This window comes from Poecilia reticulata, chromosome 20 (genome assembly GCF_904066995.2).
Source record: "Poecilia reticulata chromosome 20, P_reticulata-male-v2, whole genome shotgun sequence".
In the NCBI taxonomy this organism is placed as follows: domain Eukaryota; kingdom Metazoa; phylum Chordata; class Actinopteri; order Cyprinodontiformes; family Poeciliidae; genus Poecilia; species Poecilia reticulata.
In genome coordinates, this window is record NC_088849.1 from 12,432,502 (window position 1) to 12,543,994 (window position 111,493).

Genomic DNA, 111,493 nt, shown 5'->3' on the forward strand with positions numbered 1-111,493 from the left:
GCTCGCCTCTTGCTAATGGTTTATTACACCGACTGGAGCCTCTCCCCAGCTTGTTGCTGCAACTCCAGTGGAGATGGGGGCTGGGGGCCATTAAACAGGTTAACAGAATCAAGAAATATGTCCCAACCTGTGCAGGAATTACAGGTGGCACTTGAGGAACAGGATGGGGAAAATTACAGAAACATATTTGGTCCTGCCGTTTCTTTTTTCTCCGTATCTCTGTATCCACATTTTATAGTTACACGTCTAGTGTAATATTTCTAATTTCTGCTTCTTGCAATCAAGTTGAGAAGTAAACCCTATGCGCGCTGTGACTGTTTGTTAGTAGACTAACAAGTAAAAATATTTTAAGAGTTGTCGCTCATAAACGAAACCTTACAACTCCCTTTTCCTCCCCTTCCCAATTTGCCCCCCTAACCCCAGGCTGGTCAGTGTCAAGGTTTAACTGAGGTTTTAAAGTTCATCCAGTTTGAAGTCTTGCTAATGAGCTGCCACAGAAAGCAGCAGAATGACTGAAGCATTTAGCGTAGCGCCCCTCCCCCACCTGTTACTGCTTAATTCTAAATTCAAAAGGAGGTATTCTAATTGTATTGATCTGTATTTTTCTGTCCAAGTAATCGGTTTTTGAATTCTACATACCACGGTGTGTTGGCTTTAATTTCTTTAAGTTCAAGCTGTAATCAGGAGAATCCCTACTCTACAAGATCATTTAAAGACCATTTTAAAACCATGGCATTTATTTAGGTTTTTCTGATTTCACCCGTTTTTGTGCTCGTACATTTTGCCAACATATGAATACTTCTCTGTCTGAAAGCCATATCTAGTACAAGTCGAAATGCAGGACAAACTACATATCCTGTCAACTTCTAAGCTAGTGAGGAGGCAGTTTAACCTGCTCAGCTGTAAAAATCCAATGTGTTTGCTGCACAGAGGGGATTCCTCTGTGCCTGTGACATCACACACACGCACGCACACAACAACCAGCCCTACATTTGTTTAATCACCTCCCGACAACAACCGGAGCTTCGTTAGGGTTTGACTTTCTGATCAGGCACCTGGTGGGGCAGCGCACAGGGGTCCACCATCAGCTGTTAAACCCTCCCACCCCTGCAGAGGGGTCTCAGAAGACGTGGGAGTGGAGAGGGGTGGGGGTGATCGATGATGGCCACAGCGGCTCTGCTCTGTGTGTGTTTGTGAGGCAGGTCTGATGGAGAGAGGCAGGCGGGCGGGCGGGGAGGGAAAGAAGGGGGGTGATGCTGTTTAAACAGCCCCGCTTTGATTGACAGGGCCGGGGGAAAATGGGGGGTGAGAGGAGGGGGCTGAGCAAGTGCTTGGGTAAAGAGAAGAGAAAGGTATCAGAGGAAGAAGGGTGGAGGGTGGCTGGAAACTAAAAACTGCTGCTGAAGGGAGGGCGAGGGAGGAAAGTGGGCTTTTAATTACCAGGACAGAGGCAGATGCAGCAGAATGGTGCCCCCACCTCAACAGCACACAAGCAGATGTTTTTCTGTTTTTATTCCTTTCCCCCCCCCCCCCCCCCCCCTTACACCCCCCCCAAACAGCTGGAATTCATCAGTTTCAGTATGTGTGCACTTATTAGGGCTGAAAGCACACCTTTTATTGTTAAAGACACTCGTTTTTTTTTTTTTTTTTTTACGAGTCCCATCCTGATGGTTTCCGCTTTTCTCCCACTACAAAATAAAACCATGTTGCAGCTCCGTTCTCCGCCTAATATATAGGATATTATATAAAAACTATTATATGATTATGTAGAGCAATAAATAAAACACATTTAAAAATTTGCTAACAAACTGAGCCAAACATAGCTGATCACAAATAGTCAAATGTGAAAATTTAAATTCAAAACAAAAAAAGTTAAGGACGTGTCTAGCTTCAGCAACAATTAGCAGCAAGTAAGCAATTAGAAATTCTTTTTTTTTTTATTTGACAAAAAAACCCCTAAGAGTACAGAAACAAAGCAAAAACAGAAGAAAAAAAATCAAATATTACCCATCATTAAATAATTAAATATTTACCACCTGTGGTGCACACACACACACACACACACACACAGCAGAGAACTGATTTTTTTTTAACCCAGAGGTTTTTCTGCAGTTTGGTTTTCAGCAGTTGTAGACAAAATCAGGTCCCACTCCTCACTCAACGACCCCCTTCAGTATCCAGCAGCAGGAATCCAGCATTAGGAACACGCACCTTTGTGCGTGTTCCTAATAAACACGCACAAAGGTGCACGCACAAAGGTGCGTGTTTATTAGGAACAGAAACACACCTTTTAAAGGTAAAGATTCATTATGATTTTTTTAATGAACATATAACCCTTTATAACCATTTCTGTGCAAGGCTGTAACTCAAAGAGGCGAGCCATGTTTCTATATGGAGAATTAAATAAAGCCTTACAGATTAGGTCACAAATTTGATTTATTAAACATTATAAATTTTATTTATTTATTTGCAATTTTATTTAAATATCACCTCTTATGATCAGACGAAAAAAACAAAATAGTTTAATAACTTGATATGAAATGGCTACATTTTTTTAAATGTCTACTGTTTTCTATTTGAAAACACAAAACCCTATCAATGTATACTGTAAAAAATAATTCAGAAAATTGAAAAAAATGTACAATTTCAAAAATTGCCTGAACATTTTTAGCATCAATTCTATCACACACAAGACTAAAAACAAAAAGATTTTCTTAATCCAGTTTATTTTTTTTTTGCATTTTGAAATACAATATGAGACCTCACTCTTCAACTCACCTTAATTATTTATCCGACTTTTACAAAACTGATTGAAACACATTTGTGTGGACAAATGAAATCATAGTGCCCAAGTAAAAAATAAAATAAAATAAAATAAAAATTGAGAAAACGGTGCAAACCTTAAAAACAAAAGAACCACAATGTCCCTGCACATATAAAAATAAATTAATACTTTTGTGTGTCCAGTCACTGTTAATCTTAATTTTTCTGGTCCTAAAAGACTCTCACACACACAAACTTGAGGCTTCATTGGCGTCACGGCCAATCACAATCACTTATGTACACCAAACGGCCAATGAGAAAGGTTTATTTACACTTAACGAGGTAAAGACTGTGCCACCGAACACACTTCCTCCGCCCCCTATGAGCAGCTATGTACACCCTCCCCCCTGCTCCCCCCAAATAAACCAACTATTAAATAGCTTCTAGCTTTTCAAACATGTGACACAGAGCAGACGTCATCAGAGGGAGTTTACAGCAAAATCAGACTGTGTTGGAGGTCAAAAACAAAAAAAACAACAAAAACAACCTGTACACAGTAGTACAAAATGATGTTAAATCACAAAAAACAAAAAAACTGAAATTTTTTCTTTTGAAATATATAAATTTACACACAGTACACAAATACTCCAGATAAATAAAAAAAATCCACAACATGAAAGTTGTATTTTTTTTTTCTTTTGAATATTAAAGAATGCAGCTGAATAAATTTTCCTCGTTTTGTTAAGAATTCGAAAGTGTTTCTGTTAAATTAGGTGCAGCATAATCACCAGGAGCGCTGTAAAAAAAAAAAATTAGCAATGTAAAAAGAAACACAAAAATCTCACCCCCTGTGGCCTCAGGCACTTGTGTTTGGAGCCTGATCGGCCAGTCCTGACTGTTGTGTTGTTTTTTTGTTGTTTTTTTTTAAGCGACCGCCGCGGTCGGCCTTTTAGGTCCTGCTCGAAGAGGTAGGTGCAAGCGGGGGGCTCAATCAGAAAGACGGGGGCAGGAAAGAGGCTTTGTTTGCTGACAAGTGCGTGACCTCTTTGTTTTGGACTCCAAGCTACGTGGATTACAGCATCTCGAAACAAGCTGCCTTAGTTTTCTTTTTAACCCCCGTCTTGTGAGCGTCTCACATTCATGACTGAGCCCCCCCGTATCTGGCCCGGGGAAGAGACAGTCGACGGCAAGGCTACTGCGGTGACAGTGCGACGCTTGGCTCACTGACATTAACGGATCTGCAGCGCGCAGAGTGAAAGAGACGTTGGGAGAGAAGCAGCAGCCAGAAACATGTGGGGCAAATTTTTTTTTTTTTCTTTCACAACGCTGACCCGATATTCCCCTCAGGACTGCTGCGAGACAGATGTCAAACATACATCTGCTACTGTTCAGTGCTATTCCAGGGAAATGTACTTTTATACTCATTCATGTATTGCTGCTTGTTTCCGTTTTTTTTCTTTTTTCTTTTTTGTGATTTTTAGGTTTGTAGGTTTTCTGTGCGCCAGCTCGGCTGTCGAGCTAACAGCTCTGGTTAGCGGAGGCCCCTGAGAGTGAAACATCGTGACAGAAACGAAGCGAAGAAGCCGAGAGGAGAGGAAACAAGAGTCAGAATAATGACGGAAACAATTAGCTTTAAACTTTCTTGGAAACTGACCTTTTAGATGATTCAAGCCAAACAAAATATGAGGAAAAAAAACATGGATTTTACTCTGATGCTACATGGTCAAACTAACTTATAGAGAAGTGACTAGGAATATTAAATTAAAACCCAACTAAAGAACAAAGAAGCAGTTAAAAAGAACACAACTATAAGTTAGACGGAAATAAATAGTGCACACACACACGCGCGCGCACACACACACACACACACACACACACACACACACACACACACACACACACACACACACACACACACACACACACACACGCATACACACACACACACACACACACACACACACACACAAACAGAATTCAGGGTCAAGTTTTAAACCAGAAAAAGCTGCAGAACCGAAGTGAGCCGGCCCAGTTTGAATGACGGAAGGAACTCCATGAAACGAATGGCAACACTTTAACATTTGCTCTTCTGTCCAGCTGACGGACTCTGACCAAAAAGTAGATCTTACAACTGTGCATATTTAATAAAGAGAGTAATAATAAAAAAATAAAATTAAATTAAATCAAAAACAAACAAAAAAAAAGTGTCATGTCTTCTCTTGGCCAGTGATGCCCACGGCTTTTTCTGCGACCCGGGGCTTTCCCGGCCCCGAGCCGTGTGTGTCGGTGTGTGTGTGCTGCAGCGCGAGAAAGGGGTTGGCGGCGATGGCGCCCTGGCTCTGCAGGTTGGAGATGGGCAACTGAGTGCCGGACAGCGGCATGGAGGGCATCTGGGCCGAGGAGGAGAGGGACTGCAGCTGCTGCAGGTCCTGATGCTGCTGCTGGATCAGCTGCAGGAGCAGCGCCTGCTGCTGCTGGTCCTGAGTCGAAGAGAGGAAGGTTAAAGTTAAAGACGTTTACGCCACAAACCCGGATGGGAGAAATGGGAACCCGGTTTCCGAGGGAGTGACGTACCGCTGACGACTGGGAGGACAACAGCTGCTGGAGCTGATGCTGGAGCAGACGCTGCTGTTCGGACAGCAGGCCGAGCCGGGCGGCGCTGCGGGGCCAAAGGCAACAACGTCAGGAGAGAAACGTAAAGCTGCTGACGCAACACACACACACACACACACACACACACACACACACACACACACACACACACACACACACACACACACACACACACACACACACACACACACACACACACACACACACACACACACACACACACACTAAACAGATTCTTTTGCTACAAACCAACAACACGGGGAGCAACAAAAATGACGACTGCTCCTGCACAGGTGCATCTCAAATGAGAACATCATCACAAGTTTATTTATTTCACTTACTCAATTTAAAAAGGTAAAATAAACAACTCATTTTTAGATTGCTTTCAAATATTCCTTTTCTATCAGATGTGTGAAAATCGAGGCAAGGGGGCTAAATTCAGCCGTTGCAGATTTTCATAAATAGAACCATCAAGATAACAGATCTGTGTTTTACTAATCAAATTAAAGCAGTTCTATCTTATAGTGCCAAACTACCTCAGTGTGAGAGGACGTTCAGTATGATAATGATGATGATGTTTATGGGTAGTTTTCAGCCACAACTGGCCCTCTGAGGACATGTGTGATGTTTGACACACGTTTCAGATAATTAGGATGATTCTGACTTGTAACTAGTGAAAACAAGAATCTGGTTGTTGCTCACAGCGTGGCATATCTAAGCCTTTTAATGGAAAATTAAGTGGAAGGAAAACGTGTGGTGGATCAGGCGCACAATAATACAGAAATAACTGCATTTACTGACACGATGCAAAGTAAATGTTGGAAATGAGCCCTGATCAAGTGCACATATTGTACATTTCACGGACATTTCAGTTGACAAGATTTCTTTATTTGTTTTTATTGTGTTGATATTGTTTGTTAAACATATGGAGTTCTATTATCTGAAATCCACATTCTGTGTGTAATGAATCTATATAGCAGGAGCTCATGTTTTCAGGTTAATAAGTGAAATGAATGAGCTGCTTGACAACATTCTACCACATCGAGATGCAGCTGTGCAGGTTCCTGTCTCACCTGCTCTTACTACCTGTTGAGCTGCTTCAATCCAGCATGAAGGCAAAAGGGAAGAAAAGAGGAAGCTGTGAACTTCTCACCCAATAATTTACCCCGAAGACACAAAGAGCTTCCTCGCTTGTTGAACGTTTTCAGAGAAACAAACATTTGTTTTTGTATGATTTCATGTCTTCACAGGTGAGGTCGTCGTAGAACAGGAAGTCGGATACCTGCTGTTGACGGGGAGCGTGACGCCTGCCGCTGTTCCTGTAGTGTGAGGGCTGCTGGGGCCCGCCGCCGGCGCCTGGATTACACCGTTCAGTGCTCCGACGATCCCGCCGATGCCCAGCGCGTTTCCCGCGCCCAGAGCGCCCATCAACCCGGCGACGCCGCCCAGCGAGGCCGTGGCGGCCATGCCGTTCAGCGCCGGCTGAGGCGGGCTCTGTGAGACGGAGGGCGAGGCGGAGAGCGAGGAGGTGGAGCCGCTGCTGCTGTGACCGCCACACGACGCGGTGTCCTTTGAGCCAGACATACACACACAAACGCGCCATCATCGGGTGTCTTATGGCGCGGCGGTGCCGTGCTGTGTCCGCGTTCCTCTCCTTACCTGAGCTGTCATTGGTAAAGAAGAGTCTGCGGCTCCGAGGTGGGACCCCTTCACGTCACCTACACAAACAATCACAGTGTTATCTTGGTTAGCCGCCGCACTAAAGTACAGATTCCTACTTTTACAACATTAAAGCAGCAAACTTTGATGTACTTTATTGAGATTTAGACGAAAACAAAGCAGAGAGCAATTATGGATTGAAAACATCTACAGATGAGTCTAGACTGAAAGGAGAACATCTGGCAAAGATTTTTTTAAAGTCACAGATTCTCATTTGGATTTAGGCCTTTACTTTAACTAGGTTATTCTAACAGAACAGAATCAACCAAAAATCCAACCCAAGTCAAACTCAACAATATTTTAATTTAAATTTTACTGCTTTCGCTTTTAGACCATAATCTGAGTAAGCAGCGTAACTTTATTCTGTCTTCAGCTTTTGTTTTAACATCTCCCGGCTCCATTTTGCCGCTTGTTGTAAACGCGGGGTGAGTCAAGTGCAAGTTGTCTGGGATCTGTGGTTCAAAGAAGTGGAGCTGGTGGAGCCAATCTAAACTCTAATCAGAAAATCTTCTTCATCTTTTGCTGTGTCTCCTACATTGTTTGTGACAAAATTGAAAGATGCATTTTTTTCCAACAATGGCACTCTTCCACAGCATGAAAAGCTGGTTTATGGAGTGTATGATCAATAATAGATGTGCTGTGCTGATGTGCTTTATGTCAGATGTAAATAGTGATTTAAAAAAAAGCCCAGAATTTTTCTTCCGCTTCACATTTATCAGCTTAATACATTCTTCATGTTAAATTTCCCTTTTATTGTCCTGATGAACTGAAAAATAGGATAGGGGGTAAAATCAAGTTTCATTCTTTTCCACACAGTTCAGGAACTCTGTACATGAAAGTATTAAATATGAAGAGTTACGAATGTATAAAAACTTTTGTAAGGCAGTGTAAGTCTAAACAGGTGTAGAAAGCAAATCTCTTCGTTAAAAACTCTCCAAGACTCTCTCTTTACATTTCTTTCATCTCTTGTAAAGACATATCTCCCAAAAGCCATTCACCCTGAACTCTAACAAAACCGTGTGTGTGTGTGTGTATGTGTGTGTGTGTGTGTGTGTGTTTACCCGCGGAAACGGTGCTCGGGGTGAAAGGCACTGATAACTGTGCGCTGAGAAGCTGGAGTCTCTCTTTCTTCATGGTCAGGGTTTTAATCTGCTCCTCCAGTCTCCTGTTCTCCTCCTGCAGCTGGTGGAGAGACTTCAACATGGCCACCACTGATAGGAGGAAGAGGAGGGAAGACATTTGTGTTATGGCATCTATGGTGCTAAAGTGAAACATAAAAATTAAATACAGGTGGGTTAATAGTAGAGATTGTAAATCAGGGTATCTGCAGCTTTCAGCGAGTCAAATTTAAGACTTTTAAGATCTGTCTAATGCCACCTTGATTGAAATTTAAGACCAAAAAAAAATTAAAAATTTATAAATATCAGGGATAATATCAGGGTATTAAGAAATTTAAATGTCAAAAATACTTTATTGATCCCAAAGGGAAATTAAAATAACTCATACTAATTCATAGAGTGATTGTAGGTCGTGATGGCTGCTGGCAGGAAAGATCTCCTGTAATGGTCTGTATTACAGTGAATTTGAAGACGCCTCTGATTGAAGACACTCTGATTTCCCAAGACAGTGTCATGAAGATGATGGTCAGAGTTATCCATAATTTTCTTTTTTAAGAAGAATCAAAAATAGCATGTATTGTGAAATTCTTGAAGTCTGTTTAGCAGTAGCTTTTGTTGCTCTCTACAGCTTTAACCGCCACAGGGCCAAGCTTAAAAGTTTTTTTTGGACAGAACGCATCTGGTCAAATATGGGATGGCAACAGTAGTGAGCCAGTGGCAAACACAAACACCATCCGGCAAACTGGCAATAAATTTGCTCGCAAAAAAAAATTGCAAGGATGTCACATGGCTAGCTAGGAAATATATATTAGCAGCTAGCTACCAGTAGCATCATGACTCAGACTTTGCCCTACAGAAAAAAAACTACATAGAATGCATAATAAATAGCCATGATTAAAGTACTAAAGGCCATTGTAAATTTGTTTAAAGAATTTAAGACATTTTAAGGCTTTAAATTTGGATACATAAATTTAGGACTTTCAAAGTCTTAAATTTTGCATCTGATTTATTTTATTTTTGATGCATAAATTTAAGACTTAAGGATGCACAGTCACGCTATGAATACAGTACGTGTGGCTGAACTGAGAAGAAAAATCTGAAAGACCAGCAGTTGGTCATGCTTAAATATCCAGTGATTCTACAAGAAGGTGAAAGGTCAAAACGAGTCAAAGTTACCCTGACGCACATTTAGACTCAAGGACGACGAGACGGGGCGAGGAGAAGGTCGTTTTAAATTGATGGCCTCTGCTGAAGGACAGATTTTCTAACAAGCAGGTTTTGTTGTCTCTTCACTTTTCCATTTTCACCTCAGCTGTAGGAGAAGCGAAGGAGGAAGACGTTTTGCCTCCACTCACCGTCTCCTTGCGCTCCCTGCTGAAGCAGGAAGCTCTGCCCTTCGTTCCACTGCCTCTCCAGGAGCTGCTCGATGCTGGTGGCCACCGGGGGCAGCGTCTCCCCGCCGCCGACGCCACCGGCCCCTAGCAACCCCAGCCCTGGCCCCGGCAACGACCCCGAGGAGTCATAGCGGATCTGCAGGCCGCCAATGGGAGAGCTGAAAGGAGTGGGGTGGAAGGGTAGGGTGGAGAAAAAAAAAAAAGAGGGAGCGCAGAAAGGAAAAAGGAGAGATGGAGAGGTCAATAGGGAGATTAACGACCCAACATAAATGTCAGACAAACATAGACACTGCTGGCTATAAAACTACATCAATTTGTTGTTACAGTGGCCTCTAATGAAAAGGGGCCAGGCTCTCCGTCTGCGCGCGAGAGCTGGGGGGGGAAAGAGAGGGAGGACGCAGCGCGACGTCTCCGTGCGATAAATCTTGGTTGTTGAGACAATCTGTTGAGTGTGAAAGAAGGGAAACGAGGGACAGCAGGAGAGGAGAGGAGATGTAACAAGAGTTTTGCACTTTGTTTTTAAAAGGTTAAACTCAGCGCTAAGGGGGAGAGGAGAAGAAGAAAAGAAAATGCATTTCTCAAGTCAAAAACACTGCGCAAATTAATCCAAGTTGCGGTACCGCCACAGCATTTTACAACACCGCTGACTTTAAGTGCAGCGTTACTCATCCAAGTGTTACCAACCTCATCAGATGCATCAGCCATCCCACAAAGTGGAAGAAACAAGCAGAAATGCATCTCTGGGATCAATATCCCCATCCCGAAAGATCCACGAAAGTATTCCCAAAAGGAGAAGATACAGTAAATCCTCCGACTGTCCGTCCATGGCTGATTTAAAACCGAGGGGAAAAAAACAAAGTATCTAAGTGAACCTGAAGGACGGCTGCCTCCTTTAGAACAAGTTATCGTTGGCTAAGAGAGCGAGAACCGCCTGCAGGGCTAAAAGCGAAAGAGGGAATGCGTGGAAGAGCGGACCGAGAGGAAGAGAGAGAAGAGGAGACGAGGGGCCGGCGAAGGGAAAAGCAAGAAGAAAAAGAGTGAGGAGGGGTGTGTGTGTGGGGGCGAGGGGGTGAAGTATGGGGGGCAGTGAGGAATGTAAATGGAGAGGGAGGGAAGGAGGGTGTATGTGTGCGTGCGTGTGTGTGTGTGCACTCACCGCGGGGTGGTCTTAGGAGAAGCTCTTATGGAGAAGCCCTGAGATCCGCTGCTGCCGTCTCCCACCTCCTGATCTGCGTGCGCGCACACACGCACACACACACACACAGACACACACACACACACACACAGAAAAATCAATCGGACTTCTAAGAACACACAGATGTTAAGTTGGAGGCAGTTTGTTCACCAAAAAAATGTTTACAAAGGACGATGAAACGGTTGTCTTCTGCCCTCCTGCTTTCCGCGTTTTAAACAAACTTACAGCTCTTGTTTCCGAGAGGAAAAAAAATAAATCATTTTACACCTTGTTTGATTGTAATATTATAATAATTAGATTTATTATTAAAGCACAGAAATAAACATTGAGCTGCAGGATATTTAAACATACATTAACCATATTTTATTGGTTAGGAGACGTTAGGAATGGTGATGGTTCAAAAACTGCTAAAAATTTTTCCAACAAGCCGTTTCCACAGCTTTAAATAATTTAAATGAGATTCTATGGGGAGTTTGCAATACAGTGCTGCCCCTCCCCCACTTGTTGCTGAGCATAGCGGGAAAGAAAGAAGCTTTGCTTTATCAAAATCGAAATGATATAATATTCTGGAAATTCCTTTAATTTCACCGGGTGTTTATTACGATAACTTTGCTTCAGTTTATGTACCAAAATCTATAATGCAAAAAAAAAAATTTAGCACAAATTTACAACCAATAACAATCAAAATACAGGACTATTTTGGGGGAGTTTCTATAGCTGCAACTTTTTATGCTTTATATAGAATCTGATTGGTATTTTTGATGTACTTTGTGTGTTGATTTTTGTGTAAATATCCTCGAACTGCAGGATCAAAATAATCGCATTGATCATTTTCAAGCTTCTGACGAAGAAAACATCAATGGAAAAGACAAATAAAAGTTGATTATACAAGCGTTTCTACTAAGTTCAAGACAATGTATTCTTACTGCTTTTATAGTAATACTTACATTTATAACATGGATATTTTGGACTATCAATTTTTGACCCCAAGTTGACTTTAGAAAAGACAACACAGATTGTGTTTACCTCTAAAAACTAAAATAAAAAAATAAAAAAAGCACAAAACATGCATTATTGTGATCCAGAGTGCATGCTGGGTCTTTAATTTTTATGAGCAGAAATGATCTGGATCCTGATCATTTCCACCACAAGGTGCTTCAATTAAACCACAAAGATCATCACTGAATGACTCCTAAAGTTCTACTCCTTTAACTTCTGTTTACACTAAAACTGAAATCATTTGCTTTATGTTTTATTTTTAGATAATTGAAAAAACAACAACAACAACTATATTTTCTGATCTGACCCTTTGCTCTTCTGTCAAGATTACAAGTATCTCCGTAACTTTCCATCTCTCCAAGACATGAGCTTTCATTCACTCTCTCTCTTTCTCACTCTACCTCTCCTCCCTCTGGGCCCCTGGCCAGACGCTTCTTTTCATTTTCCTCAGTCAGAGTAATGAATCACACATGCGCACACACTTTTGCATTTATACACTCGCGCAAACTCCCCTCTACTTAAGACAGTCAAACCCCAGTTTTTTTTTCTCTCTCTCCTTCCTCCTCCCCCCACCAGGTCACCATTTTTTTTCTTCCTCCCGAGTGCCATTTCCGCCGTAACCCTTTCTGTCCTGGCAGCTCATGCCAGACGGGTGCCAAAGTAAACAGACTACATACACGCATGCAAGCAAAAACACACACACACACACACACACACGCACGCACGCACGCACGCACGCACACACACACACACACACACACACACACACACACACACACCTTGCATGACCTCTTAGATGACTCCTGCACATTGATAAAATTTGAAATGCAGAAAAAAAGAAGAAAACATTCTTCCAATGTCTGCAAAGGAAAGAAGAGAGTCGGTTTAATGGAGTGAAAAGGTTCATGGATCAATCAAACAATAAGAATAAATGTCCCATTAATGTTTTAGTTTTTAAGCAAATAAGACGACAAGGATGTTTAAAAAGTAAAAGCTCGTCCGCTTTTGCATTTATGTCTCCATAGTTATAAAGTTGGAAATTATTCATGTTTTTCCTTGACGTCTTATAGTTTCATAGCATTTTTAGATCTATTTAAATTACATCTTAACTTTGAGTGAAGAAGTGAAATAAGGTTGAATCCTTGAAACCTGCACAGTCTCTTAGTAAGACACACACACAGAGAGACAGAGAGAGAAAGAAAGGCCTGTATCCCCTGACATTCAGCCTGATTAGTGAGCTGACCTGCGGGTCAGAGTGGATCTGGCTCTGATGACTGGCAGCAGGAACCACTTCCTCCTCTTCACTCTTCATTCCCTCTTCCTCTCTCCTCTCCTGCGTCTCTACTCTCTGGCCAACCAGATGTCTCGCGTCAGGAAGCGGCTACTCCTGCCTGCTAAAACCACTTCTTACTCCCTCTTCGCTAAACTTTTTTATCATGTAGCGGGGGGGAGTCGTTATGTCACAGAGACCCTCTACTCCCTCTTACGCATAAAAAAAAAAAAAAAATCCCGCAAGAAATCTGTGGAAGCACCACCCACTGCGCACGGGAGGTGGGAAGGAGGAGCTTGAGACTATCAGTGACCCTTGACCTCACAGCGGGATCAAGAGGGCGTGACCTATGCATTATCTTCTTGTCTTTCCTTCACACACTCCCACGTTAGGTATGAGGGTACCTGCTGGTGAGGCCTCGGACTGAGCGATGAGAGCCGCCATGCTGGAGTTGGGGTTCAGCCTGTTGCCGAACATGTGGGGGGGGGCCAGGTTGAAGACGGAGCCCGGCAGAGCCTAAGACGGGACACACAGCACAGAACAGACATTAAACCATTTTTTAAAATAGTTTTTTTATATTTACTTAAAAATAGAACTTAGATTTTTATTTGCATGTGTGTACTTGTATACGCTGCATATAGAGGACCATTTTCACAACATTTACCAACAAAGGGAGGTCACTTGTGGAAATGAGGACATTTTCCAGTTTTTTCAGCTCTTCCACACTCTACAGGTTTGATTTAGAGGTAAGGTGTGAATTAAGCTTTGGTTAAGGTTAGGAATAGACTGGTCATGGTTAGGGAAAGGGAAAATGTCTGGGTTAGGCATAAATTCAGTCACTAAAATAAATGGAAGTCAAAATAAGGTCTTCAAGTTTGTATAGAAGTGCAAGGATGTGTGTGTGTGTGTGTGTGTGTGTGTGTGTGTGTGTGTGTGTGTGTGTGTGTGTGTGTGTGTGTGTGCGTGCGTGCGTGCGTGTGTGTGTGTGTGAGTCCAACAAGCAGCTTACAATAAAAGCTGTGGAAACACTTTTGTGTAATTCATAAAAAAAATCTTATCAAAAAAATATCTGGCAAAAATATTTTTTGCATCAAAATTAACCTAAATAATATTACATTAACTTATTTAAAAATAGGCACAATAGACATTTAATATATTTCATAAAGAAAAAGCAACAACTGATTTTCATAAGGAAACACACACACACACACACACACACAAACAAACGTGTGTGTGTTTGTAATATAATCAATCCCAAAGAGAAATTAATTGTAGAAATAATTGTTGAAACAATATATTGAAATTAGCTTTTTATTTTTTAATTATAATTACTAGATAAGGCAAAAATAATCAAAATTTTTAGGTGAAAATCAAAAGTGTATCATTGTGTATTTATGCAGGGCTCCGAGCGCCCCGGCACCCGACAGTCCTCTGACATGCTGACAAAGTGTTTCTGATGCATAGAGTTTAATCCAATTAAGGCATTTCCCAACTAAGGGGCTGTGGTGTGATGGGTGGGGTGGGGGCGAGAAGGTGGAGCATCAGGAGGGGAATCCACTCCACCCAACAGAACAAAATGGCTGACTGTTAAATGCCGTGGAAAACCCTGTGACCGAAGCAAAACATGTGACGCTGCAGAAAACCGATTGAAGAATGTAGCGTTGTCGGACTCAATGTGAGGATCTGCGAACGAGTTAAATACTGAAGATAAATATTATTTGTTTTTGAGAGATGTGTTTACGTCATATTATTGTGTCCAAACAACAAAAACCATTGAACGTGGCATATAGCACAAAATTATTAGCAGTATTTAAGAAGATGTACAAAACTAAATCTGTAGGTAGTTGCTGAATATGTCTTTAAATTTCAATGAGCCGTGAAATTAACAGATTCTTATGTCCAAGTTTAAAAAATAAAAATAAAATCTCTGAATGAAGAAAAGCTGTTCCCGCTGTCCACTTCTCTCTAACCCCTCCTCCTGCATCCCTTGTTCCCATAATCCTGCCCCCTTTCACATCAACATTAATTTTTCATTTGCATTCATTTTTCATTTAAGTCTCTCTCACACTCCCCCTCCCGCCTCCCCCTTATCTTAGGCAAATAGCCAATAGCAGAAGGCCAAGAGTCTGTTAGTGGACCGAAAACAGCAAATCGTCTCAGCCTCTCGCTCACACACACACAAAAACAGACACACACACACACAGAGACGGAGAAGCCTGTTGTTGGCTTCAGTCTGCAGTCGTGTCAGTTCTGCAAGCTCGGTTCAAAGTCTGCATGTTTCCCAGATGCACAGGCCACTGAGTTAAAAAAACACACACAAAAAAAAACAGAGGAAAAGTGAGAAATACACTGTCTGAATCACACAAACACTTTTTCCTCTCTCGTCCTCTGGAACACGTTAAACTGAGGGATACCGCCTCCAACCTTCCACCTTTACCATACAACCACCCCTCCCTCACTCCATCCATCTCTCCATTCATACTGTGGAGCTTGTCAGATGTCATTACATCACAGGACAACAGAGGAGGAAAAGGAGGAGGAAGAGGAACGGACGGGTGAGGATGAGAAGAAAAAAAAAACAAGTGTTGAGAGGACACAGGAGGAAATAAAAGAGATTTGTGTGGACAAAGATGGGGAAATTTGAACACTACATACTATGAGTCAGAAGTTTTCTTTTTTTTTTAATCCTGATTGTCATGCCATAAATTAATGTCCTCGATATTATCAAGGTTCGTTCAAATAGGTTTAGATATGCAAAACATGTTGATCCACGCAGAAGTAATTGCACTTTATTAATAGGTTTTTGTGCAGCATAAATATCCCATAATTTAGCGTCGACAATAATTAATTCAGTCACATATTAAACCTCTCATCAACAGGATCTTGTTTTTATCTTTAGAAAGGGTCTTACAATTATCTGAATATTCATAGGTCAAGTTTGAAAATAAATGTATAAAATATTGAAATAATTTCTAGATTTGCAGTAATTTCAACGGAATAAATACAGATTTACCAACAAATGACATTTCTCTAAAAGGGAAAGGTTTTTACTGTTGGAATTACAAGGAGTGTAAAAACTGATGCAAAGCAACCGACAATGTATCAGTTATGCACATCATATTAGGATTGTTTTTTATTTTTATTTTTTTTACTAAGTTAACATATTTTTAGTCTGCTTGTTATGAAGTGACCCCTTGGATACAAAAAGCCTTCAGACCTTTGCGTTTTTACAAATCTTATGTTTGAGCCTTGGACCAGAGTGCATAACATTTTCCTTAAAGACTCTTACTGTGAAGGTTTGAAGGAAGTAGAAGTTGGGATTATTTGTACAGTCAACACTTTTGGCAAAAGAGAAGCTAATCAAATTGCTTCAAGCACAGGATCTAGCCATTTAAAGAATTACATTTTAAATATTTTTAATTTTTAATTTTAGGCTTTTACTATGAAGGTTTAAAAGGACGTTGCGTCTCAGACCTTCTGCTCTATTAACAATAATAATAAAAGAACACCTATTATAAACCAATGCCAATAGTCCAATGAATCTAACAAGGTCTTACTAAGTTAACTACAGAAGCCAAAACATTATGAAGATCGCAAGCAACTGAATAAAAGTTAGCTTACTAAGCACTAGCCGCTAGAGGCAGATTATCACTTATTTGATCTATCTTCAAGATGTCTTCATTTCTTAAATATGAAGTCTAAAAATACAGTGCACTTTAACAGATGGTGCATTTTGGTGCTTCAGTGTGATAAGAAATCTAAAACTTGGATTGTTCATCAACACTGTAGCAGAATACAAATTTGTTTTTGGTCATTTCTATTTAAAACTGCAACACTATAATAACTTCAACCAGGATAAATGTTCCAACTTATAAATGTTTCATCTCTACTTCATTCAAGGATAGAGGATAGGCTGGCTCTTATTTTATTTCCTACTGACTTTGATATTTGGAAACTAGACGTTAGCTTAAATAAAAGCTAGAAGCACACACCACAACTCGTTAAACACTCTGAAAAGAAGCTTTTGTTAATTTGGTGATTAACTAAAGCTTTTATATTTAAGATTTCTACTTTCATCATTTCTTTTCTTTTTTTTTTTTTTTTTTTTAAAAAGAACTCCAAACATTTCATCACTCTTTAGAAGCGTAGCCTTGATTTCAGACCCACTTTAAGGTATGACGCTTACGGAATGAACTTGGCCCAGGCGTGTTTTTTGAACCGCTCTCCACGTTAAGGGAAATGATATAAAAACATAATAGGGCATGCATTCAGCCTTGGCAGTTTCCCTCCAGTGATTCTTTATGCTGGAACCCAAGTGTATTCAAACTGATGATTTTGAGTATTTCTTTCTGCTTACACTGCCAACCCCCCCTATCCCCCCCCAAAAAAAATTTATAAATAAATTACTGTGCGTTTTAATTAGCAGGAATCCATCACAACCTTGTTCACTGGGGTTAATAGAACTGAATTAGTCAGGAGAATACACACGTTTAATGACGCGTTTGGAGAACTAGAATAAAGGTCTACTTTTGTGCTTTCAATGCATGAGGACGACCCTCCACAGGTGCACCCAGACATCGGCAGTAGATTATCTCGCAATAAAAAAAAATGACTCCCCACAAGGTCGGAACTCACACGTTTTATTATTATTATTTCTTTCTTTTTTTTTTCTTTTACAGATAATTAACGTGCAGAAGTTTAATAATGGCGCCGAGAGATTTGCCACAGACGACGTTTAATTGCACGCTGTTTGTGCCCGTGCGGTTTATCTACACTTGAGCTCAAAGATGTGAGAGGTGTTGGTGAATTGAGCGATGCGGGGGTTTGTTGAATAAAAGCAGAGCGCGCGCGAAAGAAATGGGAGAAATGGAGTGCGTCGCCGTGGGTTTGATGCTTTTTCATGCGTGCCAGAGTGAGGTGGGGGGGAGAGGGGTGGTGGGGGGGAGAGTTTTCAGCAAACGTTGCGTGTTGGGACTCACGTGTGTGGAGGTTGTGCTGTTGAGTGGAGCCACGGCGGTGAATGGGGAGGGAGGCGCCAGGGAAGGTGTGGGCTGCTGTTGCTGTGACAACTCGGCGCTCGCCCCGCCCATGGCGACGGCTGCTGTCCCTGACGATGACCCGTCGGCGGTGGAGAAGACACCTGTGGAGAGATAAAACATTAACAGCGTCGACCTAATCCTCAATCACACTAAAACCGATAAGATGGGCGGCGATACATTTTAGAAGATGATGTGTAATTATGGTTGATTATTATTTAATGTGTGTATATTTAATGTTAAAGATATATTGCAGATAGAATACCTTTAAAGAAAAAATATTTTAAAATGGCGACTGGGAAGATTTGTGTTGTTTTAAGTCAAACTGTCTTAAAAGAAAAAAAAAAGCTGCAGATTTTAATGCAAATTCAAAATAAAATGCTAAGATTTTAATTTATTTTTGCCTAAACCACAGTTTCCGACACCCAAAAATAAAATCTCTGAGGAATGGAAAATATCAAACGTAAACAAAAACAAAATAGTAGAAATTCTTAAGCACAAAAAAAAAGTTAAAATAAAATAACAATAAAAACATTGGAATGTTAGAAAATGTTATACAACTTCAATTAATCACAGCCAAAATCCATTTTTCTTTTTCAGACATCAGAAAACCAAAACTTTAAAAATGTATATATTTCACCTATAATAAAAAATATAGATACTGAATTTCCCAAAACTCAGGTGATAATTATAATTCAACCCCCGACACATGCCCCATTTCAGTATCTCTACTTCCTCCCCTCACACACGGATAAGCCCTGCCCCTGCCTTCCTTTGACCCCAGCAGAGGAGGGGAGCAGGCGGGGGGCAGGGGCAGGGGGGGACGAGGGGCCCCTCAGCCCCACAAAAGCCTGAATGGCTCAGGGCAGCACGCATTCACTGGGGGAACAAGAGATCTTTGTGCCAGGAGGGGAGGGGTCGGAGGGATGGAGGGAGCGATAGATACGAACACTACATGGGCCGACATACTATTTATAACGCTTTGCAATATGCAGCAGAAAAATTGATCCCCAAAGCAGGGTGGGCGAGGCTCGGGGGCAGGGGGAGAGGGGGAGTTTCTATGAGGTTTTCAGCAGCTGGATTAGAGGGCAAACCAACAATTTATCAGAGTTTGGCTACTGCAGTGGATAAAATAATGTTCTACAAACATTTTTAAAAAAAGATGGTGAGAAAAACTGTGAAATATAACAAAATAATAATAATAAAAAAATCAAATTGTGGTCAAATTTCAGATTTAGCTCATTTTTATTTCTTTAAAAAATTACCAATTTATACATTTTTGAAATTCTTTAAACATCACTGATTTATTCGAAAACATTTCAACTTCTTGCTGTGAATAAAAGAGGGAAAAAAACATAAGAAATCAGATTGAAAGTTGTAATCCTTTAAATAAAAACAAAACCGGTTCAGCTACTACCCATGCTTATTTCAAATATATTACACAATTAGAAAACTAACAGGAATAAAAATATAATTACCATGCGGAGAAATCTAAAAGCAAAAGATCTTAAATGAAAGAAACCCACTGGTCTGAATTACCCAGCATTCCTCTAATTTTTCCTTCTTGCTCCGTCTTCCGACAAGCTTAGAAAATATCTACCTTCTTTAATCCGAGCCTCATTTATCTCAAGAGAAGAGCTATTTTGCCAGGCCACTGCTTAGTGAAGTCTCTCCTAAGGAGAACATCCAAGAGATCACTTTGTAATCAGACATCAGCAAGACAAATCTGTATTTTTACAACTTGGCGTAAATACTGAGGGTAATCCGCAGGCGGCCAGATGAAGCTGAAAAGCGGAGCCTTTCTAGCTTGTTTTAGCAGGACAGAGCTGATGTAATCACAAGGCACGCTAAGTGTAACCACAACAACATGGAGACATTTGTTTTCCTGAGAGTTTTCCACCAACAAAGACAAACGAAAACTAATTTAGAGCCGGAACGAGGGCGGCTGATGATGGTGTGTGTGTGTGTGTGTGTGTGTGTGTGTGTGTGTGTGTGTGCGTGTGTGTGTGTGTTTGATCAGAGAATGGAACAAAAATGCATGGGAGGTTTGCTTCAGTCTAATAAAAACAAGCCAGTCACAAAAACACCAAGAGAAATATAGGAGCTGCAGCAATCATGGGCGAGAAAGAAATGAGAAAGAAGCAGAAAAACAACTATTTTAAACCGAGAATAAAAAAACTAACAAAAAAAAAATCTGGTTCCTGAAGATTTTTTTTCAATGATGCTTTGTTTTTTTTGTGATTTTAATTATGAGTGAAAGATTTTTTTTTTTTTTAATTGTAAGAGATTTATTGACTTTAATTGGTCAAAGTATTTCAGTCTAGGGATTATTGTGTTTTTCAGCCACAATAAATAACGTTTCTAATTTTCAGACGATCCAACACATTGTTGTGAAAATGTAAAAAGGGAAAAAAAAAAAAACACACACACAACTATTTCTATTTAAAATAAAATATGTATAAAAAAATAACCTCAACAGATGTCTCAGTTCATGGAGCTTTTAAAATTAGAAATCGGCTGCAGAATATTTTTGCTGCTTTTCACAACTTCCCCCGACGTGTTTGCGGTGAGACAAAGCTGCTGATTAATATCAGGAATTCCCAGGGATCGACTCCTACAATTAAACAAGTGATCTTTGAAATGAGTTAATAAATACCCAGCAATAAGGAGCTTCATTTGCTCTGCCTGGTTTCTCCTCACGTTATGCATTTACACTCCAGCTGGCCTGAATAAATCCAGGATCTTTCCTGCCACACACACACACACCCACACACACCCGCACACACACACACACCCCGACCTGACTATGCTTGGCCGTCCCATCGGTGACCCCGCAGCCATCAAACATTAACCTAGCCAAAATCTAACCCCTGCTTTTCCCCATCCACCAACACGTATCTATCAGACTAACTATCTATCCATCAGCGCGGTGGAGTCGGCAGCAGACAGGAGAGTGGGGGCAGATAAATGCCAGGATCCTTCCCATTACCGCCCTGCATTAACCCTGAGCTAAATATTTACAGTAAGCAGGACACACAATTCTCCCTCTCTCGCTCGCGCACGAATATACACTGAGCGCAGACGTCGGAAAGCTCCGCTGTTCGCCTGACCTGCAACCCGCTGTGGCGAGAAACGGAGGCACCGCTTTAGGGGAAAAGCGCAGAACTCGAGACGGACACCAAATTCTGACCCGAAAACTGACTCATTGTGTCAGGATCCGACCTTCTGCTGGGTATTTACGTTATGCAGCATGTTGAATTTGGAGAAGTATGTCCAGCAAAAATATCTGCCAGGCTTTGGAAAAAAAATTTTAAATAGTAAATAAAAACATTGCCAGTGAACACACTCAGCATTGGCAAAAAGAAAAAAAAAAGCCACACAAAGACAAAACACGCCTGTTTAAAATCCAGATACAAATAGAAATATGCAACAAAAAAGCGCCAACCTGTTGAGTCGCTACAAGCAAATATAAAGCAAAAATTTCCAACGGACGGAAAACATTAGATAAAATCTGTACTTCAAGGGCATCGCAACAACCCTTATATTTATTTATTTATTTTACCAATAAGTTCTACATCGAACACACAGTTTTAACACTAATAAAACTCAGTACTTACAACTCTGTTCATTTTTAGCGCTCATATTTTTAATTACAAATTAATTAGTTAAATTGTTCCTTTCTTAAAAATGTTCAGTATTTGTAATTATCACAACTTGGGCTTCAAAACGTAGCTTTATTTGCTAACTACTTTAGCAAATAAAATAAAATCAAAGTAAAATTGAGTGTGGGTAAATGAGATGTTAAATTTTTGAACGCAGAGTTTTATTGCTACTAAGCAGCATCTACAATGTTTCCTATTTATTACACTTGGAGAAAATATCATTATTATGATGCCTAGCGTGTATTTACCGTTTTCATTAAAAGAGAAAAGCAGCTGTATCAGTTGGGGAAACCCCCCCCCCATAAAAATAGAAAAAAAAAAATAATAATAATACATTAATTACTTCATTTATTCTAAGGCCAACAAAACAGCTTCTGTAATAGAAACAAAAATAAGAAACTTTTTAACTTGTTCTAATCTTTAACATTTCACTTTTATTCCAAGCTAAAACATTTATATATTTATTTATTTTGCAGCTTTGATTCTGTAGCTCTTCCACTTAAATTCAAGGTAAACCCTAGATTAGGCAAATGAAGCCCGGTGGAGTGTGTCTGTGTGTGTCCTCCTCCTCCACAGCTCTGTGTCAGAGTGTGGGAGCCGCTGCAGCTCAGACAGCAGTCTATAAAACAGCCGGACCAGGACGAAGCTTTGGCTGCATTAACACACAATCACTTAATGCTTCATGTTGCTGCAGGTTGTGGGACATTTTATTGTGCCCTTCAAAGTAAATGCCGGGAAAAGGGCCAGCAAACGTTGCTGCGCTGCGACGAATACTTAATAAATGCAGCGCACTTTTAAGTTAGGAGGCTTCTTTTAAGTTACTGTGAATGCCGAATGCGAGTTGAACTAAAAGGAAAAGTGGATTTAAAATACTCGGAATTCGAATGTTTCTCTTGTGGGGAATTAAAACTGCGAAAGGTGGAGAAAAAAAAAGAAAAAAGATCCACAAGAAGAAGCTTTGTTGCCGATTTAAACAAACTACATCTCCAGTCTCCAATCAGACTAAGGGATTCACCTTTCCTTCCACCTGAGCTGCTTAAGCGGCAACGGTTTGAGTAATGAGTGGACCGCAGGTACGAGACGGCGGCTGAAAGCCTGACGTAGGAACAAAACGGTGATGGTTCTGGAAGAAAGGGGAGGTGTGGGAAGTGTGGAGCAGACTGAGCCACTTCCATCAGCCCAGGGAAACTCCAAAGCATAAAGGCAGTTGCCAAGCAACTGAACATGATGGGGGGGGGAGGAAGAAATATACAGAGCCTTTTTCATGTGTGTGAGCAAGACGGATAATATACCACACACACAGACGCACACGCAAATATTGAGGCAATTACAAAAGTGAATCAAATCCTTGCCATTAGTGATTGGTAATTTAATACTGTGCTGCGCAGAGGCCGTCCACAAACACTTTCTGAATGATTTATTTGTGTTTAGAGACTGAGGGTGTGTGGAACAGACACCGACAAAAACGTGCCACATTAAAAGTTACTTTTATTGTGGTTTTACTGTGTTCAAGCGCTGATGAGCTCAAGGAGAGTAAATAATCAGAGACGCACTGATCAATCGGCCAGAGGTTAGAAACTACCAAAAAAATCTCATCTTTTTTTATTTCTCCGCAATTAGTTCAGAAACGCTAAGGCCTTTGATGCACTTTTAGGTTTAATAAATAAAAAAATAAAAAAGTGGGGAGCAAAGACAATTGTTTTATGTTGCTTAAAAAACTATAATGTTAGAATATGTTTTTTCCTTTTATGCTCCATAATTTTTACAAGGGTTGGTCACAATTAAAGAGCCAAGATCTAAAGGAAACCTGGAAATGATGGGTCAGCTGGGTTCATCTCTGCAAACAAGCCAGCAACTCCTGAATTAAGAATAAAATATAGTGTTCTATCAAAATATGATGCACATTTTTTTTCTTTGCTATTATTTTTTTTTATATACATTGCCTGTTTTGTGTTTCAAGACGTATCAATATGGATTGTTGGTTGATGCTTAAACTCTATATCTATATAAAATGTTTTTGTTTATTTTAAATTCTAAATGAATAAAATAAGTGATAACCAGCTAAGTTGTTGTTAAGTTGACACAAACCATCTATGAGCTTAAAGTTGCCAAACATGGGATTCGGTTCTGAACTCTGAAGCGTTGTGTGTTTGTAAGCGTTGCTCACCTGAGCCAGCGGTTGTGGAGCCGCTGTTGCTTTGCAGACCCCCGTTCCTGAGGAGCGACGGGGATTTCTGAATGCCGCCGCCCATGACCCCGAGCCCCCTTTCTCCTCCTATTCCTACTCCTAATCCGCTGCTGGAAACCAAGCCCGGTCGGCCCGAGAGCGTCGAGGATACTGAAGAGGCAGTGGAGGCAGTGGAGGACGAGGAGGAGGTGGCGCTGACGGCAGAGGAAGAGGTGGGGAGCGTCAGAGACGGCGCTGCCTCGGCGGGTTTCGCGTCCGTCGTGAAGCAGGGTCCGAATCGGTTTCGCCAGTTGCCCTTCTTCTTCTTCTTGACGCCCTCTTCGCCACCGACTGCGACGCCGGCGCCCATCCCCAGGCCGCTGCCGGTGGGCTGAGAGCGTTTGTAGCCCGTCGATCCGGCGAGGCTCGTCGTTTCGCTCGCTGCGTGACTGTGGGAGTTCTCATACAGTTTTCCGCCGACTGCTGGAGGAAGACAGAAAGATGTGGAACTTGTGTTTCGTTGGGATTTTATGTGATTGATAAACAGAGTAGACAAGAGGAAGAAAAATCATGATTTTAAGGATTACTACTAATAAATCTAAAAAGTGTGGCATGCACGTGTGTTTGCTTATTTTGATGTCCTTCACTAAAATCTAATGCTAACAATTGCCTTCAGAAGAAACCCACTCAGTAAATAACAAATTAACAAAATTAAAGAATTGACTACAGACAATATAAGAAATTGTTAATATAACAAGTTGGACCAGAAATTATTGTGATAAACTACATCGTTATTGTTTTGAGATCATTTTCAACTACTGTAATTATAATGTCATTACAATGCAAGTTCGTCCAATCAAAGACTAATAACCTTTTAATTTGACTTTAATTTAAATTAACACTAGAACTGGAAGACATTATAAATATTCAAAGTAAAAAACAACCAAAAACAACAACAAATAAAAAAGGAAATAAAAACCACACAAAACTGAAAAATAAATAAAATTAATTAAGTCTCAGCCAACAAAATTGCCCTTTTAAGACTTAGAAATTACAAAACTCTTTTTAATCTGTCATACCATTAACTGATTCATTGCTTATTTTTGATATCAAAAATCCAAATGTAAAATGCTAAAATCTGTTGTGACAAAGTTCAAAGGTGACAAACACTTCTGCAAGGCATTGTATGAGGAAAATAGCTGCTGTACCTGCAGAAGTCGTAGTCGCGGACATGAGAGAACCAAAGAGAGGGGTGGTTCCCTCTGACGCGCCGCCCTCAGAGCTCGACTTGACCAGGCAGCTGCTGAAAGACGGCGGCGAGGAAAACGACGTCCCACTGCCGGGACGCAGCGACGGGTCGGTGAAACTTAGGAAGTCTGAGGAGGAAGGGGCAGCGGGAGTCTTGCTGGAACTGGTCAACAGCAGCCCTGGGAGACAGGTGGGACAATTGAGACAATTATAAACAGAGGAAACGAGAAAGGAGGAAGAGATGATGGAGAGGAAAGGAGGGACAGAGAAAAGAACTGGAGAGGAGAGAAAAATTCAACTAAGAAAAAACGAGCACTACAGCTGTGGAGATGTCCACTTTACTCTTTTGGGAGGAAAGAGATAACTTCAATCATAAATTATAATCTCTTCCTAATCATATAGTCCTCCCATTTATCAGAGGAAGGAAGTGTCTCTGAAGGACAGATTCAAAAAAACAAAAACAACAAAAAAAAACTGAGCTACACCACAAAACGCGCATTGAGCTGACGAGAGCTTCAAGGTTTAAAAAGAGCAAAACAAAAGAGTCCAGTATGAACGCCGCCGCCGCCTCTCACGCCGTCTGTGTTTGTATGTTTTCCAGACAGGGCCCCAGATTACAGGAGCCAGTCGAGACCAAGCAGTGATTACAGAGCCACACACGCACACGCGCGCGCGCACACACACACACACACACACACACACACACACACACACACACACACACACACACACACACACACACACACACACACACACACACACACACACACACGCAAACACACACACGGGTCTGGTGCTGGAGCGAGATCCACTCAATGACACAGCTCTTCCACAAAACACACCAATCACCTGCTTATTTGGGTCTTACTAGCATCGCCGGGCTCTGCAGCTGCAGGTCTTTGCGTTCCAGTTTTTTGTTGGACAGAGTGCTACCGGCAGATGATTTGTCGCCCCGCTTCCACTTTTCTAACCGCACGGAGAATTCCCAGTTGCGTGAAAATTAACATACGGAAACATTTGCTGCTATTAATTCACCTTGATGGAAAGGCCCTGTGGAAGCGGAGGCAGATGTGGAAGAGGTAGCCATGGTGACCACCGCTGAGGGCAACGGTTTCCCTGACGAGGTGAGAGACTTGCGGCCGCCTCTCTGTCCGACCGTGTGAGCGGCGCCGCTGTTTTTCTTGTTCTTGCCCTCGGCCGCCGCCTTGGCTGTGTCTGCGGCCAGGCCATCTTTGGAGGCTCCCGCAGAGAGAGCGGACGACACTTCCTGGAAGTTGGCGTTGGTGAAGCGGCTTGTGTTGTCGTCCAATCGCTTCTGAGAGGACGCGGGCAGCGAGGTTACTCCTCCCCCAGAGGCAGTGCTGTTATAGGTCTGGGGGTTGGAGGGAAGAAGGGAAAGACAAGGGGGGAAAACGGTGAAGACAACAAAAATTTTGCGAAAAACCATGACACGCACCAAAAACAACAACAAAAAAACAAAACAGAACCTAGAGTATCTGCGGTATCTGCAGGATTTAAGCCAAACTTGGGGCTTTTAAATACCTTTTAATGCCACCTTGAGTGAAATTAAAGACTGAGAAAATTATAAACATTAGGAATGGTTGGAGGATTCTACTTTGTTACAATCAAGCATCCACACCACATAATTAGTAATAAAAGTATGTATGATTTGTGCTAATGTTGTATCGGGTCAATGTCCGTATCAGGCACAGAAAAACTGCAAACTTTCTGGGGACTCTTTGTGTTTCTCACATTGCATAAATCTCTCTACAGTCTTCATAACCAAAGGGTCGAGCTTAAAAGTTGTTGGGGTTTCTTTCTGCACAGAATACACCTGACCTCATGTCAGTTGGCAACAGAAATGAACCAGTGGTAAAAAGTAACATCGTCTGGCCGACTGGTGATTAATTTGCACTTATTATAGAAGAAAAAAGGTAGCTAGCTAGTGAGCAGGGGTATATAAGCAATTAGCTTGCAGTAGCTTCAACCCCTTGGAGTTACAGAAAGGAATGAAGATGTCTGAACGCAACTTACTGGAAATGTTTGCCTGATAGAAAAGTCCAGTGAAAAGAAAACTATGTATACATGATTAAAGAATCCTGCCACAACAACATTTTATACATGTGATTAACCCATTCAAGGTTAACTTAAATTTTTTTAACAAATTCAAGGCATTTTATGGCTTTCATTTTAGATACATGAATTTAAGACATTTTTAAGGACACCTTGAAGAACCAAGAAGAAAACAGCAGTCCAACTAGCGCTGCACAACATAGGTAAAACATAGTGATACTTATTGTTCTTGACCACTGTTCTCGGTTTATCACTTTATGCTGTCGCATCGGGTCAATGTCGGTTTTGTATCGAAAGTGAAAAAGTTGTACTGGGACACTAAAAACTAAAAAACTTACTAAAGTTTGTTAGAAATATAGAGCAGATATTCTTCACCAACCTTTTTGTTTTTTTAAATCACAAACTAGCCTGAATGGTGGATAAATGATAAGATGGACCGTTGATAAACTGATAGCTGGATAGACAAATGGATGATGGGAGGATGAATGGATGGATGAAAAATGCTCTCACCTTTTCGGCGACCATGATGTTTGGAAGAACGAGAGAGGGCGACATGTCCATGGAGCCTTTCTTGTGTTTTGGTTTGTGTCTGTCTCGCTCCTTGTGTTTCTGACCATGTGGAGTAAGGAAACAAAAGCAAAAGAAAAACAAACAAACAAAAAAAAACAGATGAGTGAAGGGAATGTTCATAAATATTGAACACTAGCGCAAAATCTTATCAATGAAACATTCAGGAAGCATGTCTGTAAGAAATATTTGGAGGATGACCAGAAAATTTGGCCAGGTATAAAAGTTATCAGAACAGAAAGAAAAGCGCGGCTGCATTTTAATGGCTCAATCTGGAGATTAAAGCCCAGACAGCCACAAAAACAAAGAGAGTGATGGAGGACAGATAAAAAGGGGTGTTTAACATGCTGCTGTATAGAGAAGAGAGTACTAAGTGGCTTGTGCTGAACCGCTCAGGGTCTTCCCGTTTCAGCCAATCATATCGTTCCTCTCAGACCATCAAAGCTCAATTTACACCTCCGCCGGCACATGCAGACACCGTCACCCTCCTCTCGCACCAAAGGTGGCGACTGGGTGCCAGCACATTTACACCTCGCCGCGTGCACGACCCACACCGCCACACGTTTTTCTGCGTACACACACAGACAAGGTGCACGAGCTCCACAAATGCACACTTGTGCGCGGGTGCAGTCGCGCTTGGTCCGGAGAATATGGTAAAAATATGCGAAAGATCCCGAGAAGCGGCGAGGGACTCAGCATGTTTGGGACGTTCTGACACATATGAAACAGCAGAAACGGGCCCTTCCCCCCCCACCCCGAACGCGGCTCTCTCTCTCTCTCTCTCTCCCCCCCCTCAGGGTTTTATTAAAGGCTGACTGCATGGAGGCTTGTGACAGTTTAGCCAGACTTCCTTCATGAGTGGCGGTTAACAGACATTCACAGCCGAGTCAGGAGATAGCAGTTTCGTTGAGTTCCCTCTGCATGCTGGCTTCCGATAATGTTGAAGGGCGAGAGTTAAGAGGCACATCTGGGTGTTCTGATGAGGCGTTGTAAAGAATATTGCCCGTCTAAAATAGTTGGGGGTGGGGGGAGTGATAACTTTCTGACATTTAGGGAGATTTATCTTAGAATTTGGACAGGATTATATGTTGTAAAACCGAGCTATGGGATGAAGTTAACATTTTTTTTTTTTTTTTTTTACATCAACCCCGCTCGTTTCTTTTTGCAAAAACATGTTTTGGGAGGCAAGCCAGTAAATAATAAAGCGTTAGTTTTTTTTTTATTTTACTTTTAGCCACGACTAAATAGCCACAACCATCAACTTTTGGAATGAATTTGCATGGGCATTTTTTGTATTATTTTTTTGCTTATTTTAAAAACATGCCACAAATTCAAATTTTAGCTCATATTTAAAAAATATATTATTGTAATATATATATATATATATATATATATATATATATAACCTTATAAAAAATATATATATTTACAAGATTTTAACATTTTCACATCTTCAAAGAAAGGTAATATTTTAACAGTTTGGAAAAGTTTTTAGCCGTTGTGATTTTTTTTTTTCCTTTATCGCCAATCTGATTTTATTTATTTAAGGCACTTTAAAAATCACAGTGGACAAAAGTGCTGTCCAGAAAAATCAAACCATAATAAAAGAATAAATAGAAAAATAATTGAAGAGATAAAAAAAAAAAAACACAATAAAAATAAGAGAAACAAACAGTCATTAGATTCAAGATTTGCTAAATAAAAATGTGAGCAAAAAGACGATCAGTTTACATTTGTATTGGGTCTCTTGTTTAATTCCCTCAATGTTTATTTTAAAGAAAAAAAAAGCCTAATCTATCAAATAGTTCTCGCAGAGCTATGCCTACTCTAATAACTCTGCAACAGGATCTGGCAAACAAACAGAAACACAGTGGAGTTTTTACAAAGACAGCGGATGAATCCAAATTCTCCGCTGCAACAAAAAAAGATCTTAGGACAACAAAGAGGGAAGCTGAAGTCTTCAGGATTCCCTTGTTGTTTTTCATTAACATTCCTGAGCTAGGTGTTGATGGACAGAGGCTGAGTGGAGAGGCTCGGGTAACACACCCACTCAAAGAACCAACCGCGCTGGCCGTGGGAAACACAACACACACACACACATTGTGATTCCGACACAGCCTTATCAATCAGGACAATTGATTAAACAGACAGCGAAGACGGCTTTCAGCAGCGAATGCGCTCCTCTGGTCATCACCGGCCAGACCGTTTCACTCTCTGAATCTGTGTGGGGTGAATTCAAAGGGCAACTGCATCCGGTTACTCTTAAAACGAGTCATTTGAATAAAGCGTTTAAAAGCATCCGTGTCTCCTAAATGGTCATGCTGGTTTCAGAAACAGGAAGCTCACTTGTGACATAGAAAAAGGGTTTTGTGAAATGATTTGCAGTCCTTTTACAAAAAATAAGCAGAAAGCCCAGAGATCACTAGAAATACACCGATTTTTTTACGGACTATGAAGCATAAGTTGGGAAAAACGTACAGCATGTTTTTGATAAAAGTTTTGACTTCAACAGACAATAAAAGGACAACGAGCATATTATTAGTGGTAATATTTTTATCTCAATAAGTGGATTAAAATATATGTTGACGCGTTAATGGACTGAAAATGGTGGGAGCTTATAGCTTTGAAACATTTAATGAGGAGCTCAGATTTTTTTTTTTACATTGATATTTGTGTTATAATCTGCACACAAACCTGATTGTAAAATATCTGCAGTTTCACTTGTACCGCTGTTTGACGATGTCGTAATGAACAACGCTCCAAAACCACAAGCTTCATGATTATAATGCACATCACGGAAAACATGTAAAGCTAAGCAAACAATGACTTCATATAACTTTTATATTTGACTTCAGTGCATTTAATTAGAATATAAATTCACCAACGTGACCTTTTATCTTTCTACTATATGTTTGGATTTTCTACATTTTAAAGAGGTAAAAGGATAAGAAATCCAGTAAGGAGAAAACTTTAAATCCAGCATGTTTAAACTGAGGCTGATTTTTTTTTATGTAACATATATATATATATATATATATATATATACACAACTCTAATATGCTGTTACGCATAAAAACATTGTTCTTTTTAGGCTAGAAAGGTGAAGTTTTATCTGATTCAGATTGAAGCCGTATTTGAGATATATCCCGGTTCAAATCAATGGCCTCAAGAGGACAAGAGGGCACACGAGGTGGAGGTCAGACGGAGAAGGAGAAGCAAGGGAAGACGGGTAGAAAGAGAGGAACAGGAAGTGAAGGAGAAAATAATCCGCCTTGGTCTGGCAGGAATTCCCCAGTGCCGCTTCCTGCAGGATCTCTGACCAGTCATTGTGTATGTATGTATGGATGTGTGCGTTTCCTGCGGGTCTTTCGGAGCAGCCGGTGTGGGGGATCTCAAAGCCCCTGCTGTAGGTTGACTGCAGGCTCTAACATGAGGTGGGCACACATCTGAGGCTCCAAAGTGCATTACAGATGCATGTGCAGACAGACAGACATACAAACACGCACACACAAACCTCACCCGACTGATCCCTGACCCGAGAAATGGGATAGGGTGTGTATGTGCTTATGAGTCTGAACAGAAGGAGAGAGGGGGTATACTCTTAATGCTTCCAAAATGCTCAGGGAGAATTACAACACCTAAAAGCAATAGCAGCGAGATGGACTGAAACAACTTGATTCACACACACTCATCCTGTAGCTGGTCTGGCGAAAACCACTGAGAATAACAACCTATCTGGCCCGTTTCCAGTTTATAATCGAGTATTATTCCGTATTTTTGTGTCAAACCAAATGCAAAAAGCAAAAATGAGCTCAAGGAAATTACACCTTCTATTTGCTACTACTCCCAACAGGTTAAAATATCACAAGATGTAAAAAAATAAAATAAAATCTGAAATCTTTCCTAGAAAATTAAAGAAAAGGTTTGATTTTCAGTTTGAAATGTGTGCAATGTTAATTTGGTGCAGGACTTATTATCAATGTAATGAAACTGCTCAACTTCAAGCTCCTTCATTCATAACTTCTACGGGACAAAGTTCCCTAAATCTGCGTCAGTGAAAAGGGCAATGAGAGGGTTGTAAAAATGATTTTGGCAGCTACAACGTCTGTAGTAGTAACGGGAGTAAAAAAATACATTCTCTAACCTAAATGGACTGTTGTTTCACCGAAAAAAACGATATCTGTGGCCTTGGCTAAAATACACTCTCACGCTGGCACACGTCTAAACAATAAGCTCCTTCTTTGAGTGTCTGAGCCTGTGAAGTGTTTGTCCTTGGGTGTTTTTGTGTGAGCACAGTCCTTTGATCGTTTTAGAAAATCCTCACGTTGACGAATCGAATTCGAAAGGAAGCAGTGGAAAGTTCTTATAATTTACAACCCGTGTCTTTAACACTCGTCCCTGCAGTTGCTATCAAGCGAAAGGGGACGGATTCTTCAAATTAAATTTATTGGAAAGTTTGGTGATAAAAACCAGAGGCAGAACAAACAACTCCACTGTTGCATTAAAGAGGCCAGTTGTGATGCGAGTGTGTGCTTTTTTTTTTTTTTTTTAATAAGTTAAACACCAACAACTTTACTTATACTTTTGAGTCAGAGTTCAAATCTCAGAGATGTTGTTTCCATGAACGGGGAAAGATGAGCCTGGGTTCTCTCCAATCTGTTAGGCCAAATTCACACTGAACCTGCTGAGTCGTAGTAAGTTTAGTATTATTATGATGCATTACACTGTGTCTCATATTGAGCAAAGTTTTTACCTAGGACTCTGTGCACTCATGCACAAAAATGTATAGAATTATGGGTGTGTGACAGCAAGAAAACATGGAAATGTGACACTGTTCATGAATATTAATGAAATTTATTTTACGATTCCAAACCTTAATCCCAATGTCACTGCAACACATTATGAGTTTTAGCATGTCGGCCACTAAAACCATACATCAAGTTTGAGACTAGATAACAGTAGAAATGCATCCAACAGGTCAAAAACCCATTTAATTTATTTGACTATTATTATTATTATTATTATTATTATTATTAAGACCATTTATTTTAAGAACATCACTAACACATGATATAGATTCATTACAAAACGGTGGCTACTTGAAAGCGTTTCTGCAAATTAAGACCATTTTCCACTTACGACTAATGAAAGTGGGAAATTTCATTAGCTGTAATGAAATTTTCAGAATTAGAATACGTAATTTTAAATATTCTAATTTAAAATTAGAATATTGCATCACACCAATAAAGAAACTATTTTTCAAAGTAGAAATGTGGGCTTACGGAATAGCATGTTTAATACCTTCTTAAAGGTAGTTAATTTCAAAAGGTACTTTTAATCTGACAAATGAGTGTCATTTATTGGATATGACTGTGTATTCATGTAGAAGTCACATGTATGTCAGCTGTAATATCTTACAGTATCAAAAACAAATATTGCATCAAATTAGACATTTGCCTAATTGTATTGCTGCACACATTGCTGTTCTGATGACACCGGCAATTCATTATATTTTGCAGCTCTATAAAAAAGTTATGTTTTGAGTTGATTAATCTGACCTGAGCTTTGAAGGCCTAGCTTCTTTTCTTCTAGCAAACAGACTGCAGCTTTTTCAACATTTTTTTTTATATAAACTTCCCCTAAGCTGCATCTCAAGCTTCTGCCCTGTAACTGCAAAACACGATGCTTAAATCCTCACGTCACCATTGTGACAAATACACTTTACATTTAAACTGCAGTTAGTAAAAATATAACTAACCCCAGGTCTCACAGCCAACAGAATACATGCACAATCTGGAGTTGTGCGCGCTTCTCCCACATTGGGAGAAGTGAGCTACTCTGCAAAGAGTGCAGCACATCCAGATCTTGATGTGCAGCTGAATTTGCTACTTTGTGTTGTAGGGAGAAAGCTGTTTGCTGCTTGGCGAAACCTTCTCTGTTACAGTCAAATGAAGGCCAGCATCAAAAGTAAAGTTTAATTGTCGAAACCATACTCATTCATGTTGTAAACTTAATGCGCAAATGCACATGAACATCTTGTGCATTTTTTTTTTTTCAATGATCTTACTTATTTGCACATTACTTTAGATCGGAGCATACTATTTTTAAAAACTGTACAGTATTTTCTGTTGTACTTTTTTCCTTACACTGCCGTATATTAATTCTGCTTTCTGTCTATAATTTATATTTATGCCTTTGTGTGACTATACATACTTCAATTGTGTGCCACTTTGCTGCTGTTGCTCCACAATTTACCCACTGTGGGATGATAAAGGGTATTTTCTTTCTTTTCTATTCTATTCTAATAGAAGTAGCGCTACCTTTTATAAAGTAACAACAAATTCCATGCATTACCAAAATAGAAAGAGACTCAAGTTCCATCATTTATATTGGGTAAGTGCACTGAGCTGTTAATGTACCACTAAAGACAGTGCAAAGCACATCTGCATACTGGTGGATTTTTATTGATGTGGTGTAAAAAAAAGGCCTTAACAAGACACAGATTACACAAAAAAAAGCCTTCAAACAAGAGAAACGGATTATATCTCACTCCCAAAGAATGTGCCTTCTCCTGTCCTTCCACAATATGAGCCCCGTGTATGTTTCTGAAAGACTCACAGTCGTGGGTGGGAGGCATAGGGGTGGTAAGGTCACAGGGCCGTCTTACCTTCTTGTCCTGCTCTGTGGGTCTATCCATAGACTGTGAGGAAGAGTCACTTAAGCTTTGAGACCTACTACCAAGGCCCCTGCTCTTTCGCTAAAAAGTAAAGAGGACTCCAAGTTACTGAATGGAACGCCACAGAGGAAAAAAAAAAGCCTAAATGTTGATTTTAAAAAAATTGAGATCAAAAGGAAAATGATACGAATAAACTAAAAGAATTTGACTTAAATTATGGACAAAAATGACAAAAATCAGGCAAAGAAAACAATTTTTTTTTTTATTTAAAAGTTGCCATGTGTCAGGTTCCCTGTTGGGGAAAAAAAGTACTGTGGCAGTAGGTGTTCATATAACAAAAAGGTTTACATTTCAGGTAAAAAAATCACTAAAAGCAAAAAAGTTTTTTTTTTTTTTCATTGATTGAGGTAAAAGATGTGCTAAGTTTCAGGAAATCGTTATGTTCAGTTTCATTGTTTTGGGGGGAGGGGGTGTTTCTTGCTCAAAATAGTCACAGGATAAACCAATTAATGCAAGAAATGACGTCAAGACAAGAGTATCTAGGTTTATAGCACAACTGAGAGAACTGACTTGAACCATTCTTGGATCTTGTTCAAAGACTAGTTTCAAAAGTTTTGCGACAAAGCTTGCTGCTCCCGGCCTTAAACATGCCCAAAAACACATGCTTCCCAGATCTCCCCAGTCCAGGAGAATATGAAAGGTGGTGCATCTATATGTGCTTTTTCAATACCAAGAAACAGGAGTAAAATAACTCATACAGGATGAAAATTGAATTCACTGTACCTGAGAGCAAAGCAGATTAATCACAATTTAAAATTAGGTTTACAGACCACATCCAGTCAAACACTATATGTTACTAACATGGCGTAAATATCCATCAAGAGCCATCTTATGAAACCTATTCTGTTGACAGCGTTGTTTTTCCCCCGTCATTAATTCCCCCACGTACATTCCTGTCATCCAGGCAGTCCAACCGTAATGACATTATACCCCAGCATCAAAAGCAATTCATATACGATCAATGTAATCAATGTGCCAGCGTGAGTCTTTCCATCAGCATTCGTTAACACTGGAAAATGCCGCCTGTATGGACGTGTTTGTGCACAGTAGCCTCAACTCTATTCAGCCATCGCTCCGCAAATCAGCATGGTACAGGCTCTTCGTTGTCAGAGACACTCGACTCCCTGCCCCCAACCGATGCTTAGCAGACATGTGTGACCAGGGCGGTGAGAGTGAGACAAACACAACAGTTGATCTTTTCAGTCCATGTGCGAACGGCAAACAAGTGTTGAATTTTGTTGTCTATTTTCTGTTGGTATATTTGCCTATTCTTATTGCTTTGGGACCTGCATTCAGTCTGACAACGAATAGATGCTCTAAAACAGAGATTATGTATGGCTGTGGTCGTGCAAAAGGAGCCGATAATTTGCAGATTGTGAAGGCTGGTGAAATGTAAGCTAATAACAAATCGCTTTAAAATTTTAAAATGTGCTAAGTTTCAGCAAAAAGGACTATTCGAGTCTGAAACCTAAAACCAAGGTTAGCATTTTTCAACATATATAAATTAAGGGGAGTAGTGTAATAATAGATAGAAAATAGAGGGAAAATGGGAGGAACAATGGCAGGTGGAGAGGGACAGAAGAATTGAAACCATATTAGGAAGAAAGAAACAAAAGGAGTGTCATGATGGTTTCTGTGAAGCACAGTAAAAGTATTGGAGAGACCAAAGATAGGAAGCAAAAGAATGTCTGGAGGAGATAACAAAAAACATGGTTTTTAGCAGAACAGAGCAGTGTTAAAGGAAGGACAGAAGAGAAATGAAAGCAAAAAAAGTAATAAGAAAAGCAGAAGCAAAACAAAAATCAACATGTGTGCTGCTTTCGATACATCAGCACACATGGGGACTGAGAGCACAAGTGGAAGTGTTGATGATCACTATTTGAAATGAATTTATGGCAACTAATTTTAAAAAATGCTTTATCAGCTTAGCATAGAAGAAATAAGAGTATAATTCACAAGAACTGAGAAAATTCAAAGTCAAAGATTTGTTTTCTTTTTTACGCAGCGGTGAAATCCTGCTTAATTTAGTAGAACTATTTTTTAAATATGCATGCTAAGACATAATCACTTCCTGTTATTTGGCCTTCTAAGAGAATCACTGCAAGGTGATTTTAGCAGGTTAATTAGCCAGAGTATCGTCACATGTAGTTGATCTGCAGTCTGCTGTAGCATTTCAAGAAAACACTACCATAATTACACAAGATGGGCAGCACTCCTTCAGATTTCACACCGTGACCTTTCACTCATTCAGTCGACTGCCTTCCTCGTAACCAAAAGAAATATGTACGAGAAAAGCACATTTGTAAGAAAAAATATGAAATTAATGAGGTTGGTTTCTGTAACAAAGGAAAACTCTTTGCCTCAGAATTTGTCTTCGGTTTAATTATCCTGAGCTTTAGGTGGGAAAAAAAAAAAAAGATGTGTGTGCTCATCAAAACAGTCTCTCGGAAGGTAATCTACTACACTGCTCTCCACAGAAGTCTAGTTTGAATTAAAGAAAGAAAAATAGTACTTTACACTCGTTATTAGTGGCTGAATGTATACAAAAGCAGATGACTGCTGACCTAGACCAACCGTTTAAATCGAGGAGAATTTTAAATCCAGTGTGGTGTGAAATTATGTGTTGGTATATAATAAAAGGCATGCGATCATTATATTAGGGCACTTACCAGTTTGCTGTGGTGGTATTTGCAGTATCCACAATACTTGACGTTATCTGCATCAGAGCCTTGTTCTTCACATAACAGTCCTGCAAACTGGGCACTGTGAACGCAGAAGATGAAAAAAAAAAAGAATAGGGTTTGGTGTTAGAAAATGCACTATGTCCACAAAACTTTACATATATTTTAGGCAATATTAGAAAATGTATGCAAAACTTATGTCGAATAAACTGACAAGAGAAAAACTTAATGGTTTTTTGCAAAAAATAAAAAATTCCATGTGCTTTTAAGCAGTTGAGCTACTGGAATTGTATTAAACAAAAAAACAAAATTCCCATGACATTTCCTTAGCTAAGCATGTCATAAAGGTTATCACACAGCTGAGGAGAAACATGGAGCCCAGAGTAAAAGTGTGGAGCAGGAAAATGCTGGTGGCCGATGAGTTGGCTCCCACGCGCGCCGCCTCACCATGTGACATGGAAGGCCTGTCTGCAGCCGTGCTTGTTGCAGGTCATGCAGGCTCCGGTGGCGGCTTTACTCTCTCTGCCCTGCTCTTCGCAGATGTAACATGTCTGCACACAGAGTGACCAAAGTTCATTGTAGAAAACGAAAAACGTACATTTTTACATTTTAAACTTTGCAAGTTTCCTGCGGTATCTCTACCTTGTTGTAGCGTTCGTGGGGGACAGACTGTAGAACTATTGGCTCCATGGTGGAAACGTTGGCGAACTCCACTTCAGGGATGTACAGGGCACAAACCACGTGGGCCCAGCCTGAAAACATCCACAAAGAATAAACATATGCCTGTTTTGAAAATATTAACCACGTTTAACAAATTCTGCAACAAAAAAAAATGTATATATAACACATTTGATGTTTGGATTTATTTCATCCATTCCTTGTAACTTGTGAATTTAGCGCAGGAGGAAATAAATACACAAGAAATGTAGTGACTACTATGAGCTCAACATAGACTTAACTTTTCAGAGGGAAAAACCAAGCCAACAAGTGGACAGTAAAGAAATATGCATTTAAACAGCTTAAAATTTCCAGTTTAAGATTCCTATAATTTGAAGTCTCAAAGAAAGTGTTGTACTGACCAGTTTCTAATTCTAATCCCTGCTTAAAATAAAGATTTTGCTGGCTCTTCTGAAAACCATAGCATAGAAACCATAGAAGCTTATTTTTTTTATTTTTTTTACAAGCTTTATAGACTCTCAGTTAAATTCATTGTAGACCAGAGAAACAAGAGATGAACTGATCAAGCTTTTTCTGGCTGAAAACAAATTTTAGGTTTTATTAGAGCCCTTGATTCACATTGTTTTATTTTATTATTATTTTAAGAACAAGAATACATGTAAGAGGAAAACTGACTGCTGCAGATTTTCTGGTAGAAGTCATTTGTGACAGATTATCCCCACTTATAAACATAGAAGACAGTATATCCTTAACATTTGTCCTGTTTTTTCATTCTTTTTTTATTAAAAATGTGCATCAAAGAACATCATGCACTCAGTTGAAGCACTGAATAAGAAGAAAATTTAATCATTGATATTTAAAACATATTTAGCTTAAATAATTTATTTTTAAACTGGGACTGTTCTGTTGTATCTTTTAATTCTTTGTGTGTCTACTTATCGATATCCAATTAACAATAAAAACTGTTTTAGATGTGCCCTTAAATAATTATTATTTTAGTAGCAGTTAGAACCGTTTTTTGTTTAACTGCAATAGTAGCACATTTTTTCTTAAGGTTATTAAATGTAGAGTCCCATAAAAGCCCCTATTTAGTGAAAATGTAACAGAAATCAGCACAAAAAAATTAAGTATTTTAACATTGTAAGATATTGTGCGACATTATAAGATATTGTATCTTCTACGTACTCCTTTTCGAACAGAAAATATAAAATTTGCATGTCACTTGGGCAAAATTATTTGTTTTACCTTTTATTTCTTAAGTTTGCTTCATTCTCTTTTATTTTGGGTTTTTTTTCTTTCTTGATTGTCTTTTCTGTCCAAAATAAAATGAAAAAACAAAAAAATCTTCTTACAAAACACTTTCTATTATTATCTGTCATTAAAAAGGTAAAAATAAAAACGCTGAAATAATCAACCGCTTTAATTTATTTGCCTGTGTTCTTAAGCATCTGTTCGTTGACTTCTAAAACACACACACACACACAGCTGCCCCGTCAACAAAGACAAACTGCAGGGCTGCAGAGTGACAGCAGGGCACGGTCGCAGGGGCAACAAAATTGACGATAAGTTGAGGAGGAGTTGGCCGAGGTTACCAGCAGGTCAAATGGAGGTGGGAGTCTCTGCGGCCACACTGGAGGTGTCTGTTCCCCCTCCCATCTATAGCTGAAACAAATACAGGCTTAAACTTACAGTTGAACCCATGACCTGCCTTTGACCTGCTGAGTGGAACTGGGGGAGAAGGCCAGGGGGGGAGGGCGGGACGGCAGGGTGGAGAGGGTGTGAAATGTGGGCATGTTGTTGTTTGGAAGACCCTCCAAGAATCTGGAAGAGCCCTATAAAACAGGCCTATAAAAGCAACACAATGTTCCTCAGTTTAGGCATTGACCTTTCTTGCTTTTTAGTTCAAGACGCCAAGAAAACGAGCTTTAATTTGGTTTCCTGACTGAACTAGAGTTGCTTAATCAGAAGCTAAACTTTCAATCTGCTGCCTCATGTTTGAAGTTTTTTTTTTCATTGTGTTCTACAGACGTGTCTGATGCAACCAACTCCGTGACATTTCAGTGTTGCTCTGCTCTAATCAACGTGCAAATGAATGCGACCCAAGTCGATAGCTGCGATTCCATTGGTCACGTAATTGCGCAAATTGAAATTACAAAAATAAATTAACTAAATTTGAGAAAACTCACTTTTTTTTTTTATAAAAGGTTTTCGCGTTCGGGTGAGGTGGTTTTTCAACTATATCGAAATTATTGTATTTCGTAAAATTTATTTTTTTTCGCATCACACGAATCGTGCGATCAACATCTGGGTGTTACTGCTGGTGGAAAAGGCCAATAAGACGAGATAAAGTGGTAGAATGATAACTTTGAATTAGTTACTCAAGTGCGATTTAACTTAACCGAAATTGTGTTGTTTTTTTTTGGCATCAGCAGAATATCGATAAAGTTTTGCGTACGGTTGTAATGGAAATGCAACTAACAACGCCAAATTCCTCTCCTCTGCCTTATTACTGTCCCACCTGAAAGAACAAATAAACACACTAACAAGTGAGGAGGGGCCGACGAGAGCCGGAAGAAACGAGGGAAAGGGTTTGGTGAGGAAGGAGAGAAGAGACAGAGAGGGGTCACGAGAAGGGTAAAATAAAAGAGAAAAGTAGTAAAACGGTGTGTGTTAGTGTTGTCCCCATGCCTCCCTGCAGGCCTGGACACAATCCCACAGCTGTGCCTCTCTCTGACTGCCTCACACACACACACTTACATGCACAGAGAATATTTACAGTCTCCACCAAGATGACCTCTCCATGAACCCCAAAGGGGAGACTCCTCACAGGCCGTGCACTATACTCATGCCGGCCCGCCCCCTCATAAACATACACACACATTCAAACACTCCTATAAAACAGACCGGTGAAAACAGTGTGCGCACGCACGCGCGCGCGCACACACACACACACACACACACACACACACACACACACACCCACACACAACAAACAGCAACATAACTCTCTCCGTCAGCTAACGGTCCATCAACATGCCGGCAACATGTAAATAATGACAACATGGGAGCATGTGGGATCAGATCTACCTCCGTTGTCCGTCCTCTTGAGGGCTCCATCTTTGTGGGGACAGAGCTCACATCTCTGTCGGGGAAAGAGGGTGCAAAAGAAAAATGGGTCAGGAACAACAAGTCAACACAAGAGTACGGAAGTGTTTTAGGACATGAGCTGGAGAGGTACCGACTATGGAGTGTACGGCCAGCAACGTTTAAGGAAAACACCCTGATTTCATCTGCCAGCTGAGGGCCGTTATCCCTCAGAGGGACTATCAGCACAGGGGAGTTTCCAGACAATCAGCTTTCTGCTTTGCTTCTGATGAGTCAGGTCATTCTCAGCTACACTTTGTCCCAAATCCCAAACCCAAAGTGACTTTAACTACATTTAGGGTCCCTTCATAAATCCCTTTAAAACATACTAATGCTTCAGCTTAATCTTCCCTCAACAAATCTTCCATCAAAATGCTTGCTTTTGAAACGGTAGCAGAGGTGGCAATTAGAAATCTTGTGGTTTACTGAAAAATGTTATGGTTTATTTAGCAATACCATATGTACTTTACAAATATTTACATTTAGGAAGCATCCAGCCAACTGCTCTGGGTCAATTTGCCACATTTTGTCCTTACTATAAAACTAACAAGTTGATACACATATAGTGATGATTATTACAGCAATGCTTACTACCTTCCTATTGACTGCACATGCATGAAAACAATAGCAAACTTGGTCAATGCGCAAGTGACTGATATGTTGCATATTTTTCGATCTAGAATTTGTGTGTGCTCCCCATTTTAATGCCACCCTGGGCACCGACAATATGGTCCAAATCAAGAACTACAATAGTAAACAGGTACAACAGTTGCATGATTTTAGAAATTCTTGCGATGGAGGTAATACTGGTAAATATTGCAATAATTATAATATCAGGTATGGGCCTATTTTCTCCCCTCTCTCATCTGTGGTTCTTGCATTTTTTTCTTTTTCACACACATGGATGCCGCTACAGAACTGGCTGACAACAAATTCACAAGTTACCGCCACTCTTGACAAGGCCGCACGAAGGAAACTGACCAGGTGTGGCGCATTGCTACACCCGGCAGTCTCAGCTAATGTTAACTCTAATAGGAACAAGCTTGTTGTTTAAACAAGACCAGATATTCCTGTTTTATAATGGCGAAAGAAGTTTTGCCAACTTTTCTTCAAAGCTTTGCTCCAGTTTATTAAGTTAGCTGTAGTTTGTGTAGGCACAGGCCTGAGACTGCAAATCTCAATTAGTTTTACCAATCATTGTGCTGTGCATTTACCTCAGGAATGCTTTGGTATATAAAAGAACAAAGGACGTTGCTGCATCCAAGTGCAGTGTTGCATGTTAAATTAGCCATAGCCTTTCCAAATTGCAGTTACTTTTTCTGCTTTCTGGTGCTCTAGAACATACGACTGGAAGATTAATGCATAGGAACATTTTTGCCACTTTATTGGGCAAAAGATTGCAAATAAGAACAAATTTTTAAAAAATTTATTGAGAGAAATTAGCGTCACACTCACTGATAAGAGTGGTAGAATAGAGTGAAATGTCTCACCCTAACCCCCCCAACACCATCTTCAGAGAAAAGCTGCTACTATTGGTTCCAATCATCAGAAGATGATGAAGGCGCATCGCAGAAAATTTTTTAATAACTTTGGAAAACTGTGTCAAAACTGTGTATAATGTTATGTTTCGTTTATGATTAGGCAACCAAAATAGGTCCTAAAAAGACAAACGGAAAGAAGAAGTAAGAAGTACTCACCACACGGGCCGCTCTCTCCTGGGATTCACACTTTCTGCAGAACCACGGACCAGTCGGCACCTGAACAATTCCGTAGCAGGCTGAAGAGAGGCAGGAATAATCAGACGTCATTACAAGAAAAACGTTTATAATTATTATTACTACAAACAGTAAAACCAGTCTGTCAGTGTATTTACCCTGTGTGCTTTATTTGAACCTCCTTCTCAAAGTTTCCATACATATAGTTACTGAATAATTAATGAAAAGCTCATGTAGCAGCTTTCAGGGTAAATGTTTAATTTTTAAACAAATATTGAAGGTCAGGGGGGAAAAGATAAATGTCCAGCTCTCATTAAATCAGCAGTTTGGCTACAATTATCATTTGCTCTGGTTGAACACTTCAAATGCTGCTACAAAACACCCGTCCCAGCTCAGCAAATCTCACTCCAGCCCCTCCTGTTTCATCAGCATCCACAAAAAATGGTAACACCTTATATGAAGGGGGGTGCATAAGACTGTCATGACACTTTCATAAACATGACATAACACATGTCATGAACATGAATAAGTCTTTATGAATATTTATGACTGCTGTCATAAAGCGTCATTCGGTAAATTATGACACTTTAATACAAAGTTGACATTGTTCAAAATGTCTTTGTTATGACAACTTGACATTAACCAAGAAATCATTACTGTTTAAACTTTACCTTTAATAACATAAAGTTACCTAATTTTTAAAGTGCAGGGTTTCCCCCAGTGCATTATAAGCCTGGCGGCCCACCGTGCTTTACTAGCCTCGCCGCCAGGCTAAGCGTTGCTTGTTCACGTTTCAACGAGAAAGAAAAAAAAAACAAAAAAAAAACACTTTTTTTTTTTTTAAAAGCCGGGCTGCAAGCGTCTCTGTTGATCTGAGCATTTCACTAGCAGAGCAGATTTATCCTAAAGGATAAGTTTATAAAAGATAGGTTTATAGTTTATGCATTTAAACCCGACAGCGGTTGTTTCCACATATCATCTCCAATGTCCGCTGGACTTCGGGTTGCGCCGTGTCAGCTGTTTGGGATTCCCCTCCGTAGGAGAATCCGCGCTTTCTGATTGGCTACCTGTCATATTCAACAGGCTGCGTTAAGCTCCACGGGGAAAACCCCTGATTTAGATCGGAGCGGCCACGACGATCTACCGTAACACACCATACACTGCAGGATGATCGGTTAGATCGGCCAACGATCTAAGATTGTCATAAGGGGAAAATAGGGGCAAAAAATGGTGTAGTGTGAACTACTGCATTTGGTAGTCGGATGTGCCCATCTTCTCTATTTAAATCTAGTGATTACTGAAGGGCAATATAGTATACAGACTTCATAATCTGCACTCTTTCGGTTGAATGCAGTTTTTATTTCCACTTTGGCTTTATGTTGTTTAGGTTTTATTCAGGTACGTTTTTTGTTAATGGAGACTGAGAATACATTTTATTTTTGTTTTTTGTTGTTTTGTTTGTTTAGTTCATCAGTTCCAGTGTTATGTGTTCTTTTGAAAATAAAGTGCATCTTTCTATTGCAGGAAATTGCATGCATTATTAGTAATTTCCATTAAATCAGTGTCAAAAGGTCTTGAAACAATATTATCGTTTATCGCAATAATTTTTTAGACAATTAATTGTCCAGCAAATGTTGCTATCGTGACAGGCCTATTTGCAGGTTTAAATAGCATTTCACTGGAGATGTTTTCCTGAAACATATGATTACACAGTAATACTTTGTTTTCTGTCAACTTAACATCTTTTAATACAAAAACACGGTAGACCGCCGGTGGACCGCCTTGATGCCCCCACCACCGGGCTTAGCAAGTTTTCTGGGGGAAACCCTGAAGTGCAATCAGTAATACTTTTATAGCAAATTTATATCAGTAAGGATTTCTTGGTTAATGTCAAGTTGTCATAACAAAGACATTTTGGATAATGTCAACTTTGTATTAAAAGTGTCATAATTTACCGAATGACGCATTATGACAACAGTCATAAATATTCATGAAGGCTTATTCATGTTCATGACATGTGTTATGTCATGTTTTTGACAGTGTCATGTCAGTGTTATTCACCCCCCTTCAAATAAAGTGTTACCCAAAAAATAATAAATATATATATGATTTCCAAAATCAAACCACATTTTTTGGCATGTGAGCATTTACACAACAATGCAGATAATCATACAGATCCAACTGCCCTAAATACTGCAGTAGCATCTTAAATAGCCTACCCCTACACATTTCCAGATTATCTCTGATGTGACCAGGGCCCGTAATCCACTGGAATGAAAAGCTATAATCCAAAATCCTGAGAACACAAACAGCTGATCCAATCACTTAAAAGCTTGGCAGATTTTTTTCTATGTTGCTAGGCAAACTAAATCAGAGTCTTTTTTTTGGAGCAGTTTAGAATATATTTACATCTTTGAGAAAACTGGGTTTATTTATTTGAATGTATAAATATGACTGTAGAGACAGCGAAATGCAGTCTACTTTGTAAATATAACTGCCTTTCTCTTTTTTTAAACTAAAAGTTAATTACTTTTTAAATATTGACAAATGCAATGAAAGACAAACAACAGTTATATGGGGAATATTAAATATTTTCAGTAAAGTACATGTCACATAGATAAGCCTTGCTCCAATGGGAAATACCAACTAAGAATGGGACTCTGACAAATGTGAAAGTTTAAAAGCATAAGAACTTATTTTAATGACATACCAGAAAATAGCAGCATGACCAGAGTCTTCTCTGACTCAGAGTGGATTTTCTCACCTTTTGGAAACTGCTGGTCAGCTGGTTTAAAGAAGGCTAATGCAGCCATTTTAAACATAATCAAAACAAACAAAACCACAGAGTCCGAGTATGGAAACCGAGCTAAATAAATACTGCATGTGTTTAACAGGAAAAAAAAAGAAAAAAAATTGGCTTTCAAATCCTTACTTCTTTAGGGGAAACGACACAACATAGAGTCCCAATTTTAGTTGACAACACACTGTTTGAGCAGTGAGCTGTGAAGCGTAACAAGTGTCTTGTAGCCTTCCAGTTTTTGTGTTGTGATTTAACATTTCATCTGCGTTTTTTGTTTTCTTCTGCTGTGTGCCAAGATTTTTGCTCATGCCCTCGACTGAAGTTTTTATTTGCACTCCAATATTTTGTCAAATTTTGACCAGAGTAAGCTAAAAGGTTAGTCTTTTCTAACTTTACCTAAGACTACTTAATAGAAATGGTTGGGAATTTTCATAGTGTGATTACGAAAAACACAGGTTTATGGTATCAAGTTAAAAGAAAAATGTAGATCATCATCCAAAACAAAAAGCAATAGCTACTTATACCGCTGCTAAAATAATACGACATATTGCCTACTGTGTTTTTATTTATAATTATTTTGGGTTTAATATAAAAACATCAGCAATAAGACATTATAAAGGCTCCTTGCTTTTACTCTTATAAGCAGGGGAAACATGTAGCAGCCTTCTTTAAGCCTGCTCACCAGCAGCGTGCAGCAAGGTGTGGGGAAAAATGACAGAAACCTTTAACCGCATGTTTACTGTTTAAAACGTTGGTAACCCGCCCAGGTTTTGAACTGAGACATGGGCCAACCTGTTTAGATGTTAAATGAGTTCAAGTGGTTGTCATGGTAGTGAGAATCCTAACCAATAGTACAAATAAAACACACCCAGAGTATCATTCTGTGTTTTTTTTCCTTTTTCACTCCTGCTACAGACATAAATGGGTCACAGTTTTGAAGAATGGTGCAATGAGATTGTGTTTATTTTACCTAAAGCTGAGGGGGTTTTAAACAGCTTAGTGGTTTGCTTATGTTTTCAACTATTTTTATACAAAAAAACAACTGATTTGACAAGTAAAAATGTGACTCCTATGCCAAGTAAAGTCAGTCAAAAATGGAAATAATCTGAAGTCTATTTTTTTAATTCAAGGCAGTATGTTCTTTGCAGCTGCTTTTAGCATGGAGGGGAAAAAAATCACAGTAATAAATGTGACCCTTTGGCAAAACAAAGGGACCTTTCAAACCAATTTTCTGACATTTATCCTTATAGTTTTACAGTTAGAAAACTATAACATTCAGTAAATAAAAAAATAAAAAAAACTTTCTGGCCGTTTCTTGGGAGTATCTATTTATGATAGTAGGTCACAAGTTTTCACATGTTTCAATGTAAGTTCAGATACATAAAACACCCCAGAATTTTCAGCTTTTAGAAATGCCTCATGAATCTCATACGAACTCTTGTTTGGGCCTTGCTTTGCAATCTTCTTAGGGCTTTATTTATTTAAACCCTGTTGTCCATGCAACCGTTTTCTCTGCCGTACTTTTTCCTTCCACTCAACGTTCTATACCAAATGTACAATACATCACTCTTTTGGACAGTGACAGTCTTCTTGGTAGCTGTCAAATTACGAGTCTTCCTCATGTTTAAGCAAGTCTAACATAGCCATACCATAAAACAATTACATAAAAATCTTTTTTTTTTTATTGCTTTAAAGTAACAGTCTAATTCTTCGCTTGGTGTAAGGCATAACAATCAAAACTAACAGGAAAAAAAAGCACTCCCTCTGTGTAATGAATCTACAAATATGAGTTCCACTTTTTGAATTGAATTACTAACAAAGTAGTTGCCAACAAAAGTTCAGTAGCAGCTTAAAAAAAACACGCTGATCAGCTGTTTGGATCTATTTACAGTTGTTCAGCAGCTTCTGTCTTTGGCTGTGTTTACTAAGTGGACACATGGCTAGCTGTTGCTAATGTAAACATTAGACATCACCATCTGAGTCATCTCAGCTGCTGTAGTGGGACCCTCCACGCAGAGTGTTTTGGTGTTTGGACTGTACATGGACGTAGCCGTGTTTGCTTTCTAGGTTTGACCGATTTTAGACCAGTATTCTTGCCTCAATTTGAAGTGCAACCCCAACTGGAGTGTGTCCCTTCCTCTTTCCCCTCTTTCATAACAGCTTCTGACAAGGAAACAATGGCAACAGCTCGCAGCCAGAAACGTGTTCATGCTGCCGCTGTCAGCTCCCATCAGCGTGCAGGCTGGGTTAGCTGGCGAGCCGAAGCAGCGAGGAGCCCGGCAGCATGTGTAGAGCCTGACCTCGGCTCGGCCTTGGTGGGAAGAGGCAGAGGAACGGGAGGAGGAGGAGGAAGAGGCTACATAACCTTTCAACAAGACAACGCTAACTAGCATGAGGGCTAACGGCTAAAGCTTGGCTAGCAGCTCACCTTGGTGCACAGCGACGTTGCAGCCGTGGCCGTCGCAGTAAACCAGCGGGTTTTCCGCCCAGCCGCGTTCGTCCGAACACACACAGCAACCGCCGATCATCTCCTTCATGTTACTCGTCAACAGCTTGTCGTCCGCCGTAAGACAACGCTCGCCGCAGACCATCTACTAGGAAAGCGGACATGCGGAGGAACACACAAGGACTGACCGAAAAAAAAAAAAAAAAAAAAAAAACTTCTTCGAAGACGACCGTCGTTTTATCCGCAGCGACGCTCTAGGTGCCACTCCAACGACATGTCATGTTTTAGACGTGTTTACGTTCCTTTTCGAGGCACTATTTTGTTTTCACCAAAACATCGCCGTCAGGGCTCGATGGTGGAGCAGAGGGGGAACTTCGTAGCGAACAGGAAATGCGTAACGACGCACCGTGAGTGATTAGAGCGACGTCAGTAACGGTTGCTTTTTTTTTTTTTTTTGATCCCACATGGACGTGTGAAGAAAGGAGACTCCACTCTGCAAAACTCAGTCAACAACAGAGTAACAAGCTGCACAAACATGTTAAATACTGAGGAAAATATTATGCTATGGATTAGAAATTAAGTTTGGTTTAAAAAAAAAAAAAGCTAAACAAAATAAATTAATGATTGATTTAATTTAACAATATTGCATATTGGTCAAGGAGAAGGTAGTTTGAGGGAATCCCATTTCCCGTGTTTCCCCACCGCATCCCCCATATCCATTAGCTCTGCTTTTAGGTTGTGGTTAAAAAAAAATTCCTCTGAGAAATGTTACACTCCGTAAAGAATCTGATCCAACTTCAGTTCTTGCTGCTTTCTTGTAGTGAAACATCACGTCCCTGTGATTTCTGTCGTGCTAACCAGATGCCATTGCGGCAGCTCAAAACAAAACAAAAACTGTGTTTAAAAAATTAAATGCAATTTTTGGTGCGTTTGCACTCGTGACGATATGCCTTAAACAGAAAAAATGCTATGCTAAATTCTTCGTGATCAGACGAATTGAAATTGTGCAAAATACATTCCAAGATAAACTAGCTACACATGCTAGCTGTTATATTATAGATTACTTTTTGCTAAAATTACAAGTTGTTATATTGACAAACTTCAAACTAAGCGGTTATTTTTGCCATTAAAATGTTTGCTCTCATTTGCATGTAAGAGAGATATGCAAGGTCAGCTCCTACTTTTTATGCGAATCCTGGAAAAATCTCTTTTTAAACGCTAGAAAGCACGTCTCTTTGCTTGGTCGCCCTACACCAAGGAAACATTGGATTAAATACAATGAATGAATAAGCTTCAACCCACCAAATGCAAAACAGTTTTAATTGATCATCTAACCAATATTTTGTCTAATACAGGTTATTCAAGTTGAAACGTAGTGACGATTTGTTGCTTAAATTAATGTAGCAAAACTCTGATAAGAAAGATCTAACTCCACATCTCACCAACTCTAATTGTTTTATTGATTAGTTAAGCAAACAAGTTTTTAAAAAAGTGCATAATTTATTACTAGCAAAGTTGTCCTCTCTTATGTCAATTAAGGTGTTTATTGAATATGCTAAAAGTTGCCCATTTAAATCATTTAGTGTTCCCCTTTACTATCCGTTTTCACCCTCCCCCACTGCCAGTTGCACCCAGATAATAAACTCTGGTCCTCTTCCTGCCTCGTTTGTCCCGGTTACTGTGACAGTTTTAAGTTTTAGCTCCGACTGCAAATATTGAAATGTTTACGTGAGTAGCTCTGTTTTTTGCAGCCGATTTGTAGACTTACGAGGACCAGCACAAACCTGCCTTTCACCAACAGCTTGTTTTCTTCTCCTTCTTAATTTGGAGAGCGGCTAAGAAAAATTAGCCTCTGTGTTACACACCGGGGAAACGTTTAGTGGCGACCGGCTAGAATGCTCCACCCGAGCTGATAAACAGGTTATAAATGTAAACAGTTTTATTTACATTTATAAGTGCAATTATTAAGTTATTTATTTTTTATTTTTTTCTGTTTCGGAAGTTTTTCCTGACACTGCTGGGCAACCACACCCACCACATTGCCTTGGCTGCCAGGGAGAAAAAAATATAAAGTTATTCCTTTACCCTTTTCCCCTTTCAGTAAATGTGTAACGTTTGTATTCTGCCGTAAATTAGCAGTTTCAAATGTCTGGCGTGATTTAAGCGCTTCACCTTAAATCATCGAACATCAGTTTTAATTATTATGAAGGGAAATTAAAGCACAAAGGGGACTTCTTAAGTCTCGGACTCGACAAAAAAAAATAAAAAATCTCCCTAAAATGTAAACCCTGTGAAGGTATACATCGTATGTAGCTGCATATCAACATGTCAGTAGTCCGCTTTGTTTTGACAGTTCTCCATGCCGTTGCCAAGGATGCTCACACACACTCGCACACGCTATTCCAAGCACTCAGCTGCTGCTTGCATCACTGACTTCTGCGAGCGTGCTCCTGCGCTCGGTTTCCAGAGAAACGTAATGACTTGCCAGTAATGTGCAGGAGCACACGAGCGTCCTCCGTGTAATATGGTGAGCGAGAGGTCCCTGGGAGTGCCTGCCCATTGTTTGCTTTAATTTCAAATTGCTCAAATGCTCTAGTCGACACTGGACCTTGCACTAAAATGGGGATGGTGTGTGTGTGTGTGTGTGTGTGTGTGTGTGTGTGTGTGTGTGTGTGTGTGTGTGTGTGTGTGTGTGTGTGTGTGTGTGTGTGTGTGTGTGGTGGGGGTGGTTCGGGGGAGGAGAAGGGGGGGGGGGGTAAAAGAGAAGAAGAAGAAAAAAAAGTGAATGGTGTGTGGCAGGGGAAAACCTATTAGAGCTGGAGAGAACAAAGGGAGGCGAAAGGAGGGGGGCAGCGATGGTGGAAGGGCCCGTATAGCTGCTGAGAATGCTGAAAATGGTAAATAATTTTTATAACTTGCTTTTGATTAAGTCAGAGTCTGCACAAATAACACGTAATGCTGCTCGGGATGTCAAAGAAAAGACGTCTCTGCGAACAGAAAACAACACTGAGGCTGTCTTCTTCCCGCTAAAGTCGCCAAATTGCGGATAATGCTTTCTGCAATTTCTTCTTCTATATTTAAACTAAAAACTAAACCAACATAATTAGTTGATTTTTTATTTTTTTTTGAAAGAGTATGTATTTTATTTCAGCCGTGGATGGACACACATTCAGAAGGGGGGGAAAAAAGCAAAAGCTCAATCTACGCTGTTTTGTAGCTCAGTTGACTTTAATCCCGGATACTGACAGAAATCTTGCACAGTTGAACCAGTTGATAACTAAATTTTGAGAATTTAAGCAACATCCTGAGCATGCAAATGCTTAAAAGAGTTAAGGACAAACTTTAAATAATTCCACGTTTAAAATTACACTCCACTTAGTTTGTCCCTTTCTTCCCCCCCCCCACATACACACACACACACACACAACAACACTTTTCATGTGGTTGTGGCTATGTTTTTACAAGACGGGTGAAATTTTTGAGTTTCGTAAGTGTATAATGGGAAACATGGAGCATCCGAGGAGAAAGAATTATAGAAAAAGAAGCAACTTGCAAAAGCAATGCATCCTGCAAATCAGATGTCAAGGCTGTACTCTTTGCAACCGGCATATGGAAAGAAAGAAAGGAAGATTGCATTTTAAAATGGTTTTGTGTGTGTGTGTGTGTGTGTGTGTGTGTGTGTGTGTGTGTGTGTGTGTGTGTGTGTGTGTGTGTGTGTGTGTGTGTGTGTGTGTGTGTGTGTGTTGGGAAATGGGACTCACAAAGGGATTGCAGAATAAATCCTGAGGAGTGTGAGAGGAATGTTTTCACAGACTGACCTTAAACACATCAACAAATTATTACTTCTGCATTCAAACAATCACGCTTACAAGTTCAAGTCACACTTCCATTGGAATTAAGCTTTTTTTAATGTGTGGGAGGTAAATAAATAAAAAAAAACACTAAAATGATAATTAACAAAAATACTGAAGAATGAAGATCGACAGCCAAAGTTTTTCAAACAACTATCAAAAAGTAAAAAAAAAAAAAAAAAAATGTTGCAAGAGAACTGTCCATTCATCCATTCGCCCGTCTCTTTTTCTTGCAGAGTTGTGAAAGGTTGGTGCGTCATTCATGTCAGGCACCTGAGACATGTGCCATAGTGATTTTCCTTTAAATTAAAGAATTGAGGGTGGGAAGGGGGGTTCGCATACAGGTGGAAAAGATTCCATCTCAGTCTATCGCCCTGTTGCATAAATGCAAACTCCACTCCGTCCTATATCGTGACCAAGCAAACGCAAAAGTGAAACCAAATGAACCTGACATCAATTTAGGCTGCGAGTTATTTTTCCTGGTATCTCCTCTTCCGGTAGTAGGAATTCTTCCTCAGACCTGATATTTCAGTAAACAGGGACGTGTTGTGTATGTCTGTTGTATGCATGCAAAGATACATACAGGAAGGTGAAGCCGAGCCCCTCCAATCATGCTTTTTTTTTTTTTTCCTGCTTACCGCATTCATCAGTATTTAGCCAACTGACGGAGCACAGGGGACCGAGGAGGGGTTATGGGGGTGGGGGGGTGGGGGGGGAGAGAGAAAAATACAAACAGTCCCAACACGGCGGGGTGAAAGGTGAAGAGAGCCCTCCCCCCACACTGTCCGCGCATACTTCAGGCTCGGATTGCAAGTAAAAATCACATTCTCTCGTGGCAGTGGGGGGTGGAGAGGAATTCATTGTTTTTGGCATGGGGCAGTGGGTTTGTGTCATAAAATGTCCATGCTCTTACAAGTGCCAGCGCCTCCTTGACCAAGTGTCTCTATAAAACTGAATGCGAAACAAATGAGAGCTGCGGCGGCGGAGCGCGGGAGGAGCGACGCGTTCGGCTGGACGAGTGTTTGGGATGAGGTGGGGTTGGGTGGAGGGCGGTGGGTGGTGGTGCGGGGGGTGCTCAGGAGATTTGCTCTGCAGCTTTATGGGCGAGGAGGCAAAGCACAAGCCGAAATGAAATGTTGAGTGTGGAAAGTTTTATCCTGAAAAATCTGCAAAAACTCTCAATTTCAGAATATTAATGTCAATAGTCAATGTCAGATTTTTTTTTGGTTTATGTAAATTGAGAGCTTCAGACAATTCATGTCCGAGCGTGCACTCCTCTTTTATATATAAGATAGATAGATAGATAGATAGATAGATAGATAGATAGATAGATAGATAGATAGATAGATAGATAGATAGATAGATAGATAGATAGATAGATAGATAGATAGATAGATAGATAGATAGATAGATAGATAGATAGATAGATAGATAGATAGATAGATAGATAGATAGATAGATAGATAGATAATTGTTGCAGTTGTTTTTCATTCAAAGACATCTTGATTATTTTATTTATTTACAGTTTTCCACCTTTCGTTTTTAGTTTTAATTTACCACAATTGAGGGCTGAAATCTAATTCCATTGAGCGAAACTATTAAATTACGTTCCTGTTGATTCCCCTTAAGCCCCCAATCTGTTGCTACAGCCATGAACAACTCGGTGTACCAAGTTGGAACCTTATGCCAGGGCTTTGGGACGGTTTGGACGTCTAAAACTTCTTCTCGCTGCGTCATCAGCCCCTCAGCGGAAGCTTGTTAAATATCACCACCGTGCTTGAGGTGTCTTGCTTCGGCCACTCTTGGTCTCACTTCCTCCCCAGTAGACCAGGCAGATTCCAGGCGCATGGAGAGGAGGGGGGGGGGGCGGTGGTGAGATATGTGGCTGTGTGGCATCTGGAAGCAAACCCATGGTCTTAAAGTTAAATAAATGTATTTATTTTCCCACTCAAATTGCCGAACTGTGGGGGCTTCACCTCGTCACCGAAATGTGCTCAGACCTTGTGCGTTGTGCGCGTATTTTTGTGCACAGGCATATGTGTCGGTTTGTTGAATCTGATGAGACACAGGCAATATTAATAAATAGTGAAAAGGAGCTGCGAAAATAACAGCTCGTGACAGGTAAGCTAAAATTTTATGGAATCAAGAAACTCGAAGAGGTGGAAACTATAACAGATTTAATTTTTATTTTATTTATTTATTTTATTTTTTTTACATCAAACGAGAAACAGAAACAAGTGTGAGAGAAGCTGAAATGGTTTAACTCGAAACGACTCTCACCAAATGAAAGTATAAAACATCGCTGGGAGAAACGAGATCAGAGGCAGTAAAACAAAGGGAGTTTATTGTCTCCACCAGAAGGAATCCAGTTTATCCGAAGAGCAAGACGTTAAGATGAAACAAGCCCTGCTTGTCCTTTTCCAAACCTCCCCCATGCAGGACGGACACTGCGCACACAGTGGTTGTGCGTGGGGATCCGTGGGCTGCTCCCCCCCCCCCCCCCCCTACCCCCGCCATCGCCGATTCGGACTTTACCCCCACAGCAGCTCCCGTGAAACTCCGCGTGCATTTCTGCTGTCATGCACAAACAAAACTTGAAAGCCACTTTTCAGTTTTGTCTCTCGTTTTTGCCGTAAACAAAGTCAGAAGATGTCCATTTGCGGGGTGTATGTAGAAGCGTTGAGAATGTGGGTCAAATGATCCTGAGCTGCAGTGGGAGTTAACTGAGCTAAAGAGACTTGGCCTCACATAATCGCAGATAGTAGTTCAAAGGTGTGTGCGCGCGCACACGCACACACACACACACACACACACACACACACACACACACACACACACACACACACACACACACACACACACACACACACACACACTCCGATCTTCTGCATTCCAAAAATTCAATTTGCGTGTAAAAAGAAAAACTTGCATCTTAAAAACTTTTTTTTTTTTTTTGTCGCTGTGCGTGGTTTTCTGGTGACTCGGCGCTCCACGTTGGAGAAGGTGTTCAGTGATTCACCAACCTGTGCAAATGTGGCTCGTATTTCGAGGTAACGCCAAGGTGAGGTCGGTATTATTCAATACGCTGGCAAGCCTGTAAATAAACATAAGCAGGCTTAATGCTGCGGAGATGAGCATGCCCAGTCTTGAGGCTGACCCCGTGAGGGACGGGGCCACAGGGGACTCACGTGTTTTAGCCAGAAAACAATGCCGAAGCAAGGAAGAGTTGGAGAAAATGTGACGCTGGGACAATAGGCGATCGAATGAGAATAATGTGGGACTATTGCTTTTTTTTTCCTTCTTTTTCTTCTTTTCCTCCGAATAATTAACCGATAATGGTACCAATAGGTTATTCGGAGAGCCCACAGGGTGGAGGCTTTAACTGCACTCCCCCCCACCCCCCTCTTTTCTTTTTGAGAAGCCTGTCGGGTGTGTGTGGATGGATGAAGTGTGTGCGTGCGCTCGTTTCAGGTTACGAGTCAGGACTTGTGTGTGTGTGTGCGTGTGTGTGTATGTATGTATGCGTCTGAGTCGGTGCGTGCAAAAAATAAATAAATAAAAAAAATCGTATGTACACGAGCCTGCATTTTATACCGCAAAGTTGCTATGCGCAAAGACAAAGTGTGTGCAAAACGGTTTCCTCGACGGTGCGTGTGTAACATTCAGTGCTCTTTTTTTTTTTTTGTTCTCTTTAAAAATCTGCTCTGCAGAAATATATTAGTATCCATGGGTCAATTTATGAACTAATCATAATTTATTATATGATATTTTCTATAATTGTCCCAAAGTCTATTTATAATGGTCTCGTCAGAATTTAGGAAAGTCGTCAATTAAATACATAATAATAAAAAAAAACACGTGGAAAGGGAAAAGCAACCCTGACTGCCACTTCTGTTCTGCACTGTTATCTGCTTGTGTCAAAGGAGGGAATAACAAAGCAAAATGTTGAATATGTTCTCCTTTAATTACCTTAATAATTATACTTTAAACGTATTACAAGAGGCACTTGTTATTTACTTTTCGCTCAATAAGCCGTGCGTAATTACGCATAAGAAATGGTGCAGCAAAATCCACATCCTTTGAACTAAATAGTCAAAGAATTAAAACCCCCGCCTGTAATCTTAGAGCATATGTGGGTCATTCTGCGCTAGCGTGGAAAAGATAGCATAATTGAAGCGTATAAATATAAAATATATCTTTTAAAATAAAAATGTTGTTTAAAATGCGCTGCGTCACGTCGACACATATACACCAACATAAGATGGAACTATTTTATAAGCATGCGCATATTACACATATCACACCTTATTGTTAAACCCAAAGGGAACAACATCATACATTCCGGTTTGGATTCCAGAGTTGTTGCTGATTATTTTTGTAATAAAGAATAGTAGGGGTTTTGTGTGTGTGTGTGTGTGTGTGTGTGTGTGTGTGTGTGTGTGTGTGTGTGTGTGTGTGTGTGTGTGTGTGTGTGTGTGTGTGTGTGTGTGTGTATAGCTACAGAAACATCCGCTGCTTCTACAACAGCACTATTTGCTCAAACGGCAGACTGTGGGCACAATTGTAAACTACTGTAATGGCAGGGTGTGGGAGGGGGGTGGGGATGGAATATCCATTTTTATTGCATCACCTGTCAGCGCCGTCCAATGGGCGTCCACTCCGCCAGCATTAATTGATGAAGGTGTCTCCAGACTGGTCCACCTCCCTTTGCATGTCGGTCTTTTTTTTTTTTATTTGTGTCTTAGCCAGCAGTCAGAAAAGCAGCTGCTTTTTTAGCTCTTATTCTGCTTCTCCCCTGTCTCCGATTCACTCTTTCCTCCCTCCCTCCTCCCCACCCTCGCAATACCTCCCTCTCTCCCTCTCCTCCTCTCGCTATTTTATCCCTCTGGCTGAGGCAGTGGTGCACACCTACCCCTCGTCCTGCTGCCGACCAGAGGGGGAGTGGAGCCGGGCGGAGGCAGGTAACAACGGCGGCCCCCGGCTTGGTGGACGCATCCCTGCGCATTCCTTCACCATGCCGGACCGGGGTGGATGCTGTTGGCAAGCTAGTAGACAGGGACAGCCCCATTTAAAACTCCGCATGTCAAAGTTTGCATTTTCATGACGCAGCAGCAGCAGAGTGGATGGATTAAAGGTATGCAGGATGCCTTGAGCCCGAGACCCTGTGCCATTTGCTGGTGAATCCACAGAGCCCAAGCAGAGACTGCATGGATTGATGCGCCAAACATGGGAGACCTGGTTTGTGGGTTTGAGGAAATGCAAGGAGTGAGACTGGGATACCTGCTCATCAAAGGCAAGCAAATGTTTGCTTTGTCTCAGGTCTTCACCGACCTGCTGAAGAACATCCCTCGGACTACGGTGCACAAGCGCATGGACTACCTGAAGGTGAAGAAGCACCAGTGCGACCTGGAGGAGCTCCGGAAGCTCAAGGCAATAAACTCCATCGCTTTCCATGCCGCTAAGTGCACACTTATATCGCGGGAGGACGTGGAGGCTCTGTACGTCTCCTGCAAGACGGAGCGGGTGTTGAAATCCGCGAAGAAGAGGAGAGCGACAGCGGCGTGCCCTCGCGCGGACGACGACGACGACAACGAGGAGGAGCACGCGCCCTCGGGTGTCCTGCGCGCGGACGCGGAGCTGATGTGGAAGGAAAAAGTTTGGTTCAGTTTGCACGGCGTCCCAGAGAATCTCGCGCTGCACGGAGGAACGGGGAGGAGGAGGGAACTGAGTCCTTCTTCTTGTCTTACCGACGCCAAACTACCTCAATTTTACCACAAAGCCCACGGACGGGATTGCCGTTGGACGACTAAATCCAGCCGCAAACACGTCAAAAACTATGAAACTGAGAAATTTACAGGGAATAGATTCGCTGTGAGCCAAAGGCACGCGTTTTTCCGGCAGCCGGTCTTGTTTCAGTCCGCCGCCGCAGCAGCTCAGTCCAGGCTCTCGCGCTCAGCCGGCGACTCGCTCCACAAAAGGAAGAGGAGGCGCGAGGGGGGCGGCAGGAGCAAACACGTGCATCTGCACGCGCCGCCGGTGCTGCTAGTCCAGCCCAAATCCTCTGGAGCTTCTTTCGGTGCTTTCCACCTCACTCCGGATTTCTATCTGGACCCGCGACCTCACCACCATCACCACCACCACCACCACCATCACCACCACCATCACCACAACAACAACAACAGCAGCAACAACAACGAGCCCGGCTTCGCGGAGAGCTACAGCAGCGACACCGAATCCTGCAGCACATACTCGGACCCACAGTGCCAGGACTCGGACTTCGGCTCCGGGTTCTCCAGCAGCAGCAGCAGCTCCGAGGAGGAAGAGGAGGAGGACGACACCCAGTCGGAAAGCTCAGAGGTCAGCTCCGACGAAGATGAGGAGAGTTCCACTCAGTCCGACTCGAGCTCCGTTTCAAGCCGCGTTTCGGTCCAAAGCATCCGGTTCAGACGTGCACGGGTGGGTCTGCACACCGGGAAAGCACCTTTGGTCCTGCAGCCCACCTTTCACTACAACAACCAGCAGCACAGGACACCGAGTCATGGCGACACCAGGCAGGACAAACATCAAAAACGTTACTTTGGCGAACCACGAAAGGACTCTTTACAGTTAAACCCGGTGGCTAACGGGAGCATTTTCACCGAGCCCGCAAAAGAAATAGCGTTTGAATGTGACCCAAACAGGACTGAGGAGGAGCCGGTCCCTTACTCCCCGGGGCTCGACCCGAACAAGGCCTCTCTCCCGGCCTCATTCAGGTCCCGGGGGTTCAGCGCACACGCTGATCCTAGCAAGCTCCAAAAATGCGTCGACAAGCGGGAGAAGCTGAAACCGAGCACCCCGCCGAAAAAAATAAAGACCGAGTCCGAGGAGCCCCACGCAACCGCGTCCCCCTACCCCGACAGCGGCAGGACAGCCTTCAATCTCAGCAATGTGAAAATTAAAGTGGAGGAAAGCTGCGATGAATATGAATACCTGCAGAGCCAGGCCGCTGTGGTCAAATGTAAAGGAGATAAGGCAGATCTCAGCGGAGCCATCAAACATGGAGGCTTTTCCAGCAGCGGGATTAAAGCCGCGGAGAAAAGCCCCGACGTGCCCCCCAGATCCCCCTGCGGTCCTCAGGAATGCAGGAGTAGCCAGGACGCCCCCAGCGTAGAGGAGGGGGAGCAGAGAAACAAAACCTGCAGGGCTCCGGGGCGGGAGGCAAAGAAACCCCGAATTTCCCGGACGCACACAAAACAAAACGTGCCTAGAGTCAACGAGGCTCCCTCTTCCTCTTCCTGCTCCTCATCTTCTTCGTCCTCCTCCACCACGGAGGATTTACGGAGCAGACGCAAACGCAGCACCGCCAGCAGCTTAGCAGCAGCAGCAGCCGCAGTAGCAGCGGCTTCTCCACCAAAAACGCCTTTCAGCCTGATGGCAAATTTCCCATCGCCGCCGTCGCTCGTCGTTGACAGCAACGGGGATTTGTGCCCTGCTTACTCACTGAGCTCACTGAGGGGAGCCGGGCCTCCTCCTCCGACCCACCCCGTGTGGAGGTGGCAGCCAGGCGGCCAGATTCTCCCTCCCCCACTGCACACTCAGAGAACGAGGAAATACTGAGCTGAGACAAAAAATAAAAGTCCCAACTATGTTCATTTCCACGTACCCTGTGTCTTAAGGTGATCGCTCACCCCTTTTGCCTTTGTTAGTTTTATTTTTCAAACTTTTTTTTTTCCTTATCTGGGATTTACATTCCGTTTTATTCTCCCCCACACCCCCCAACATCCCCACCCTCACTTCCCTGAAGAAAAGCCACAAGATCCCACTTGAAGCCTCCACAGGACTATGAGACACATCTCGTGGATTAATGCCTGAAGACCTCCTTTCAAAATAAGCTATTCAATCTAAGCAATATGTTTTGCTCCCCAATCTTTTTTTTGTTCGCGTAGCCTTCTTTGTCGGTTTTCCTGGTTTGCTCGACCTGTTGGATTGTCTGGTAGCAGGGTTTCAGTAGGGTTGTTCTTTGTCTAAAAAAAAAAATTAAAAAAAAGGGAAAAAAAGTGATTTTAAAAACAATAATAATCCAAGAATCTTTTGGATGAGGCAACTGCAGGGACTGTTTCACTTTGTAAATAAAGAAGAGACAAAATATCAGGGTTTCCAATTATGTGCCACCTGGTATGTTTTCTAATAAATCAGCGCTGTGTTTTTCTTTCTTTTTCTTTATGATGGCCAAAATAGTCCACGTGAACTGTGAAAAAAAAACTTGACTATTATTTTAATTTTAATTTTATTTTATTTTCATTTTTGTTGTTCAAAGCAAATGTATTCTGGTGGACTTTATCTTGGGGTGCTTGAGATTTTCAGTTATTTGTCAGAAGTTTTCAAACGTGTGACACTATAAACAAAGGTCCCGAGATGCAGAACAAGCCTTACGTAATCAGACAATCAAAAATAAGAACATTCGTGGACTCCCACCTCCCGCCCTCCAAGAATAGGTCCCAGGATAATAACATATTCAAGTCTCTCCCGTCTAGTGTATTTCGTGTAGTACATAATGGGAGGGGAACGCAAGGTTGTCCAAAGTGGGTTAACAGTGGTACACCTTGTAATCATTCCGGCTAGAAACAATGCAACGAAGCACAAGGGAAAGGTTTGAAAGTGAGGCACTTCTACGCCGTCTTGCGTCGTGTTTCAGCTGTATATTTAGGACTAACGCTTAAAGGAGAAAATAATAATTATTAAAAAAAAATAATCTAAATCATTCCTGTGTATAGGGAAATTATTTGATTGTGTGTGCTTCTGGAGACAAAATTAGCAAAATTACGAATGGATTTTGTTGCTGGGTGTTCGCTCACCAAAATTTGATTCAGTTTTTATATATGTATTATCCTGCCTTTATTTTACTAATAATGTCCTGTTTTTAATATTTTTTAAAAGAAAATATGCAGCCGAGGAATTGATAACCCTATCCATCCACTCAAAAAAAAAAAAAAAACAAACAAACAACAACACAGTTCTAGGTTTTGTGAAATGTTGCTTTCTTTATTTGTAAAATGCATCCTGAATGTTGCCTTTCTGAACATGGCCGCTCTGACATGCTCCATGTAGCCCCGTTCAGTGTGTGTACATACCTTTAAATGAAGAGGGGCTGAAGTTTGCACCGACATGTAGGCATTGTTTTTGTAAGTGAATGTGTCCACGGTGTTCGTGGCAGTTGCAGGACGCGCTCTGCTAATTGGCATGCTTTTCTGTCCCGCCACAAAAGAGAGGCCCCAGCAGCTTATATGGTGAGGCAGATCACAACAAACCCCAAAGCCCGTGAATGATGTCAGCCCTCCTCACAAGCACACACCAGAAAGAAGGGAAGGGGAGGATGTGGGGTGTGAGGGGGGCATTCACTTGTAGAATGATTGTAAAAAAAAAAAAATAAAATAAAAAGAGAAAAGACAAGGAAGGAGGAAAGAGAAAGGAGAAAGAAAGAGAAGTGTAAAAAAAAGTGCGTTTAAAATAACTTGTGGATACATATTGTAGATGTCAGTGACACACACACACACACCTTCCCCCGCACCACACACACGCACACATACACACAAACACCCACAACTCACCATAGGCCTTATGTCCGAGGCTGGAGCTACTACAACTAAAACTTGAACTTTTTGATGTTCTCAGTCTGTCTTTGACTCTGTGTATCACAGGCTTGTCCTATACTATACGTTATTCTACACGGGCATGACTGTAGCAGTAAAACGGAGGGAGGTGTAGCTGTGTTACAAGCACATATAGGCTGCACGGCGCAGGAAGGAGCGGAATCCATTCGCAACGCAAAGCGGCAGCCTATTTCCACGCACAAACCACGGCTGACGGGCATAAGTGGTGGTTTTCTGGGGAGGGGAGTTACCTGACAGAGACCCTATCAACGTAAACAAGCGTGTGTGTGTGTGTGTGTGTGTGTGTGTGTGTGTGTGTGTGTGTGTGTGTGTGTGTGTGTGTGTGTGTGTGTGTGTGTGTGTGTGTGTGTGTGTGTGCAGCTACATCCATGCCCTCCTCACCCATTCAGCTGGTTTGACATAATACAATACTTGAGGTCAGGTATTGACGCGGATTTTTTTCGAAGTCACTGGCTGTTTATATATTATATGAAACTGAATATTTATTTTTGTGAATTTTTTATGGGAGGGGGGGATTTTCTTGTACATTGATTCTTTGTTGTGAATACAGAACAACTGCACTCGAAATGGAAACTTGAACTGTGGTTTTCTGAAGCACTTTCCCTTTCTATTCTTTTTATTTGTTTGTTGGTTGGTTTGTCTGTTAATTATGGAACCTTCATTAAACGGGACTGAGTGTGATCATCAGCGTGCCTCTTCCTTCTGAGCGTTTGTGTTTAGTAGTTCCTTTATTTTATGGGCGATTACAGCTGTGAGCTTTTTCTCTTGAATTACCTTGTCATAAAACGCGCACAACCTTCCAAATGACGCTAATATGAGCAATTTTTAGGGAACCCTCAATTAAATAACACTTATGTCCCGGGGGGGGGGGGGGGGGGGGGGGGTGGGCGCAGAACAACACGACTTACTCGGTTTTAAAATACAATTCTGGTCAAATGTTTTAGAAATGCTTAACGCTGTGTCCTTGGAAGTTGAGAGGATTCTCTGCCTCGATGTGTGAAGACTAACATGTAACAAAGCATGCAGGCTTCAACGTGACCAAGCACTCTGCAAATAAGGTGCATGCAAGTCTGCTCCATTTACAGAAAACAGAGGGAAACCCCAGTAAAAACTGAACTAAACAACTTCCTGCACACACACACACACACACACACACACACACACACACACACACACACACACACACACACACACACACACAGAGAGAGAGAGAGAGAGAGAGAAGCATGAACACGTATATTGTGTGCTTCCTTTAAGCAGAGATTATTAACCTAAAATAACCCACACGTTTACGCAGCAACGTAACAGTGTCGAATGAAGGGACTACACACACACACACACTACTGTTTCCGTGCCATTCAATCAGAGCTAAAAAATAAAAAATAAAATAAAATAAAAAATCTTTGAAAGCGCCGTAACGTGTCTCAAATTAATGAGACACATTGCAGCGTGGAAAACTCCGAGCCTGGTAAGGATGGCCGGGGTTAGTGCAGGGGTTTCTGGTCCCGGATAGACGGCTGCTTGCTGCGGGGAGTGTGCAGGGGCCACGCTGGGAGCGAAGACAAGCCATTATGCTGCTGCTGCTGCTGCTGCTGCTGCTGCTTCTGGCGTTTCAGGGTTAAATTCCTGCGCGGATTGGGGAGCAGCAGACTGTAACTCCTATACAATAACAATAGGAAGAATATAGAGAAGAGGAACAAAACAAGCGTCAACACACTCCTGGGCTTCACAAATAAAAAAAGAAGAAGAAGAAGAAGAAGGGAAATCAGTGTGTTCCTAAATGGGTGTTTCGTTTCAATGCTTGTATTTCTTTTTTTTTTTTTTTTTTTGGTGGTGGTGGGGTGGAGAAGTAAGGTTTAATGCTGACAGACACGTCCCGCGTTGGGGGTCAGCACTTTGCATTGATCTCCGAGACAATTAAATACATGAGGGCCGATAAAAGCTGTCAGGACGTTTTTATGTGGGATCTCTCGACTGTAAAGCATTCGCCCGTCAGTCCTCTATTTGTACAAGCGCGATCAGATGCACATGGGAGAAATCGCCCCTGAATTATAGGTCTACTGAACTAGACAGCAACTTATCAGAAATAAATAATTACAAAAAAAAATAAATAAATCAAATCAAATCATGGGTGACTTTGCTGTTCAGTGCACTGCTTTCAGTGGATTTCTTATGTGGTTGTGCAAAAAATAAAAAATAAAATAAAAAAAATGAAGAAACAGCACGCCGGGCTCTTTTAAAACTGCACAGCGCAAACTGCAAACTTTAGCGAACAGTGCAGATATAGCGCATGTACGACACTGCGACACAACGTGTGCAGCTTTCTGTAATATAGGGTTGAAATATGGATGAAGTCTGAATTTTAAGGTCAGTCTTTGCTTTAATTAAGCACGTGGAGGATCTGCTCAGACTCATGTCCAGTCCAAAATTTGCCCAAGACAAAGCACAAAAAGACTGACTCGGTTTGCAAATGCGCTTAACGTTTCAATCTCCTTTTCATATTGCTCGCGTGTATTTATGGCCTTTTAATGAATTGTATGAAATCCGGTCCATTCAACGAAAAGCATACTCTAAAGCGGCAATCCATGACATTTCCATGGTTCCCACGTAGCATTCTAGGAACTTTAGAGTACGGACAATGTCCAGACGACGTATGTAGCAAATGATAGTGGTCATGTGATTGTGACAATGTATAGCAGTAAATAAACGAACGTCTTTTCAACAATCTCAACAACTTAACTCTAATTATGTGTAATATATATAAATGTGGTGAAATTATTTGAAGTTTAGTGATGCGAGGAGAGAGAGAGAGAGAGAGAGAGAGAGAGAGAGAGAGAGAGAGAGAGAGAGAGAGAGAGAGAGAGAGAGAGAGAGAGAGAGAGAGAGAGAGAGAGAGAGAGAGAGAAGGTCCAGGCGGAGAGGCAGCGGTGACTCTGCCATTTTTACCCGGCGTCCCCCTGAACAGACCCGGGTCGGGTCAGAGGGTTGTCCTCCCTGGTGTGTGCACAACAACAGATGGGATCCAGCTCTCTATTTCTTAAAAAGAGTTTTAAAAAAAACAACAACAACAACAAACAACTTGCAAATCGCTGTACAATCAAAGTGATTTTAAGTGGGGGTGTTGACTGCTTTTAATTTAATTTAATTTAATTTAATTTAATTTAATTTAATTTAATTTAATTTAATTTAATTTAATTTAATTTAATTTTTAGAAAATAAGTCGAAAACGCCAGTTGAGCTACTGGAAGTTTATGTTTATAGCAAAGTTTTATCTTTCCATTATTATTTGAAAGATTTATTAGAATTGTTTATTTCAAATTATTCTCCAATCACAGCAGCGTATACTTTAAATAAATAAATAAATAAATACATAGTTTTCCCATGATCAAAATGCCAAAACTTTGCTCTGACGTATTTTGAAGCTTGCCAGTGTACATGCACTAATGTGGGTGGGACTAAAATAAAAAAAAATAAAATAAAATAAAACAAAGCAACAGCATACAAATAATCAAAACCTGGGAGCCCGGAGAGCTGCAGTTCTCCGGTGTTTCCTCGGCCACATGGACTGAGGTATAGGTTGAAGTTTGGGGGGGAAACTCAGCGCCAGAGGGCTTCTGCCCGGTCATGGAGCTCAACTCCATTTGTAAAGGCTTTCCTATGGACAAGAGCGAGCCAAATGAATAACCTAACGCTGAGCGGGGGCGTGAGGACTCCCTCCATACAATTCAATCGGTCACCAACACGACCTGTTTTAGTGACGGACAGACGTGAAGTGATCAGGAAAAATCAGCAAGTGTAATCAATCAAACCCAAACTACGTGTATATCTTTTACACGCAGTTTTAATAACCTGCTAAAACTTACTTAGGTTTGAAATAATGAGCATGTAAACAAAAGCAAGAAAAAGAAAAAAAAAAAAAAACCCACCTCCCACACACTCCGTGTAAATAAACTGAAAGTGTAAGGTTATTTTTGCAGTATTTTTTTTAAATACAGCAGTACAGTCACAATTTGTTAGATTGCAGCAAAACGGGCAGTGATCTGAGATTCACAGTTAAAAAGCAAAAATTTTTCTAGAAAAAAAAAAATATAAGAAATGTACCAAATGCAAGGTAAAAGTTTTAAGAAGGAGAGAACAATAAATAAATAAATAAATAAATAAATAAATAAATAAATAAATAAATAAATAAATAAATAAAATCTTCCTTATTGCTTAAAAGTCAGAAACTCACTTATACTTTACCCACATGCTTACACCTTATTGTCACATTTTCTGTTTGCTCAGGTATTTTTTTTTTTACTGTGCTCAATGCATTTTTGAAACGTCCTTTTTGTTGTAGTAACCCATAAATTTCGCTTTATACATCTAGATTAAAATGTCCCCACTTTCTGAGAATGCAGCTGGTATTTAGGCACTCCCCCCCCCCCCCCCCCCACCACCACCACCACCTTTTCCAAAGCTCTGTTGAAAATACTGCGCACTATGGAGGGATTTGAACATGGCCACAAGCAGGAGTGACCTTTGACCCTCCACCCCTCATACCGGGGAATTATAGGACGAAGAGCCGAGGCTGACGGGGCCGAATCAAACGCTGCTGACACACAAACACACGAACGCAGGCCGAGTGCTCAGAGATTAAATCTGGAAACAGACACTTGTTTGATGTCGCCTCTGTCCTTCACGTAATTTCACCATAAAAATCCAGAAGAAACTTATGTGGGTTTTCAACTTTGTGCTGCACGAGCTCAGGGAACAGCTTGTTTTGCATCAATTAGCGTGGCTGCCTTGCGCCTGAGCTGACAGATAGTCTCACCTATAAGGAGCCTATTTGTCAGGACAGAGACGGATGGAAACCACAGCCTCTCTGCTTGCCGCAGGGCGACGGGAGGCGGGAGACACAATGTGTCAGAAACACATCTGAGTGGATGCGCTTCCTTTTCTCTCTCTGTGCTTTTAAAGCGAGTGTCTCAAACTAAACCACGGGGAAATACAATAGGACTCTTCTTCTGGTCGTCTGGGCCTCTGGGAGATGAGATTTCAGCCAGCGAATCTCGATCCTTTGGGGTTTTCAGCAATTGTTGGCCAGGTGGTAAATGTAGATTATAAACCTTGTAGAAAAACTTTTGCACATCTGGATTATTGTGAAAAAAACAACAACAAAAAAACCCCACCAGCTATTATCAAACCATGCATGTTTCTTTTTTGTTGTTGTTCTGTTTTTTTATCTCGTCAAGTTGTGATCTCTTAAGGCCAAACATAAATGTAATCGTGTTGCTAGAGTAATATACATATATTCAAATAAACAAATAAAAAAGTCTTTAAATGTTAATGCCTTATCAAAAAAAAAAAAATAAAAAATGTCACTGGACAGAAAGCAGCTTGGTGTTACTTAGAGATGAAACTTTGTGGCAATGTTGGAGCTCAAGCACAAAAAGCTTCAATTAATTTGTTTTCCAATCTTGTTTGAGTCTCCAAAAAACAAAAAAAAAAAAACAAAAAAAGAAACGTCACAATTTATTTAATTAAAAAAGAAAAAGTAAAACAATGTGGTGTTTTGGCTTGTTAGATCTTTGATTATCATTTATTATATTGACGTAGAACAAAGAATGCAGTTAAATTGCCTTTAAATATATTGTAATGTCGGCAAAGATGAGGACCTGGATAAAGCATCGGACTTTAATAGACCATTAGAGTTCAAAGCTATACTTTCTTGTATGAGTGTCTGATTTACTAATATCTTCTATAAAATTAGGTAAAATTGTTCTACAGACAGTAGCTGCATTAATATCCATAACCATTTTCTACCTACAGGTCAAGGCTTCTCGGTTTCTATTCATCAAGCGTTTCCTCTCTCTTTGAGATAGTTACAGTTCAGGCTCACCAGACATTTTATTTTAAAAAAATGATGAAAAAAAAGTCCTTACACCTTGATGTTTCTTTAGTTCGTCTGAAGATAAACGGGATGCAAATGAAACAGTGAAAGCCCAAAACTGAAGACATAAAGAGCTGATTGTGGCTCTAAAACGGGCCACAGATTCTCATCTGTCTCTTTCAGAAACTAAAAACGGCTTCAGTCAGAATCACCTGAGGGACAAAAAGTAGCTGATGAGTCAACATTTGAATCAATGCATGTCTGTCCTCGTAAACCAACGCAAAACATAACAGATTAACACTCGTATTCACTAAACCACAGGATTTATGTTCTCTGTAATACTGAACGTAAGGATATTCACCTTGGAGATTTTGACAATATTATGCTTTTCTAGATTGTTTAAACCTGAGAACTAACAGAACAACTATGGAAAAATGATGACTTTAAAAAGAAAGTAAGTTCTTTTATACTTTTAATTCTCTTTGTGATTTTTTTTTCATTCCCTTTTGGTGACATGCTTCATCTGATTTCCTGAGATGTTTCCAGTTTTTCACAAAGACAAGACTTTTTCTTCTTCTTGTTCGTCTTCTTTTTGCTTTCTTTAAGTTAAGAAAATGTTATTTGAATGACCTAGTAAAATAAAATGATCTCAGGATATCACAGAAGGTGGATTCAGTTTAAGCTGCTCCTGTCCAGCATGCAAGCCCAAAGGTTTTACTCCTATCAGGTTCTTTCAGAGGAGTTTAAATGAACTGGGAGGGTTTCAAAATGAATTCCACTAACATCGAAATACCTTTTATTTCATATTGGGAGGTTGTATTTTTTTAAATTTCACTCCTTTCAGACACAGAACTCTTATTTTTTTGTTGCTCACATGTCAACATTTGCACTAGTAAGTCATGTTGTTCTGGGTTTCTTCGTTATCACAGCATGTTTTGAGAACGGATCCTCTGCAATATGTTCAATAAAACTCAGTTGAGGATGATTAGTGATGATTATTCCTCCTGATTTTTTTCCTCATTATTGGAATCTTATTGGAAGAGATTAAATATTCCTGGTTAGGGGGGAAAAAGCACATTGTTGTGTGTATTTATTTGAGAGAAGAGCGTTTTTTTTTTTTTGGTAACATTTAAATCAGATTTAACCTGGTAAAACTTATGTGTCGTCACCAAGGAGACCATCACATCTTGTGATTTCAGTTTGCTGTCACTAAAAAAAAAAAACATATGAAGAAACTTTTATTTAGCCACCTTGGATTTTTGTCACATATGATTTTCTGCCATGAACCCAACCAGTTATGTAAATGAAGAGGTGAGCACCCCGAATCTTCAACCGCGGTATAAAACTATCACTATTAAGTTCTTTCGACCTCTCAGCGCTTCGCAGCCTCCCGGTCCCAGCCGACCTATTTTCCGCACCGTGTCACCGGCGGAGGCTCAGTCTGAGGGGGCGCTTACATAACCGCCTCGCGCACGATCTCGGCGCCCCTCCGTTACACGCGGCTTCTCCTCCGCGCCTAGCTGGCAGCTGCTTTCTGGAGATTTCGTTGATTTGATTGTGCGCTAATTACATCACCGCGTGCGCACGCCGAAAGCAGCGCACGCGCTTAACGAATGAAGAGAGTTGCTCGAGTCTCGCGGGCCCGAAAAGAGGGCTGTTTTTTGGGGGGGTGGGAGGGCACGTTTGGGAGTACGCAGCGTTCATTGACGTTGACGGGTGGGTTGGAAAATTCTTCTCAACGTGGAATCCGGGAAACACCGGGGGACCTCGGACTGACTCCAGGGGGGTTCCGCAGCATTTTCGTTTTGGTTTCAAAATAAACCAACTGATGTTTGAATGCCTTCCTGTTGGTTCGATTGAGTTGAAACATAATATTTTTCCTATTTGTTGGCTTAATAAATCATATGAATGACCACACGTGAAAATATCGGTTTAAAAAAAAAAAAAAAAAAAAAGGTCGCCACTCCGTTTTAGGAGCTCAAACCAGGTTCATTTGGGATTACACCAAGAACTATTCGGTGTTTTTACAGCATGAGAACCTACAATAGCTCACGAAAGACGAAACGGAACGAAATAAATAAAAAAGAAACATGCTCCAGTATAGAAACGAACAGGGAGAAAACGTGTTTGATTCCCTCGTTGTGCCTCTTTCGACCTCAGGAGAGCTTCTGCTTCAGAGATATCGCGGTCTGCCAGCGCCCCCTGCTGTTCGTGCGGTTCAGAGAAAAATTCTCTTAAAGGGGATGTCGAGAAGCCGGAAAAACTTTTTAAGGTGGACCGGTGGAGTTATTCCTGCTGTTTCTGTTTCTTTTTTTTTTTTTCTGTTTTAGCAAAGGGCGCACAGGGCAAGTTGGACTCAGACGCTTCCAAACGCATTTTTCACGCTCTTTCAATCCAGTAACACTTTTACTTGAAGCGCACAAAGAAGAAAAATAATACAACACTTAAGCTTTCTTATAAATTAGGTAAAATTGAACTAATAGTGGCATTTTTTTTCTTCTTCTTCTTCTTTTTTTTTTTTACAGTTCTGGTTAAATCAGGAGCATTTTTAAATGAAGCAAATGGGAAAAGAGGGAGACCGAAAGAGGAGCACTACACAGGCAGAAGGCAGGCACATTTAAATCCGTCGAAATTGAGGAAAAAAAAAACTGGAAGAGTTGAGAATAATAATAATAATAATAAAAAAAATAGTAGCAAAGAAAATTAAATGTTTAGCATATTTTTCGCTGTTTTCTCCAGAACTCGTGCTCTTTAAATCGTAATGTGACTCAAAGTTCTCTTTAAAAGCAACTCGGAAAGCCTTGGCTTTTTTTTTTTCTTCTTCCAATCTTTGTAACTGTGAGGAAATGAACTCCTGTCATATTTGAGATTTATCTGCCTTGGTTGTATCATGTACTGATTGGTAATGGTGACAAAGTTGTTAGAATCAGACAAAAGCTCCAGAACTGCCCAGTAGAACTGAGCGTGTATCTGAATTAGTTCTTAGTTCACGCACATTTTATTTCATTTTATTTCAGCTTGTCAACAATTCAACAAAAAAAAATTGTCTGCCTAAATTGTGCACAGAATCCTCACAGCCAGAGGCAAACACTGACGGCAGGTCAGTCTGTAGCATAGAGTTCATGTTCTGGTTTGATTCTGCTTCAAAACTTCTAAAAAACTTGGATTATACCACGACTACGAGATTTTGCACTAGTATAAATCAGATCTCGGATTTAAAGGATTAGTGTATCCACATGTGTAAATGCCACCTCTTTACGATCGGGGAAAGATCAGTTCATGCAGACAGCAGTAGGTTAAAAATGATTATAATCTGGTGGCACAACAGCCCTATCAGAAATGTCCTTTTCTATTTCTGAAATAAACTACGATTTCCAATCACGCATTGTGTCTCAGCGGACCTAAGCACATCACTCTTTATATGTTTTTTTTTTTTTTTTACTGATTGACCCCTGTGATGTTAGACGATCCTCCTCTCCTATACCGTCATCTCTATTCCTCCTCATCGTCACACCTTCATTATTTGCATACAGTGGCCTCCGCTTTGTTCCTTTCTCGCCTCCTGCTCACCTCCTGCTTCTCCTCTGCAGCGCCTCGTCATTTGATCCCAGACTCTCCGGCGGTTCGGTCTCCATGCGGCCCTCTGTCCGGAGCGGAGCAGACATGGCCGCCGCTCTTCTCCGCGCACTGATCCTCGCTCTGCGCTTCGCTCTCGCCTCATCCTCCTCGCCTCCGGGTCAGGAGGTTCCGCTGTGCTTCGTCCCGTGCGCCAACACCGGCTCCGTCCAGGCTTTTACACCCACGGGTGTCGGTGACCTTGACCCGGGCAGCTGCTCTGCGCACTGCCTGCGCGACGGGTGAGTTCCAGTCAGGGCTCAGACTGGTAGCACACGTGAAGGTTGTTGTTGTTGTTGTTGTTGATTTTTTTGGTTGTTGTTGTTGTTAGAAACCAAATGTTATTGCAAAAATAGCCTAAGTTTCTAAAATAAATAAATAAATAAGTAAATAAACTATAATTTGCGTGATGCAGCATGACACACTGGAAAACTGTTAACTGTTAAAATGCAATCAATACATTTGGGTAATATTTATTTATTTATTTATTTATTTATTTATTTATTTATTTATTTATTTATTTATTTATTTATTTATGTGAGTATATTTTAAACTACTATATGTGGGTACAAATGTGCCTCACAACTTAATTGTTATTTGAATAAATTATTTAAAAGTGTTTCACATTTACTCATGCAGCTAAAATAGTTGTGCCAAAAGGAGACAGAACTAAAACTACAAAAAATAAATAAATTAAAATAAATCATTTTCGATCAGGGTGCAAACTCTATTCTCATAAACGTTCACAATTAAGCTAAGCCTGCTGAACAAAAACATTTGAAATGCAACCTAAAAAAAATGTGATGCCACTTTTCTGTTACAACAACAACAACAACCGCTTAACTGTGTTAACAGCTGCTTAGCATTAAGAAGCTTATTGTGGTAGCGAATTTGCCTTTTGCGTTTGGCTCTTCCACTGAACCAGTTAGGTTGGACAGAAACTTGAATTCTTTTTTGAGTACAGCAGCCTGTCTCAGCCACGAGCCTCCTGAGAGCTTTTAACTCTCACTACTTTTGCTCTTTCAGTAGAAGCCAATTAAAGCAGCCTTACTGTTCTCTGCTTGTAACTGTGAAAATGGCCGAAAGTTGACTGAGGAAACATATGTTGTTAGAATTACTAATAAAACCCATACTTACAAACAAACTTGTAAATCTGCACAACTTCATCTGAAGGATTGTGATGTTCGTTGTTTTATCAGGTAATATTTGATGCCCTCTGAAATCCTATTTTATAGTGCACCTTTGCTTTTGGAAAGCCTAGTCAAAACATTTGATCACAAGCAGGTTTATAAATAATTCTCTAAAACACTTTTGACTTATATTACACCTCTGTTGCTTTTCTGTATTCTCAGTTCATCAAATATTTTGAATGTTAATTGTTAGTTTATAAAAAAGGCAAACATTTTTTTGTTGTAAGGAAAATAAATAATGATTAAAAAAAAGCTAAATAGTTAATCTGTGTTCTAGAAATATGTTTTTAAGTCCCAATTTTTATTTTATTTTATTTATTTTTTTGCATAAAAGAAGGGCTTCCGAAGACTTAAAAATGAGCAAGTATGTGATCTTTGGACCAGTTTGAAGTTAGATGGAAAAAGAAAAATAGCTCTTCAAATGCTACTCTGCTTCTGTTGAAAACACGTTGTTGGAAAGAGTACTGTAAAACTGAAACGTTGAGGTTATTAAATATTAACCAATAAACTAAGTCGAAATTTAGCTAAGCATAATAATTTATAAAATGAAATATAATGTTCAACTTGAATTATTTTATTTTGGTAATAAATAGTTTCAAAAGATTTTGATTAGAAATTAGCTCGATGTTGGCTCAGTCAACTATTAGCCTTTCTTGTTCTGGTAATTTTTGGTGTCCTGTAGAGAACTGTAATTTGGACATATTTGTATTACTTAACTGATGTTGTGAATCAATATATTATTAGAATAAGATAAGAATAGTCAAAGACCTCGTGGTTGAGAACATTTTTGTTTTATAGCAAGAATTTAAGTTCTTATCTAGCATTAGCTACCTTAGCAACAGCGCTAATGCTAAAATCAAACTTGCTAGCAAGTTAGGCTTCCAAACCCAGAGGTTGCAATCAAGAAAAAAAAATGTTTAGTCTCAATTTAGTCACATTTTATGGCTTAATCATAAGAAAATTTTACTTTTTTTTTTCTTTAAGAATGAGCAGATAACATTTTAATTATCAAATAGAATTCAACTAATTTAGTATATTAAAAAATGGTAGGCACCATTTAGATGTTTAACATATATTTCCACACATAAAGTAAAATCTACATAAACAAAATGCACAAGCTACAAGCTGTACCCCAATTTCATTGGATCAATACTTATTTTGTCAACGTGTCTTTAAAAAACAATGAGATATTTGTTTCAATCTGTCGATCATTGCTTGTGTTTTTGTTTTGTTCCAGGTGCCAGTTTGCAGCATTGTCTTCAGAGACCTGTTGCTGTGGAAACCAGCTGCACACTCTGCTGGTCAGCGTTTGTTTTATCTCCTCTCTTAGAGAGGGAACAATAGACGTGATAGAAGGAAGCGAAAAACAAAGGTGGGAAAAAGGCACTGTCTCTTTTTTTAGGTATTCACCTTTCTCCTTGATCCTCCAAAACTAAAGAGACTCCAAAAAAAAAAAAAAAAAAAAAAAAAATTCTGCAACTTTTCAAGTCAACCTTCTGTTTCCATTTCAGTCCCATCTATTATGTGCCTCTTGGAAATGTTGGAAGTGGACACGAAGGATCTGAGTCACAAAGTGAAGGACCATTATTTCTCTATATGAGTTTGTCAGCATGTCCTGAGGGAGAGCAGGCAGGGAGGACGCTTGGAGTGAAAGTTTCTGGAAAGCTGGCTGGATGCTGGAAGCAGACCGCAGGTCAGCTGCTAGTGCAATTTACTGAGCTGAAGCTGTTCAGTTTCTATTACACACAAAACTCTCCTGTGTTAAAAATACACTATGACTCAAGTAGGGTTGTTTGGTGGGGGGGGGGGTGGCTTACTCTATGGGTATGTAAAAATACAGTCATTTTAAATACGTAAGAAAAGTTTATTTATCTCAATGACTCGATTCACTGAATGAAACACACTGCATACACACACAGATGGATGTTTTCAGTCCTTTATTTCTGTTAATTATGATGGTTGTCTGCTTACGGCTAAAGAAACTCAGCATTGCAGATACAAATTTTACTTCCCACCAGTAAAAACTTGCTAATACAGAATTGTGCACATAAAAGGTATGTTTAGGATATGGTTGCTGTTTTCAAAAAGTACTTTTAATCTGAGTGAACTTTATTTATTCCAACTTTTGATGTCAAATGTCTTGTATAAATTATGTGTCTTATAGATTTGAAGCCAAACACTCCTATCCAATTGAGAAAATAGCTATATATATATATATATATATATATATATATATATATATATATATATATATATATATATATATATATATATATATATATATATATGTGTGTGTGTGTGTGTAACAAAAGTTTGAGACACATAATAAATCCTATCAAACCTCACTTCCTGAAAATTAAATTAAATTATATTTTTTATAACATAAATAAATTTATGTTATAAATTTAAACTATGTAACATAATTTAACCAAGCAGACAGGATTTATAAAAAAACAAAAAACAAAAACAAAGTAGTTTACAAAGGTCAAACTCAAAGTAACAACATGAGTTGAACTGTGTTAAAATAATGATTATTAGACATATAGAGGCGCTAAAATGTGAGAAACTGAATTGCGAACGTACAATAAGCATAACCTAAATAAATCATCTGGTTTAAAGTCAACTATTAAATAATATGCACCTCTAAGCTTCCTAAATGATTTAATCCATAACTGTAAGTTGTCTCATTAATGTTTCAGTAGTTAGGAGAACCCTCTGTTGTTGTGACGTCCTGACTGGCAATTTTATGCTCCTAAGTCCCGGTATTTCTTTTGGAAGTATTTCCCAAAGATCAAAGTTCACATCATGTGTTGTATGATTATAGCCCTTTTTTGTGTCCTTGGATTGGATGTCAAAAACTGCAGGGAACTATAACATCCTTGCAGTAATATTTCTTTAAATGTTTATTGACATCTGCTCGTTTATGACTCTCCTGTTAGACGTCCACAGCACCGTTTCCACCCTCCACTACTCCGTCTCACAGCTCTCTCCTGGCAGCTATTTACGTCAAGGCCTCCTTGGTAACCTCTCCTGCTGTTCCCTCTGCACATTTAGGCTCCAGCCGAAAACCCGTTGAGGTCGAGACTGTCACCCAGCAGGCAGATATGAGTGAAGGCAGGGAAGTTCTTCTCTGCTGGGGTTTAACACATAAACAGAGAGAGAAAATACTGGAGGATGTGGAGAAAGCTAATTCTTCAAGCGCAGACTGTCTGAAAAACACTTTGGTGAGTCAGGATGTATGAACACTTTTGTCTTGGTCATTTTTTTTAAACTTTTTTTTTTTTTTTTTTTACACGAGAAAAGCATCTCTTCATAATATGACAGAATCAAGATAGAATTTTCTGAAACATTTATTGATGCTGCCAAACACAACTCTGCAAGTTTTTCAAAAGTGAATCAGTAAAAAAAAAAAGAGAGAGCAAGAGAATCAGGTATGTGTGAACTGTGACTGGATTGTCCATCTATTGTCAAGACATATATATATATATATATATATATATATATATATATATATATATATATATATATATTAAACCTGTAACGATCAAAGTTATCAAATCAAACTGGACATTTTTGGATATTTTATTTTCTGAAGATGAGTTGTCAAATCGGTCAAGATTTTTATATTGAAGTCATAATATTAACCATGCAAAAACCTCTTTAATTGCACTTTACAGTATTTTTTAAAATGTATAATAAGTGCAGTATAGTAAATAGATTTTGCTGCAATTCTCATTTCACTTTGCTGATGTGCACTATGTTCAAACAGGAGTTTTACAAGAAAACCCTGAAAATTAAAACAAATAAAAAAAATAAAAAATCTAGTATCAATGTATTATCCAGTCTCTAAGACTGATAGATATATGTATCTAAGTTAACAAGTATTGTTTAGTTTTTGCATTATGTGAAAAATCCCCAAAAATAATTTTACCACTAATACTTTTCTAATGCTTTGTAAAAAATAATCTGTGGGCAATCACCCAATTAAAAAAAAGAAAGAAAATCAAACACTTTCCTTTTATTTTTCTATCTTACTGCCACAAACAAATGTTTTTGTCTATAGTAATGTAAAAAAAAAAGAAGCAAAAACAAGGGTCACAAATTTATGTGTGTATATATATATATATATATATATGCCAAATTATATATAATTTGGTCATATATATATATATGACCAAATTATGACCAAATTTTCATAATAATATTAGGTGTGTAACAAAGGCCAAATGTTGCTGTTTTGCAAGTAAAGTCATAACAAAATATAATGCATACAAAACAAATGCATGTTTTCAAATGGAATATTAAGTCAAATATGGATCATTATAAACTAATCTATACATTCACAATTTCTCCAAAAATCTCAACATCATGTCTTCCATTTGAAATAACTAAGGTTGTAGTTACACATACAAAATAAAGACTTTAGTTCTGTATAAAACTAAGGTTCATTTTTACATTTCAGGCATCAACGAACCCTCCTTTAATCACACATTGTTGAGCTTCGGATGATCTTTATGTGCCTTTTGTCCTGCAGGTAGTTGTGTGTCTTTTCATCTCCGACCGCAGCCAGGATGTGTCTGACAATAAGATGGCAGCAGGTGATATTTCTGACGACAATGAACTCTTGAAGCTGACAGTGGAAGCAGAATCCAACCACAGTTCTGATAATCCCAGAGACGGTATCTGCACAGAGAAGCACTGTTACCGCGAGCTGCTGTTTGACCTCGCCAAGGGGGTCGCGTCAAACCTAACGTGTCTGGTTTCATGTAGCATTTCAGGAAAGTCAGACGCGACCGTCTCTCTGCTGGTTAATGCAAAGGTAAAGCACAGAGGCAGCAGCTGCACCGCAGGGGCCGAGGCAGCAGCGGTTTTGCTTTTCACCCGCAGCGGGCCCGTTGCGAATCAGCTGCGAGCTGAGAATCGAGTCTATTTTCAGAGCAAAAGTGTGATAATGTGTGTCAAGGGGAAAAGGAAGTCAGAAGCTAAAGATATTACAACAGAGCAACCACCAGCTCAGAGTGAGAAGAAGGGTAAGAAGTGAAACTCTTAAAGAGGTGTAACTCTCTTGTTGCGAGAGTGATTACAATTTGTGTACAATTTTTAAGAATTATTGCATGAATTGATTTCTTTTAGGCTTTTAGATTTCTGCACTGAACAAAATTATTGATTGATCTCCCCCCCTCAGATGTCAGGATTTATGCAGAACGGCAAGTGTATCCCACAAATAAAGACATAATCTTCCTGGTTGTCACTGACATACCGGATCCTGTAGAATTCCTCTGGGACTTTGGAGATTCCAGAGGAGCCAGAACCGGATTAAGGACCATCACAAAAAGATACCATAACCCTGGACGGTACGAATCACCTGTAAAATATGCAAATTAAAAAATACTTTCCGCTTATAAGCTTGTTTATGTTTCCGTAGATTTGATTTTTTTTTTTTTTTTAAATCAGTTATATGTCCAAAATACAGTAAATATTGTATCGTATTGTATCGCATTGTATCGTATTGTGTCGCATCGGATCCAGGAGTCAAACCCAGGACAAGGACAAGCTGCTGCAGAAAATGGATGAATGGATTATTTAATAAATGACTGCATAGCATCACATTATATTATATAATCTCATAATATGTTGCATTGTCATCATAGCATACCTCTTGGAACAACACATTATACATTGCATTTTATTCTATTGCATTATATTGAATTGCATCACATTTTGTATCATGCTGCATTTTATTGTTCCATATTATATTGTATGCTGAATCTCATTGAACTAGATTGGATCAAGTTGCAAGTTGCTAAAATGCCCGCATTGGTACAGTTATTTTTTGTATAATGTTTCTTGCTTCTTAGACATAATTTTTGTCCTCCTCTCTTCACATAGTTACAATGTGGTAGCGGCTGCATCTTGGGGTCAAATGTCGGTCACATCAGGCGTGTTTCCCGTTGAGATCCAGAGAGTTGTGAAGCTCAGCAGGCTGGTCCACCAGGCCTCGGTCTTAAGGAATCGGACTCTCACAGTAACATGCAGAGTCAATGCCGGGACCAACCTCACCTTCGTCTGGAGCTTCGGAGATGGAACAACCAGGCCCGGGCTGAGCACAACACGTCACGTCTTCCACAGGCAAGCCGGGGAGTTTCACTGAATTTAGAACTCGTTTCTTTCAAAGCGTCACTTTTCCACAACGCAGCGAGTGTTTGTGTTGTGTGTCAGCAGGTTGGGAGAGTTTACGGTCAAAGTGATCGCGTCCAATCTCATCAGTTCTGCGTCTTTGAGCAGCTACGTCTTCGTCGTGGACCGGCCGTGTCGGCCTCCACCTGTCAAAAACATGGGTCCGCTCAAACGTCAGGTACAAGCTGTGACTCTACTTCAACCTCATCATACAAGAGGATTTTTTAGTGTCAAAGAAGTTAAGCCTCATTCTTGTGCCAAGTTTCAGAGACATGAAGTCATCCATCTGGGTGTGACGTTTGAGTCAGATGTGGAGTGCGACATATCAGAGGGCCTTCGCTACTCCTGGACTTTACTTGGTTCTGGAGGCCAGATTATTAATTTGCCTCATACAGACACACAAAGACAAAGCCTGATTCTACAGAGCCATCTCCTGCAGTATGACACCTTCATGGCCATAGCAAGAGTAAGTTATTTAATGGGAAAGAGAGTGCAACTCATTTAAAGAGTCCAACTCAAATTAATCATCGTGTTTTTTTTTGGTAATTTCTTTGTTTAGTTAGTTGTGGCTTTAACCCACATTTATGTCCCAATCCCATATTTACATCTTTGATTTTTACTCAAGTGATGCTTCTGTCCTCTCCAGGTTCAAGTTATTGGCAGTGTGGTGTACAGCAACTACACTGTGGCTTTCCAAGTGAAGCCAAGCCCTCCGGTGGCGTTCATCCAGGGTGGCACCAACGTCTTTATTGGCAAAACAAGCAGCAATGTGGTCACCCTGGACGGACAGAAATCCTACGATCCAGACTTCCCTAAGAACCCTCTCAGGTACAAACTTTCATCCAGATTAGACACTTAATGGCAAAAGTTTATAGGATTTAGACACAATTCATTAATATTTTTCATGGCAGTGTTACAATACATTAATTTTTAGCAGGCTTAAAACCTGGAGCAGCTCCAACTGGCAACTGCTTGGCGTATTTTCTGAGTGTTCAAGGAAGGCTCAGAAACTTCTGAATACAGTGAACATTAATGACTGAATTGCAAAATAAGTTTGATTGGACTTTTCTTATTTGCTTACTTCTGTTTTCTGCTCATTTATTTCTGTAGACTGCCTTTGGCTGGAAGCAGTAGGAATAAGTTGATAACCCTCCACCATAATTAAGATTTGTCGTATTTGCTCTAATAGCAACTGGAAGGTTATCATTGCTTCCTCTTAGTATTTTTCTCTCTCCATAGTTACACTTGGGCATGCAAACCAGTTTCGACCATCACCAGCTCCTGTTTTGACCAGGACATTCTCACTTCATCCCCTGTGCTGAAATTCCCTCCCAGTCTGCTGAAGCCCAAGTTTGACCAGTTCCAGTTCACGTTGACAGTTCTCAGCGGAGAGCGTTCGGCTTCATCCGAGGCTTTCCTCACAGTCACATCACACCTCACCGGGTATTTGCTCATTCCTTGAAAAAAAACTGATACAATCACAGAGATATGTATGACTAACTGGTGAACAGGATTGAATACATTAAAAAGCAGCAGTGGGCTAAACCATAAAATTGATTGGAACATGTTGTACCCAGGAAGGTCTCAGTTTTCTGCCATCAGTGCCAGGGAGATCACGTGAACTGGGATCGGTCTTTTTCCATCCGTGCACTTTGTGAGGACTGCAGCATTCACAGTGAACTCATTCAGTACACATGGAGTCTTTACCTGGTCAACGCGTCGTCCAAACCCATCACAGAGGGTAAACAAAGTTCAGTTTGCACAACTTATTGTTGCTTTTCACTGGTTTTAATGAATGTAAAAAAAATATCCTGACCTCGTTTTGGTTCTCTTCCAGTCCCGTTTTGTTACACAGTAGATGTCAGCTCCCCTTCAGCGATCCTGGAGGATCCCAGCACATCCACCCTGACTCCTGAGATGTCAAAGGAAAGCAGAGACCAACCAGATCAATCTGGTGCGTTAGTCTGAAACAGATCGTTACAAAAATACTGTCTTCCACTAAATCTACTTGCCCTGTTTGCTCCCCTTTTAGATTTGTCAAGGTCTGGGTCGTCCCATACTTCTGTCCTTGACCAGGACACTGGACGGCCTTGGTCTAGAGAAATCCAAAGTGAGTCCTCTGCTGACTTGAGATATGCTTTTCCTTTAATGGAGGCCGATGATGTAGCGCATCAACTAGGTAAATAATATCAGAGCAAAAATCTTCCAAAGTTAATGTTTTTTTTGTTTTTTTGTTTTTTTTAGCTTTGCTCACAGTTTAATTGTTCAAGGCAAACCTCCTGAACTATATTAGGAGGTTAGAACCACATTATAATCGGGCCTAGAGCTCACAAAAATATGAATTTTGGCTAAGTCCAGCCAGTGTACATGTAGTGGTTGTACAAATTTTACTCAGACACAGGAAAAATTTTGTTGCCATGTTATTTCTCCATACACTTTTTGTCCAATGATGCTGTGTTATGTTATGTCATGTTGTTCACAATCTCCAAAATCCAACTATAATTACTTTTTTTTAAAGTCAGTTCAGAAACAGGTTCTGGTGATTATGATGCTCCGTATCCAAGTGTGGAGGAAGGAGATTCAGGGGTGTCAGCAGGAAGATCTTACGGTACAAAACAAAGCAATCCTACAACATCTGTCTTCCATTTTTGTGCAAGATTGTTATCTAATAAATCTCTGACTTTACTAGGTACAGATACCGAGAGATTCAGTCCAATTGATAACTCGGAGTCTGATCTGATGCCACTCCAGAACGAGGGAAGTAACCTGGTGGATCCCAAACCTTCTGTAGCGATTCAGGAGCCAACTTTGCTTGACTTCCACCGAGATGCAGTAGAAAAAGGCCTATTTGAGTCCTACACTTACACAGGTGGAGCCTTCAGAAACGTCATAAAGTCATGTCATCTAACACGCTTTCCTGCTCGATGTTTAGTGTTGCATCTTTTGTTATTTCAGGGATTTCCTCCACTTTGCTGATTTTCAGGCCCTTCAGCCTGAAGCCAAGAAGCATTTACATGTTGCAGGTCACTGCCAGTAAGTTTCAACACCCGTGTGTTAAAGAAAAACGAATTATCAAGGTTGTTTTAAATGAATTTTATTTTTTCCAAGAGTCTCAAAATAATTGGATCGGTCAGACTCAGCTGTTCCTAAAAACAAGCCCGGTCCCAGAAGGTGTGAGGTGCCAGGTTCGGCCCGTTGAAGGGATGGAGCTACATACTCCCTTCAGCATCTTCTGCACCTCAGGACGGGAGGTCTGAAACGTTACTGTGTATTTAACTTTTTATTTATCATAGGCTTCATACATGAGATCCATTTCCACATTATTTTCTGTTATCATTAAGATTGAAATATATCTTAATCTGGTCTTCCATTCTTGAGTAATACACCCTGGCAGGCTTCATCTTTTAAGTTTTAACGACACTTTCATTGGGAAAGCCATCAAATTATTGCAGAGCACCATTTAAATTTGACCTCTTTTTTCTCCACAACTTTGAAGTTTTAGCTTAAATTAGTGTCTTTGTGTTTATATAAGGACTTAGAGTACAAGTACAGCTACAGTATAGGAGACAGACCCGCCAGGACAATGTACCAGGGAAGAGACTTCCTGTACTACTTCAGCCTGCCCTCTGGTGACCCCAGAGATGACCATGAAGGTGAATATTCGGCGCAGATTGATGAGATTAGACCCTCTTCAACCTCATCAGTTCTCCTCCTGCTCATCAGACTGAATAACCTCGTTTACTGCTGTTTTTCTTAAGTAAAAATCTACATTGAAATCAGAAGCAGCAGCTCTGGATCAGCCACCAAACCATGTCCTGTCGCCGTCCGAGTCAGACCAAGCTTCATCGGAAACGACTCGTCCTCTTCACCGTTTCACCGTGATCCTGCTCTGAAGCTGTAAGAGACAAAGTCCATCAGTGCTTCGCGATCACATTTGTGTTTTATTTAGAACCAAACAATGAAACTATTAAGGCAATTTTTTAAATTACTTTTTTTTTAACAAGACATGCTTCATTTGTCAAAAATCAGAAGAACATAAAAAAGGAAAGCTTATTAAGTTGTGTTTTAAACCACGTTTTAGATTTTTTTTAAATGAGATTTTGGGGGGGAATTTAAAACATTTGAGATAAACCAAGCTGACATGACTTATAAAGCACTTTATATTTTGACAGACACCAAATACAACTTATTGAGTAAGAAATTATCATTTCTGTGTTGACTTAAGCATCCACATGAGAGCTTAGTTATAAAGTCAGCTATGAATTTTGGCATTTACTATTTTACACTGGACTTTTTATAGGGACAGATTTTGTAAATAGCTTTGCTGATATTTGACGGCATATTACATTTGGATAATTGCCAAATATCAGGTTCTATTTACTTGTGTTCTTTTTCACCCGAATATTACAATTGCTGACATTTAAAAAAACATATATATTTAGAAAATAATTTCTGAAAAAGTACTTTATTTGGAGGCATGGTTGTAACATGTGTTAAAAAGTAGCATCAGTTAGACCATTTAATAGCTTCTTTTTTTAATCAGCAGGACTACAGAGGAGTCCAACATGTGATACTTCTTTTTGCCTGCAGCTCAGAGAGTCTGAGGATCTTGTCCACGTTAGTAAGTCTTGGGAATCCCGTTGAGATCCGTAACTACGTCAGCCTCCTGACCAGCGTCCTGAACAAACTGGGCCAGGATGCTGAGGCCAACACACACTCACAGAGACACACTCGCAATGTGCTCATTCGCACTTTATGCGATTTCAAGGGGAGTGATGAGGTACGGACACACAGCCGCTGCACTGCTCGATTCAGTCTGCAACGGTTTCTACGCTGGTTATATTTATTATGGCTTTAATAATTTTAGAAATCAGTCGCTGACAGCATCATTATTCTCAATGAGCTTCTACAAGTTACGAATCAGGTGAGAAATGAATGTCTGCTCAAATGGGAATGTCCTGAATGACAAAAAGGTTTTCTGACAAAATCACCCCCCCTTTCCTTCAGGTGACATTAACGAGCGTCAGGCATGTAGCGACATTCGTCGGGTCTGTTTCAGAGAGACTTCCTGAGTTTAGTGCTAACCGGGAGAGCCTGATCAACTCTGTGTCATACTGCCTCCAGGTGGTCACAAGTTGTAGCTGCACATCTAAAGCGGCAGACCGTTTTAACAGAACCCGCGTTTTAGAGCCAGGATCACCCACAGCGCAAAACGCAAAGGATTCTGAAAATGCATCTGATAGCTGCGCACAGGAGTCGCCCGCTGGCCCTCACCTCCAACACGGAGGAGCGGCTGCAGCAAACCGGCGGGGGCAGCTTGTGGAGGAGATTCTCCAGACTGCAGCAGACTTGATGCTGGTGCGTTCAGGAGTGTTGCTTCAAATTTGAGCCATTTTAAACAGGTTTCTCCGCTGGGGATTCATTCTGACTTAATTCATTTCCAGAGGGATGTTTTGCCCCACGAGGCCAAGCAGCACAGAGTTACCACCGGCCCCGTCGACCTTCTCGCTTCATCCCAAAACCGAACCTCTGTGATCGTCCGGAGCGGCTTCACCACCGTCCGCATGCCCGCTGCTCTGATCCAGAGCGCGTTCGGGCTCCAAGCTGGAAGGGCTCGACTCAGCGAGCAGCAATCCTGCGTCTTCAGAGTGCTGACTCAGCTCGACCGCAACCTTTGCTCCCGAGACGCACAACTTGAAACAGGGGGAGATTTTACTCTCACCTCCTTTCCCCAGCTGACCGGGCCGGTGGTGGATTTCAGTCTGTTTAAGTGCAACAGGAGAAAAATCCAGATTCACTCACTCCCTCAGCCAGTCGACACTGAAATCCAACTTCCGCAAAGAAATGTACGCCGTCTCTTTTTTTTTTACGCTCTCTCAAAAATGGTGTCTAGATCTCCGTGTCTACCAAAAACGGCCATCATGCCTAATTTACGTGCAAAATGTCCTGCCGTAGGAGAGCTCTACCGGTCGGTACGTCCTCCTTCGTAACCAGATCAGCTACCACAACTTCAGCATCAGCCAGCAGCTCCTGCAGCAGGCCATCCAGATCACTGTGGCCTTCACACCGCTGCCCAGCAAGCCTTTTCCCGTCATGCTTCTCTTCAGGTAGACTTGTTGATTGTACACAAGAAGCACACAAACGGCACTCTCTCAACTTCCCCCACCCACACACACACATTTTGTAATGTTAAAATCCAATATTGTGAAAGAGAAAAATGTCCGAAAGCATTAGAAATCTTGCGGCAGTCTTCAATGTAAAAAAAAAATAAAAAAGTTGATTAATGAGCATTTTTAGAACCACATTTTTTAAGTCTTGCTCCAGATTCTTAGTTGAATTTAGGTCTGAACTTTAACTGGGCCACTTGGTCAACTTCCACCCCACTCTTAAGTCTTTTCTAACCTCATGTTTTCTCCCAGGATTAAAATTGAAAACGCACCATTTATTCTTTCACTTAAAAGTAAAAGGTAATTTTATTTCTATAGCACATTTTCAGCAACAAGGCAACACAAAGTGCCTTTATGCACCACTTTGTGTTGACCTATCGCACCCAATCCGGATAAAATACAACAAACATAACAAAACATGTCATTGTCAACAATAATAGGAAACTAGATCATGATTGCTGGTTTTTTCAGGATGTTTGAGAGGCCAACTCCCAGCATGCACCACCTGAAAAGGATTCACCAGTGGGAGCAAAACACCATACGTGTAACTCTGCCGCCTTCCTGTCTCAGTGGTAAGAGGATTCTCTATTAGAGTACCTCTAATAAAAACACTTTTAGCCTGCATCCACTTCTGGACAACTCTGTGTGATTGGAGTTGCTGTGACTTCACTAGAATTCCTGCTCTGTGAAAATCAAATCATCTCCTGCAATTTCCAGCTGCGGGCGTTGCCCACATGGCGCTGCTGGACGCCGAGTTTGCAAGATTACACAGAAGCAGGCTGCAAAGCGAACAGATAAGCTACAGCGTGACAGCGGACAGCAGTCTGTGTTTGTCCTGGGACGGACAGCAGGGGGCCTGGACGCACCGCGGCTGCAGGACCCGCCAATCGGACGCGTCTTCTGCGGTGAACTGCAGGTGAGGCGTGGACTGTGTGTGGACGGATCTCCAGAATTCAAACACATCCACATAGTCAAAAAATAAAAAAATAAGACGCCATGGTAAAACTTTCGATTTGCATGTTGTTTTTGTTCATATTAGTTGCTACCAGCTGAGGCCACTGACTGTGTATCAGCAGCAGATTCAGATTAGCCAGGTCACAGGGGATCTGGATCCCTTCCTCAGGTGACCTCTTCCCTCATTTCCACCTCATTTTCACACGAGAATGAAAGTGTGATTAGATCTTTTGGGGTTTCGTTTTTAACATTTTTGAAAAGACAATGGGCTTCATCTTGAAAGTATAAAATAAAACCGTACTACTGGACTCCACTGCACCATACCATCTGTTTTGTATTTCCCAGTGCATCCAGTGATCCAGTTGTGCTCAGTATTCTGGCCGTCCTGCTGGTCCTGTACATCCTGGGGCTGGTCTGGTCTCAGAGAGCCGATGTTTTGTCCAAGGAGAATCAGAGGCTCTACTTTCTTCCTGACAACAATCCGGCAGATCCGTACCACTACGCCGTTTGCATTCACACTGGTCTCTGCTCTGCGGCCCGTATGACTGCAAAAGTAAGTCTTTCCATGCTCACCAACGTTTCTTTTGTGTGATCTTTCTGCATTCATCTGCAAATAACGATTTTGTGATGGTTGCGGGCTTTTTGTGTTGGATTAAATTTCTCCTGTACTGCCTCCGTGCAAAAATGCCTCAGATTGTTCTGCATTACCACAGACAATATCAGTAAGGAAGCATTTAGAGGACTGTTTTTCACACACACAAGCCATATTACACAAGAAAAGAAACGGCTGTATGCATCTGGCAGACACCCCCAGCCTCTCCAAAAATACAACTCTTTATTTTTTGCCTTTTATTTATAGAAATTGTCTCATTGAGATCCAAGATCTCATTTACAAAAGTGGCCTGTGTTTTGATAAAACCAACAAAAAAGTGACAAACACAGCAACAAAACGAGGAAGTGAGAAATATGACTCAATTAAATAAGCTAATAAAATATAGTTTAACAAGAATATTTCTGTTCTCCAACTGTCCTAGGTTTACATGGTGCTGCATGGTGAAGATGGCGTCTCACAAACAAAAGAACTTCAAGTCCCAGGGTGCACTCTGTTTAGAAGAAACACAAAAGACACCTTCATCCTAAGGTGAAATCATCTCCACCTTTATGTTTTCTCAGCAGCATAGCAATGTTTCCCCACCTCTTAATATTTCAATAACGCTGCGGAGAAACTTCGCTTTGCCTCTGGCCTTCGCAGTGCGGCCGACAGCCTGGGCCCAGTGCGGGGGGTTCACGTCTGGCACGACAACTCTGGTGATTCCCCCGATTGGTACCTCAAACAAGTGGCGGTGACAGAGGTAGACGACAGCGATTTAACGTCTGCTTGTCTTCCCAGTCTGTCCGCTGAACTGTTTCGCCGCTTGCAAACCAGGTGAGCAGAGGGCCAGCGGCGGAGCGCTCATGGCTGTTTGACGGCGAACTCTGGTTGTCTGTGAACGAGGGCGACGGTCGGGTGGAGAGGAAGCTGCGCGTCTCCTCTGGGGAAATGCATCCGGTTAAGGTGCAACAAGTGGATGCAGGCATGAAAGCCTGGTTTCGTGTAAGCCGCAGTGTGACTCTCTGTTTCCGTATGTGTGTTCATGCAGATGCTGTTTCTCAGGTTCTTTGACTACTTGGCTGACTTCCACATGTGGCTTTGTGTGTACAGCTGCCCCAGTCCCAGCTCACACACACACACTCAGAGACTTAGTGTTTGCCTGCTTCTCCTGTCGGGGTATGCGTGTGCCAACACTGTCATCATATCGCACGCAGACGATCAGGTGGGTGGAGGCAACCTTGACGACCACCACCATGTTTTACCATGGGGATCACAGAGATATCATGTAATAATTAAGTCACTTCATTGATCAGCTTAACTGGATTTTATTTAGGGGTATCAAAGTAAAGGTGGCTCAATAAAACTGCACACCACTGTTTAATGTGAAAAGTTTTTTTTGTCCACTTTGCTACAATTTATTCCTCTACGAATTAAAATCTCAGTGAAATGCACTGAGGGCTGCCTTAACTGCAAGGTATAGTGTCTCTTTTTTTCCTCTCTGCTTTCAGCTGCCATTTGAGGTGGGCGTCGTCGATGTGTCTGCTGTTTCTGTCACAACCGGTCTTCAAAGTGTGATGGTTGTGTTGCCTGTAGCAGCACTGATATCTTTCCTGTTTCGACTGACTGGGAACACTCAGTCGGGATCGGGAATTCAACGTGCAAAACGCGAAAAAACTCCACAGGATGATTTTCAGGGTCAGATTTGATTTGACTCTTTGGTTCCGTCGAACTTCGTGGTTTCTGTTGCTTTGTTTTGTTGCGTTTCCTTTTGCGTGACGGTACCTGCCTTGCCTTGTTTGTAACACCTTGCAGAAACCTTTTCAGCAGACGACAGTGAGTTGGATCGTCATCTGTCTTGGGACGGCAGCTGGAGGTGGAAACAGGAGGCCCTGAAGAAAAAATACCAGGTTGACCTTCGAATAGTGCCTCATAACTTCCCTTTCACTGCAATGATATTTCTGAAGTCAAATTTCTGGTGTTATAGGATTCAGACGTCAACTCAATTTCCTCCATTCGTGAAAGTAAAAGCACGGATGAAGAGTCTGCAATCCAGACAAGAAGTGACGATCGGCTGCAGAAACTGCTGCTGACTTCTAAAGGAAGAGCTGAAAGACCTGAGCAGGAACGGTGTAGAAGAAGAAATGCAGAGCAACAAAAAAAGCCGAGGACACCGTCGTTCTGGTGTCGCTCTCTGGCCTGGACGCTGTGTGCGCTGTTGTCTCTCTCCTGCTTGGTGGTCACAGTTGAAAATGGAATGAGGTAGAGCTTGTAGCTTTACCCTTCTTTTTAAAGAAAACAGTGGTAGACATCATTAATACTTGACATAATATGTATGTATGTGTGGATTTTCTTCTGTCAGATTCAGCAGCAGCCAGGTTGTGCTTTGGATACACTCTCTTTGCGTTTCTCTTTTGGGCTGTATGTTCTTCATCCAACCAGCTCTGGTAATAGCAATAACAATGTGTTGAAAAAGAAACACATTTTAAGAAAACTTAGAAGCACTTCCTTGCAATTAATCAATAATATAATTCGGTTATTTATTCCCTCCAGATATTTGGCGTGACATTGACTGTCTGCTTTTGGTACAAGGAAGCAGAAAATTGCCATTGTTTTTTCAGCAAGAAAGATCCTGATGAACCAGAACAGTTCATAAAGGCTGATCTCTGTGAGAAGACTTCCTCGTCTGTGGAAAAGGTGAAAATGAGACTCCAAGTTTGAAATCCCGTGTAATTTAGAAAGTTTTATGAAGTGACACGACAACACTTGGATGCTTGTGGATTAACTCGATACTCTCGGTTGCGGGGATTTTCATTTTAGGCTTGCTTGTTTCTTTTTGGTAGTCAAGTTATCCCTCGGTTCAAACCCAACATGGACGAATGTATAATCAGAGGTGTTTTCCGCTCTGGTGTTCAGTTTCCGTGTTTCTGCAGCTGCTCAGGGCTCGCCACCTGCGTCTCGCTCGCCCGCCGGCTCTTGCGGAGCTGAAGAAAACTTGTGGAAAGAGGAGGAGAGAGGCTGTAATTCAGGAAACGCTCAGGTTTGTCTTTGTGTTTTTAAGTGCATTTGAAAAGGTTTGAAACAAAAATTTTCCCCCCCCTCCTTTTTTTTTTTGTCATGTAGGAATTTCTCTTCCTGCACCATTATGCTTCTCCTGATGGTTTGCATTATAATCTCTGGCAGCTCAGTGAAAGAACATCAAAATCTCAACAAGGCCGTAAAGAGACACTTTATAAGGTAAGCACCCAAACGTTGCATCGATGCACTCCAGATATAACTCATAAACACGGAATAAAAACATTTCTATTATTTTTGGACAGACACAATTTTACGTCTAGCTCCATAAAAACACACGAGGGTTGGTGGGAGTGGTCGCAGTCGAGTCTGCTCGACTACCTGTACCAGAATTCATCAGCAAAACCCGAGGTGAGCCACGTCAAAAATCCTTCAAAAATAAACCAAACATCTGATATAAATGTCCATTTTACACATAAAATATACGTGAAGCTTTAATTGTTTTTTACTTTTCGCATTTTAAGTTAAAATAAAAAGTAATGGTGAGGAGAATAATTGATGGTTCGTTTTAACACGGTGTTGCATTGAATGATTTTTCAGCAGCCACACGTTGTCATTGGAGAGCCCGTAATACAGAAGACGGAAGGCTCCAGCATATTTCAGGTAAATTAGAAACATTCACAATATGAATTTTTCCTGTACATCTAAAACATGCTACTATACAAAAAGTTTTTTGGGAAGCCTCCAGGCAGCATATGCTATGATTTATTGAGAAACCATTATATATTTCTAACAAGATTTTCTTTAAATATATTCTTAAATTGAATACCCTCTAATGATATAAGAGAAGAGTCTTCACGAATGGCCAAAAAAAATGTGTAACAGTTTCTTTAGACTGTTTTATTTTATTGATGTCAATCCAGAATCCATCCACATCCTGAATGAATAACCAAAATAATAATTTGATCATCTTTGCAGTATAATATTTGGTACAGTTTTTGGAACTAAAGCTTGGTTCTTACCCATCTTTTGCTTAATGTGGTGTTTTAAATGTATTTTCATTCGCATGCCCTCTGCCAAACTCAACATCATTTTCAATTTATCCCAGAATCCTGTGCTGACAAATCCACTGACAGAGAAAGCTGCTGCAGTCAGTTTAGGCCGCACAAAGTGAGACCCTCGCAGACACAAACATTGTTTCCTCATGCCAATAACTGCTGATGCTGATTCTGTGACATTATGTGCACTGCTTTGTTTTATTTATTGTTTCTCCGCAGGTCTGAAGCTGCATCAAAACTCAAGACTTTGAAGTCGAGCAGCTGGATGAACCGAGGGACGGTGGCCCTGAAGGTTCAGTTCACCTTGTACAGCCCTGCGCCTCACTTGTTTAGCAGTGTGAGTCTGAGCTCTGAGCAGAGCCCTGATGGTGTACTGCTGCACTCCGTCAAAGTCCAGTCAGTGAGGGTGTTACACACCCCGGAGCCGTGGGACTACGTTGCCATGGTTTCCAAGGTAAACTACTCATTCTAACCTAGCAGAAACAGACTTAAAGTAAACAGACTGCATTGATGTCTTCTCTTCCACACCAGCTGCTCTTCCTGTTTTTGATTCTACTGCAATCCTACAATCAAGTGCTCATTGTTGCACAGCAAGGGCTGATGGGATGCAGGAGAAGACCTTGGATGTGGCTGGATGTAAGTGAACCAAATCTTCCGTCACATCCACATGGATTGGGTAAATAGGGAGACATGCTAAGATTATCCAACACACTAATGCTTAAAGGGCCACAGTTGGTTTTCTGAAAGTTTAGCCTACCTGAATACTTTAATAAAGTCATAAACATGCCTGATTATGATTCAGAAATGCTTCACTTTTCTGCTCTGTCTCTCCTGTACAGGTCAGTCTGCTGCCAGTGACTCTAATCTGTTATTCCTGTTTGATCTATCGCTCCACCATGATCATGGAAGTTGTGAGTTTGCTGCAGACTCAACGCAGAGGACGTGTTGATGTTAGCGCTGCGGCTAGCTGGGAACAGGTGAGAGACTGAAACAAAGGACGGCAGGGAGATTATTGTGCCATTATTATTTGTGTTTTGTCTGTGCAGAATATTCGGACGCTGTGGGGGGTTGTCTTCTTCCTCCTGACCATAAAGTGTGTGACTCTGCTTGGAATGAACAGAACATTAAGTTCTTCAGCTGCAGTTCTTTCACAGACACTCTCCAGTCTCTTTTGGCCTGTGGTAAAACAACAAAACAAAAAAAAACAACAAAAAAAAATATATATATATATATATATATATATATATTGAAGTAACGATTCTGATAAAAGTTCCCAAAATGTCGCAAAACTTTTGCTTTAACTTGAACATTTCTTTCTTACAAGGTTTTGTTTACTAATGCTCTTTCACCTGGAAGGTTTCCAGCCTGATCCTGCTGCTGGCGCTGTCCTGTTCGGGTCACCTGCTACATGCAGGAAGCTGCTGGCCTTTCAGCCCGGTTCCTCGCTCCCTGCTGGCTCTGCTCCGTCGCTACCGAGGACTCGAGGTCAAAAATAACCCCCTCCGCTCAGGACAGGATTTCTCTCACTGGGCCGTTCTGTTTCTGACAAATGCTGCTGTGCGGACGGCGATGGTACATATTTCCAATTGAACAAATGGAGCTCAAAAGGGGATTTTTATATATTTTAATAGCTGTTGTGCCCTGACAGCCACATGTCTTTCTTACAGGTAATTGGGGTGATATCCTTATTGGTGAAAATGGCGAGAAGACCTCAGAGCAGGAACATTACTTTTACCACAGGGGAACTACTAAGCTACTTAAGAATGAAGGTGTCTGAATTCACTGGACGGCAAAAACGAGCGAGGATGGATGATCATGATAAAAGAAGGGTAATAAAAAAACCTTAAGCTAAAATAAAAATGAGACAGTATAGTATTAAAATACATGTAAAAATGAAATTAATTTTAAAAACCATGTGATGACTCCACATAAACTGAATTTGTTATAGTTTGTTTATTTACTAAAGGTCTTATAGCACCAGAATCCTTTATTCATCAGCAGAATGGAGTTTGTAAGTTAGGTTGAGGCATAAAGACTAGCTGTCAGATACACATTCCGTGTTTCAGTATTTTTTTATTTGCTAGAACAAGAGAAACATTTCATATTTATAGAAAAAAAAATACAATCATCCGTCTAAACTTGTTGTCTACATTCGGTAAAAGACCATTAATTTTTCCAGACTCGTGTTCTTGAGGAGTTGGAGAGCTCCATAGACGAACTGTTGTTCAGACTCGACGTCCTTTCCAACAGCATGGACCAAACCCACCGCTACAGAGAGGGGGACAGTCCTGTCCTCCCAGCCCCCCCACAGTCCTCCAACATGGACACACAGGTGAGGCAGACACCATATCCAACATAAAAACATAGTTATATAGTTCTGTTATGGAAAATAAAACTTACATGGATGCTTGACAATAAAGTATACAACAAAATATTTGGCTTAAAAAACTATCAGAACCCAAAGCTTTATGTCGACTCTCTGGCATGGTGACTTCATTGACTGCATGGAAGCATTGCAATCAGTGACATCCTTTGTAACCTAAATTATTCTGGAGTCAAATTTGAGGCCATGAGTCTAAAATCAAAGGGCTGAAAAAGGAAATAAGTAAGGTTCTATAACGGCCCAGTCAAAGTCCAGAAACTGGCTCCTTTGAACTGCTAGTGTGAGTGAGCTGTGCAGAAATGAATCAATGATCTGAAGACAAGTGTTGAAAAAGAACGACTGAAGACACCAATAAAGTCATATGATTTATTAAGATATTAGATGTACAGTACATTGTTTTCAAATGGCTAACCAGTTCTAAGCTGTTTATGGTTCTGTCAGGAATATCTGAAGTCACAGATTGTGGTGAAAACACAGAAAACCCAAGAGCCACATGAAGAAACAACCCCACCTGCAGCTCGCCTGTTCAGGTAACAGAATTTAACTCGCAGCATTACCGTAAAGCAAATATCAAAGTGCACTCAAATCTTCATTTCCATTACCACCAGGTCCAAGGTTGAAACAGAAACCCCCAAAATATCAGAGGGTACAAGTGAGACGCTAAAAATTCAAAACTGGATGGCATCTCCAGAGTCGACCTCCTCCGAAACGCTTTGGTCAGAAGATATTTGTGAGAAACAACCTGAGCTGCAGGCTGGAACCAATCACAGCTGCTGGTTTTCTGGAACTCACTATAAGCTGGTGGAGGTTCTGGTCCACAAGGAGCTCGAATCAGGAGAACCAGGAGAACCATAATCCATTGTTCTTGTTTGTAAGCAACTCTGGGAAAGAAACGTCTCCAGCAGATGCCATCAGATGTTTTGCTGCCACTGTTTGTGTAATGTTTTCACAGAATTCATAATGCAGATTGCAGTAAATAAATCCAATCTGCATTTATTTACTGCAATAAGTAAACAGAGACAGTTGTGACTAAAAGAAATGTAACAAAAAACCATAGACTGAAGTCTGACTGTATGTAGTCTATAAAACATACTGTAGCTTATACTGATATCAGAATAAAAAAAGAAATATGCTTCCCTGATGATATCTTTTTAATTTCACATAATAGTAAAATTATTTGATTCTCTATTTAAAAAGTAAAAATATGATTTCAATCTGAATTTAGATGGCTTATCTGCTAAGCTATTTGCATAAATATCAGGCAAATCTAACTGGAAGTTAACAAGACTTTCAACTTTCTATGCTGTTTTTTTAAGCCAGACATAGGAATGTAAAATTATTTAGTCATTTTCCTTGGCCAGCCTCAATAGTTAAGTTTTTTTTAATAATTTTTTTTTTTTTTTAGTTTTTCCAAAAAGACTTATTAGTGGGATGCCACTAATAAGCTAGTGGCATCCCATCTGCATTCACTAACTTATTTTCTGTTTTCAAGATTCCAGGCCAAACATTCAAATACATATTTAGCAACAGAGAGGAAATTTAACCAATAAAACACTTGGATACAGCTTTGTTCATTAAATTTGGAGAGATAAGTTTTAAGTGTAGCCTTACAATATTTATTCTGTAATTTATAACCAACAGTCAAGTACACAAAAATATAATTTCCTGAATGAAATTGAACACTTACATTTATTTAAATGAGTAGCTAAATAAAAAAAATATGTCCAATGTGTTGAAGTACAAAATCAATCTTTGAATTCAAGTCAGAATTTTTGACTAATGAGGAAAGTGAGGTAAATTTCAGTTATAATCTTGAGTTAGTTCAATTAATTTGCATGTGTTTTCCAACATATTTACTGTTAAGCTATTGTAACATATCTATAAACTTGTTGAAGAGAAAAGATGTCTACCTTTACAACTGGAAAAGAAGAAATCCAGTGAAGGTGCTGTAATTTCTGTGGTCATCATATACAGTGTAGGGTGCCTGAAGGACCATGTAAACCACATCGCCTCGTTCCAGCTCGAGTATCACTCCGTTAGACATGGTTTCATAGTAGGTGTTACTTCTGTCATAATTAGTCATGATTATCTTGCTGTTATGATACAAATGAATACCCATCCAGTGAGCATTGTTGACCTCACAGAAGGTGAATCTGAAATAATATGCTCCTCTGACTGGGGCAGTGAAGACGCCTACAAAAAAGAGAAACAAATATGAAAGCTTTTCAGAACTCTGTTTAATTCTGTTTGTGTGCATTGGTACCAGTGGCAGTTTTAAATATGGGGTGCGCAAGCAACAGTTTAGTTGTAACTCCAGCATGTTCTCTAGTTCTTTTATGCATGTGCAACCAATGAAAAGTGGCATCATCTTTGCCGTAAAAACCAGGAAAACTAGGCAGGACTGGCCAGGGTGCCGCTCATACCAAAACTGCCACTTTAAGTTAGACGGGTTATTACCTGTGTCTGGGTTGTAGGCTTGACCATAGTTTTTAAATATTTTGCTAAACCTCAGTGTGATGTCAGTATTATAGGGTCCAAGGCGTCCTGCATTTGTGAGGCCAAGTGAGAACGCCACCTTTGGTTGATCTGTGGGAAGAGACATAGATGAGACACTAGAAAGTCACTGGAGTCTCTCAGCTTAAGACAAAGATGTGGATTACTCTGTTTAGAGGTGGGACATGTCAATTCCACCTAATTATAGCACTCATATATGTTTGCTCATTGTCTGCGATTGTCCACATAATGACCTGGATTCAAGAGAATACCATCGTATTTGTTTATTTGTCTTTCTTTACCTGCATTCTCGCTCTTGATTTCCTCCATCTCCTTCTCGGCGGAGCTTATTCTGACTTCAAGGTCTGCAAATGTGTACATAAGATTTCAAAAAGAAGTTAAACATGACCTTTTCCTGATCCTACATGTGTCTAAATCTTTCACATATCAGTCACTTTCATTGCTGTTAGATAAAATATCTATTGTAACATTATTGCAATAGTGTCTTTCAGCCAATGCATCACCTAATTTTTCTTCCTCCAGCTTCTCAATCCTGCTCAGGTAATGCTTCAGGTCAGTCTTCAGTTCAATGGTCATGTCTCTGAGCTCCTTCAGCTCAGCCCATAGGTCCACGGTGTTGTTGATCTGTTTGGTGTTCTCGGCCTGATTTGTTTCAACACCTTGAATCTCAGCCTGAAGACCTTGATCCAGAGTTTGAGCAGCGTCATTGTCCGCCTCGCTGTGAGCCCAAGTGCAACACTGACAGAGGAGCAAAATGTGAAAAACGGCAGATCCCCTCATCCTGAAATGTTTATGTTGCAATCTTGGAGAACCTGCTCTCCTCCGTGTTTTATACCAGCAGAAAGCAGGTCACCAAACAGAAGCCTGAGAAATAAACAGGTGTTTCTGATAATTCCCTTAGGTTTAATGTTTTGTTTTGACAGTTGCTGCAAAGTAGGACCGAGAAAAACGTGAGGAAGAAACTGCCCCAAATCTGTTGCTGACCAACTACAAAATCACAAAACTCCACTATTGAATCTTTTATAGGCAACAAGAAAGATAAACAATCGGTTATTGTATTCCCGGCTGCATTTGAGTGAATGTAACGTTTAATTGCATAAGCGGTGGTTTTTGCTCTTGGTTCAAACAAGAGTTCAGTTTTTAGCTTGTCACAGATTTCAGAATGAATTTTGGTGTTTTTCAATAAAACACATGTAATTAACTATCTAGCAGGTAGTGTGTTGTTTTTGCTATCTCATTCAAAATAAGCATCAATATCATAGAATAAGGCTAAAGGTTTATTTTTATTCCTTTGCTTAACCTGACATAAAATATCTCAGACATGATCACTTGAGAACTCAACAGGTGTGTCAAATAAAGACAAATTTTACAGATTTTTTTTTTTTTTAATTTGGTTGAGTTTTGATTTTTAGAAAGTAGAACAAAAGAAATGGGTTAAGTTGAGTAAACAGACATTTGGATGTGTATTTACATTTGAGCCTTTATGGACTAAGGAAAAGTGACATAAAATGCAAAATTGTGCACCCAAATCCTGCTTTTAAAAACGACGTAGACTCAACATCGTGTAATCGTTCAGTTTAATTATTAAAAGAATGAAAATTATAAAAGCCGATGTGCATGATCTGCTCGGTGGGCAAGCAGATGACACTGTTGCAGCAAGAATAATAATAAGAATAACAACAACAAAAAATACAAAAATGTTACAAAATGCTTCACACAAAATAAAATCAATTAACTCAACATCATAAAACACACAAAAGAAAAAGCCAGGTTTTTGTTTTGATAGTTCCTCCAAAGTAGGACAGAGAAAAACATGAGAGAGTAAAACATGTCATAGACCTGATCATTTGCGAATCTAACAGGTGTGTCAAACAAAGACGAACTTTATAGATTTTTTTTATTTATTTGGTTGACTATTGATTTTTAGAAAGTACAACAGAAGAAATGGGTGAGGTTGAGTAAATAGACATTTGGATGTATATCTACATTTGAGCCTATATAGTGTTGACTAAACAAATGTGGACTAAAAAAACTGACTTAAAATTCAAAGTTTTGCCAAATGATTCTTTTAAAAACCACATAGATTCGTTCAGGTCCAGAAAAACAAAGTTTAGTTTAATTATTAAGAGAATGAAAATGATAAAAATCTGACATGCACAATCTGCTTGGTGGGCAAGCAGGTGATGCTGTTGCAGCAGGAATAATACTTTATTTGAATAACACTTAAAAAAAAGTCACAAGGTGCTTCACATAAAAAAAAAACATCAAATAAGACATCATAAATTACAAAATAAGGACCCAGGTTTGAATCCCAACGTAGGGTCTGTCTGTCCTCCCCATGCATATTACGTCATATTACCAAACTGAACTCTTGCTCAAAAATGTGTCCGACACTTCTTCCAGAAAGACACTTTAGCTTTAAAACCGTCATAACACAGTCCTATTTAAACAAAATGTAAGTGTGGTTCAAAGTCTGCTCCACTGTAATACTCCGTGTTATAAATCAAGTGAACACACACATATCAGAGGTTTCTCTGTTAGAACCTCTACCTTTGGGAAACAGCTCCCTCTCGGCACCAATTATCCGCAATTAGTGTGGAAAACCAAAACTGTTGGATCTGCTTCTGCATGTTTGGGCCAGTTGCGGGTCAGACAGGCCTCAAATTCTACAGTTAGAAGCAAAATCCAGATACATACTAAGTTCAGACTGTTGTGTTCTCCACAAGGTTGAGTCTTTTCCTTGTTCTCACTTCTGCATTTCTGTGACTCACCAGTGGGGTCACTGTCATTCTGGCCTCCAAGACTGCACGTCGTATTTGATCGAACTCCTCCTACAGCGTTTGACATACAGACTTCAAACTCAGTCAGCAGAGAGTTCAGACATTAAAGGTCTAAAGTTATCACAGGAATTTTTGTATGTCAAAGCATGTGGGCGTGGCTAAGTGCCAAACTTTGACTATTTGCCATAAAACATCAAAGTGACATAACTTCCACATACAAGGTCACAGCTGCTTCAGACTTCCTATGTCTCACTACTGACCAACCCTCATTACATTCTCATGGTCAGATGATGACGTAACCTTAGCTCCGCCCACTTTTAACAGGAATTCAGCTGTTTTTTCTACTGTATGTCTTATTTTTACTGAGTAATACATATGGAATTAATCTTCTACCACCTGACATAATATGAGCTGATGATGAACTGTGAGGATGAACTCTGACTCATGGGGGCGTGGCAAACTGTCTGTCCTTCGCCATATGCATACAACTGTCTCTGAATCACACACGCATCTTCCGATTGGCACCAAACTGGATACGTTTGAGCTGTGTTCAATGCTAAAGAGCCCATCAGGTTTGAATTGTGATTTTACTCTGCAGCGCCCCCTAGGTTATCCCATCATCAATATCTCCTCTCTACATCGACCGATCTGCACCAAATTTGTGGTGTGTCGCCAGGGAACCATGCCGAAGTCAACGGTGCGAACTGCCTGGCGGACGCGCGCCTCAACTGTGCGAAAGGGTACGCGGTGGAAGGCTGGCGGCGGTGCTGGATCCCCCGCGGTGGCTATAGGCCGGAGCGGCGCTTGGCTGCTCGGGCCGCTTGAGGCTCCGCGGAGCTTTAATTATTTTTATTATTATTATTTCCCCAGTTTTTCTTAGCTTAACATAACTAAACACAAAATAGAATAAAATAAAAAAACGACAGCAGAGAGGTGGAAATGCATCACGTATGTAACTCAGATTATAGTCACACAAATTAAACTCAGATCTTTTCAAGTTATTAATGATTCTGTTACATTTTAGGGGATAAAATGTTTATTTTCTTATTTACAGAAGGATTCAGTTATTTGTATATTATAATGTACTTTGTGTTATATAAAAAAAGCTTAAGTGGTTAAAAGAAAAAGCCCATTTTTATCCAATTAACTGATTAATCGATTATTGAAGCTCATCCACTGCAGGTCCAGCCTCCTGCAGTTCCTGTGGGTGTCAGCAGGGGGAGCAACGAACCAGAAAACTGACTACAAACACCCAGGAGCTGCAGAATAAGAGGATTATAAACATTACAAACAGTTTGATCTGATTCTGAGCTTTAGTTCACAGAAAATAAACGACTAAACTGTTAAATTAAATGAAAAGCAGCAGCTGCACTATGACTGTTGTGCCGACCTCCATCTGCATCTTGAGCAGCTCGCTCTGCCGCTCCCTCTCCTGCTCCTTCATCCTCGTCTTCATCTCCTCCAGCTCCAGATGTTTCTCCTCCAGCTGCCGCTGAACGTCAGCATCTTTAGCTTCCACTGGAAAAACAAACAACAAAACCCTGAAAACTGGTTTATATGAAGCTTCAGACAAGAGAAACAAACTGTCATCCAATCATTTCAAACAGCAAAACTATGAAATCTGATGAGATAAAAACATTTTTCTACAAATAAAACGTCTGAAACGTGTTCTGAAACGTCTAAAAACTCAACTTGAATCAACATTTTAAAAAATCAAAACTAAAGTAAACTACTAAATAAATGGTTAAAAGTAATAAAAAGTAGAATAGAGGTGGAGTCTTACTCTGCCTCTGCGCCTGTGTCTGCGCCTCCTCTGCCTCTCTGCTGCTCTGCTGTCTGACGGCCTCTAGCGCCCTCTGCTGTCTGTCCTCAGCCGCTGCCATCTGGCTGAGCAGCAGCTGGACGTCGGACCGTCCAGCCTGCAGAACCAAACCAGACAAAATGAAGGAGTTTATTCAGCTTCATTAATCCACGTCTGGGAGAGAGGAGAGAGAATAAAGTCAATAATAAAACGAGAGTCAAATAATCAGTTAAAAATGACCAGAATAATGTAATAATTTTATAAGAACTCCTACATGAAAGAGCTGCATTAGCACAGAGTTAAAATGAGGAACATTTATATTCAGACTTTTAAAATCAGATGCTAAACACCAGAGAACTGATCCGTTTGTTTTCACCTCGGCTGTTCTCTCGTTCTCTTCCTTCAGATTCTCCACCTCCATCCTCAGCTTCTCGTTTTCCACTGAGACGTCAACAAAAACACAAAATTAAACAATAAAAACACAAAGTTTATCCCCTAAAAACAATAAAAACACAAAATTTATCCACTAAAAACAATAAAAACACAAAATTTATCTACTAAAACTCGTCTCTGTTGTTCCACAAACTGGATTAAAATAATTCACCTTGTTTGGAGCTTCAAACATTCACAGATTATTTAATAAAACAAAAACCCCGTCAGACACTCTGTTGGGTTTCTCTGGAGTTTTAACTCTTCCCACCAGCAGGAGGCGCCGTTACCTCTGAGGTGGCATTGCTGCTGCAGCGTCTGATGCAGCCGCTCCACCGTCAGCAGGAGGCTCTCCTTCTCTGCAAACAGCCTGAACGGTCAACCTGCTGCAAACTTTCACCTCAAAGAATCACTGCAGTAAAAATGACTTTTTTAAATCTGCTTTAGAGCAAACTGACGCAATGGAGTTAAAAATCGAAACTAAAAATCTAAAATTCAGTAAAATCATATTACTACCATAGTAACATTTTAAAACATCAAGAGAATGAGTTGATGTTAGATGTGTGCCGATCGATCGGCCACCGATCATAATCGGCCGATTTCCGTGAAAAAGTGTATAATCGGTGATCGGCGATCATTGGCTCTTGTTGCCGATACCGATCACCTGCTTCTCATTTCTCAGCCCGCCTGTGCAGCTGGTCTCCTCTTTCCTTCACACTGCGCAAACGCGCAGCAACAAATCCTAAGCGATGTGGAGCTATCACGCACTGAGTGAATGGGGACGTTTGCGTGTTGCGGCGGAAAATTGAAGCATGTCAAAATGCATCAACACAACGAAGCTAATACGACATAAAAACAATGCCATACTTGACGAGTTTGACTACATCGAGGCTCACTGCAGTAAAAAAAGACATGGAGGATCAGATAGCAGGTAAAGCAGCGCACAGCTACAATCACTCACCTGGATTAGCATGACGGTCAGAGAGCTAAACAAATAACCTGCAAAATTATTTAAGTCTTCGAGCTGCGATGTAAGACGCTGGTTCTGCTCTTGCTGTTGAACTGCTGCTACGCTACAGGTAGTAATATTTCACAGACGGAGCACCGCTTCTGCTCCACCTGGTAGTGACTCTCACACCGAACCTCTGTTTAAAGCTGCAGCATCTAACCTAAAAATACATTTTACATACGTATTAAAACTTTCGCTGTCCTAACATGAGACAGATAATCTCTGAAAAAATAATCGATCTCCTCTCTGCTCTGCATAATTACTCCGCTCAGTCAGAAACAGCCACTCAGAACTAGCAGTAATCAGCTAGCCGCCATGCTATCAGGAAGTTTTCATTCAGTAACTCAGGATTGTTTATTGTAATGGAACCTGTATTTGCCTTTGAATGTTAAGTTTTATACTTGAATTTTTTTGGCAATGTTGAGAGGTTTTATTTTGGCTCTTTGCATCATTTAGCCTCTTCAGAGCCTCCATATGTTATCAGTCTGTTAAAGATAGTATTACCGATAGCAGTACAATTTGCAGAATGCCTGTTTTGTTTAGTTTTCTTCTTGGAAAAAGTTATTAAAAACAAGTTTTTGTCTCTGTTAATTTATAGTTCCTTTTTCCACATAATGTAATCAGTAGTGCTTATGATAAAAAAAAATCATAATAATTATGTGATCGGAATCGAAATCGGCAGGAAAAAACCTGATCAGCACATCTCTAGTATTTAATATGTGAATTACAGACATGCAGCATCTTCCTAACGTATTCATACCCATGTGTAGTCAGTTTAGGTGTCCAGCCATGTTTTGGTCAAATTACAGTTTCCAGATGCTTTAAACATCTGTACAACTTTCACATCAAGATACACACACACACAGTCATGTTTTCATCACTTGTGGGGACTTCACATTGACTTCCATTAACTACAGCCTGGGCTGCACAGTGGCGCAGTTGGTAGAGCTGTTGCCTTGCAGCAAGAAGGTTCTGGGTTCGATTCCCGGCCTGGGGTCTTTCTGCATGGAGTTTGCATGTTCTCCCTGTGCATGGTGGGTTTTCTCCAGGTACTCCGGTTTCCTCCCACAGTCCAAAAACATGACTGTCAGGTTGATTGGTCTGTCTAAATTGCCCCTAAATTGCCTCTAAATTGTCTCTGTGTTGCCCTGTGACAGACTGGCGACCTGTCCAGGGTGACCCCGCCTCTTGCCCGAAACGTTAGCTGGAGAGGCACCAGCACCTCCTGACCCCACTGAGGGACAAGGGTGCAAGAAAATGGATGGATAACTACAGCCTAAGCCTTACCATAATCCTAATCCTATCCCTAACCATCACAGACCTAACCACTAACCCAAAAACAACAATTTCCCTCTTGGGGACCAAGAAAATGTCCCCCCAACGGTACCCATTTTCATAGACGTCGCATCTGATCGAACTCCTCCTACAACTTTTGAGATACAGACTTCAAACTCGCTCAGCACACACTTAAGACATTGAAGATGAAAAGTTATCAAAAGAATACTCGTACATCAAAGCATGTGGGCGTGGCTAGGTGTCAAACTTTGGCTTTGTACCATGAAATACTAAAATGCAATAACTTCTACAGGAAAAGTGACAACTTCATCAGACTTTCCATGTCTCATTATTGGCCAGCCTTGATCACATTCACAAGGTCATATAATAACATCATCTTAGCCACGCCCCCCTCCAACAGGAAGTCACCTGTTTTTGTCTGCCGGAAGTCTTACTTTTACTCTTAATCAAATGGGTTCTATGCTGTGCAAATTGATATAAAATGACATGATGATGAACTCTGTGTATGTTGGCTGCTAGCTGAAGCATGTGCTCGTGCCTTATTAGCAAATAGCAATGCCAGCCATGTCTACAATCGTCTCTAAATGAACCAGGCTTCATGTGATTTGCACCAGATATTTATGGCTGACATCAGTGAACCTCTAAAGAGCCCAATAGCATTAGATTATAACTTGACTCCACTTCACTCCCTAGGTTAATCAAACAGCTGTATCTCCTCTCTACATTGGCCAAACTGCATGATATGCTGCGGGCTGCACCAGAGAGCGCTGCTGTAAACACAATGTAGCTAATGTCAACACAAGTGACATTAGCTTTATCTTGATTGATACAAGATAAAGTATCAATCAAGCTGTTCAGATGCACATACATTCTCCCAAAACTTAAACTGTCATGATTTGTGGTTGTTGGTTGTGAGGATGAACACTGAGACCCAGGTGATGATGATGACGATGATGATGTTTATTATAATTTAATAAAGAGAAGCTCAAACACAGTCCAGTACGGGCAACACCGGCAGGAAAACTTGCACACAGCTAATACAGGTAGCCACTGAAACAACTGAACAACAAAGTATTTTAATTATACATTTAGATGTTTGCACGCCAGCTGGAGATGGGCACCAGCAGCCCTCCCAACCCCACTAAGGGACAAGGGTGCAGGAAAATGGATGGATGGATGGATTTAGATGTTTACCATTATTCAAATATAAACAAAATGCCTTTTAAATATTATTTTGTTCTTTACACACCTTTTTGTTGACGGACATGTTCAATTTCATGTGTCCCCAGTGCAGCGTAATAGACTTCCTCATGACATTTAAACTATAAAATATATTTATATTTATGTTTTTCTTCAATAAGTTGATTGACTGGACTACACCTTATTTTAATATGCAATTTAATCTACATAACCCCACATTGCAGACAGAAATAGGTTCCCATAAAGATATGAAAACCTGGTACACACACACACACGTTTGTTTCGCTGTCTTTGTGGAGACTTTCCATTGACCAACCAACCAAAACTTAATTCACACCTTGGACCTAAACCCCAAGACAGCATTTCTTCTTTGGGAGCAGCGAGTTCCCACAATGACAGAATGTGCCAGGAAAATGTTTCCCACAATGCATCAAATACAGAACACACACCTACTCACACCCACACACAACAGGCTTTTAGTGGCTTTGATGAACCAGTGATGTCACTCATGCACTGTGACATCACTGATGACTGTGACTCATCACCCTTTAATACCAAGTTCCACAGAGCAACTCATTTATCCTACATGTCCGAAAATCAGTTTCACATCCCTTGTACTTTAGAGCAACAAACAAAAACATGTCTAGAGACGAAGGTAGAGAGGAAGATGTGATGGGCGAGCTCGCCAGCATTTTTCAGGAAACACTAGTTGATGACGGCTTGGATAGACTGGAGAAGGAAAACAGCGAATTAAAACATATCGTGGAATGTCTTCGTTGTAAGCTCGAGCGCTCCAAGTCGAGCGAAAACGCTTGCTGGGAAAGAAACCTGCAAGCTAAATACAACATGGCGGCAAGCCGAAACAGAGAACTCCGTGCGGAGTACGAGTCGGTTCGTGCAGAACTTGATGACATGGAGAGCGAATATGAAAATACCAGAGATGAGGGGCGTCTTTTAGAGACCACCCAACAATCTCTGAAAAGAAAACTCCAGGGGATCCTGGCAGATTTGAAGACGGCACAGAGGATCCTGGATGAGAAATCTGGAGAGCAGGACAACCTTCGCAAAGAACTGAACATTCTCAGTAGCCTGGAAGCCTTTTGCAATGAAGATCTCGACACGTTACACAGGCAGAACACGATTTTGTGGCAGAGAAACGCTCTCCTTAAGTCGAAGATCAGAGAACCAGCAGAGGAGGGCAACCGGGCACGAGGTTCAGTTCTGAGGAAAGTGGGTAACTGGGCATTTACCACTTTGAAGACCATGTACCAGTCGGGGACCCTGAGGTACTGGGTCCCACCGTGGCTCGTATAGTTCCTCTGGTTAGTCTGGAAAACTGCTGCCTGGATCTTACTGGGTTTTCTTGAGTCGCTGGCTGTTCCTGAATGGAACTAATCAGCAGTAATCAGCTAGCCGCCATGCTAACAGGACGCTTTCATGCACTAACTCAGGATTGTTTATTGTAATGGATCCTGGCACCGGCAGGAAAACTTGCACACAGCTAATACAGGTAGCCACTGAAACAACTGAACAACAAAGTATTTTAATTATACATTTAGATGTTTGCACGCCAGCTGGAGATGGGCACCAGCAGCCCTCCCAACCCCACTAAGGGACAAGGGTGCAGGAAAATGGATGGATGGATGGATTTATACTAACTTTCCACCCTGTTAGGATGTTTCATTTCTGCCTTCAAAATGTCTAAAATTCCTTAAAAACCATTTAATGTAAGTGACATCAATTGGTTTTGATGTGAATTCAACCATGGAAAACAAAGTGAGCTTCAACTGTCACCATCTCTGTAGTCTTACTTTTACTCTTAATCAAATGGGTTCTATGCTGTGCAAATTGATATAAAATGACGTGATGATGAACTCTGTGTATGTTGGCTGCTAGCTGAAGCATGTGGGCGTGCCTTATTAGCAAATAGCAATACCAGCCATGTCTACAATCGTCTCTAAATCAACCAGGCTTCATGTGATTTCCACCAGATATTTATGGCTGACTTCAGTGAACCTCTAAAGAGCCCAATAGCATTAGATTATAACTTGACTCCACTTCCCCCCTTCGGTTAATCAAATAGCTGCTTCTCCTCTCTACATTGGCTAATCTGCATGAGATGTTGTGGGCTGCAGCAGGGAGCGCTGCTGTAAACAGTGGTGGGAAGTACTGTACTGAAGTAGAGTTTTCGTATATCTGTACCTTACTTAAGTAGATTTTATAATGGGTACTTTCTACTTTTACTCCCCTACATTTTACAGTAAGTATCTGTACTTTCTACTTCACTACATTTCTACAAAACTGCAGCGTTACTGTTACATCCAAGTCGCGTTGCTCTTTTCTTCCGTTAAAATGTGAAGTTCAGGGATTTAAGGTGGCGCCGTAAAATCCAAGCAACGTGACTTGGTGTCTGTTGTCACCCATCGCCTCCACCTTTAATCGCACGCGGAGCTCCAGACATGCGCAGTGGTTTCCTCTGAGCGGGAGAAGCTGTCTAATCGTCAGTAATATAATAGCATAAATCATAATATATGGCGACATGTAAAATCAGCAGCGCTTCGCTTTCACAGACGGTGAGGACTTCGTCCAACTTTTCGTGTCACTTGGAAGGAAAGCTTAAAGAAAGGTAAGATCTGTGGATGTGATGGTAGCTAAGCTAGCTGTACAGAGAGACATATGTTGCATCTGATGAAAAAAAGTTGTCACACATGCGCTGAATTATTGTGTGGAGGTGTTGACTGAGGTGTCGCAAATATGGGACAACGCTGTGACCAAAGTCTGCAATATAGTGATAGAACATTCAGGAACGATCCGATTCTTCTGGACGGATCTTTACTAAGTCCTAAGGACTGAAGCCTCACTTAGAGCCGTGCTCATTGCTAATTGATTTCGTTTCCTATCATGGTGGCAAACATCGCAGTGGGAGGGAGGATAAAAACAGTCACGATGCTCCTTCTGCTTGGTTACTTGTTGTGCCGTTGGACAGTGGAAAGATTGTTAGGAAAGATTGTGAAAAATGTTTATTCAGTAGAATTTAAAAAACATAATGTTAGATTTAGTCATTAAAAGTTTGCTATTCTGTTGAAGGTTAGCTAGCTAAATGTTGACCACATAAAGAGCTACAGGTAGATTAGTTAGAAAAGTTCCACCATGTTGCGAAGGCCTATTGTTATTGTGCAGATTAGAGAGCACTGGTGAACAGCATGCAATGCCAGTCTTCTCACTAATAAGGAAACCAATACCAGATGTAAGTGGCAACATGGCAATGTCATGGCAAAGGTCAAATAAAATATTGAGGAATTGTGTTCAATTTAAAAGTGTGTTCATGACATATAACAGTTATAATTTTGTTAAAAATGCAGCAGATTTAGTCATGAGTTCAAAATGTGACAAGATTTTTTTTTAAATATGTAAGTTGATTTTTCTTTAACATTACATAATTGATAACTTTTTGAAGCATGGTGCAACATAGTTCATGATTTGTTGAAAAAATTGTTTGAGTGGCTAGTGAAAATTGGATATTTTTCCCATGAAATGTAGAGATGTAAGTGGTTATCTAAAAATTTAACAATTGGGTGATTTTTTTTGCGGCAACATTCCATGTCCCCATGTTTTGCTTACTATTAATTTTTGTAAAATGTGCCAAATATTTACAACAAAGTATTTTAATTATACATTTAGATGTTTGCCATTATTCAAATATAAACGAAATGCCTTTCAAATATTTTGTTCTTTACACACCTTTTGTTGACGGACATGTTCAATTTCATGTGTGACCAGTGCAGCGTAGTAGACTTCCTCATGACATTTAAACTATAAAATATATTTATATTTATGTTTTTCTTCAATAAGTTGATTGACTGGACTAAACCTTATTTTAATATGCAATTTAATCTACTGAAACCATTTTCTCATTTGATATTTTCTTCATCTTGTACATGTGCCAATACTAACTTTCCACCCTGTTAGGATGTTTCATTTCTGCCTTCAAAATGTCTAAAATTCCTTAAAAACCATTTAATGTAAGTGAAATCAATTGGTTGTGATGTTAATTCAACCATGGAAAACAAAGTGAGCTTCAACAGTGACCGTCTCTGTACTTTTTCTTATCTTAAATATGTTAAACCTGTATATGTAAAGCTTAAAGTTCCACCCTGTTAGGAAAGATTGTGAAAAATGTTTATTCAGTAGAATTTAAAAAACATAATGTTAGATTTAGTCATTAAAGTTTTGTTAGTTTGTGGAAGGTTAGCTAGCTAAATGTTGACCACAAAAAGAGCTACAGGTAGATTAGTTAGAAAGTTCCACCATGTTATGTTCCACCCTGTTATGTTCCACCCTGTTAGGAAAGATTGTGAAAAATGTTTATTCATTAGAATTTAAAAAACATAATGTTAGATTTAGTCATTAAAGTTTTGTAATTCTGTTCAAGGTTAGCTAGCTAAATGTTGACCACATAAAGAGCTACAGGTAAATTAGTTAGAAAAGTTCCACCCTGTTAGGAAAGATTGTGAAAAAGATTTATTCATTAGAATTTAAAAAACATAATGTTAGATTTAGTCATTGAAGGTTTGTTAGTTTGTTGAAGGTTAGCTGGCTAAATGTTGACCACATAACGAGCTACAGGTAGATTAGTTAGAAAGCTCCACCATGTTATGTTCCACCCTGTTAGGAAAGATTGTGAAAAATGTTTATTCAGTAGAATTTAAAAAACATAATGTTAGATTTAGTCAATAAATTGTTTCTGATTTTGTTGAAGGTTAGCTAGCTAAATGTTGACCACATAAAAAGCTACAGGTAGATTAGTTAGAAAGTTCCACCCTGTTATGTTCCTCCCTGTTATGTTCCACCCTGTAAGGAAAGATTGTGAAAAATGTTTATTCAATAGAATTGAAAGAAACATAATTTTAGATTTAGTCATTAAAGGTTTGTAATTCTGTTGAAGGTTAGATAGCTAAATGTTGACCACATAAAAAGCTACAGGTAGATTAGTTAGAAAAGTTCCTCCCTGTTATGTTCCACCCTGTTATGTTCATGAACCAAATAAGGTAGAAATTAGGGGGAAAAGAAATAACTTCATGTCAAATAAAAAATTTTGAGATGATGGAATAGAGTTGCAGAGTAGTCTGAGGTATTATCAGATGTCTTTGCCATTTGTCTGTTTTCATTTCACTAGTTACCCCCATTGACTCCTGTGAGGGGAACAATGAGTACATGTCATGGAAAAATCCACTACAGAGATATCACATATTCTTGCCAAATAGAGCAAGGAAAAATACTCTACATATACTTTGACTTGAAAGAGCCAATCCTGCCCCATTTTGGCCGTTTACACACGTCGCATTTGATCGAACTCCTCCTAGGGATTTCGATCGATCGGCTTCAAACTCGGTCAGATTGTTCATAAGGCATGGCCGATTCAAAGTTATCAAATTCGTGAGTTTTCGAGCATGCTGAAGGGGTCGTACCAGGGGTCAAAGTTCACCGACTCACCAGAATGTAATAAACTGTTATATCTCTTACAAATAAACTCACAGAGCCACCAAACTTTCTGTGTGTGATCACCTTTGGATGACCTACGACACCCAGTTGTGAAATTTTGAGATTACCTAAGCCACGCCCCCTTAGAACAGGAAGTGTCATGTTTTACTGCGTACGTTCACTATCTGACCCCTTTCACCTAATCAACATGAAACTGTGTCCACAGACAGAAGACATGTTGGTGTGTCAGGGTGTCCAACCCCGTTTGGTTTGGATGCAGCAGGTGGGCGTGGTGGCGTGGCAAAGTGACCTTTAACGCCGTCTCCTTACGTTTGTCCTTGAATTCCACAGTTTAAAGCCCAGCTGCACCAAACTCACTAGGTTTGATCCTTGTGGGCCCCTCGACAGGAATCCAGTGTGATTTTTTGTGGGTGTGGCCTAATGTCTCAACAGCGCCCCCCTGAAGATTTTAAATAATCAGCCCCAAGCCATTCTTTAACCTAGAATTATGAAACTTGGTACACTTGTGTATCGTGTCAGGACCTACAAAAAAGCCTCCTGTAGCCATGGTCCAAACCCAACAGAAAGTCGGCCATTTTGGATTAAATTCGCCATTTGCTGTTTTTCACAGACGTCGTATTTGATCGAACTCCTCCTACAGCGTTTGACATACAGACTTCAAACTCAGTCAGCAGAGAGTTCAGACATTAAAGGTCTAAAGTTATCACAGGAATTTTTGTATGTCAAAGCATGTGGGCGTGGCTAAGTGCCAAACTTTGACTATTTGCCATAAAACATCAAAGTGACATAACTTCCACATACAAGGTCACAGCTGCTTCAGACTTCCTATGTCTCACTACTGACCAACCCTCATTACATTCTCATGGTCAGATGATGACGTAACCTTAGCTCCGCCCACTTTTAACAGGAATTCAGCTGTTTTTTCTACTGTATGTCTTATTTTTACTGAGTAATACATATGGAATTAATCTTCTACCACCTGACATAATATGAGCTGATGATGAACTGTGAGGATGAACTCTGACTCATGGGGGCGTGGCCAACTGTCTGTCCTTCGCCATATGCATACAACTGTCTCTGAATCACACACGCATCTTCCGATTGGCACCAAACTGGATACGTTTGAGCTGTGTTCAATGCTAAAGAGCCCATCAGGTTTGAATTGTGATTTTACTCTGCAGCGCCCCCTAGGTTATCCCATCACCAATATCTCCTCTCTACATCGACCGATCTGCACCAAATTTGTGGTGTGTCGCCAGGGAACCATGCCGAAGTCAACGGTGCGAACTGCCTGGCGGACGCGCGCCTCAACTGTGCGAAAGGGTACGCGGTGGAAGGCTGGCGGCGGTGCTGGATCCCCCGCGGTGGCTATAGGCCGGAGCGGCGCTTGGCTGCTCGGGCCGCTTGAGGCTCCGCGGAGCTTTAATTAGATGTGTTTTTTTATTTCTATACGGCTGCGTAATGTCGGTATCTAGGCAACCATGACGTCAGCGTACTGGGGGTCCTTTAGCTCCCGCCACAGCAACTTAGCTGACCTTAAAATTTCCTGTGTTTTTTTTTTTTTTTTTTGTCAATATTGTTATTAGTTTAGTTTGTGATAGTCATGTCTATATGGGATTTATAGAAATATGGAAGAGATTACCGGTTCCGGTACCGGTTCAATACGGGACGCAACCTTTAAACAGCCAAATACGGGTTAGGCGGCAACCCCATAGCACTTCAGCTGATGCTAACATTAGCTAACCTGATATACTAAACCCGGAGCAAGGCACAAAATATATAGCAACTGTCCTCATAAGCTGCATAAGATGTTATTCTCTGAATAAAGCATGGACACTTAGTAGCTGTTAATCAATGTAATATTGTGAAGATTACTTACAATTTGCTTTCTGCTACAAGCGGAATGGCGGAGAAGTTCTGAGAAGAAGAAGCTCAGTCTGTCGCTTCAGTCAGCTTTAACCAATAGGGAGACGTCTTACACCGCTCGTCCTTAATCCCTCCCCCCCACCCCCCAGAATGTTCATGTAAGCTTCCCCAAACAAATAAAGTTGTATAAGCATGAAAATAAATTCAACCAAAAAAAATTACACTCAACCAAAAAAAAATTACACTCAACCAAAAAAAAATACACTCAACCAAAAAAAAGAGATTCAATCAAAAAAAAAAAATAAATACACTAAACCAAAAAAAAGAGATTCAATCAAAAAAACTTTAAAAATGTTTAAAAATATTTTTATGATTAAATAGTTTTTATGACTTTTTTTTTTGTTTGAGAAGATTTTTTTTTTGATTGAATCTCTTTTTTTTGGTTGAGTGTAATTTTTTTTTGATTGAATAATTGTGAAACAAATCTAACTCCATACAGCACTACTGTGGTTTTTGGGTCACTAAAAATGTTGAAAAGTTTGACACCTAAA

At 40.5% G+C, this 111,493-nt stretch overlaps 6 protein-coding genes across 14 annotated transcripts; 3 read left to right on the plus strand and 3 right to left on the minus strand.

Moving 5' to 3' along the window:
• Positions 1–2,709: 2,709 nt before the first annotated feature.
• mllt10 (MLLT10 histone lysine methyltransferase DOT1L cofactor) lies at positions 2,710–58,944 on the minus strand. Of its 6 annotated transcripts, none has more exons than XM_081601356.1 (20): positions 58,845–58,944; positions 42,761–42,840; positions 41,007–41,061; positions 37,884–37,993; positions 37,689–37,792; positions 37,230–37,323; positions 27,768–27,866; positions 26,220–26,556; positions 25,145–25,363; positions 23,937–24,419; positions 18,051–18,211; positions 13,476–13,587; positions 10,764–10,836; positions 9,569–9,765; positions 8,157–8,306; positions 7,036–7,094; positions 6,659–6,945; positions 6,450–6,473; positions 5,338–5,422; positions 2,710–5,243 (listed from the first exon to the last, which is right to left on the minus strand). In XM_081601356.1, the coding sequence occupies exons 4-20, from the start codon at positions 37,929–37,931 to the stop codon at positions 4,971–4,973; spliced, it is 2,805 nt and encodes a 934-aa protein (XP_081457482.1). In that variant the 5' UTR covers positions 37,932–37,993; positions 41,007–41,061; positions 42,761–42,840; positions 58,845–58,944; the 3' UTR covers positions 2,710–4,970. The 6 variants fall into 6 exon arrangements, with proteins under 6 accessions (XP_081457482.1, XP_081457479.1, XP_081457478.1 ...); XM_081601353.1 differs by lacking the exon at positions 58,845–58,944 and adding an exon at positions 48,007–50,722 and having other exon boundaries at positions 23,937–24,416; XM_081601352.1 differs by lacking the exon at positions 58,845–58,944 and adding an exon at positions 48,007–50,720 and having other exon boundaries at positions 6,450–6,470.
• Positions 56,804–62,212, plus strand: skida1 (SKI/DACH domain containing 1). The gene has a single exon (XM_008438574.3). The coding sequence runs from the start codon at positions 57,102–57,104 to the stop codon at positions 59,469–59,471; it is 2,370 nt and encodes a 789-aa protein (XP_008436796.2). The 5' UTR covers positions 56,804–57,101; the 3' UTR covers positions 59,472–62,212.
• A 10,684-nt stretch (positions 62,213–72,896) lies between these two features.
• LOC145549373 (uncharacterized) lies at positions 72,897–78,472 on the plus strand. Of its 2 annotated transcripts, XM_081601582.1 has the most exons (6): positions 72,897–73,574; positions 73,714–73,895; positions 75,257–75,426; positions 76,737–77,232; positions 77,388–77,556; positions 78,092–78,472. In XM_081601582.1, exons 1-6 carry the CDS (start codon positions 73,312–73,314, stop codon positions 78,351–78,353), a joined length of 1,542 nt encoding a protein of 513 aa, XP_081457708.1. In that variant the 5' UTR covers positions 72,897–73,311; the 3' UTR covers positions 78,354–78,472. The 2 variants fall into 2 exon arrangements, with proteins under 2 accessions (XP_081457708.1, XP_081457709.1); XM_081601583.1 differs by lacking the exons at positions 72,897–73,574; positions 73,714–73,895 and having other exon boundaries at positions 74,760–75,426; positions 78,092–78,471.
• Positions 78,452–93,504, plus strand: pkd1l1 (polycystin 1 like 1, transient receptor potential channel interacting). The gene is made up of 45 exons (XM_081601587.1): positions 78,452–78,557; positions 78,642–78,845; positions 79,026–79,207; positions 79,619–79,822; positions 79,957–80,120; positions 80,217–80,333; positions 80,412–80,558; positions 80,898–80,987; positions 81,069–81,248; positions 81,335–81,412; positions 81,488–81,630; positions 81,912–82,032; positions 82,138–82,276; positions 82,970–83,159; positions 83,247–83,303; positions 83,387–83,737; positions 83,824–84,225; positions 84,335–84,486; positions 85,018–85,118; positions 85,264–85,462; positions 85,586–85,669; positions 85,846–86,053; positions 86,535–86,641; positions 86,753–86,852; positions 86,927–87,055; positions 87,141–87,314; positions 87,601–87,787; positions 87,905–87,999; positions 88,077–88,351; positions 88,452–88,536; positions 88,643–88,786; positions 89,023–89,129; positions 89,213–89,326; positions 89,410–89,515; positions 89,705–89,767; positions 90,213–90,274; positions 90,382–90,616; positions 90,694–90,798; positions 91,002–91,139; positions 91,209–91,343; positions 91,519–91,734; positions 91,830–91,991; positions 92,342–92,494; positions 92,987–93,075; positions 93,154–93,504. Exons 1-45 carry the CDS (start codon positions 78,537–78,539, stop codon positions 93,398–93,400), a joined length of 6,762 nt encoding a protein of 2,253 aa, XP_081457713.1. The 5' UTR covers positions 78,452–78,536; the 3' UTR covers positions 93,401–93,504.
• A 945-nt stretch (positions 93,505–94,449) lies between these two features.
• cbln17 (cerebellin 17) lies at positions 94,450–96,383 on the minus strand. The gene is made up of 4 exons (XM_008438582.3): positions 95,563–96,383; positions 95,341–95,403; positions 95,003–95,131; positions 94,450–94,738 (listed from the first exon to the last, which is right to left on the minus strand). Exons 1-4 carry the CDS (start codon positions 95,837–95,839, stop codon positions 94,458–94,460), a joined length of 750 nt encoding a protein of 249 aa, XP_008436804.1. The 5' UTR covers positions 95,840–96,383; the 3' UTR covers positions 94,450–94,457.
• A 2,474-nt stretch (positions 96,384–98,857) lies between these two features.
• On the minus strand, positions 98,858–111,055 carry LOC103482477 (uncharacterized). Of its 3 annotated transcripts, none has more exons than XM_081601586.1 (6): positions 110,956–111,055; positions 100,360–100,428; positions 100,017–100,067; positions 99,623–99,758; positions 99,230–99,357; positions 98,858–99,098 (listed from the first exon to the last, which is right to left on the minus strand). In XM_081601586.1, exons 3-6 carry the CDS (start codon positions 100,059–100,061, stop codon positions 99,009–99,011), a joined length of 399 nt encoding a protein of 132 aa, XP_081457712.1. In that variant the 5' UTR covers positions 100,062–100,067; positions 100,360–100,428; positions 110,956–111,055; the 3' UTR covers positions 98,858–99,008. The 3 variants fall into 3 exon arrangements, with proteins under 3 accessions (XP_081457712.1, XP_081457710.1, XP_081457711.1); XM_081601584.1 differs by having other exon boundaries at positions 100,017–100,081; positions 110,956–111,054; XM_081601585.1 differs by lacking the exon at positions 100,360–100,428 and having other exon boundaries at positions 100,017–100,081; positions 110,956–111,042.
• Positions 111,056–111,493: the final 438 nt, after the last annotated feature.

Excerpts from the sequence above, each read along its gene's own strand:
- mllt10 (XM_081601351.1), bottom strand. The coding sequence starts at position 48,169 with ATGGTCTGCGGCGAGCGTTGTCTTACGGCGGACGACAAGCTGTTGACG. Across the intron at positions 42,841-48,006 it reads CAACGTCGCTGTGCACCAAG|CCTGCTACGGAATTGTTCAG; the intron begins GTGAGCTGCTAG and ends GCCTCTCTTCAG. Across the intron at positions 10,837-13,475 it reads GTCCGAGGCCTCACCAGCAG|ATCAGGAGGTGGGAGACGGC; the intron begins GTACCCTCATAC and ends GCGCGCACGCAG.
- skida1 (XM_008438574.3), top strand. The coding sequence starts at position 57,102 with ATGGGAGACCTGGTTTGTGGGTTTGAGGAAATGCAAGGAGTGAGACTG.
- LOC145549373 (XM_081601582.1), top strand. The coding sequence starts at position 73,312 with ATGCACAAGCTACAAGCTGTACCCCAATTTCATTGGATCAATACTTAT. Across the intron at positions 73,575-73,713 it reads GAAGGAAGCGAAAAACAAAG|TCCCATCTATTATGTGCCTC; the intron begins GTGGGAAAAAGG and ends TTTCCATTTCAG. Across the intron at positions 75,427-76,736 it reads ACTGTCTGAAAAACACTTTG|GTAGTTGTGTGTCTTTTCAT; the intron begins GTGAGTCAGGAT and ends TTTGTCCTGCAG.
- pkd1l1 (XM_081601587.1), top strand. The coding sequence starts at position 78,537 with ATGGGTCCGCTCAAACGTCAG. Across the intron at positions 87,315-87,600 it reads TATCGCACGCAGACGATCAG|CTGCCATTTGAGGTGGGCGT; the intron begins GTGGGTGGAGGC and ends CTCTGCTTTCAG. Across the intron at positions 90,275-90,381 it reads GTCAGTTTAGGCCGCACAAA|GTCTGAAGCTGCATCAAAAC; the intron begins GTGAGACCCTCG and ends GTTTCTCCGCAG.
- cbln17 (XM_008438582.3), bottom strand. The coding sequence starts at position 95,839 with ATGAGGGGATCTGCCGTTTTTCACATTTTGCTCCTCTGTCAGTGTTGC. Across the intron at positions 95,404-95,562 it reads GCTGGAGGAAGAAAAATTAG|ACCTTGAAGTCAGAATAAGC; the intron begins GTGATGCATTGG and ends ACACATTTGCAG. Across the intron at positions 95,132-95,340 it reads AATCAAGAGCGAGAATGCAG|ATCAACCAAAGGTGGCGTTC; the intron begins GTAAAGAAAGAC and ends CTCTTCCCACAG.
- LOC103482477 (XM_081601586.1), bottom strand. The coding sequence starts at position 100,061 with ATGGAGGTGGAGAATCTGAAGGAAGAGAACGAGAGAACAGCCGAG. Across the intron at positions 99,759-100,016 it reads AGAACGAGAGAACAGCCGAG|GCTGGACGGTCCGACGTCCA; the intron begins GTGAAAACAAAC and ends TTGGTTCTGCAG. Across the intron at positions 99,099-99,229 it reads TGCTCAAGATGCAGATGGAG|CTCCTGGGTGTTTGTAGTCA; the intron begins GTCGGCACAACA and ends CTTATTCTGCAG.